This window comes from Manis pentadactyla, chromosome 8, assembly GCF_030020395.1.
Source record: "Manis pentadactyla isolate mManPen7 chromosome 8, mManPen7.hap1, whole genome shotgun sequence".
In the NCBI taxonomy this organism is placed as follows: domain Eukaryota; kingdom Metazoa; phylum Chordata; class Mammalia; order Pholidota; family Manidae; genus Manis; species Manis pentadactyla.
Window position 1 is genome coordinate 3,739,458 of NC_080026.1, and position 144,179 is coordinate 3,883,636.

At 41.0% G+C, this 144,179-nt stretch overlaps 3 protein-coding genes across 3 annotated transcripts; 1 reads left to right on the forward strand and 2 right to left on the reverse strand.

Annotated features, from left to right (window-relative positions):
* The first annotated feature begins 10,496 nt into the window (after positions 1-10,496).
* Positions 10,497-13,324, forward strand: SFT2D3 (SFT2 domain containing 3). Its single transcript, XM_036884351.2, has one exon. The coding sequence runs from the start codon at positions 10,522-10,524 to the stop codon at positions 11,173-11,175; it is 654 nt and encodes a 217-aa protein (XP_036740246.2). The 5' UTR covers positions 10,497-10,521; the 3' UTR covers positions 11,176-13,324.
* Positions 13,325-14,334: 1,010 nt separating this feature from the next.
* WDR33 (WD repeat domain 33) lies at positions 14,335-106,773 on the reverse strand. The gene is made up of 23 exons (XM_057505441.1): positions 106,375-106,773; positions 70,822-71,048; positions 69,074-69,142; positions 68,384-68,488; positions 66,595-66,690; positions 66,260-66,411; positions 64,479-64,576; positions 33,158-33,284; positions 31,932-32,086; positions 31,763-31,841; positions 31,214-31,324; positions 30,745-30,839; positions 30,444-30,530; positions 30,069-30,208; positions 29,297-29,449; positions 27,606-28,694; positions 24,723-24,831; positions 21,626-22,064; positions 17,294-17,457; positions 17,105-17,197; positions 16,288-16,503; positions 14,904-14,982; positions 14,335-14,639 (listed from the first exon to the last, which is right to left on the reverse strand). The coding sequence occupies exons 2-23, from the start codon at positions 71,023-71,025 to the stop codon at positions 14,411-14,413; spliced, it is 4,089 nt and encodes a 1,362-aa protein (XP_057361424.1). The 5' UTR covers positions 71,026-71,048; positions 106,375-106,773; the 3' UTR covers positions 14,335-14,410.
* Positions 106,774-124,503: 17,730 nt separating this feature from the next.
* POLR2D (RNA polymerase II subunit D) lies at positions 124,504-141,374 on the reverse strand. The gene is made up of 4 exons (XM_036884353.2): positions 141,258-141,374; positions 133,209-133,389; positions 129,767-129,862; positions 124,504-126,365 (listed from the first exon to the last, which is right to left on the reverse strand). Exons 1-4 carry the CDS (start codon positions 141,328-141,330, stop codon positions 126,287-126,289), a joined length of 429 nt encoding a protein of 142 aa, XP_036740248.1. The 5' UTR covers positions 141,331-141,374; the 3' UTR covers positions 124,504-126,286.
* Positions 141,375-144,179: the final 2,805 nt, after the last annotated feature.

The window sequence follows — 144,179 nt, forward strand, 5'->3', positions numbered from 1 at the left end:
TCTGTTAAAGAATCTGTGAGAAATTAGAGCAATTACGTATTTTATAGTTTGTTGTATTAACCTTATTTAGCAATTCTGATTCTATTCTTTCTTGTAGACTTAAATTACCAACTGATATCATTCATTACCTTACTCCAAAACAGCTTTTTTCACCCCTACCTCTTTTGTACTGTTATTGTTAAATAACATTTTGACAAAATGTTGACACATATGACATTTCTATAGTTGAAGAGCTTAACAATACAATTATATGCATGTCATGGGTAGTTATTTTTTAAATTGAGAAGAAAATGCGAATATACTGTCTTTCGTAATTACCTACCTGTATCAACACAGTTTTTCATGTGGGTTTGACTTACTATGTGGTGTCATTTGCTTTGGGTCTGAAGAAAAATACTTCTTTTAGTAAGTCAGATCTGCTAGCTTTAAATTCTCTCAGCTTCCCTTTATTTTGAAATGTCTTTATTTTTTGAAAGATAGTTTTGCTGGACATAGAATTCTTCACTGACAGTTTTTTAGTTTAAGCATTTTGAAATATACCACTATTTTCTGGTCTCCATAGTTTCTGATGCGATTTCAGCTATCAATCCTAATTACTCCCCTTATATGCAATGAGCTGTTTTCATCTCGCTGCTTTTAAGATTTTCTCTTTATCTTTGGCTTTCAACATTCGGACTAAGGTATGTCTGGATGTGGATCTCTGGGTGTTTGTCCTACTGTAAGTTCATTCTTCTTGAATGTATGTATCAATGTTTTTCATCAAATTCGGGGAATTTTTTGCCATGACTCTTCCTAATAATTTTTATGCCCCCCTTTCTCTCTCTTCCATTATTTATATGTTGGTACACTTAATGGTATGTCACATTTCTCTGAGGTGCTGATCATTTTTCTTTACTTTTTATTCTCCTCGTTAGAGACTGCATTATCTCTATTGGTCTATCTTCAGGTCCACTGATTCTTTCTTCTGCAAACTCAAATCTACTGTTGAAACTCCTGCTGAATTTTTCATTTTAACTATTGTACTTTCCATCACTAGAATTTTTGATTTTTTAAAAATAATTTCTATCTCTTTATTGGTATTCTCTATCTGATGAGATATTGTCATCAAGTCGTCCTATAATTCTTTTTATTTTGGTATCACTAATATACAATCAAATGAACACTTCGGTTACTAGATTCCCCCCATTATCCAGTTCCCACCACATACCCCATTACAGTCACTGTCCATCAGCATAGTAAGATGCTATAGAGTCACTGTCTTCTGTGTGCTGTATTGCCTTCCCTATGCTCCCCCCACACACATTATGCGTGCTAATTGTAATGCCCCTTATTTCCCTTCTCCCTCCTTTCACACCCACCCACCCGAGTCCCTTTCCCTTTGACAACTGTTAGTCCATTCTTGGGTTCTGTGTCTGCTGCTGTTTTGTTCCTTCAGTTTTTGCTTTGTTCTTATGCTCCACAGATGAGTGAAATCATTTGGTACTTGTCTTTCTCCGCCAGGCTTATTTCACTGAGCATGATACCCTCTAGCTCCATCCATGTTGTTGCAAATGGTAGGATTTGTTTTCTTCTTATGGCTGAATAATATTCCATTGTGTACATGTGTCACATCTTTATCCATTCATCTACTGATGGACACCTAGGTTGCTTCCGTTTCTTGGCTATTGTAAGTATTGGCTGCAGTAAAAAATAATCTCAAAGAAAGATCATACCACAAAATAAGGCTGGTCTCATTAGATTTGGCCTGCTTATTTTCACAGAAGCAGCAAGAATGGCCATTTACCATATGCCTCCCTAAATTCGCTTTGCTGGAAGTTTTCATAGGGAATCCAAACTGTGTTTTTAAAAGCTTCTCGAGACTAGAAAACCAAGCAAAGATCTTGCCACCAGATCTTACCTATAGACTTGGGTGAATTCCTCTCTTCTCAAGTTTCCCAAAATACCCTAAGGTGTCTGGGCCTCCCGGGATATGGCCTTCCTTACTCACCTATATCGCTGGGAGACCTGCAATCCAGGAACCAGGCTGGTGTTCCAAACAGGGTTTTGTAAGCATTGGCTTTATAAGTTGACCTTAGTTTTTAAAAGTGTCTGGTCATATTTGGTTAAAATGATCATCATTCTCAAATATGACATTCCAGGCAGGGCTTTGGTTCTATAACCAGTGTCTCTAGTTATTTCCCACTAACAAGGAAACAAGGAGGACAGAATGTTATTGAATTTATGGCAATAACTAATATTGCTATGAAAATAAGAGTATTCAGTAGTTTTTTCTGAATTCTGGAGGGGTCAGGTAGGAATAATGAAACATCATTTTATAAATGGTACATTTTAAAACTGTTCATAAAATCATAGTCTACTAAATTATGAGTTGTAGATAACTTAAAAGAGAAAGGAATTCTTTACATATCCAGATAATTTTCAAAAGTGAAAGACTGGATAAGAGCTCACTACAAGAAGAGTACAACTGACGAGGGCATTTGGTAGCTTCTACAGGAAGCAAAACAAGATATGAAAGCCAATCCAAGAAATTAGACAAAATAGTTATACATGTAATTAGCCCTATTTCTGAAGAAGAGTGGGCAGGAACAAATGCTTTCTGAGTTCTCAGGGACACTCTGGGAAATTCAAAGACAGTTTTAGATATGAAAGATACCCTGAAACAGCATCATTCTCAAATATGACATATCAGGTTAAGACATTGGAATTTTTATGTATTTCATCATTTTATTTTCTTTTTATTAACATTTAGGATTCAATATTAGGAAGGCAAAAATCCAAGTTATTAGATTTTAACACAGTAGGAATCAAAATGGGTGCCTAAAAAACAGTATTTGGCTATTCATTTCAAAGTGTAAATCAAACATTAAAACATTAAAAAAAACAAACACAGGAGGTAACATGACTGCAAAGAACTTTCCTCATTCCTAAGTGAGAAACTTTGTTTTCCTAAATGACCTAAGACATAATAAATCAGTAGAAACCAGAGAAGGCTATTCTGATAAAATAAAAAATGTCTGCTTCTCTAGGCAGATTATATAACTTTATGTTGTAGGTGAAGGTAAAGAACAGTATAAACAAATAAACCCATCAAATTGGGCAAACTCTGCCAAGATTTTAACTCTGAAACTCAGTTGTCACAAATCTAGGCAAATGAAATTTTGTCTTTCATTGTTGGACTCTTTCATATCCTGGAACAAAGGAGCTCTTAGACCAGTCCTCCAGGAGTCTTAGACCGGGTAAACACAAACAACTGAATAAACAGCATGAGGAGCAGAAGTGTGCTGCTCACCGTTCTGGAGGCTGAAGCCCAGGATCAGGGGGCCAGCACGGCCGGGAGAGGGCCTCTTCTGGGTCACAGCCTTTTCCTACCCTCACATGGCCAGTGGTCTCCCTGGAGCCTCTTTCAGAAAAGCACTAATTGTGTCAGGACCTAAGCACCTCCCACAGGCCCTACCTCCTAACACCATCATCTTTGGAGATTACGATTCCCGTGTATGAAGGTTAGCGGGACATAGTCAGACCACAGAACAGGAGGTCAACAAATTTCAAGTACTATTAAGATGTTATTAACATGCAACATATTCATTATTACATCATTAAATGAACAAATAAGTAAGCACTAAAAGTACTGCTTCAATCTAATACAGTAACGTCAATAGTTATAACTACACAGGAAGATTTTTGGGGTCCTCAACAAAGGAGTGCAGATGGGGGACAGAGACTAAAAGATCACTTCTTGAGGACAAAACTGTTTTCCTTGAAAAACAGAAATATGTACTCAGTTGCATTTCTCTAAAAAAACTACTGTACTAAGTATAGTCTAAAACACACACACACACACACACCTTTGCTGCGGAGCCCCCACAGCACAGCTCCAAACAGCTTCATACCTTGTTTACACACACACACACACACACACACACACACACACACACACACACTTTGCTGCAGAGCCCCCACAGCACAGCTCCAAACAGCTTCATACCTTGTTTACACACACACACACACACACACACACACACACTTTGCTGCAGAGCCCCCACAGCACAGCTCCAAACAGCTTCATACCTTGTTTATATGCTTCTCAAAGGGGCAGAAATGAGCGTGCTCATCACAGACCCAATAGCTCTCTGCAGCGAGTAAAGGTAAGAAGCAGAATATAAAATCTAAATTACGCTTAGGAACCAATCTTGCTTACCAAGCTACTAGTGAATAGCCATTAATTAACTTAGTGTGGTGTTAAATCCAAGGGTTTAAGTTACCTAAATGTCTCAGCAATTATCTTCAAGTAGACATACTAGAAACATAATGACTGTTGAAATAAAGTGTCAGAAAAATGACTTGATTTGGTTAAATATAAACATGTTTCATAATCTTAAACAGTTAACATAAATGTTAGCTTATTTGATCACTAAACCTGGATAAATTTAAGAATATACCCAAGTAGAATAAAAATGTAAGCATACTTAATGCTCAGAGAAGACATTGCTATTTTTATTGAACCAAAAATACTAAAGTAGTCTCATTTGCCTCAGTAACATGACCTTATTCTTGAAACATACCTTTACTCCTGGCTGGGCCATGCCTGGACCCTCAGGACGCTCCCCCATCGCTGTGCCCCGGGTTGTCTCGGCCAGTCCACGTGCAGGGCCATGGCCCCACATTGCCAGCTGCCACCTGCTGCTCACGGAATACCGTTTCCTCTGCCCAGGAGCCTGGGCAGGGGAGGGTATGGGCCCCCTCCAGTGACCAGGTCCTACTTGCCTCCCTGGAGCTCTAGACTTTGGGAGCGCTGGGGGAGAAAGAGGCTAACCAGCTTTCACTGGGCCGTGGATAGACCAACTGCTAGTGGCAATAAGCGGTCCCGAAGTGTCTTTTAAAAACAAGTCCAGCACACAGGGTCAGCTGTTCTCACAGTCTGGGCTTAGGAAGGTCCCCTCAATTCAGCTCACGTGTCTCCCCTTGGTCCTCCCTTGGGAGTGGGAAGAGCCCTCTGCGCTGCCCCCCGACAGCCACCCAGTGAGGACAGTGGTGTCCCGGGCCGGCCACCCACAGATACAGCACAGGGACATCTTAAGGGACACGAGCCAGACAGCACAAAGCCTGCCAAACAGAGAGCAGTCCTGAGGCAGGTCCTCCTGGGCGACGGCCTGTTTCCTTGGCTTCCCCAGGAAGCCGAAGGAGACACCCCAGGGCAGGGCCCCGGTTCAAGCCTCCCCTGCAAAGGGCAGGCAGCAGGGTGCCTCGGAGCAGATGGCCCTCTGCCTTTCCTCATCGCAGGCACCGCGGGCCAAGTGCGGAGGGCCGTGCTGATGAACAGAGTTGCCCCCACATCTCCTGTGCGCTCCAGGTCACCGTCTGATAGTGACCGCGGGCCACAGCTGATTTATGCCAGATAGTTACATGACTATAAAGGAATTATAACCAAGTAATGTTACATCTTATATATAATACTATTTATAAATAAGACAATACTATAAATGTGATTCATTATAAATAACGAATCCAGCCCCTCAGTCTCGCCAGTCACCTCAGGTGCTCCTTGTGGCTGGGGGCTGGGGAGCCCACCAGCGTGGGTCTGGAGCCTTCCCACCCTTCCGGTGGAGTGCTGTGGGGCACAGGCGTCTCTAGTCTCTGTTGCCCCCACTTGCTGGCCACCAGGATGGAGAGGAGGGCTCACCTGGTCAGCACCTGGATGGGGAAGGTCAGGAGGACCAGGCCTTCAGTCCTGGACAGTGATGGGTGGCTATACTGCTGCCCAGGGTTGGTACTAAGCCCTCCATGCAGATGGTCTTCCATGCCACAAAGCCGTGTGCTTAACCAACTCAAGGTTGACTAGAAACTCTAGCATTTAAGATGGAGTGTTTGGCAGTATAGAGGTTCCTCAAAAAACTCAAAATAGAAATACCATTTGAATTCCACTCCTAGGAATTTACCCTAAGAATGCAGCAGCCCAGTTTGAAAAAGACAGATGCACCCCTATGTTTATTGCAGCACTATTTACAATAGCCAAGAAATGGAAGCAACCTAAGTGTCCATCAGTAGATGAATGGATAAAGATGGGGTACATATACACAACGGAATATTATTCAGCCATAAGAAGAAAATAAATCCTACCATTTGCAACAACATGGATGGAGCTAGAGGGTATGATGCTCAGTGAAATAAGCCAGGTGGAAAAAGACAAGTATCAAATGATTAAGATGGAGTGTTTGTGGCCAGAAGTAAGATTTGAGATCATAAGCAGGTAAGTGGTTAGGTACTGTTCACTCCTCAGGCCTTGGAGAGGTCACCAATCAGTGCATAAGGGACCACTGGGCCATGGGGGCCACATAGGGCTCCGGGACAGGAGGGGCTGCCCTGGCAAGGAGGCCTCCGGAGGATGGAGAGGGCGGAGGGTTTGCTGGGGAAGGGCCCGGCCTCATCAAGGACACAGAAGCCTCCCAGTTACAGGGGCCCCTTGCCGGGCTGGCACCAGAGGGATCCCCACAGGGCAGCAGAGAGCCACCGAGGATGAGCGGGACTCGGCTAGGACACCAGACCTGCAGGAAGTGGGGAGCCACTGCAGGTTAGGCAAGAGAGGAAATGAGGTTTTGGTTTTATGAAGGTAAGGTGGGTGCCAGCACACTCACCCCACTGAGGGAGGTTCACGGCCCAGGCCAGGTCCCCCTGCCAAGCCAGAGAGTGAAGCCAGGGAAAGGCCACCTGAAGAACCCCTCCAAAGAAGCCTGGGTACACCCAGGACTGACTGGCACTGGGGAGAAAGTAAATCTCGGTGGGGAGGCTGGGCACTGCCTCCTTAGGTCACGCAGAAAGTCCTCCATGAAATGAAAGGCTCCACCTGCTTTCCCTTGGCAGGCACTGCGCTAGGACCCAACCACAGTGGGAAGGCGGTGCGGACATCCCCACTGCTGGGTCCCCCGGCAAACACTTTCTCACCCACGCTGGACAATGGGTCTCTTCCCAGGACTTGGGGACCTGACACCCGCAGGGGCGTAAGGCTAGCCCCTGCCTGGCAGCTGATGGTGACACCCGAAGCCCACCTGTAGAGCAAGGCACTCCATCCCCATGGGGAGGAGGCAGCACAGGGCTTCAGGAGGGAGTCGTTTAAAAACAAAGTAACAACGTCCGGAGACCTCTGGATTTGTCCCGGTCTCCTGCTGCTTTGTACCCCAATCCATAATGCCCTCCAGGGCAAATGAATTCTGAGTTGGGGCAGGATTTGTGCACTGGATCACCTTCAGATAAATGCTATCATACTACCAACAAAGTGAGGGACTGCACTTCATTGTAACTGTAAAGGAGACACTCACTTAGGGTGGCCCGAGGACTCTGAAGAGGGCCATCCAAACAGGGCCCTGAGCAAAGGGGAGCTCTACAGACACTTGGGGCGGGGTGCAGGGGGAAAACTTCTAGGCCGAGAACAAGGAAAAAGGCACTGAGGTGGTAATAATTCTGACATATCCAGAAACAACTCGGAGGCCTGCCGGCCCAGAGGGAGGGCGGGAGAGGAGGCAGGGGTGCCAGGGGCAGGCCGTGCAGGGACACTGGCTTCTTCCGTGAGAAGGGAACCACTAGAGGAAGTGCCATCACCCGACTTAGGTGTATGAGGTCCCCTGGCTATTGTGGGAGCAGCTGGAAGACATGAACCAAAACAGGCACCAAGACAGAGTCCGGTGGGCGCTCGTCTGACGGGTTAGCACTGGAGACAGAGACTGACTGGAACCAGGTGCGTTCCTGGGGTTGAGCTGGCAGGACTTGCTGAGGGTGTGGGAGTTATTGGGATGAGGAAGGAAGAGGGGAGTAGTTCCAGGTTTTGGAGAGTGAGAAGTCAGAAATCAAAGTTCATTTTAATGTCGTTTTCAGGGTGCCCATTAGATGCCCAGTGACATGAGGGATCAGCTGGAGGGTCTGCATACAGGTGGTCCCAGCAACACGGAGCCGGCTGAGGGTGAGGAAAGAGATGAAGGCCGATGTCTAGGCATCTGGGGGAGGCCAAGCAAACAAGGAGCCCTGCCCCGGTCCCCCGCAGCTGGCTGTGGCTGGGCAGCTCTGTGCTGCTCCAAGGAAGCAGAGGGCAGCTGTCAGTACTGCCAAGTTCAAGGATTGCTGGCACGGAAATCTTACTGGGCTTGGTGACAGACGCCTTTGGTGACTCTGTCAGGAACAATTTGAGGGGGCACCAAAGAATGCAGTGGGTTCAAGGGAGAATGAGAGGCAAGTGCACCCTTTGTTCCTCTTCTTTGCATGAATTTTGCTACAGTGGAGGTGGGGTGTAGGTGTCAAAGGAGGGTGAGTATCTCAAGACCCTGCTTCCCATTATTTTAGGTATATATCCAGAAGTGGAATTACTGGATCATATAGTAACCCTATTTTTAATGTTTTGGGGAACCACCAGTTTTCTTTTTGTACCATCTTATATTCCTACCCACAGTGCCTAAGGGTTCCAATTTCTCTACACCTGGACAATGCCTATCATTTTTTTTTCTGGGTAGTAGCCATGCTGCTGGTTTTGCCCAGGGTACGTGGTCAGGATGATCACTATTTTCATCAAATGTGAAAGCATTACCACCTAAAACAGAACCAGAGGATATTCAATGGACACTGTCACACATCACCCTCAGGGAAACAAAACTTAAAAACCGACACTAATTTCTTGTAAATGCCCTATTTATAGAAGACGAGACCTGTCTCCTGACTGACGACCACCTGTCAGGAATCTCTCCCCATCCTCCAGCCAATGAACTTCCCCCTTGGACTCTGGCTGTATGTTCCCCTCGCTCATAAACACAGCCCACCCTAAACCTGACAGAACCGTAGGTTGCTATAGTTTGCATTTCCCAAATTGCAATTCCTCTGCTATTCCTGAATAAAGTCCATTTCTGGTAATTCAAGCTTGCCTCAGTTTCTCTATTTTGGTTAACACAAGTGGGCTGACAAACTGGAGAATATTTTTAAAAAAAGAATAGTGTATGTCAGCCCCAGGAAAATGGAAAGAAAAAAAGGGAATTTAATGGGGGAAATTGGTTACACAGGTAACAGAAAGGCTGAGAAGCTAGAGAAGACAACAGCAGAAAGCCATTAATACCTGCCCCTTCTAGGGTAAAGGGCAAAGGGGTGTTACCAGTCCATTGGCTGGGTTCACTCAGGGGAAGCCAGTAACAAGGTGATAAGGGAAGTTGTAATGTGGCCAAAAGCAGCAGAAGGGAAAATAGCCTGCTTCTCCCCCCCCCGTTTCTCCAAAGCCAGGTGACAGGGGAGCACTGGAAAATTAGCCTGCAGGGTCAGCCCTGCTTCCATCCCCAGTACAAAGGAGGGCATGGAAGGAATGGTCCCCTGTGGCAAATAAGCCAAAGACCTGTCCTACTGTGGGCTGCTGCAAAGCTTAGCTGTATTGGACTTTACAAAAGGACTTCCATGTCACCATATTTAAGTTCACAACAGGCATTTATAAAGTCTAGCAAAATACAGGTTGCAATCAAGGGCTTCGGGAAGCATGAAAGTGACAGCGTTGGGCCTTGCAGCAGCCTCTCGGGTTCTAGCAGAATGGAGATGAAAGAGGGCCTGTCCTAGAGTTGCTGGCACAGACTTCAACAAATACTTTCACAACCAGAAAGGTGGGAACTCGGAGGAAGTGCACGTAGCTGGACTGCAGCAAGCAGCAGGATGAGCCTTAACCGATTAATGTCCGGGAGTCGGAACTAGCCAGGCAGAAGCCAGGCGGGCACAAGCCCTGGCGAGACCTGGCGGGGTGTGACCCAGGTGAGCAATCACAGGTTGAGGAACCTCGAAGCGGCTCTGGGAAAGAGCAGGGCGCGTGGGCGCCCCTCAGAACACGTCAGGAATGGACTGGAACGCAGGGTAGCTTATCAGTGACCGCCCGGCGAGTCGGGACACCTGGATCTGGAGAGGCGAACCAAAAATACATGACGAGGGCGCCACCACCAAGTCCTGGCCTTGGGGCTTGAAGGAGTCGAGAATACTGCCAGGCCTTCGCTGGCACAGGCAACAAAGGTGGGGGCTTGACCCTCCCTTTACCAAATATACAGCCTTCCCACGGAAACCACCCAGGTCCTGGCAGGCAGATCTGAACTTAAAAAAAAAATTTGAGACAACTGCAGGTTAGCACACAGGTTTGATAAATAATACGGAGATCCCGTGTACGCTTTACCCAGTTTCCCGCTCCGCCAATGGTAACAGTTCGCAAAACTAGAGCACAAAATGACCACGAGGTTGCGGGCCTCCAGGGGGAGACGCAGAGGGTCCCTGGAGAGCCGTTTTACACGCACCCCCCGCCGCCCCACTAACTGTTCATACGGACACGATTATCCGGGGCGGGGCAACGCCCACTCGGAAGAGGACCAGCTCGGCGCTAGGAAGGCAAACGCAGGGGCAGCCGCCGGACAGCACAGTCGGTGTGCGGCGCTGCCCCGCCCCTCCGCCTGGCCGGCCGTCAGTCCGGAAGAGCCGCTTCCGCCAAAGCTCCGGGGACCGGAAGTGACCGCGGCCCCTCGGCCCAAGATGGCGGACCTCCACCGCCAGCTGCAGGAGTACCTGGCGCAGGGGAAAGCGGGCGGGCCGGCGGCCGCGGAGCCGCTGCTCGCCGCAGAAAAGGCGCAGGATCCCGCGGCGGGGAGCGGGCCGGCGGCGGCGTGGCTTGGCCGCGCGGGCCTGCGCTGGACGTGGGCACGGAGCGCCGCGGAGGCAACGGCGCCGGGCCCGGCGTGCCTGCCGAGCGTGACGCGCACACAGCGGCTGGCGGCGAGCGGTGCGTGCCTGTTGCTGGCCGCGCTGTGCTTCGTCCTGGCGGCGCTCCATGCGCCCGTGCTGCTGCTGCGCGCCCGCAAGTTCGCGCTGCTCTGGTCCCTAGGATCCGTGCTGGCGCTGGCGGGCGGCACGCTGCTGCGGGGCGGGGCGGCGTGCGGGCGCCTGCTGCGCGGCGAGGAGACGCCCTCGCGCCCCGCTCTGCTCTACGTGGCTGCGCTGGGCGGCACGCTGTACGCGGCGCTAGGCCTGCGCAGTACGTTGCTCACGGCGCTGGGCGCCTTCCTGCAGGTAGTCGCGCTGCTGACCGCGCTGCTCTCCCTGCTGCCCCGGGGCGCGGGCACCGTGCTGCGCGTAGCGCTCGGGCGCCTGGGCCCGGGTGCCAGCCTCGCCAAGGCGCTGCCGGTGTGAGAAGCTCGAGACGCGCCGACGGGACTGGACGCGGAGCCGGCCACCGAGACGCGCCCGATGGGATGGAACTTGGAGCCGGCTTCGGGGACGTACCCGACGGCACGGGACAGGGAACCGGCGCTGGGGCGAAGCAGTGCACCTGCGGGTTCCCAGGTGTGCGAGACAAAGGCCGTCCCCTTACTCTGCCAGCGAACCTCTACGCTTTGAGCCGCGGTTACAAAACAAGACACGAGCGGTTTTGGGAAGCTGCTCAATTGCAGCGTTTTGTGTTGCTACTCGGTAGTATGTGCTGTGAAAACGAGATTTTTGTGGTTGAATGGGGGAATATGCCGAAACATTTTCGATAAATTACTCGTGCATTAACTGCAGTTTTAAAATTGAGGTTGCTAGAAAAAAAGATGGATCTTCAGTTTTTATTAGCTGCCCTTGTGACTTTTCTTTTGTCATTATAAAAAAATACCCATTGGTATATTGTACCTTAACAAGCTGCTTTTGTTTTCTTTGGGTCTCGGAAATTCTTCAAGGTGAGTGGATCACTAAGGCTATCAGATTAAACACAATTTAGCCACCGGATTTCTTAAAAAGTACTTTAGTCGACGGTTTACCTTTTTTTTTTTGCTTTCCGTGAAATTGTAAATAGTGTGCCTTATAAAATTAAAAGGAAAACTGATTGTGTATTAGATGATGACAGTGATTGACCAGGAAGGAAATGTCTGCCTCAAGCAGCATGGTCCGTAAAGTGCACGTATATGCTTCTGAGAGCAGACCCAAGTAGGGGGCTTCGGGGTGGCAGGAAGATAATTCTACATCCAGAGTACCGTATTTGATGGAAACCATGGATATCTTCAAGTTTTAGTTATTCCTAATTCTATTACCTGTTTTTTAAACTGATTTACACTTTGTGGGCTAATGCTAATGCAATGTATGATGTTTTTCATGTCCAACTGGCAAATAACCCTTCATTTTAGGTTCAGCATACTTTTATCTCTGACCTTATTGTATCCCTTAATTTATTGCCAGAAAATATGGACTCAGTATTCTGAAGTCCAGGAAACTACATGTTTTGTCGTTAGCTATGTATTAACTAGGAAGTAAAATGTATTTAGAACTTTACAGTTTTATGCCAGTGGTTCTTAATTTATATCAGTATTACTTGAAGAGCCAAACCTCAGATCATCAGTTCAGTCAGAAGCTGGAGAGGTGGGGTGGGGGTGTGAACCAGGCGTCAGTATTTTTTGAGAGCTTTCCGGATAACACCACGTTCAGCTGAAGTTGAGAACCACTTCTTTGTGCATAGGATTTGAAAATAATTGTTTTCAGGGGCTGGATTCCATTGTTGCCCAAACAGGTGTGTCAGGCAGCAATGGAGCATTGCCTTTTCATCTGAGGTCAAGGTTTGTATTCCTCTGTCCTGATCAGTGTCCTGAGCCCTGCCTCAAGAAGTGACTAATAAAGCGACCAACGTCCACACTGCAGGCTTACCGGCTTCTTTGCCCACCCTCGCAGCCCTTCAGTATTCTCAAAGAATATTGTTGTTCCCTTATAAGTAAATAGGGCTACCTACCTCAGGAGGAACAACCAAGAGGGTGTTTGTAAAAGCAAATGTAGTGTTTTAAGAGAATGATTTATTTTTTTTAACTGGGAAAAACTTGAGCCATTGGCTGCTCTTTCTATCCCCTAATTAAATGTCTGTTCTAGTTCTAAAGTCCTCCACAGTTTGCACAGCTGGAGATTTTACAAAACTGTTCTCCAAACATTTTCTCAAGAATTCAAACACTGAAAATGTAGCTTTTATAAAATTCAAAGAGTACCTTGTATTTTGACAGTGATGTTTTAAAATGCATATATGCATATATATATATATATATCCTAAGTATTTAATAAATATATAATGTAGAGATTTGTTTTCTCTAAAGGAATTCATTTCCCAAATGTGATCTGGTCATCTGCTTACTGAGGAGCTGTGTTCTTAAACATGACCCTAAAATGTTACGATAAAGTCCTTAACTTTTGAACCTCAGAAAAAGAAGTGTAATCTCAATATGGGTTTGGTCTTGGGATCCCTTTTTAGCTTCTCAGAATTTGATTATTACAACTTGCTTTTAAGCTATACAAATAATGGGCAAATAAAGGATCTTCACAAACTAAAGCAATCTTCAGCCTCCTAAGTGTTTCCAGTGAGGTGCTGATAAAAGCTGTTTTTATTTCAAAGTAGAGTAAAAATTATTTACTTGTAGTCTCTAGACTAACACCCTACAAAGCAGTATGTGTGGTTGACATTTTCTCACTGCAGAAATTCTTTTATACTGCACCATTTAAACTTTTTTTTAACACTGTACAACTATGTCAGTATCTCTTTTCTAAGCAAGTACTGAGACTCCCAGCATACTAAATTTGCCAACTAAACTCGTCTCCAATGTCAAATGGAAGCTAACAATCTAAGATGTTCAGGCAGCCAGGGGACTGTCCTCCTCTGAATAATCAAGGCTTTCTTAGGAAAAAAAGGATCAGCATAGAAGTATTACGGTGATGTCTACAGAGCTGACCTTTTGGCTTCCAATCCAAACTGGGCCAAATGTCACATTTATTTAAAACCAACGGAATTTGTGGGAGAGTTCCTGGGCTTAAATTAGAACTATTCTTTGCCTTAAACACTGGTATTTCCACATAATACGTAAGAGGAGTAAATTATTTAAATTTTGCAGAACTTAAGGTCTTTTCTTCCATACCTTTTCAACTTAATCTATAAAATGATTTATAGTAATCAAAATAGTGGTGTAATTTCTGGCTACATCAAGTTCCTCTCATCAGAAAGAAGGCGTCAGGTCTCGGGTGACTGCTAGGAGAGGCACCCAAGGGAGAGAGAGCCCCTACTTGGCAGCCAGGTTTTTTTCTTCAGTGTATATAATCTATATCTGCTGAGCATGTCTAACTAAAAATCGCTGTGTCTACTTCAGTTAATGAAGTACTTCTCATGCTAATATAAAAATAAGTGTGACAGAGGAGATTCTGTCTAAAAACAAAGTTCACAGATGAAATTAACTTAGATGTAGGCTTCCCATCAAGTATGCAGTATTTGCCTACTTCCCACAAATATAAGCAATAATTATATACCCGCGACAGGATGCAACAAACTAAGGGTTTCCTTAAGGCAAGCACTTCACAAAACGTTTTTTGTTAATTCTTGCGTAAATCACATTCTGTATTCATACAAAAACAACTTAATGTTTTTTTCTCAAACTGTACATATAGAAACAAATTCCCAGTTGGACATGAACTTAGTCTGTGGAGGTGCTCCATGTCTCGTGACACTTAAAAAAAAAAGATTCCAGCTTTTATCTTCACAAAACAACGTGGGAGTTAGGGCAGTGAGGGTTGACAGGACAGAACAAGGCCAGCTGCTCTGGGGAGCCAGCAGCAGTCTCTCCATCGCGAAGACCTCTTCAGGGGCTCCTGGGATGCAGCTGCCCCGGAAAGAGAGTTCGGGGCTACATGATGCGGGCTTCCTTTTGTTGCTCTTTTAAGTCCTCAAGTTCTTAAATACTGTCCAGAGAGGCCCAGGGGTACTCAGCCCCGACTTCTACCGCCCCCTCCCCCCACCCCGTGAGGCTCCTCGCCTCGGCGGGCCAGAGTTCATGTTGCTCCCTCTCCCCCAGGTGCTACCACTCCGGCCCCCTCTAGGAGTACCACTGCCTGGAGGGCCCCCAAAAGGTTCATCTCTGTGGTACCCGTCATGGTGATCTCCATCCAGGGAGCTGGAACGCCCGGACTTTGGCACTCTCTGGGAGGGTCCTGGGCCCCCTCGGCCTGAAATGAAACATTGATTTCACATGTGACTCTCTTGTATCAGAGACTCAACTCCTGGCACACACTTTTACTCTGTGACAGTGGAACACTTCTGGGTCTTTCTTTAAAACAGTTCTGAGTACATTAGCAATGACTTAGGAAGCAACTAAGAGGTGCAAACTATTGGTGATGCTGACTAATTACAAGTACCGGAACTAGCGGAAGGATTTACTGTGATTGTCCCACAGCTACACGGCACTTCTGATTTCCTTTTAAATCGTCAGTGGAATGAAACATTCCTTGAAAAATAAAGTATAAAAAGAAAAGCACTAGCTTTTAGAATTATTTCTCCCAGGGATAGTTTTATTTGTTCCAGATTTGGGCATACAAAATTTCAGGTATCATAAAAATTCTCAGTTTAATTTTTTTTTCCTAAGAGGTGACAGGATTCGGCCACATCTACAATGCAAACTCTCAGGAGACTACTGCCAACTTTATTTTGTCTAAAATCTTCCATGGAAGTTGAATCCAGTTAAGATGAAGAGGTTAGGAAAGCTAGCTAGCCCCCTTCTACCGACCCCTCCTCCCTTGTGGTTCGGCCTGCACCGGGGACCCACACCAGCGGGCCTTGGGTGGGGAGCCCTGCTGGCGATGCGACGTAACCTCTGAGGGTCCTGCTCTGAGAAGCAGCAGACAACTCCGAGGCGCAACAGACGGAGCCCTGCCGCAGGGAAGCACACACTCGGCGGCAGACCGGGCAGGGACGCGAGCAGGGGTGCAGGGACAGTGTCCGTAGCCTCCGAATCCGGCACAGGGGCAGCGGCCCGACGCGCGCGAGCAGGCCGGCCGGGCACGTGGCGGCTACTGCCCGTGGCTAAAAGGCAGTGCTGCTTCCAAAAAGGTCCAAAGCTTCAACGTGTAGGAACAATCTACTGCCCCCCTGGAAACAACCCCTCCCATACCACATTCCCGTCTCAGTGACCCTTGGCACAAGCAATGATCTTCCCGGCAGCGCCGCGGCACCTGGACAGAGCTGGCCTGGAACCTGAAGGAACCAAGATTCCTGGGAGCCAAGCAGACACACCTGCGCGAGGCCGAGCGCCTGGTCCGGGGGGGGGGGGGGAGGGGGGGAAGCTCGGCCTGCCCGTGGCAGGAGCCCAGACCGCATCTGTGCCACATCGGGGAACGGGGGCCGTGGCAAAGCCCGAGCCCTGGCCGGCAGAGGGAGCTCGTACCCTCAGCACCCTCGCAGGGACAGATGGGGCAGGGGCCTCCCCTGGCCCCTGCAGCCTCCCAGGCAGGGCACCGCCGGCACCCGCCGCTCACCTTTGCCTCCTCGATCTTCAGCAGGCCCCCCTGGGGCTTCCATCTCTCTGTGCTCTGAGGCCCCGGGCCCATCGTGCCAGGGGCGCTTTCGGGGCGGCAGGGATGCCATGTCCATGCCCTGCAGGGAGGAGGAGCGTTCCCTGCTGGCGGGGGAATGGCCGTCGGGAGGGGCGTGGTCGGGGCGGGCGGCATCCCGGAAGTGCTCGTGACCCGGCCCTGCAGGTGGAGACAGAGCCCGGGCGGCCGGCCGTCCTTACTCAGCTCAGGGCGGCCGAGGGTGACAGAAAGTACACTGCTAAGGACAAGTATTAACTTAGGCACCAATATACTCATTCATGCAAGAAACGGTCGCTGAATACCCACCGCAGGCCAAGCGTAAAGCACATGCTGAAGACCTACAAAGTCAAGATCAGAAATCAATGCAGCTCCTGCAGTAAGAGGCAGCTACGGTCAGGCACGCGGTTCTCAGAGCTTTTAGTCTCAGGGTGTCCTTACACTCTTAAAAATAATTTAGGACCCCCGGAGATTTCATTTATTAGAGTTGTATCTAATAATATTTGCTACAATAGCAATTAAGACTGAGAAAACCTTAACTGTATTTTCCAAAAATAAAACAACGTAGTGAAGAGTTGGTACAGTTTTCTTCTGGACAAATCCATTTATGTCTGGCCCAAGAGAAGGCCGGTTTCTCCCCGTCTGCTTCTGCACTCAAACTCCTGTGATACAGGGCTGCCCTGCAAGGCTGTGAAGACAACCCGCCCATGCAGACAGGAGGTGGAGGGCCTCAGACACACTGTCAACGGCTGGTCTTCCTCACCTGGCTCTCTAGTTCCATCCCAGGAGTCTGCTTTCCGTCCTCCTTCAAAACGAGGGAACTCGTCGGGAGTGGGAAGTAAACCCTTCCTTCCTCCTGCACAACGGAACCAGACGACACCACGCTCGCCGACTATTCCGGGGGCGTTCACAGCAACCCACCGGCCACCCATCCTCCTCGGCGCGCGCTCACCTCGGGGGGTGCCCCGACCTCGGCCTCTGAGTTCACGTCCTCGGGCTGCTTCATCAGAAGCATCAAAATTCTCCTCTGGACCGAAGTCTTCAGGGCCAGGAAAACCATCCCTTCCTCTGGGGGGCGCACGACCCTCATGTCTCGGCGGCGCTCCTCTTCTGAAGCTGTGGGGACAAAGGGGCAGAATATCCACCTAACGGAATACCTTGCAGCTCTGAGTTCATGTTTCAAAGAGGCATTCACGATGTAGAAGATATATGATGTTAAATGGGAGAAGAACAGTGCATTTTTAAACTATACGTTTTATAATCCTATTATTTCAGGTAGTAAAGAGGCAGGAAGAAAACACACCAGAATGTAGGGGTCCTTGAATTTTCTTTTAGACGTTTAGGAGTAATAGCAGTGAGCATTTTTAAGAACGTGTATCATGTCAAGCGCTTCACATGTAGTATTTCACTCCATTTCCTCCTCATACCCACAACACAAAGCTAAGGTAAGTGGCAGCTAAGGTCCAGAAAAGTGGTTCTCAGATTTTTACTCTCAGGATGTCTTTACACTCTTAAAATTATTTAGGACCCCAAAGAGATTTTGTTTATGAGAGTTATAGCTAATGATTTCTGCCATTTGGCCAATTAAGATTGAGAAACCTTTAATTCATTTAGCTGTTATTTTCCAAAAACAATGTAATGAAAAGAGTGTAACTGTTTTCCACTTAGACAAATCCCTTTAAAGTAATTCTACCCTACCATGAGCACACTGAGGCACAGAGAGGTTCACTAATTTATTTAAGGACACACAGTAAGCATTGGGTCAGAACTCAGGCAGTTCTCACTCCAGCCAGGCTCTACCACTGCCTCCCAAATACTTCCCATTATCATAATAAACATTAACTACTTACATAATCAGGAAAAGGGGGGACTCACACCTGGCAACTCTACTAGACTTGCTCTGGGGCACCTGCTCTTCCTCCCGTCCCTGCCCCAGCCTCTGCTCGGGTGACCATGGGCACGAGTGGGCCTGCTCCACAGCTGGCTGGTGTGGGCAGGCACCTGGCTCATGGGTCACCCAGTGGCCAGTTGATGCCCAGCTCCCTAGCCAGCAGACATGTCACGGTCTCTCCAGGATTCTGGAGCTGGGAACTAAGTCAGCTGGGAGTGTGGCTGAAGCAGAGCCCTTACGAGGGAGGGAGCGCCAGCACCTGGGAAGCAAGGGAAGGGGCTCGAGCACAGGCGGGAGGCCATGGCAGGGGAAGGGCCAGGCCTTCTGCTATTTCTTGAGCCCCATGCAGTTACGTTTTATTCTGACACTTTCTGTTGACACTTTTCAAAGTTACAGTCAAACTGAAAGAGCTGAACAAATGCCCACACACCCTTCACCTAGTCAGTTCTGAAGACTTGGCCACGCCTGCTGCTCTCTATTTACAAATTTTTTCTCAACCATCTCTCAATCAGCACTGACACGACGCTTCATCCCTAAGTGTGTCAGTATGCTGCTGCTTCTAAGAACAAGGACTTCTGAATAATAACACTAGGATCACTCTGAACAACATGGAGCAATATACAGTCCGATTCAAACTTCTCCAACTGTCCTCAAAGTGCCCTTTACAGTTGTTTTTAGACCTGCCAATCATGATCACACAATGCCCTCATATCTGTGGTCTACTTTAATTAGAACAGTCCCTTTCCTGTATTTTATCTGTTATGACCTTCATATTTTTGAAGGGCCCATCCAGGTGTTTCGTAGAATGTACTACAATCTGAATTTATCTGACTGCGTCTCATGATTAGACCCATTTCCAGCAGAACTTCTTACACCTTCGCCGGGATCCAGTCTGTCCACTGCCTGTGAGGTGAAGGGGTGTGGCAAACACATTTTGTTGTTGCAAAGGTCCGTCTCCTCCTTTGCAGTTAAGTGGCCTGAGATGTGATGTTTTGGCACCGTGAGAACACCGTTTCCCCACAGTCCCTCACCCAGGTGTTTTGGCGTTTACTGGCTGTGCCGGGATCAACCATGACACTGATGCTTGTAAGGGAAGTGTCTTCCTAATTCTATCACACCTCCCACTCCTATCACTTGGTGTTTTACTATAAAATGGGCTTTCCCTTCTCAGCTCCACCACTCCAGCTACCTCGTTAGTAACTTTCTCAGCCCTAAGGTAACTTGATGAATCATGCCACTGCCTGCAAGCAAAGGGATGTGTGCCCAGGATACAGGCTGAAATGGCCATCTAAGGTAAGGGTGGAACTGGCCAGAGGAGTGAGGGGAGCAGGAAGAGTATTGGCTGAGGGCAATACTTCCCCAGGACGGATCAGGAAAGGGCCTCCGCACACAGCAGGGTCGGGGTTCTCCTTTGGTCCAGGCAGCCACCTATGGACAGCTTCTGTCAGAGGCTGAATGCTTGATTCTGCCCTTCTCTCTGTCTCACACACACACACACACACACACACACACACACACACACACACACACACATTCAAATGCTGAGCCCTTACACACACACACACACACACACACACATTCAAATGCTGAGCCCTAACCCCCACAGCACCATTGAGAGAAGGGGCTGTGAGAGGTGACTGGGGTTGGATGAGGTGTGAGGGTGGGGCCCCTGAGATGGGATTAGTGTCCTTATAGGAAGAGACACCAGGGAGAGCTGGCTCATTCTCTCTCACCATGCCTGAGGACACAAGGAGAAGGTGGCTGTCCATAAGCCAGGCAGCAAAGTCTCACTAGAAACCCACCCTACTGGATGTGGACCTGGGATTTCGAGCCTGGGATTCTCCAGCACTGCGAGGAAACAGATTTCGCATGTTTAAGCCCCATAGGCCATGGTGTCTTGTTGTGACAGCCCAGCTGACTAGTACAGTTCCTAACGAGCTGCCCCTCTCAAGTACCTCTCCTTATTTAGCAGCTTCACTTACTCAGCAGTTACGAAGCAACTATGGTGTGTCACCACTGCTGCCCTAAATCCTGAGGACACAGTGGTGAATAAATAGAACCCCTGCCCTCAGGATGCTGCCCCACTTCTGGGAGATACAGGAAATAACGACATTACTTAACGTCAAGCAGTGCTAAGTGCTATAAAGAAATACACAGCAGGGCCAAGGAGCTGGGTGTAACAGGAGGGAGACCTGACTAGAGACTGCATGTCAGGCAGAGGGAGCAATTCCAGCAGGGAAGGAGTAGGTTTGGCATATCTGAAGAGCGGCGCAAAGCTGTGAAGAGCAGTGCAAAGCTTTGAACAGCACAAGTCTAGGCTATGGGTCTGTCACTGGCAAATGAAATGTCCACAAATCGGTGCAGAGTAAAACCTCTGCACAAGATGCAAAGATCAGGAAATTAATTAAAGTTATGCTGATGCCAAAGCCACTGGAAATGAGGCTCTTGCAGATAGAAAAAGCCATTTCAAAGAGTGAATACTTGGACATCATTAGGAGAGGTTCTTAAATCTTTTTTTTTAAAACTCCCCTCTAATAGCTGCTTTCCCTAACCCGTTTCTCTCACCCAGGCCATTCTGTCACCATTCTTTTCTAACACATCCTGTGAGGATGGGGACTGCCAACCCTGAACTCAATCACCCAGCAGCAGCGATGAGAGCTGTGCCGGCAAAGGACAGGGCAGCACCCCGGGCAGGAGAGGCAGGGCGCTAACAGCTCAGCTGGAAGCCGCTGTGGCATGAAGCAACTGCGGGGACTTCAGAGTCAAGAAAGCACCCCACTTCTTAGTGTGACCCCTAATCTGTAAAATGCAGACAACGCCTATCTCACAACTCACTGGTACAGAGTAAATGCTCAATTATCACCATCAGCAATGACTCTGAGTCTCACCTGAGATGTCACTCATTCTTTTTCTCCATACTTCTATTCTTTTTTACCCCAAGCAAGCTGAGTGTTCAAGCCTGCCCTTAACCTTTGGCAGCAAGATTGTTTTTCAGTTTGATTTGACTTTTAAGATGCTTAGGCAATTATAAAAAAACTGTCTGCTTAACAATTCCTTTATTCCCCACCTAGGTATTTATTTCATCATTCTAATCAAGCCACCTGGAGATATCTACTTGGACCCAAAAAACATAATAGGGTACTCCTGATCCTCCATCTCTTTAAGGAGGAACAAAAAATAAGCAGAAAGAAAAAGATTTCTAAGTTATAAAGAATCACATGAAGGTGAAAAGCATGTAGATATTTTCTAAGTTTAAATGCAAAACAGAGAGAGCGTAGGGCTAGCAATCAATACATTCCTCCCCCCCGAAGTGAAAGAGGAGAGACTCTTGTGGGAAGAACAGGTAAAAAGCTCCAAGGAAGAAGAAATGGACCCATAAAGTGGCCGGCCCACCTTTCTTCTCTGCGCCCTCGAAAACGTGGGTCCTCAGGATCCCGGGGGAACCGCTCCTCTCCAGGTCTACGGCCTTCCCAAGCCCCGGGCGGGCCCCGGGCTGCTCCCCGGCCATCCCCCTCGCTGAAGTCCCTGTGATCAGGAGGAAACGGAGGCCCGGGGCCCCCACGCCTCCACTTCTCTTCTTGTGGTAAAGGTCCTCCTCGCCCCTCAAATTCCCGTAGTCGGTGGCCAAAGCGTTTGTCAGGGTGGAAGTCATCTGGTCTGTTGAAGTCGTCAGGGAAGTCGGGGTGAGGCCCACGCCTATCAGGGGGACCCCTGCAGTCCTGGCCACCCCGGAAAGGCCCCCTCTCGGGACCGTGCTCAGGGCCGCTGCTCTGCTCATGCCGCCTCTCTGACATGGGGCCCATGTGATGGTTTGGAGGGCCGCGGGAGTCACCTAAAGGGAAGAAAACGGATTTCACACGTCTTCCAGGAGTCCTGCCAACACAGGACTAGTTTCAGCACCTTAACGTTTCAGAATGCATTTTTATTCCAAATGCTTTCCCTTCTCGGTGCTCAGCATAGGCTGTCTGGGCCCCTGGGGGTCTGCAGCACACACGGCCTCCCTCACTAGCTGAGCAGCTCCACCCACAGCAGATGCCGGACCTCAATGGGTCAGCAACCGCTCAGGTGCCGGGAGGAGAACCCTTCAGGCATGAGAATGCACAGGCACGAGCAGCCCGTCCCTAACCGCACTCTGAGGGGACCTCCTGAGGCCCCCCAGCTCCACGCCCAGGGAGGAGATGAGAAATCCGTGCTGCAGGCCAGGAAGCCAAGCGCGGCGACCGGGCTCTGGCCTTGTGAGGGCGTGCAGAGCCCTTTACGGGGTACTGGGCATGTGCTACTGCCACCGAGAAAGTCTCCTTTACCCCCAACTCACTGCACTGACTCTTAATGAGGCCCCCTGACAGGTGCCTGGGACCCCAGCCTCTCTAACAGCTGCTTTGCGACCACAGCCTCGCGGTACCTCAGGGTGTATGAAAATTTTTTCTGCCCTCTTCCATGCCCCTCATCTATATCACCACACATCATCACCACTCTGCAGTGTTTGGAAGCCCCCTGAAGACTTTTTAAAATAGTCAGTACTTATATCACTGAATCAAGTACTGAATAAAATGGAAGGAGGCCTATTAAACTTGGTGCTGTGAACTGAGTTCACCCCCTAACTGTGAAGGATTTGTTTCCTGGCTACTGAACTACTGAGCCATAGTAAATGCATACAGTTTAAATCAAACCTTGTTAAAAAGCAGGCAGCAAAGGGACGGTCTTGTTTCTCAAACAACTATGTTCTCCTTCCCGGCCCGCTCACACTTTCCCTGCTTGCCCGGGCAGCAAGGACCGACTCTTGGGCACGCACATGGGTGGCCACGGCTCTCGCCCACCAGTGCCCTTCCTTTCATGCCTGTTCATTTCTCCAGTCCCTTCCAACCCACCTCACAGTCCAGCAATATGATGGATTCTTTTTTCTGTTCAGCCCTGTCGCTTCTGCCCCCTCTACTGCCACTGAGCCGGGCCTCCCCGTGCTGACGGAGCTGCTTGGCCCGGCCAGCGTGCAGACGCCCTGGTGTGTCTCCTTCGGGTAAGCAGGCGCACACTTCTCTGCGTGTTCCTGCAGCTAATGGCTTCTCTGACTTCACGTTGCCTGAACTTGGTGTGACCGCAGACACAACAGACCCACTGGCCCGGGAAACTGAACACTCCCCATGTGGGCTTACCTATCAGTAACGACCTCCCAGCGCCTCTGTGTGCTTACAAGTCCCCTGGCTCCTCCAAGGGAGGAAACCCACCCGACAAACGACAAGGCACGCGGCCTCTGGTGACGGGGGGCGGCGCCGGCTAATCCAGCAGGGAGGGCAGAGCCGCTGTCTCCCTCTCCCTTCTTCCTTGGGTCCCTGGGAGGAGACAGAGAGAAGGGAGGGAGGCCGAGGGAGCGGGAGAGGGACCGGATCAGGGAGACCCACGGCGCTCTCGGCTGGCTGACGGCCGCACCTTGGGGGTGACGCACTCTTCTGAGGGCCCCCAAATTCCAAAGATTGGTTCCTGATGCTCTTTCTCCTGATGCCCACGACCACCAGCTCCACACAATGGGGCTAAAACAAACATTCTGACTCCTCTAGCTCTCCCTTTCCTACCTCTACTAACTCAGATAAATTCTAGACTAAGACTTAAATTCCCAAAGTCCCAGGGCTGTAAACGCTGACAGGAACTTTCCTAAATCTGGTAAAAGGAAGGCCAGAGCCCTAACATGTACCACAGGGCGCTCCGGGCTCAGCCAGTCACAAACTAACAGGCGGGAAGCTCTTGGAGGGGCGCCTCCGCACCCCCGGGGGCCTCGCAACCGCAGCGCCCTGGGTTTAGCAGCTCCTCCACCCGGGAGCCTCACAGAACCGCCCCCTCTAACCCTCCCTCCCCGGCCGGCCCTGCACCCCTGCTCCCACCCCTGCGGGCCTGTGAGTTCAACAAGGGAGCCGGCCAAGGGCCTCTGCCGTCTTTCCACTCGCGGGAGTGACGCCTAACTTCCAAACTGCTGAACAAACACTGCACTGCCGCCTCCGCGCTTTCCGTACGCCAACGACCTGGGCACGGCCGAGGCATCGGTACACTGCTTGGTTCTTCCAAATGCAGCACAACAATGTAACCAGCTGAAGAATTCAATATACGGCACACTTTGGGGCTGCGGGAGGGTGATATTAAAAACACTATTAAAGTTGCTGAATTCTTTATCCCACCAAAACATTTCAAACTCAAACAGTCCAGCTCTCTGGGATGCCGCAAACAGGCACCTGCGGCCCGGCGCAGGGGCCACGCCCTCCCCAGCAGGTGGGCAGGGGCCGTCCCGCGGTCCCACCGCAGCCTCGGTAGTGAGCCCCGGCAGCATTCTGGGCTCACTCAAGCAAGTCTATGAAAGCCAAAGACAGAGCCATGACCTGAAGTGGCTGTGCTCTTATTTTCCCGAGGTTCAAATGGCCATCCATCACTCACTTACTGGTAACACTGTAAGATTTACCCAAAGGTGGTAGAATACGATCTCTTACTCAAGCAAGCAGATATTTACCTTTGTTAGGGCCAGGTCCTTGTCCAGGGTTAAGAGGGGGGATGCGACCTTGTGCTCCCTGCTGCCCTAGGCCTGGTATCAGGGGTGGGGGGCCTGTGTTCTGTCCTTCCTGAAAAGATGGTTTTAAAGCAGAGGTGTGAAATCATAGCCTTATGATCCATGAGTAGCAATTTTATTATAACGTAACAAGATAAAAACACCAGGCTGCCCCAAAGCCTCCAGCAATAAATACACAGCTAGTGACATTATAGCAAATTTCTCCTTAAATTGGGGGAAGAGAGATGCTTCTCTTACCATAATAAAGGGAAACACATTTTACACCTGTCGGTAGGTTTCATTTAAAGCTAAGAGTTTTCCTTGTAATGCCAAGTGAGAACCTCCATGGAAAGCCAGCAATCACAACACAGTACCAAGGACACTCTCCCAGAGGAGGAACTTCTGGCAAAGGCGAAGACCTGGATTTCTGCCAGGAGAGGTAAACTCTGCTCTGGTAACCATGACTCCTGCCCAGCAACAGAAACTAATCAGTCTTCTCAAGAGGGTGGCCCTGGGTTTGAAAGGGGGGTAGTGGGAGCATAAGCAAGGGGCTCCTGCTGAGCAGGGCTTCATGGGGCTTTCTTGTCCAGGCCCCTGTCCCCTCTACTCCCATTTCCTGTCCTCAGCACCCACTGCTCAACCCAGAGAAGCCACCCGGGCTCCTGCTGGATTTCCAAGGTGCCAGCAGCCGCAGCCCACACAAACTGAGGCTCTGACCCTCTCCATCTCCTTGCTCTGGGACCCAGCTTGTCCCCAGTCCCAACAGTCTGTATCCAGCTAGCCAGGTCTACACTCTGATTGCCCACTCTGTCCAGTGACCTTGGATCAGGTCTCTGGACAAACGAGTGAATAAATAAATAAGCAAATATCTATCTAGTCATTCCTTCCTATAAAAAAAAAATGCACTTAATGAGTGGACCTACTATGAGAATAGCACAATTTCCAAACCATCAAGAGCAAATGGCTTTCACATTCCAACTAGCTACGTAAGAGAGCAGCCCTGACTGGGGGAGGCACAACAACACAGTTCCTGGGCCACAGACTCTGGTGATTTCCACACTGCTTTGTTTCCAGTGCTTTTGTCCCAGGAGCACTCTCAGCAGCATCACACGTGCCGTATAACCCCTGACAGCAATTCTACTGAAACAAATGATTAAGCACTGGCCTGATCAAAGTGCAGTCAGATTTCAGCATGTAAGAAATGAGAGTATTTTCTTCAAACAACTTTTGAGATTTGAAATGCCCCATAATGTATCAAACCTTATACCCGTTCCACTGGTATTTCTATGGGTCAATTAAATCATTAGAGCCATTATGCTTTTTGTTTATAAAATCTTATACTACCTAAGGAAAACTCTTGCTGAATTGTCCCAAAAACCCAGCCTGTCTTCTTTAATCTGACATGTTTATAATTTCAGTTGTAATGTGCTCCACGATGAAAACTGTTAGATACTACAATAAGGTTAGATAAATATTATAAACACACACAAATATACTCTGTGTTAATAAAACATGTAATACTCCAACTTTTAAGGTATTTCAGAAATGGTAAACCTAGGTTTACTGAATTCATCCTAAATTCTGAGAAGTGCCCAATAAATTCTGGAAATGAACTCAAATGCCATCACATTCTTCACTGCTATAACATGTTTACATCCTGGCAGATCTTCTGAGGAGTAACATATGATCTACTTATTTAGCTAGTAATTTTAATTCAGCAAATCCCAGTGGTCATCTTCCTACTCCAGATGCTCAGAATGTTTGAGAAAACACAAGTCTGGCTCCTCTGCATGCAGTACCTGCAGCCCGCCCCCTTTCAAGGGAGCCGAGTCTCAACGTCGTCCCAGGGAGCCATCAACATTAGCTCACTCGTGCCGACCCATGACCGACTTCAGGGACACAAACCCAGCTGTTCATACCCAAATAATACTTCCAGACTATGAAATTCAGAAAAACATAGAATCACAGAGCCAGTATAAAATTCATTCATACTTATGCCATCTTTCTTTGTAATTCATCCCAAGCAACCTGAACCCTCGTATCACCTCTCAAGCACAAGGTCAGCAAAAGGGTAATACAACTTGTCTAATAAAAATGGAATCCTCAGAAAAGGGCCAAGAAAATACCTACAGAAATACTCACTCCAATAAATATTTTTATATGCGAGCTGAAAACAACTGGAACAGAATTCCATCCAAAGGGTCACCATTTGACAAGCACAATTCCGGATTTTAAAAGCATTCATTAAAATGAAAAGTGTGATCCTAGCCTGCAGTACACTTCTCAGTTAAATACACTATACTGTTTTAAAAACAGCCCATGAGAAGATCGGACAGAGGCAGACCCAGGAAACACCAAGCTACAGAAGCAAAGTGCTCCAAAAGGGGAGCATGGCAGGCTCAGAGCCAGCCACGTCACACCCCTGGGGCTCAGGGCCGGCTACGTCCCCCCTCGGGGCTCAGAGCTGGCCACATCCCAGCCGGGGTTCAGAGATGGCCACTCCTCCCCCCACCCTGGGGCTCAGAGCCAGCCATGTCCCCCCAGGGCTCAGAGCCGGCTATGTCCAGAACAGAGGCTCTTTAAGAGCCTTGAGACAACCATGAACGGAGTTCAGCTGAGAGTTGACCTTTTCTGGAAAAACCTCTATTGAAAACCTAAGTTGAGAAGTAAAGATTCAAACTCTGATGTATTTAATGACCTATTTAATTCTTCCTATTTCCTTCTTCACCTGATGCTATTCTCAAGCCACTTTCACTGCTTGAGAGGTTTATGCCAGCTGAGAAGCACCACCGCAGTGCAGTGTACCTTCCCCACATGCAATGCCTGCAAGCTGGAAACACACAATACCTGCTGGAAGGGGGCCCGGGGCCCATCGCCTAGCAGAGCTGCTTTCTGCTGCTGGAATGGCATTGGCCCTTGAGATGGATGTGGCCCTCTTGCTGGGTTCTGCTGTCCCTGAGGTCCAGGGGGCCCTTGCATGCCGCCCTGGGGTGGAGGTCCCAAAGAGCCCTGGGGCGGCCCCTGCTGACCCTGTGAGCCTGGAGGCCCTCGCAGTTCCTGGGAGGCGCCCAGCATTGACCCTTGAGGTGGAGGCCCCTGCAGGCCTCTCATCTCCTGAGGACCTCGCATCTCCTGAGGGCCGTGTCCCAGCAGTCCACTTGGAGGGTGAGGTCCTCGCATCTCTTGAGGTGGGTGGCCCATCATCATCCCTTGAGGAGCAGGACCCTGATTCTCTCGGGGGCCCGGAGGACCCTGCATTCCTCTTGGATTCAGTCCCATCAGAGGTCCCTGAGACACAGGACCTTGGACCCCTTGAGACCCTGGCCCGCCTTGTATCCCATGAGGATGAGGAGGTCCTTGCATTCCTCTGGGACCAGGTGGTCCTTGCATCCCTTGAGTACCAGGAGGCCCCTGAGGGCCCAGGTGACCCTGGGGACCAGGTGGGCCTTGGGGGCCCATGTGACCTTGTGGGCCAGGTGGACCCTGAGGTCCCATGTGACCTTGAGGACCAGAATTACCCTGTGGTCCAGGTGGTCCTTGAGGTCCCAAAGGGCCATGAGGTCCAGGATGTCTTTGCATTCCTTGGGGCCCATGCATGTCCTGAGGCCTTGGCAACCCCTGGGGTGGGCCCTGAGGTCCTTGTGGTCCCATGAATCCTTGTGGCCCCCCACCTCCCTGGTGCAATGGAGGACCTTGTGGTCCCATTTGTCCCTGGGGTCCAGGAGGTCTAAACTGTCCCTGTGGACCTGGAGGCCCCATCTGAGCCATGTTCATCGGCATCTGCTGAGAGGGATGGGGCTGCTGAAAACCTTGAGGAATCTGAGACATTGGACCTTGTCCTGGAAAGGGCTGGGGTCCAAGGAGAGGGGTGCCAGATGAAGGAGGAGGCTGGATCTGCTCAGCCTGTTTGTGTGCAAGTCTTTCAATTTTAAGTTGCTGGAAAAAAAAAAAAAAAAGCATACTGAGAATTAAGCCAGAGCCTTTGAAGACAATATGCTTGGGGAGCCTCTACACAAACACATGCTGGTAACTACAGTCCAGATGACACTGGGACACCTGAGGGCACTCAGGCTTCCGAACTCGCTGCAGACTGCCTTCTTTACCTGCTGGGGACAGCAGGCAGGGTGATTCATACCCTGCTGGACCAGGGAAAGCCCAGTAACTTGCTAGTGTTTTATCACTCTTGGTAGCTGCCACAGCAGAAGAAATAAGAACAAACCACCTGCCCTAGAGCTGACAGAAAAAGGAAAATCCTTTCATCTGTGATAAGTGAGTGAATTCAAGTTAAAACTGTTTGCTTTACCTTTTCTGTTAAAATATATATTTAACTTCGGTCTGGTCTCTTGACTGATCTGGTTTTAAAAGTCTAAGACATGGGATTCTTTTAGAAACTAGCTCTCTCACACAGCATTAAGAAATGGTGGTGCTCGTCAGTCCCACCTGAGAGTCCTTTCCCTTCTCCTTAGGAGCACAGCGATGACAAACGACACTGTCACTACTGTCCCAGAACATCCCAGTCCCCCCCAGAGTCCCCACACCTCCAGAAGCTGTGGGTTAGTATACTGTAACGTGGCCATTTCTTGCTCAATTTCTGCTTGTGTTTTTTTCTTCTCTTCCAATTTAATGTCCTCTTTTCTATCATTCAGTACTTCATTTGGGGCAGGAATTGGAACTTTATTTTGCATCCAAGCCTTGGGAAAAAAGAGAATGTTAAATACACCCTAAGTGTGATTATAATGGCAGAATGAGTAAACCATTCCATAATGTCATTGGCTTATTCCAACCTGCTGAATACAAGTCAGCCCACCTGGGGTACTGTCTCTATTGCTAATGCTATTTCTTAGTAACACAGGAATGGAGTTAGACAAGCACATAACTAGGTAGAAATTATTCAGTTGATAAAAGCTGTAGAAGCCAATGGTACTAAGAAGGCAGCACTTGCCTGCCTCTTTAAAATGGCACATGCAGTTTGTGTTGAGGGGAAAGAAAAAGCAGAATACAGACAAACGTCGTAGAAGAGACTCAACATCTTCCCTCTGTTCCATGCCTTTTTCTTCTCTTTCCTCTAATTGCTTAGATAACAGTAAGTAGTTGAGAATAAAAGACAATCGAGAGAAGATTCGTGCCCAACTCAACACAAACTGCAAAGCAGCAGGTGGGAACTGTGTCTAAGAACGCCTGACATACGTGAGGACACAGTACAGAAACACCTTCAGCAGATGAGATAATCCAGGAGAAGCACATTTCTGGACTTCAAGTAGGCTCCCCAGGCAGTGCATGAGAGAGGCGGGACCCCTCTCGGTTACTCACCTGCTGGAACTGCGCGGGAATAGGTTTTGCATAAGGAACTTTCTTCTGAGGCACTTTTTTCTGATCCTTTTGCATCACCTCCTCCATTCCCCAATCCAAACCTGGAATTGTCATTTCGATTTCATTTGACTCATCTTTCCCTATAATCACAAAGAGAAGTGGTTAGCCAAGGAAATGAAAGCAATTGGCTACTTCATGAACAAACACATTTTTGGAGGAATATATTTTAAATATTATGCTACTTACATCACTTTTATTGACATTTCTTAACCTAAATCATTTTGGCATTTTCAAAATAGTTTAATGTCATGAAGATTAGAAACACATCTACAAAAATTACATAAAAATAAAATTTGTAGGTACAACTTATCTTACCCATCTGCTCTTGTTCCATAGCTAATTTTAGTTGTTCAGGTATCCCCATTCCTGGAATTACTGCCAGGCTATTAGGTTCAAGGTCATCTATAAATAGGAATACATCCATTGTCAATAGAGATTTTATAAAATAAGCACTTAAATAAACCAATAAAATCAACACTTTAAAAAATGAAACCTATGGCTGGTGATTTATAAATCAATGAACTATAAAATTAGTTTCATATATTCTTCTCAATCTCTAACACTTTCATAATAGAATATCAGACTTCAAAGAAGGTAAAATGTGCAAAAGCCTCACCATATTCTACTCCATCTTCAGACATTCCAGGTAATAGGTTTAGGTTATATCGATCTCGCATTTTATCACCTGGCCGGTTTCGCGTCCAGAATTTGCTGTCAAAATGAAATTGGAGGGAGGAGGAGAGGAGAAGGTTTCAGTGTATTTCTGTACACTTAACAGCACTAAGTGGTTCCCTGGTAAGCCCAACAAAGTTTTACAATGCTTTTCTTTTATAAATGTAACACGTTGGCAGAAAGTTAAATCAGAAGGCAAACACAATGCGAATAACAAAGTCAAAGCACTTTAAATGGGAAAATACCCAACTTCCTCCTTGTAATACATGTATTTATAAATGACTACAAAAATATTCCTTCAAAGAAGTTAGAATTCCAATTAACACATCAATCTATCATAAAATAAATACATAAGTTTACTTCCTCCTGCTCCATGAATACAGTAGTTCTGTTATTTTTGATATAAAGTTTACCTAGTATGGTCATTTGAGCCTGAGCAGAGAATGTGTCCAAGAGGATGCCAAGCCAGACTCCAGATCATGCCTTCATGGGCCATCTCCATCCCACCCACTTCCTTCTCTACCCTGTAACAGCACCACAGAAAGAAGTCTTTTGCACGTAAGTTACCAAAAACAAACAAAAAAAGACATTTTCTTAGAGAGTAATACAAAGCTACCAAAACCTATTACTTTGAATCTGATCAATTCCACGTTTCAAGGGTACTAATTTTCATCAGTAATATATTCTTTTATCCGAAGAGCACTTTAAAGGGAAAAATGCTTTAAGAATGATTTCACCAAGAAAAAAACAAGGAAATCTGTTTTATTCTCCCTTAATGACTTCCACATTAAAAAACAGACTGCTAAGTTTTCTCTTCCAAGCTGCGTTTACAGAACTGAAAACTTGTAGGAAGTCTCTGATGCAGGACATAAACACAGAAAAAATACAGAATGTTACTATGGTTCACACTCTCCGATGCTCCCTTCATAAAATATACAACTTCTTTCCACACTGTTACATACCCAACATGCCAGAATAACAAAGAACCATCAGACCCTCCACTGGCAAAAAGTCCTTCATGAACAGGATGCCAGGCCACAGCTGTGAAACAAAAACACAGGGAAAGACAAAATTACGAGAATCTCAGAATGCTGGGGTAACAGCATGAGATGCGTTAGCAAGGCCACTTACCTGTGGCTTCTTTCTTATGACCTCGGAAGACTTGAAGCTCTTCTTTCAGGTTGCGAATGTCAAAAAGTTTGCAGAGATGGTCACGTGATGCGGTGAGTAGCCAATTGCCATTGAGATTTAACTTCACTTCCATTACTGTGTTTTTATGAGCATGACTAGGAACAAAGTATCAAGAAAATAATCTATCAGATAGTTTTCAAAACAAGTATGGGTTGACATGATGGCCACTGCTCTTGAAAAGCACAGCAGTCAACATGTAAGAAGTTTGGTCTAGAAGTAATAAAGCAAGTAACACGATTAAAAGTACACTTGAAAGAAATAGGTCAAAAGAAATAATATCCATTATCTAAGTATAGCTTTCATTAACCAGTTAAAACAGCAGCAGAGAATTGGCTAGAAAAGTTTATCTGTGAAGCAGGAGAAGCTCTTGAACATATAAATTAATACTCAATAAAGTTCATAAAAAAATGTTTAAAATCTGGGGAAGCTCCTCTCATTAAAACAAAGCCTAAGAAGGGACACGGGGTAGTGTGAGGGTTACTCTGAACCGAAGGCCCTGCAACAAGCCGAGGCCTGCACAATGTCTCCCAGGGGCTCATTCCCAAGGCCCCACGGGGTGCCGGCCAGCCGCTGGATTGCGCAGCATGACAGCCTTGCTGCCCCAGCTCACGCCCCAGTTGGAAGGACCAGGATACAGCCATCCGGTCAAAAAAAGTCAGCAACATATTCACACAACTGTGAATGTTTACAGATAATTCGAAGAAAAAATTTGTATCATGTAGCTGTACCCTAAGTAAGCACCTCAGACAGAAGAAAGGGAACTGATTCAAGAAAGGAAAAAAAAACTTCTGTGAACAGATGCAGTGAGATGGAGAAATCTGGGCCGTGTCTAGTACGTGGCACACCCATCAACTCCATGCGGTGCCAAACGCATTATGAGGAGAGACAGTAAGCCGGGAGGGCAATGACCACCTCCCCACACACACACCGCCCTGGGACACCCACAGCAAATGTAGATACATAAGGCAGGACAAAAACCATGCCTTATTTCTTTAAGAATTTGGAGAGGAATCATATTTAACTTTAAAACGTCTATAGACGCAAGTCCATCTGTTGTCTATACCACTTGTCAGGAATATATAAGATGAGAGAGAGCTGAAGTTAAAGAATACAGGCAGCTGTGCTCCCCTTTGCTTAGGGACCAAGGTGGGGTACCCATCACTTACAGTGTTGCAAGACTCTGCCCAGTCTTGGGGTCCCAGAACTTGATTGGCTGCTGACTATCTTTACTTCCTGAGACAACTAACCCTTTTGTCGGATGCCAATCTACGCATTTCACATCAGCACCATGCCCTGTCGGAAGCAAGACAAAACCTGATGAGTTGTGTATGTTTAAAGCAGGACTCCACTCTGGTTTAGCCTAAGTGGAGAAATCATCACATGTCATTGATACTAGTGCTCAGTCATCTTTTACTTCTAAAAAAAGACTCCTTTGGGTCTTTGCACCTGGAAGACTTCTGGATATTTTCAACCTGTCTGAACTTTTGGATGTTACCAACCTGTCTGTGCCAAGATGCACAGAAACCACTCCTTTTCTCTTGGAACTAATCCCATCTTCTCACCTACTTGCTGGTAGGTCAGTCAAGGCTTTTTGCAAGCTGCACCTCTCAATCCCTGGTAGATAAAGCCTTTCAAACTTTTCATGCTGTTCCTTCATTATCCTAATTATATTGCACAATTCCTGGGATTCACTTCAGTTTTCCCACTGAGTAGTCCTTATAGATCCAAAGTCCTACATTCAGGTTAAGACAGCACAACCTTCTAGAGGTGACAACAGGAAAACCATTCCATCTTTCTAACCCCATTTACTGAAACGCAGAAAGAGAAAACCAATCCCTGCTTACACATATAAATGCATGTATGTCAGAGGAGATAAAAACTACCCTATTGAGTGTTAGTACCTGTTAGGCAGTATATCAAGCATTTATAAGCATCACCTCTTTAAAGCCTCATGAAGTCCTAAGGGAAGTGTTATCAGTGTCTCCATTTAACAAGTAAATGAAGGACTAGAGTGGATGAATGCAGGCCCCCATTTCTGAAGCCAGTCACAAGAACAGCAGTTGGAGCCTGAAGCTGGTCCCCAGGGCTCCACAGACAGTCTCTCATCACTGTGCCGGTGCATAAGGCCAGTTCACAAGTGTAGCATATGAACTGTTACTAAAATTCCAAAAGAAAAAATCAGAATTTAAAAACTGGAAAAGTATGATTTTTGAAAACTTGGATGCTGCACAAAGAGAGCCTCAGGACTATTTTCAGTAGCAAATGCACCAGGCAGCAGGTGAAGAGTGAGGTCAAGGACGTTAGACACGGCTCCTTCCCAGTACAGTACAGAGAAGACAAGTAATGACTCTGAACCATCTTACTACGCTGATAGACAGTGACTGCAGCAGGGGGTGAGGTCTTGATAATATGGCTGAATGTTGAAACCACAGTAGTGTTTCTGTGAAACCATCTTAAGATTGTATATCAATGATATTTTAATTAAAAAAATTAAAAAAAAAAGGAACATCTCCTTCCCCACCCCGGATCAAATCCAGCTTCTACAGAAGGACAGAAAAATAGGGACACAGGGAAGAAGGGAGCGATGGTTCCTGCAGCACCGTTCAGTGGATGTGCCCCCATGCAGAGGAGGAGTGATCCTCACCTCCAGCAGGCATGGGCTTCCCGAAGACAACACCCCACGCTAGGCAGCCTGCAGGGAGGTACCAACTCTCTGGAGAACAGTCTGGCAATGTGAATCAAGAGCATGATAAAAGGACACATCCTACAACCCATATCCCCCATGTTTTAGAATTTGTCATAAGGGAATAAGGGGTGTCCAAAAAGACTGTCCACAAGAATGTTTACTGTTAACACTTTATTTTTGAATGCCCTTGAATAGGAAATAAACACATTGCAAAATAAATTTCAGTATAACCTACATGCTCAATGGAATATGATGCTATTATTATAAATATAGATGCTATTATTATAAATATAAATACAGAAAATTTAATGGCACAATTAAAATGTTCATGATACTAAGTTTATTTAAAAACCAAACCAAACCAAAAACACCAGTGTGTACAACATCCCTGATGCCATTACTGTAAAAGGCAAATCAACCTGAGTGACTATGCAGGCACTAGAGTCACTTTTTCACTATATAGAAGAAAAGCGAAGAAGTCTAGACCCCGAGCTGGTGACGGAGGTGGTATCAGACATGAGCAGCGGTGTGATGGTGGTTCTTATTTCTGTGTGTGTTTTCTGTTTTTATATTTTCTACAATGAACACGGCATTTTGTAACTGGGATCTGAAGGTGGGAAAGGGAAAGAGAGGTTTTGTTGCTCTGGTTTTTTATGAAGAAAAGAAACTGAAGATGAAAAAACTGAATAAAATATATTTCAGACCTTGCTTAACAATTTTAATGTTTCTAATAATTTGATCCTAAAAAGATACAGCCAGGGAATTAAAAAACTTTATGGGCCACTATCACTAAAATGAATACTATGCATAGATGGATGTATTTTAGCCAAATTTGAGTGGAAAATGCATGAATAAGCACTTTAAAAATGTGGTACACTATGCAAATTAGTTCCTATTCTTAGCCATCTCTAGCCTCACCTTCTCTGGGATACTTATTACAAAAAGAAAGTATTTATCCATTTAGCTTAAAAAGTACAAGCAAAAACAAAAAAATCTACTGACCCATAAAAAATGACCAACAAAATATATTTTAGCTGCTTTAATTTTGTTTTCTGACATTTTCTAAAATGTCCTAAAGTAAAATTCAAGCAAGTGAGGGAGGAGTCCATCCTTTTCTGTTAAATGAATTTACCCATATGCACATACATCGCTAATATAAACCAAACTGACTGGTACTGATTCTTGGGTGTTATTTTATTGGTCGCTGTCCTTAATAATAAGACTACTATTAGCAAACACACAAACTCCTTATGTGTGGTCCTACTTGAAGCAAGGCAAGTACACTGACTGGTCATTTACATTAGAAGATCGCAAAGCACAGGCAGGTTGCAAAACTGCCCACACGCACAGCTGACTTGTGGCAGAGCAGACACCTGAATGCAGGGAGCTGGCCCCTGGGCCACTGCTTCTAATGCCTACTCTATACTCCCACATCAGATGTGCGAGGACTGGTCTATGAGCTCTGGGAGAAAAAGAAAACACAATGATGCACCTTCCTGCATGCTTGTGTGTGCAGGAACACTCACTGCAGGCTGGCACGCGGCAGATGGGGAACTCGGACAGCAAGGCCCTCTTCGGACCTTTACATTACTCTACTGTTGAACCATGTGCATGTATTACCTCTTTAAAAATCAAGTATAAATAAAGTTATCTAAGAAAATATGTGCAACATGCTAACATTTCTGGCTTAAAAAGAGACACACATACACAGAGCATACACATACATTTGCTCAGAAATGCATAAAGTGTGTCTGAAAGAATACACAAGAATCTGGTCAAATTAATTGCCTCCAAGGAGGGGAACTGGGTAGCAGGGGGACAGGGACAAGGGTCAGGAGACTTCACTGTATATTGTTTGGTAATTTTTAGATACTGAAAAACATAAGTGACCTATTGAAAAAACTCAATTAAAAAAATTTCATGAAATAAAAGTGGACTGATTACCTCTGGAAAGTGGGTATGAAATCTCCACATGCAACATATATTATTTTTATAATTTTTAAAGGAAAAAGAGGAAAAATAGATTAAACCAGCACAGAAGCAAATAGATATATAATGGCTTCCTTTTTCAGATATAAAAAAAAATTACTGAATTCCCAAAGAAGTGACAAAAATTACTTCAAATGACACTATGTCAGGATTGATATACAGATCCAAAAGAATCATGGAAATTTATCCTAGGAAAATAACTTAAAGGGACTTTTAAAAACTATTTAAAAGATGGTATTTGAAACCTTCTGCATAACAGTGAGAAAGTGTAAACAAATTTTAGAAATATAATGACTCTATCAACTGTGAAACAGCCAAAAAACAGAATATGCCACTATTAAAATAAAGGTTCTGGGAACAAAGAAAAATACTCATAAAATAAAGTGAACTTTTAAAAAGGAAACAAAATAATACTTGTACATGCTGTGAGGATGATTATAAAAATCTACATGTATAATCACAAAAATGTAGATATAGATAAGCAGGAAAATTAAAATTATACTGGGTTAGTGAAAACAAAGTCAAAGTTTTTCTATTCAGATTTTTTCTAATGTTATTGTGGTTCTGACCATAAATGATATGGGTTAGATTTTGCGTGTGCATGAACTTTTCTAGTTTTTAAAAATCAGAAAAAAACACTACTGAATGCAAGTTCCTTTGCTGGGTAATATTTTCTCTATCAAATTAGGAAAACTGAATCTGGTGACACCCAGTGTTGAATAAGAGAGTAGCAGGCCCTGTCATCCATAATTGACTGGAAAGCACAACTTCTTGGGCCACATCTATTGAAATATTAAATGATCATAGCCTTTAATTCTGTAATTTCTCAGCTAGAAATATGTCTGTAATTATAAAAACCCATCAAGATTTATGTACAAAGATATTTTCTGCACCTTGTTTGAATGGAAACAACCTAAATATGAATCAATGAAGAATTATTTAGGAAAATTTAGGTGACCCTATACTAGAGAATACAACTGTTAAAACTGAGGCAGAAAGAGGAAAAATGAAGCAGAGAGAGGAACTTTTTAGAGGGATTGAATCACCAAATCTTCATTATGGTGTATGTATTTGTCAAAATTCCTAGAACTGTACACCTAAAAAGGGTGAATGTTAGTGTATGTAACTTATGCCTAAGTAAGCCTGAGTTCTAAAATATATATAAGCAGAAAAAAAAGGTATAATTTAGTTCCATTTGTAAAAAAGGAAACTTAAGTTGCTAACAGATTTTTAGGGAGAAGAAACAGTATGGGAACAAGACGACATTTGCTTTTCTGTACTCCCTAAAGTTTTTAACATGTGCTTTTATAACTTTATTTAATGGCAATTGCCTCTGGTTCCCTTCTATTCCAAACTCAAGAGAATGACCGGTCTCAATTATGCAGAACCAACCAAGCCTGTGGCCCCAGGAAGAGGCGCTCCAGAGCCTCAGTGGCGACGCGTTTCTTCACTGACAGCTTTCAGACTCAGTAATGGCTGAACTTCATGGATATTGTGAGTGTGGTAAGCTGGTGTGCCATATGGAAAAACTTAATCTCACAAAAATTATATCACAGAAAAATGATTGAGTCCCAAACACATGGCTTATCATCCTCAAATATTAACCCTGAAGAATGCCTCTAAGCTAATCTTTATAATTGCAAAGGGCCAGAATTTCAGGAGAGAATCATTCAAAGCTCTTTGGGACACCCAAACATGGAAATTTCAGGAATGTAGTATTTGTAGTGCTAAAGCAATTAACACAGATTTAATAGAAAATTCAAGTGACAACCGCTTTTATGGCATGGTGACCAGATATTTCATTAGTAAAAATATTCTAATTTAATGGCTTAAGATTTTAGGACTAAAAACTCCTTGCCAATAAAAGACTTTTTAAAAGTGGCATTTAATTAAACTTTTCAGAACCAGGCTCATAAAAAATATGAAGATAAAACTTCCAATACCACCAAACCTGCTCCCAGTACAACACAGCTTACTTAACACAGGCACAAAATGTGCAGCCCTGCAGGAGGCTGACAGTCTACAGGCGGCCCGTAGGAACTAAGCACATGGGGTCCTCTGAAGGATAGCAAAGGGCCAAAGAAGCCAGCGACACAGGCATGTGGTTACCACGCAGGCTCCAGGGTCCCTGAGAAAGGTACCTGATCCATACCTGACTGCAATTAGACATGGAGGATATGCGTAAGGAAATATTTCAGTAATGAGAGTTGCAGGTTTAGAGTTTCAGAATTGCCAAGTCCTAAAATTGAGAGATTCCAGTTGCAAACCATTATATAAAGAACAAGACTGTCACAATACATCTATGTGTAGAATTACCTTTAACTACTTAGGAAGAATTTAACCTGCACTGTCCAATACAGTAGAAATGCGCCTCATGTGGCTTTTTAAATTTGTTTTAATTAAAGTTAAAAAGTTGGTTCCTCAGTCACACTACTGACATAGTGCTCAACAGCCACATCTGACTAGTGGCTAAAGTCCTGGATGGCAAGGGTGAAGAGTATTTCCATCATCACAGAAGGTCCTATTGGACAACACTGAGTGACTGTAATACCCACTTAAATAAACTTTCTCCTCAAATTCCCATAATCATATTTTTTAGTTCCTATCTTGGTTACATGATGAACAGCAACAAAAATAAAAAATCACCTCCAGCTGATCTACAGCTGGGGCGGACCCCCAGCTCTGCCCCCTGTAACGTTCACTTGAAGAGAAGACTCAGGCCCGGGTGGGCTGGGCCGGAAGCCAGAGGCGGCCAGGCTCCCCCGCCTCACCACCTCGTGCCCCTCACTACAGGTGACATCAGGTGAAGAGACACTGCTCCTTCAGTTTTGTTTCACTTGTCACCTTTCACTTTCTCAAATGCAACTGAAGAGGCTGTAGAAGACAAAGCTCTGTAAATAATCCCATCTCTCAGAAGTCCACAAGGGAAGAATTTAGGGGAAAAATAATCTAAAAACAATTGCATAAATAAGAATTACATCTTTTAACTATCTGAGAAGTAATTGGACTGATTCTGAAGACCACGACAGTCTTCTCATAGTGTGGCCACCCTGGCCTAGCTGAAAGGAATTAATTCCCAATTAGCTGACTTACTGGGTTACTTGTAGAGATTAAGCCTTGGGGGCAACTAATTTTGCATTTCTTGGCTAGCTAAACATTCCCTGAGGGTCCTAGCTAAACGAGCAGTGACAGCAGCAGCATTTCTTGGAGACAGCGGGCATTGCTTTGTGGATTATTAACCTGTGTCAGACACACCAGAATTGTTCTGACTAGTGGCTAAAGTCCTGGATGGCAAGGGTTATTTTCCCAAATAATTATCTGCAAAAAGCAACCTTTTTATGCTTTAGAATTATCACTGAATGGGTGGTAAACAATTTTACTTATTCCATTTGATCATTCCTTCACGTGTTCATTTATGTGTTTTCATGTGCTCATTAATTCAAAGTAAGCGCGCACAGTAGCAGGTTAATGGGCTCCTCTTAACAGGTGCTCATCCTTTAAAATATGTGACCACAAAACAAAAGGAGGGCTGAATACTGGGGAAGGTTCTGTAGAATTATAAAGTCCAGGTACAGTCACTTTGAAATTAATAGAATTAAAAAGTTTTCTAAATAAAACTAATGCAGGACTTTGAGACACTTCTCCACAAACTAAAAACTGATTTTAGACATTTCTCCACAAACTAAAAATTAATAGAAAAAAGTTTCCTAAGTAAACAGACTGCAGGATTTTTAGACATTTCTCCACAAAAACAGAAAAATCTTTTTTTAAAATGTTACATAACTATGCCTGAAATAGCAAGGTACAGAAAGCAAAAAAGATTTTTCTAATGAAAAAACACTTGTGTTGCTTTTTTTAAAAAGGTAGACCCTAGAAACACAATACAGATTCCTTAACAAACACTAAAATTATAAGAATAACAGGATTGGTGGTTTAGTCTTTAGAGATTTGGTGAACAGTCCTACACTTAGACTTCTGTACAAAGTGGAGCCTGCCTGTTTTATTTCCTGTCTCAGAACTGTAAAGTGTAGCGCAGTAAAGGGCAGATGCCAGCAAGTGAACAAGGTCTGTTTCTGGACTCGTCCCTTACAGGAGGAAGTTCCCTAGATTCCGTGAAATGGTATGTAAACCTTGTGCCCCTGTGCATTTTTCGAGAACCTCATCTTTCCTCCACAGCCTCACCAGATACAAGGGACCTGTCACCCCACACAGGTAAAGAACCCTGCCTTGAGGCAATGCGTAGGACTCCAAGATTCGGTGAACAGTCTGAAAACCAATATAGAGAGTTTTATTTGAAGGTCAGAAATAGTGTCCATTTTCCCATTTTATTTTTCCTGGATCAATCATCATATGAACAAGTCTTAAGAAAACGTCTTTTATACATAACTTACAAAAAGCACCAAGATTTTCTAGTACAGGAAATAAAGAGGCAAACAAAGAATTCAAGTACCATCTTGTACAACATTAACAGTTGAAGAACTGTTATTCAGGAGAAGGTGTCAAACATTAACAGCAAACTCAGGCTACTTCCAGCCACAAGGACATAAAATGTAACAGATCAGTTTAAGGCAAAGTGTATGTAGAGCCATGGTCCACAGCCAGACACTTCACTATATCAGGAAGCTCAAGAATTTCAAAAATTAAGGAGCATAACTTATGCACTGATCAGTGAGTATGTACATTTCACCTTCCTTTTTCGCAAAATGATTTTAAACTTGACCCGACAGGCAACATCAATTGGAAGTGATTTCTATTAGTCTCTGTCATCTAATCTACAAAGTTACATTAGTAAAAAAAATGATAAAATGGAAAGTCAGTTCTTGAAAAAGAGTACACCTCTAGGCAGTGTGTCCACCAAGCACATTCCAGGCAACAGTGCACAGCATCATGTGGTGTTCTGTGCTGAATTTCACTGTTTGAGAGCCCTCAGTGCCTTCACTATGTATTACAGATCTGCAGGTGAGAATGAGACCATGGAGTCTTTTCTTTCTCAGAGCTCTTCAAGTTCCTCAGAAGCCCGGTCTGGGAAATTCTGAAATGCTACTTTATTGTTTGGCAATGATAAACCTAATATTCAGGACAAGTGAAAAACCTCTGGGAAAGAAAAGGGCACTGAGAAGGGGTACATAAAGGGACCTTTATCTGTATCTTTAATATGTATTTTAAAAAATTTTAGAAACAAGTATGGGAAAATGTAAGGATTTGGCAAAGCTGAGTGGTAACTCAGAAGTGTTTATCAGGTTATAAAAATTGTGAAATGCATAATGTCAGAAAAGCATCCAGTATATAAACATAAAACTGCAAATGGTAGAAGGTGGATGCATCATAAGCTTGCCATCTCCTCTTAAGTCAACACATCTAATGTGCATATGCAAGTAAAATGGGTTCTATTTATTGGTACCATGTATTTATATGGAAGACAAAAGCTGACCTAAAGAAACTGTCAAGTAGGTTAAAAATTCAAACTAAGCATACAGCTCATAAGATAAATGCCATGTAACTACTTGTGGCATCAGAAGTAAAATTTTTATGAATATATGACTAAATTGTAGTTTCTCAGTCCACTAAGTACATATAGGACTAAGTTTTGCCTAAACTTACATGTCAGACAGCTGTTAAACTTATACAATGTGGGGGAAAGGGAGTAAACAGAGAAAAAGCACAATTTCCATTTGGGTCAAGTTTATATATTATATTTAGAACTATCTTGAAGATTATGAAAGGGAGAAAATCAATCAGGACATGATTGATGTAAAAGGAATATCTACATTTTTTCCCCCCGAAACATTGCCTGACAATATATAGGTATGTTAATTCCCTATATTCTTTTTACAATAACCAGACAAAAGCACATTTTGTGCCAGCAAATTCTTGTTTGTTTTTTAATTTTACGTAGTCCAAAATAACAAGGCCATTTTAGAGAATATTTATCAAAGCTTAAAGGGAAGGATGCAACCACCAAATTATTCCTGCTTCACTGCTGCTGCACTCTCCGCATTGCTGCATGTTAACAACCATTTATTGGCAAGCACCTCAGCCACGTGTCTGAGATGAGATACTTGGTGTCCCACACACAATGCAGAAACCGGCAGCAAGGTCCTTCCTAAGGAGCACACCGGTGTGTGTGTGTCACTAGCAGCCGAAGGTTCTCCAGTAAACATTTTTGCCCCCATTCATAAATCAATAGTAATATACAAATGGTATTACTCTTTTAAAGGGCCAAGAAGTGTATGTCATCGATTAAAAAACCAGAAAGAAATTGTAAAAATAAAGCAAAAAAACCTTTAAATTACAGGAATCTGGCAATACTAGGACTACCAGGAAGAGTCACACCTATGCTACTTTAATAATAAAGTTTTTAGTGCCAGCAGATATTCTGTTCAAGAATGAAGAGAAGCTATGGTTGAAACCCGTAATGAAGAAAAAAATAGAACCAAAAAGGAAAACAAGACATTTTAAATTATGTCAGGGGACTTCTAGGTCAAGGCTTCCTTCTGAAAACAAGGTAAAAAGTAAATTGGTTTATCCTCAATTAGCCAGATTAAGGGCACTGTGTTCTAAAGCTGAAAGTTTAGATACATAAAAAAATAATAATAATCCTGGCCAACGTAGAAGTACTGAACCCCATAGTCATCGCAGCCAGGCACCCCACCAACTGTATTCGGAATCTCGTATGTTCTGCCAGAACCCTGGGCATAGCTGCACGTCTCTGTAGATGTGGCTAGCTCCCTACAGAATCCTGTCCATCTCGACTACTCACCTCTTGCAAGAAGAAAGGTAACAATGGCAAAGGTGTGGAAATTTACCTGGATCAGAACAAGAAGGTGACATGAACCCCTGAATACTGCTGGGGCAGGGGTCTACCACAGTATCCCCAGCAGACTGTAATTTCTAGCTCTTACTAATAATTGTTTCTATTGCGTTATCTGAGATGGCATTACACTCCAGCTGGATCTTGATGATTATCTCCATTTGTTTCAAAGCAGGAATAAGATAACTGAGAAAACCTCAACCAGGAGCTGGTTGTATTACCTAGTTTCCACCACAGTAAATAACATATACCAATAAACAAATACTCTTTAGTCCAGTGATAGAAATAACTGAGTAAATAAGAGGGGGAGAAGAGTTAAATCTCTCCTGTGTGAAAGTATCCAGTAACTTGCATAGCTACCCCAGCTTTGAGGGTGCGGAGCCCAGCCCCCCGCCCCCGCCCCGTAAGTGCGGGCTCTCGCGCTTCATGCCCTCCTCCCAAGGGCGGCCTGGGGAGCCTCGCACGGAGGCGCTGACACCGCCTCGGCCGGTGGTCAAGGTCGGCACCACGCCGCGGACAGTGTGCACCCCTGCTCTCGGGAGGCGAGGATGGTATATAGAAGGTATATTACCGCTATACCTCCCCCAAATCCAAAACCAATCAGGAGGAAGATACAGATAAATCCCACTGAGGGATACTCCACCGGCCACCACAAAATTTTCGTAAAACACTGGCAATCGAGGGGGCGGTGGCAGGGCTGAAGAGGGGAAAACCCGCTGAATCTGGATTCACTGTCCAGCCAAAGCCTCATTATAAATGTTAAGTATGAAATGAAATGAAAACATTTGAGTTTTTAAATTTTGCCCATAAGTCTCGGAAAGAAAAAAATCTTTACATTCTAGAATTGTGGAGACCTGGTAATGCTTATTATTGAGATGTGAACATACAAACCAGTTCATATATTAAACTTAACATACTATAAAGAATACCCATATTTCCTTGTGGAGGTGTTTAAAATCTGCCACCTTCTTGTACTTTATTGAATGAATGAGCAAGAAAAAGCCCAGAGAGCAAGCAAAAAAAAAACCCATCTACATCCATTGTATTAAAAACCAAAAGTGTATTTTTAGAATAAAACAATGGTTTATTCTGCCCTCCTCCCTGAGCAGCACTAAGAGTGAATCATAAAAATTCTCATTTCCCAATACAATTCCTATACTTCACTCCCACAGGAGGAAATCACCAGAGATGAAATCAGCTTTCTCTAACAGGAGCACAGGTACAAGTGTCAAATAGCTTTATCTGGAATCAATAAAAGGATATGTTAAATATAATTTAACTCACATAGGTGCTATGTTTAGTGCTCACAAGCTACACAATGTAAAAAATTTGGAGTAGACGTGATCTATTCCAACTTCAAATGTCATTTGCCAGTTACAGCATTGTGTAATATACTTAGTCCTTGTAAAGCCTTAATATTTTTGTGTGTAAAATGGAGCGTGCTCCATTACTGGGTTGTTTCAGGAATTAAATGAAATAAATGAAGCTTTTAGCATCATGCCTAGACACAGTTTGAACAGTCGACAAATAAAAGCTCTTATTTGAATCCTCTCTCTGCCCTGACAAGGCTCCCCACGGAGACAGGGATTCCCACCACACAGTTTTCCAGCAAGAGCCGTTGCCATTACAAAGAGGGTAAGGGGAAGCACAAAACGGCTTGATTGGAAAGTACTTCCCCAAAGTGAGACTTGACTACATTTCAGTTTCAAATGACCCCTAAAAAAAGAATATCGAGTTCTAAATACAAATATCCAACTCAAGTACTAGACTTGAACTAAGTTGTTCATGTCTCAGAACTAGAAGACCTAAAATCGGGGCCATCATTGCCCTTCTTATTTTGCCTATGTTTTTAGTCACTAAGAAAGACTGGTAACACTTTTGATGTATATTGATTCTACTAGACTAAAATGCAGTTTCTAATAGTGAGATACTAATCACTCCTTTTGTATTTGTGGAGTACTTGTTTGATGATTCTCTGTCCAGGTTTTCTATTTTAAAGAGTATTACCTCCTTTCTAGGAAAAAAGAACCTACAGGAAAATACTAGGTTTAACTCAAGTACCTTTCAGTTATTTTAATTGATCACTCACCTCTAAATCCCCCAATGCCATGGATTACCTTAAGCTTCAGATACATATTAGAAACTTAAATACAAAACATCACTTAAGAAATGGAGAAATGACAGAAGTAGGAAGCATAACAGGAGGTTATTTCGAAGGGAAATTGTTTCAAGGTCACTAACGTGAAAAAGGAATTATGTCTTGGAATAAATCATGATTTTGGTACCAAGTGAAATGATATACAAGCCTCTTCTTAAATTACTTTCAAAGGTTTACAGTGGGTGCATTTATTTCACAAAATGGTATTGACCACAAATTTCATGAAAATTTCAAAAAACTTCAACCCAGATGTAGGATTCATCCAAAAATAGATGGGCTAATACTGATGAATAAACCAGAGCAGAGAAAAATAAAACCCACAGTACACAGAAATCTGTTAGGGCTGTAATGAGGGTAATTCCAGAACTCTCCACAGACATGGCCAGGCCCTGCCTTCTAATTTTTATATGTTTAGACAGCTGTCCTCAACTACAAACAACTGCTATACAAAGCAAAACTAAACCTGGGAAGAAATCCCCAGAGGTTTTAAGGCTGGAGAGGAAAGCAGCATGAATTCTGTGGCAATGCCACCCTGTGACCCTGAAGCAAAGGGGAGAGAGGGAAAGGGGAAGAAGTGCTGGGAAAGGGAAGACAAGGGGGGGTGGGGGGCAGCTTCACCCGGAAGGGAAAAGCTCCTCAGAGGACAATCCCCTTGCTGTGGCAATAAGGGCAGTCACTTGTTCACTCCAAGCTTGTCCTGGAAGGAAACAGACACACACACAGCTCACGGTGAGGTCTATTATCCAGAGGACGAGACTTCAGGTAAATGGATTTACTCAACTGCCAAAAAATGCAAGAAAGCAGCTTTCACTGACCAATACAAATCTTCATCCAAATATCTGGCCAACTAAGAATCATTAGACAGACATCTCTGAAAAATAAAACAGGAAGAAAAAGGCGAAAATGGCACAGATTAAGTGCTCCCAGGGAAAACAAATAGGAACAGGTGACTGTACCAAACACACACAAACCCTTCAGTTACTAAGCTAAAAGGTTTAAGGGGTATATTCACTTAAACAAACAAAAGAAACATGCCACTATGAAAAACGAAAAGACCACAGAGAACCACTAGGTCTTGGAAATTAAACATGCAATGGATAAAAGAGTCATCCAAAGGGCTGGATAACAGATTGGACATGACTGGAGAAAGTATTCTGAAAGATAAAATAGAAGAAGTCTCCCAACACTTCGAGGAAAGGACAGAAACATGAAACAGGAAAGAAAAGGCAACACGAGGTAGACAGCCCCAAAGGCCCAAGGCTCCCATACTGAAGAGTTCAAGCAGAGACAATGGGAAATGATAATCAAAAGAAGGAAAATGTTTTGGATGGAATAAAAATTTGAGATTGCAGATTAAAGGGAGCCAAGAAAGATGAAGTTTAAAATACTTAACACTTATTCCCATAATAAAAAAAAAGTTCAGAGAGAACAGGAGATCATTTAAAAAGCATTCAGAGGGGAAAACCAGGTTACATACAAAATAATGACTCAGAATAGCACCTGACTTCTCATTAGCAGAGCTGACAGAACATAGCAGAGACCTTCCACATCCCATGGGAAAAGGATTTCAGACCAAGAACTCAAAACCCAGACAGCTATGAGTCAGATATGATGGCAAATTTACAGACGTCTCTGAACATGAGTTTTTTAATTTATTCCCAAAGCACTTTATCTGAAATTTTTTTTGAAAATGTATTTTCAACTAAATTGAAAAAAAAAAAAAAAGAATGGACTTAACAGGGAAAGGCAGAGAAATCCCAGTGCGACTGCAATCGCAGGCCCAGGAACTAGAGCAGGAGCCAGAGAACCTGGTGAAGGACATCTTCACAAATAAAACCAAATCTATTTACTGTAATTGCAAAAGTAAAAATTTTTTAATGTGCTGTGATTAAGCTTTTAGTGGCATTAAGAAAAAAGAGAAATTAATTAGAAATTACAAGAAAAACTGAAACAAACTAAAGTGTGACATTACGTTCAACGGTTTATAGGATGATTTAAGAAAACAGCATCTCACTTTGATTTTGAAATTCTTCACGTAGAACAAAGTTATCTACCACAGGGTTTATCATCATCTACTTGATTATACTACTTGGTTCCGTGGCCAACAGTATCAGAATTTTAAATGGTTACAAAGTCCTTGACAGTGTTTAAAGGAGATAAAAGTGGGAGAAGTAGAAAGACATTGAGGGGTATAGACTTCCTTATGTAACATTGTAAGTCAGGGGATGTTGCCTAAGTAGCTGGCCCCCAAAATAAAGAACTAAGAACACTTGAAGCTATAAAGGAAACCATCAAAACTACAATTCACAGTAACAAAACCCAGGCGGTAGAAAGCACTGTTGGTGGTATGACTTCACAACATGCCTCATCTTTTATGACAGGGAAGTGGGGAAACACTGTATCAGACAGATTAACAGAGAACAAGAAATAGATTATTCTAAATTCTGATGGTGATCACAGGAATAAAAATTAATCAATTAGTTTAAAAAAATTATCTCTGAAGTAACAAAGGATTGGGAGGTTTTTACATTTCAAATTCCATCTCTCTATGGTGTTGGAGAAAAGGTATTACAATGTATGCATGTTATCTATAATTTTTAAAAATAAGGCTACATTTTTAAATGGTGGAGATTTCCTGAATTGTTAATGCTCTGTTATCAGCAGACTTTTTGGCTAGACCGCAACATTCTTACACGTTCTTATTAGTGACTCCAGGATGGGGAAGATGACTCGTAAGTACCTTCCCAAGTTTCCGCGTTCATACTCCCTGATCCATCAAGTTGTTCATTAGGGGTCTACCCTAAGGGAAAACCCCCATGAGCGGGAACAAACACAAAGGGCCCAGGAGGCCTAGTGCACAGCTCTGTCCCAGCCAACACCCCTTGTAAGTCCTAAGTACCTACCGATGAGGATGGTTAAGCAGGAATGGCAAATACACGGTAAGGAGGGTGACAGAGTCTTCACCTGAGACAGGCTGGGGCAATGCCAGGCAAGATGGCCAGGCTGTACTGTGTCGTGAAAAAGTAAGTAGCGAAGAATGTATGTAGTGTAACACCATCTCGTGTAGTTTTTTTTTAGTACTTTTTGTATATGCATAAGAATTGTGGAAACACACACAACAAACTATTATAAAATAGTGATGACCTCTAGATTTGAAACTGGAAGAGGGGAGGGGAAGACACTTTTTACTTCTAAATATTTGAACTTTGTGAATGTTTATGATCTTTGTAAAAGGCAGAAAATTCTCAAGAGAGCAATTTCAACATTAGTCCCACTCACTTCTTTCCTTACCTTTCCACCCCTGCGTTCCCCCCTCCACTGCCTGCCATATGGCAGAGTGGGAATGTGTGCAACCAGACCTTACAATTCTCTCCAAATCTTACTTCCATTGACACACTGAATATACTTGTTGCCATGTGTGACTGATGGAAAAAAAATGCACCTTAATATTGCACTTGTCTTCAGCTTGGCTGGTCAGGGAATAGCCCTGCTAACAAAGCCAGTGTTGCAAGTGATATCCCCATCCAGGTCATTGTTATGCAATCAGCCTGCTTTTGTACTCATCTGTCATCTTCCTGGTGACAGGACAAGACGTGGCAGTAAATCCATTTGAACTAGTGGGAACACTTTTTAAAAGACACACACCGACAGTTGGCTTCAGTCTCGTGGTGGTATTCTGAAGAACACACTTGTGCATATGCAGGACCACACTTCATACATGTCTTTTACCAGTCAAGCACACACAAATCCCTGCCTTGTGTCATCGTATTTTCCAGAGAGAACGTGCACTGGGCAGGCGTCTGCAGTGCACTGTGGTCTGTGCTCTGCGGGGCGGCGTCATGTGGGGGTGGGGGAGCCATAGAGTTCTTGGCATGGGGTGCGGGGGTATGTGGAGTTGTCAGCTTCTGTTCTTTCTCATCTTCAGCCCTCACACTCAACACAAACCAAGAAACTGGCAGAATGAAGGTTTCTCCACCTTAACTGTGCTTGAAGCATGACTTTTACCTCACTGCTCATTTTTAGCAAGGCAGCCATGAAAGGAGACAATCCAAGACTGAAAAATAACAGAACTGTGGACTTCCAATGTGACCACGGTGCTAGTTATTTAAGTATCTCTAACAACGGAGGATTTGATTTTGATCAAACTTAAAGTGCCTACTAAAAATGCTCAAATAAACAACTCATACCATAAAGATATATTATTTTTGGCCTTTATGTTTTTTCAAGATAATGTGAACCTAGTAAAAAAAAAGTGACAATGGAAGGAATAAATATTTTCCCATAAATCTATAGAAAAACTCAGTGTATCTTCTACTTATCAAGTATGAATCTACCTGTATAGAACTAAAAAAAAACCCAGCTAGTTGTTCTCAGGAAAGAGTCGAAATCTATTCAAAGAACAAGCAAGCAAGCAAGAACCAAAGGAAAAGGCAACTTTGGGGACACTATGGGGGGTTGGAGTGAAGAACTGCTTTAAGGTGATACTCTGGTTCTGAGATGACACTGGAAGGAAAGTACGAGGACTTTCATAAATACAGCTTTAAAAAATAAGTCATAGTTCCATTTCAATACAATGTTATTTATTTAAATGTGCTTTCAATACAATTAATTTTATCAATGACACTTCTAAAACTGAGTCACTAGAGAAAACAGGATAATCATATATTATGCCCCATCCCAACTCTAAATCTAGTCATCTCCTTTTCACTAAATCCTTTATAATACCTTTCCTAATCAATTCCAACCTCCCCTTAAATTAAATGTTACTGTTTTTACAGCCTAAATGCTTTTTAGCATCTTCCCTTGCACACGTATGACTTAAGCAACCAACATTCAATCCATGCAGCAGGAAAAGAGCCTTCTGCATAGTTCTGGGGCCCTCACAACAACCCTGTGAGGTAGGTGCCATCAGCCCCGCTCACTGCGCAGAGGAGGAAACGTGCTGAGAGAGGCGGACTTGCCCAGTGTCAGCTGATCCAAAGCGGACCTGCTGGCTCTCAGATGGGCTATGCTTAAAGCACCCCAGAGGAAAAACAAAGATTGCCCCAAGGAGAGACTATGGCTGCACCTAAAATTTCTGGGCAGCTGGAGAAGAGGTTTGTTAATATTTATAATTTCTTCTTCCTTGTCACTTAACCATTGTAAACAGCAAGTACACTATGTTCCCTTATTAAAATTTCAAGGTAACAATAGACAAAAAAGAACTTGCCCCTCCCATTTTATAGGAAAAAAATAACATATTACAAATAGACTTGCACTGATCGTTGACTATGAAATGACACAGTAAATGGATACTATTCTACATTAATCTTTCTGGTAAGTGGAGTTAGAGAGAAGACATAAATGCAAATCTACTTGTTACCATAAATAATAGGAAGAGTGCATTTTGTGGGGATCATGAAAAGTGGGTTGCTGCCCAGACAGACCTAGTCTCAAAATACAAATCCTTATCCCAGCAGTGTTAACCAAGAGAATGCACCACAAGCCTAAGTGCCTAAATTATAGAAAGGCGTAATTTAGCCACTGATAAAAATGACTATGTAGTAAGTTCCCTGGCCAATCATGAAATCTGTGGGAACTATGGAATGACTTCCCTCATGCAAAAATATGTCCCCAGTAAATAAGATCTAAATGACAATTCATTATAGAGTGTTTAAAATCTAAAATGAAAACATTCTCTGTGTGGAATAGTATTTCAGAGAAAAACCTATTCTGGAAAGTTATCCTCAGTTTGGTCCAAATCAACCACATTCTAGTGCTAATAGTACTCTACCAAAAAGCACCAAGATGTAGAAAGTTTTGCCACCTACATCCTTTCTCAAAGTTTTCTGAGGTTCTCATAAACATTCAAAGCTTCAGTGATGCTATAAATATTTCAGTGACAAAATGTAATTAATGTTCTTTTATTTCTATAGGAAAAATCTACAGACCAAAAGCAGGGCTCGTGTCACCATCTGAAGATGGGTTTGCCTGTGACGCGTCTTGCTTGTCTGATGGTGCTAGACACTGAATTCCCTCCTCATGTGACATAACCCAATGTGCCCTAGACCTTTACTACTCATAGTTAAGTATTAACTACCAACCTAACTTTCCTAGTGTTTCAACTATTTTTTTCCAAATGATAAAAAGATACCGTTTAAGAATACCCTCAATTTATTATTCAAAGATATGACAGAGGAAGCCTGTCTTCAAGTTTTCTAGGAGACAAATTTTGAAGACCTCCACATTTTAAAGATACCACCAGACCTGCAGAAAACTTTCTCCACAAATGTCTGATTTTAAAAAGTACCATTTTAAAGTCACAAAATCTATAAAAACTATGTCATTAATCATAGGAATATTCTTCTAGGTACTATAATACAACAATGTAATAATTACTTTAGAACAGATATGAAATTAAGATGCCATTAAAAGTGATGCTTTTAAACCCAAAATCTCCAGCTATCATTTGTATGCTCATGAGGGCAGGAATGACTGGCCCTGTCCTCCACACCCAGGGCCTAGCCCCGAGCCTGACACAGTACGTGGCAATTACCTGAATGAGTGACAAGCGTCCTCTCCGTCATCTCTGGCGCACAGGACTCAGCTGCGCTCAGCTGTGAACGCTGTCCTTGTTTGCCTTAAGTCAAGCTGACAGTTCATAAGGAATTTTACAATTCTTTTAATTTTTAATTGTAAGGTATGTAACAGAGTTCATAAGTCTTAAAATTCTTTAATATCCTTTTGATATTTACTGCTTTGTATTAACATACAATACAGAAAATGAACAGTTGACTCTTCCCAGATGTAAAGGAACAAAAACTAATCCTAGACACTAAATTTAGTGGGGTAAACCCCGGATCACCTAGAGATTAGTGCAGGAAAACTCACTCATCTCACTTCTTAAAAAGAACACGTTCCTATTTTACTCACTACCTACTTCTAGCCAGCTGAAAAACAGCATGAGCAACTTGCTTCCCAATCACCCTGGCCAGCGTCAGTGCAGCCTGTTCCAGCGGCATGCCCACTGCGTCACTGCTGCTAAATCCCCACCTCCCCCAGCGGGTTCCTACAGTGAGAGGTCAGGGGATTTAAATCCTTCTGATAAAGAACGGAAAAAGCAGCCCCTCGCTTCTAGAACTAACCTGATGCTCACAGCTAAGTCTCAATGTTATTACAAACTGATGTAACACTTATAGCTGAACCACTTTGTTCTCCTTTTGGACAATCTCACTAATACATCTCCATCAAATTAAGTCACTCTGAGAGCATGATGCAGTGGAACAAATACAAGGCCACAAAACACCAAACACCCTTCACCTCCTTGAACCCTCCACAAATTACCCAAAGCCCACATCCTATAATACAATCTTTATAACCCCCTCTTCCTGAGATACCCCATGGCTCCCTATGATCTGTGTCACTGCTACAAGTAGCGTGTTCAACTACAAGTGTGTTCCTGGTGGTCTTGTACTGAAGGGGTCTGATTGACACCTGTGAATACTAACGGTGGGATGAAAAGAGCCTGAACTTCCTAACTACCTAGGACAAATGACTCTAAAACACGGCTCCTCAGCACACATTTCACAGTTCACAGGGGGGGCAGCTCTGGATGACTCTGGCAGAAAGGTTCCTTCCATGTTGCTTTTAATGTCAAGACCATGCTACAAAGTGTTGAGAAGCTCAGATACAGTAAAAGGCATTGCTGACGTACCTAGCCAAGCTGATTTAAGAGAATAGGCAGGAATTCAACAAGACTCACTTCACTTGGAGGCACAAGGATTCACAAGTATTTTAAAACAGAGACCCAACAATAATAAAACTAAAAGGTATAAGAAAAAGGTGGAAGAGGTTAGCTTTCTTTTTTCCAACAACAGTGTTCACCATGACTAATGGAAAAAATCTAGATAACAGGCTAGCTTTGAGAAGAAAATAAAGCTTGAGTTTCATGTGTACTCTTTCACTGAAAGATTTTTTTAATGTGCAAAATCTCCCACTGTGGAGCTGAATGTTATTTTTTTAAGTGTTAATCACATCCGAACAAGGTAGAAAAACAAAGAATTCCAACTTAGAACAAACAACTTTCTACAACACAAATCCACTGTAGTCACTAAAATCAGCACTTTGGCAAATAAGTAAATAAATAAATCCTAATCTATTCATAACTATTATGTTTAATATGAAAGTTAATAACTAGAAGTCTTGAAAAACCTGAAGGGAATAGTTATCAAAAAGAAGTCCCTCTTGGCCCCAAAGGCAGAAAATAACTTTCTGTCAGCTATAAAACCAGCTTAAAAAAAAAAAACTTACGAAAAAAAAATCACCCATTTCCTATCTTCCAGATAAAACTTAAAAGATTTTTATGTCTAGGGGGTGGGGACATGGAGTGTTCTGCCAGCTCCCCAAGTGCCTACTGTGTCTTTCCTGGCCCTGAAGATGTACGTGTGGAGATTCCCAAACATGAGGGTCACTGTCTTCGAAGGCACGTGGTTTCTCAGGAACCCGCACTGTGTGAGAGCGCTGGCTGGGAGAGAACACATTCCCCACCACTGCCCTCTCTCTGCAGCACGCCCAGTGCTGCCTTTATTACAATACGACTTCCCATCACACAGGCACTACCCCTTACTATTATGGATCATGAAAATGTGGCTACACAGCAAGAAGGAACAAGGATTTAAACTCATCTCCTGATGCTACCAATGCAGTTCAAAATCATGACTTCAGTATAACGAGAACCAGTTTTCAAAAAAATACTTAAAAGCTTGTTCAAAGAAATGCGTCATCATACCAAGAACTGCCTATGTAACTTAGAGTGGGAAAAGGAAGTTTGTGGTCTGAGTCTCCGTGGTGAATGAGGTGAACAGACTTAGGGAACAACAGGTCAGATACTCGTCACTTACATTTCATGGGGGTTTACACCCTTCCATCTGAATTTGTATTAGGTAGAAAAAGAGCTGATCTTTCCACTACATCTGACCTTCTCTGTAAATCTTTTCTTTTTTTTTAAGAAATGCAGGCCAATTGCTGGGTGAATTTTAACACGTTTAATTCAAATGTGATTCGAAAGTAATGATGAAGAAAGCCTCACAACGCTGACTACTCTCCTTCGTCTAGACCTCCTTAACAAGCCTTATCCTTCCCGATGATTATTGTCCTTGGCACGCCTCCTCCAAGACTGAAACTCTCCTCTGCTGTACTAAGCCTTTCGTATCCCCATCACCTCACAGACTTCAATATCTAATACGCAAATCCTTAAGCAGAGCTGTGCAATCATCTTACTTGCTCACTGAGAGGACACATTAAAGTCCAAAGTATAAAGCGAAAACCTATACTTAGAACAGTTAATTCAAAAAGTTAAAGTGTTTTATGGTAGCTGATTTAATAATTTTTCTAGAATTTAATAAACCAGATAAAATGTCTACCAAATACTCTTGAAGAGATTTTTTTTAATAAACATTTTATTTTTACCCAGAGGACACTTGGTAATTTATACTTGTGTGGCACATTAACATATTAAATCTCTAAAACTAACAATGTTTGCAAAATATTTTGATAATACACTTTAAAAAGATGTAAACAGAAGATTGGAGACTGATGAAAATTAGGCTTGGGGTGGATTAATGATTGTGCATTGAGCATTGACTCCCCTATACAGAATTTTATTGTTGTTAACAACCATTTGATCAATAAATATGAGAGATGCCCTCACACACACACAAAAAAAGTACACACTTCCAATGGTAAAATAATAAGTAACCGGGATGTAATGAATATAGTCAAGATATTGTAACAGCTTGGTATGGTGATAGCTGGTACCTAGAATTGTCATGTATATAAATGTTGAATCACTATATTGTACACCTGAAACTAATGTAATGTAATACTGTGTGTCAACTTCCCTTCAATAAAAAATAATTATCTACAAAAAAAAAAAGAGCAAAAAAAAAGATGTAAACAGAACAATTTCCATAAATTTCTGAAAACTAATCTGATTTAATCATTACAAAAAAACATATAAAATACTAATAACACCAAACTGTTGACCTATTTAACATTCAGGGTGTACCAGAACACTGCAACTACACACTTTAACATATGACCTCAAGAAAGCAGCAGGATTAAAGTTCAGAAATCACTAAACCGACAGTGCTCTTAATTCCTATCATCTCCTTTAATACCATCCTGTCTGCTCTAGAACCACTGTAACAGTAAGGCTGTATCTGCCACATCCTCAGTAAGGATTTACCTTGCACCCTGCAACAAATTCCACCAGAGACTTGAACAGAACAGGTTATACCCCAAATAGTCTTCTGTCATCTGGCAAGTGTGATGGGCTAGGGGCACAGGGTGATCAGGAGGCCCAAAGAGGTAACATTAAAGTATTTCAGTCTTCAGTGCTGTGGCAAAAAATATGTAGGACACACTTTTCCCCAAGAGTGTATTTAAGTATTTCTTAAGTATAAAATACATATAGGATACACTTTCCCCAAGACGGCATTTCTGTATCTCGGTCGTTGCTACTGTGGTAAGATACCGTGTGGGATACACTTTCCCCAAGAACCCTAGCTTACTGCTGACCACCTTACTCATTGAAGATGACAAACATTTTACCAAAGTTAACACTGGACTCATCCAATTTTATTACTAAACAGTTAGAAATTAATTATTGTGATTAAATTTGATCAATAGAGAAAAAAAAAAAGTAAAAAACTTCTTCCCCAGAGCAAAGGAAACATTGTCCTAATGAAACATTCTGGACACCAGGCACCAGTCTGCTGCAGTGCGACAGCCATGAAAACTGCTGGTTTTCGGTGTGTTCAGCTTCCCATTTTTTGCGGCCATTTGGCCAATTCACAAAACACATCTTAAGAAACCAAAGAACTAGGGAAACACTGGAAATGCCACTTAAGGGATGAGGCTGTGTCTTGTGAGTTTAGATCAAAAATAGAACCAAGTACAGCACCTTGACCCCACTGGTAATCATTAAATATTTGATTCATCTAACAATTTAAATAATCTTTAAATGCTTCCATATGAGACCTTTAAAAATGCCAATTCTAAGAGATGACTTTTTTTACATCTGAAAACTTGGAAAATCGTGACAACTCTCTTTAAAACAGTGGTCCCACTTACGGACTACCTGTAAATAAAAACCTGTAGTACTGTAACTAATGATAACAGTTGAAAAACACCATTCTTAAACTGAATGGCTGAAAAAATTTTACTTGAGATAAATAAAATAACCTTCTGAAATAACCACTGTTGTCGGTCCGTCAGTAGGCAGAGATATACAGGCAGGCTCTGAAGTTGAGCTTTGGAAATGACGTATCAGCTGACACTGACTGGACGCTCTTAACTAGGACACCAGTGTTCAAGGACTTCTCAGGAATCAACCCTTAATTCTCACTACTCAGTAAGGACAGTGTTAATTATTAATCCCGATGATGCAGATGAGGACACAGATAGCAGTGTGACCTGCTCCCGTGTCAGAACTTTAACTAACACCCAGGTTACAGAACCTGCAGTTGTAAGAAACACAACACTGTCTGTATATATTAGTTTTTGCTGTGTTGCTTTTAGTAGCAGGAAACTCAAAAATGAAGCTAATCAGAAAAGGTAGTAAAACGTTACTTTCAAAAGCGTACACAGACAAATCAAGGAAAGGAAATTAAGACAGCTCTACACAAGGGAAAGTGGTAACAGAAACCACAAAACAAAATAAACTTGAAGAGCAAAAGGAAAAATTATTTAATGAAAATGTTTTTGAAAATCTAAACTACTTAGTAAAAGTATTTGGGACTTTATTTAGATGGGAACGAAGCATGAAGGCATCTTTAGAGCACTGAAAACATTATCTGGACTCACAGTTATTGCTACAAGTAACACTTTTCTAAAAAGGTACCAGTGCACACACATACAGGCTCTGAGAACAGGTCTTTCCAAAATGCTAGTGGACATTACTGCTCCCACAGAGAACCAGCTAAAACAGCCCTATTTTTACAGAATTACTGGAGAGAGTCAAGGAAATTGTAGCCAAACCGTAGGAAACCTTGCAACAAATCTGTGGATCAGGATAAAAGGTCACAGCTTTAAAATTACATGATTGGAAGTCTATTTCCCTTGGAGGCTTGTGAAACCACCTTCTTCATCTGTGAAGCCCTTGTGCAGAGCGCCCAAATATTCTTTACTTGGCCCGTCTTGTTTAACCTTTCTTACCTAAATAGCTTGCTTTGCAAATTTACAGGGGACTCCAAACTAGATGTTCTCCAGATGTCATAATTCAAGATATGATGACATTAAACTTAATATAAACTTAATATATAAAATCCTACATTCAGGTTTTCAACCTCAATTCTAGTGCTTGTTAGTTACTACTGGCTTATGAGAGTCCACACAACAACGATCCTGGGTCTTAGAGGACTAGTGTGAATTTTTGAGGTGCTGCACCTTCCATTTGGGAAATATGGGTGTTCAGAATGATGGAGCTTAAGTACTAAGGGAAATGATCAGAATGGGGAAGGGTCTGGAAATCATGAGAAAGAGCAAAGGCAAGTTTAGTATATTCAGCTTGGATAAGACACAATTAAGTTTTGTCATTTTCAAGTTCATTTAAAGGATTTTACATGGAAATATGATCGCATTTATTATATATAGGCCTAGAATATAGGGGATGGGAAGGATATAGAAGATCATATTTGTATATAATACGGAAAACTTTTCCTGCAGAAAGATAATAGACTGTGTGTGAGTTACATGCTTTCCTTTGCTGAAATTGCGCTCTGTTTAGCTTGCCAACAGGGAGATTATGGAAGGCATTCCCTTTTCAGATGGATGGTTCTGGGCTGTGGAGCTCTACCCACCTCTGCTCAAAGGCACCACAGGCCCACTGTGCTGGCCGGCCCTTCCTGGTGTTCTTAAGGGACCAGTGCAATATTTTAAGATAACAGCAAGTTAAAGCAGACACAAGTCACTGAGCTAATCCAAGTAACATGTGATGCTCTAAACCCAGGCTAACAAGGTGAAGTTCTCTCAAAAAGAACTACATAAAAATACATTCGAAGAGGGTCAGGGGGAGGGACAGAAAGAGGTCTGAGTCTGGCTCTAAAGCAGACTGGCTTTAGAGAATTAATAGTGTATTTTGGAGAAATTAAGTCTGTTTCATGAAACAATCTATACAAAAGGACAAATGACTTAGAAACTACCATTTCTTCCTGTAAACAAATTCTTGTTTTAGTTTCTTTGTAGCTTAAGAGATCACAGCAATGTAGATGCATCTCAGAAATTCCTGAGATATGATTTAAATCAAACTTTAAAATGGCTTTGTGGTATACTGTAAAAAAAGTGATTAAAGGGAAAAAAGTGACTGTGAGAAAACTATTTTGATACTTAGCCTCCCTCCCTCCATGGCAAGCATCTACCCACTAAAAATGAACAGCCAAAAGCCTATTATATATGTATCTAATTTTATCAGCTCTTTCCAAAGCTCTGTATTTTAACTTTAAAAACTATCAAAGACCTGATTAGCTGGGAAGCGCCACAATGTAACAGGGTAACTAATTCATCAGCAAATAGAAATTAAGTCTCAGTCAAAATAAACTGAAGCAATTATAGAATACTCAATAAATTCTGTAAAGATGCAAAGGCTCTTTCTGAAAATTGAATTGACTGCCTAAATTATTAATCATAGTGATATGTCACAGTCAAAAAATCAGACTCTTTCTATATAGAAGAGTGTCTGGGAATTGCTCCTCTCAATTAAAACACTGAACATGATAGCAGCTGTGTGTAGCTCTAACATTAGAAGAAAGCCACAGATCTATTTTCAACAAGTTTTTGCCATATTATATGCAATATTTAAAACAAATACAGAGATAGAAAGAACAAAGTCCAATCCCAGTATAAAAATCTGAAATGTTCTTATAAAAATGTGAATGCAACATATAAAATGATTTCAGGACCCTACTACATTAATTTCTTCAAATAATGTGCCTCAGAAGTAAAGATTCTTCTTCTCCTTCATAATTCACTCAGATAACGATTTACATAGGGGAACCTACCATGATTCGGTCTTTTCAGAATAGCAGAAGGAAAAGAACCTTAAAATAAGCTCTTCCTCAAAGTAAGGAATCACATACAGAGAAAATAGGTGTGCATATATAAACTGGGTTCACCTGGTTGTCTGAATGATTAAATGAGATGTGCCTAAAGTGCTTTTAATATTAAGACATGCTGTGTTAGTGAAAGGAGTTATGCCACTAAAGGCTATTTCAAAGGAAGCTAGGTGTTTCTGTTTTTATCTTGGGGAGAATAGACAAGATTTTGTGGAATGTTTTGAAAAAGACACTGTACAAATAAATTAGGTCTGTTAATCATAAACCATGTGGTTTGCCAATTTTACTTTAGTAAATAAAATTATTTCCAATAAAAAGCATCAGATATTTTGAAGACACTCAAAACTTTGCAAACACATCTTCACACAATCCAAAAACACACTGCTGAACCATAAGATCTTTACACAGGGGTTTATGTCATTTATTAAAAACTACAGCCAGATGCAGTCAGAAAGGGATACACAGACTTATCAAAAGTATGGTAACATCCTTTTTCTTTAGCTGTGTGCACTTAGGGGTTCATTTCCTCTCCATGACTGCTGTATTTGAAAACTGAAAACAGATCTTACCTCCTAAATAAGTCTCAGATAACAACTTTATGCCCATATTCTATTTATATAATCTAGTATATCTTAACTCTCTTGCAGTTTGAACTATTCATTGTGGTTTAATTTTTTTGTTGTGAAATATAGCATGCATTGAAAACGTATGACCCATACGGATAGTTTTAAAGACAAAAGGTAAAATGAACTTGGGTACCTAAATCAGTTCCCTCTACCCACACCTATCCTGTCCCCCCAAAATTCTACTCTCCAATTCAATCATCACAGCTCAGGAAGACATTATTACAGCTATGCTGATATTACTTTTAAAATATAAGAGGCAATAGTGGTTCAGAGTATGAACTCTGGAGCCAAACAATCTGGGTTCAAATACTAGCTCCACCTCTTTCAAGCTATATGACCTTGGGCAAGTTTACTTTTTTTTGTACATTGGTTACTCATTTGTAAAAAGTGGGCCAAACAGTATTCATCTCAGAGGGTTATTGGGAAGATGAAATGCTTAGAACATGCCTGATACATAATGAATAGAATACTTCAGGTACTGTTAAAAACCAAGAAAGCAAATCAAACTTAAAGCATGCTGAAACTTTTAACTGGATTCTTTTTTAAGAGTATTCTGCTTCTAAAATTTACTTTAGTTTTCTTACTGATTCGGTACTTTCAATCTTGCTCATATACATTTTAACCAGTCCTACGTAATCTGCTTCTAACCCTACACTGATAAAACCGCACTCCTGACAGTATTATGACTCTTCTCCCATATTATCCAACATCCTAAGTCTGTGAAAATATCCTCCATACTAGAATTTAAAAAGCGTAAGAATAGGGGTCATATCTTGTAAAAATAAAAATAAAAAAAACAAAAACCAATATACTATATAGTATATGCTCATTAATTAAATAAATGGAGTTTAGTTTAATGGCTCTATTTCACTTGAGGTCAAATGTATAAACATCAATAACCTAGACACTTATGTAGACTCGTGTACTCTCAGCACTTAAATGTTATTTTAATCCTAGTCCATAAACTGAGTGCTAGAATTCACACTAAAATAGAAGGGTAAATGTGTATAAATTTTGCTGGCTTTGTATATGCTTCAGTGATGGGTGGACATATTTCATGGTAAATGCTGAAGTATACTCAATTTCATAAGTGATTGTTTTTCCTACTATGGACCAATCATCACCTTTTGAGTAGCAAATCTCCTGACAATAGATCTATGCTCATTTTAACCTTAAAATATTGATTACTTTTCTCCAGTGTAACTTTTTCCTTTTCCAAGAAGCTTAAGAACAATCTCAGAAAGAACACTAAAAAGCACCTGTATATTCTGCACTCAATGGTTGCTATCATGGCTTCTGCCACACACAGGGATCTTTCACGCTTACAGCTGAAAGACTATACACTAAGAACACATGACAGCTGTCTTCAAATACTTCAAGGGCTGCCATGTAGAAGAGTACAGACTTAATTTTTCATATTGCAGAAGGAAGGACAAGTTTTAAGGAAGCAGATTTGTTATAACAGAAGAACTTTCTGAAATTTAGAGCTACCTAAAATTGAAAAGAGAATCATGTGAGGTAGTGAATATTCTACGGTACCAAAAATGTCTGTGAGTTGTACTGGTTTTTAGGAATGATATAGAAAAGGTAAATATTTGATAGAGCTGGACTACCTGATGACAAACATCCTCTTCACTTACAATGTTCTTGATTTTCTTAACTCCTCATCCCAAGTGCCGGTCTGCGCCGGTCTGCGGCACAGCACTTACGTGCTGTGGGAGGACGCGTGCTTAGCCACCCTGTGCCACAGCCCTGGTGGCCTACATGAACATCACCCTGCATACAGAGGACCGACATTTGGAGGCTGGCCGATCCTATCCCTGTTTGTTTGACTTTGTGATCCAATTTCCTCTCTACAAATAGAGTAAACTAAGTTCGCTTCGAAGTTTACTTGAAGAATTTCACATCATCCCGTGATCCTCAAACCCACCAAGTGAAGGATAGGAAAAATGAAACAACATTGGCTTCATTATGATACAATCATCTCTAAAATCAGAAAATTTAGAAAAATGAGGAATGACAGAAAGCGGGTAACTGGAATCTAATAACTCATTTACTACACCAGACATGGTATAAGAACTACTATTTGGGTGGTATGATTAACTTGCTATAATATATTCATATTTGTCCCATTTACTCATTGTGGTAGTAAGTAAAAATTGTAACCATAAAGCAAGTAGGATGTTTCTAAAAGTAAGAAAAAACACGAATAAAGCTAGAATATGAATCCTCCAAGTACAGGGAGGTCCCTTATACTTTTGTGCATGTTTGAAATTTCTATAGTGAAATCTTTTTAAAAGCCCCCACATAAAAAATAAAACTCAACTCTCAATCAACACGGACATGATATTGATGTATTTTTTGAGCTATAAGTAAAAGTAATGATTCCTCATCAGTTTATCTAAATCCACGTGGACTCACATCTGAAAATATTTAACAGCTAGTTAGTATCTCACATATATAATCTAAATTTCAAAGGAAACGTTCTTAAGCACTACTTACAAACAGTTTCACTACCAAAATTGAGCAACACTTCACTGGAACTTGGGACTGAAAAATGTTATACAGCAGATTTTCTTCTTTTTTTAACCCAAGATGTACCATAGTTTTTATCAGACTTCACAGCTATCACAGTCCGAGTCCATTATAAAAATAATTGTTCTGGATACTTTGGAATTGCTTTTAATAAAAAAAAAAATTTTATTTCCTCCATATTTCTTAGAATTTCCAAAGCCTAGAAAAAGTTCTTTATCTCTTAACAGCTGTTTAACAGCTAAGACTTCTGGCAGTGAGGAAAGGTGCATCAACAGTGTGGCATTAGGCTAGCAGTCAAGTGGTAAGATTCCATCCTGACTCTGAACGCTTTTTACCTTGACCATTTCAGTTAAGCCTGCTGGCGCTCATCCATACAGTAACTTAGTTATTTCAGAGACTCTGGTTCTGAAGTTGCATGGCATTATGACCTTCAACAGTGTCACATATTTTTATGCTAACTACATAGAGTTCTGTGGATGAACCCACACAAAACATGCAAAGCCAGGAATGTTTTAACAAGTACGATAAATTTTATATATAACTTGGTTTGAAATATGGGTTGAATATCAAGGGGACTTATTTTCTTGTCTAGAAAGCATCAACACTATATGCTATACATAAAGCTCTGGGATGGACAGGGAGTCTCTGCACAGTAATTTCCTGACAGGCAATGTCTGTGGAACCCCTCCTCCCACCCCCGATTTGTCACAGAGGAAGAGGTTACTTTCATGGCATCCTAGAATCAAGAGGATGGAGCAACTGTCCTGTTAAATCCGTACAGGTTCAAATTAAGCACTTGAGAAAAGGACCTTCCTAGTTAATTAGAAACTAATGAAATTTAGTTAGAAGTGTAAATGTTTTTGTTTCAATGTGTGTGTTGCATCTATAAACATAGTTAGTTCCCTACCCCTGACACTGCTGAATTCACAGTAGTGCTGAGATACACTGTTAGCAGGTCAACAGGTCCACCGTATGATTTCTAAAACCAAGCTAAGCCAAGTGAAAATATAGATTTCTTTTGTAGGATGGAGTAATTCATTCACATTAGTTTATAATTATGAAATCAATAAAAGTAAACAAGAAATCTCTCTAAAATTTACTAACAAGGGGGCCATGAACACAAATGTGGTATACTGAAAAACCACCTGCTTTCAGAAATAGCGACACTGAGAGTGCAGCTTTTAATGCCTAGGTTAATTCATATTGTAAAAGGACTGCTAGGAGAATGTGAGCGATCTAAATAAAACTATAGTGTTCATATGCTGGAGAAAGCTATTCTGGTTACAAGACAAGAAAAGGAATATAACCCTAAAAGGTGCATACAGGCAAGCAAACAATTGAGGGCAAGGGGAGGAAAAGGGGACGCTTGTATTTAATTCATAGCTCAAAGAATTCAAATATATTAGCAGTAAAAATCTACAAAATGATTATGAACCAGAGAGAAAGATAGGGTTCTTTAAAGAGCCTGACTGAGACGGTGCGTATGTCAAAAACTGAATGGAAATGTAAGCTGGTATTGTGGTATTGTGATGACTTAAGCACAAATGCCTTCCCTATTTAAATATTCCAATCAGTACTGTTAGAACACGTACCTCGGAGAATTCTTTCCTCATGGCAACGAAGAAAATCCCAGATTCTAACAGTGCCGTCATCAGAGCATGTAGCAAATTTATTATCCGTGGGTGAGAAACTGTTACATGAAGACACACAGCAGGGGAAAGAAGTCAGCATTTAACAGATTATCTGTGCTTCTCAGACAGGGAAAAATAAAAACACTGCGCTGCGTTATAACCGGGAGGGGACAGAATCCAAGAGTGAAGAAGCCCTCACAGAGAATGCTGCCAGGAACAGGCGCGTCTCGACAGGAGAACTCAACAGAGCGGTTGCTTCTTAGTTTCCAATCACCAATATTCAGAGAGCCTTACGAGCAAATTATTAGTACCAGTGCTCCCCACACTCCTCGCAGTAGGTGACTTCTTATCGCACCAACAGAAAACATGGATCTGATTTAAGTGTAGAAAATGAACTGCTTTTGCAATATCCCTGTAAACTGTCTTTTAAATCACACAGGAATCTGCCCCCAAAATGAGCATCAGCTTCTGCCTCAGACATTTCGTGAAATGACAGGCTGAAAAAATCTGGGCAGACTATGTAAGACTGGCTGCTAAACATCCCTACCTACGATGTTTCTCATTTGCTTGAAAGGTCTTTGGGAAACTTTCCACTTTCTTCCTGGCCAAGCTATCCCATAAATGTTGGACCTTTTGAGGAAAACTTTAACACAGGAACATTCAGACTGTGTTTAAAGCCAAAGAATCTTCTGCAAAGGAGGGAGCCATTTTTTTTCCTCCCTGTAATTAAGGACCATCAAGTTTCTCATCTAACTCTTGACAATTCCCTTGACTTTGACTCCTATGACTAGGAAAGAACCACCCTGAATATCAATGTACGCCAGGACACTAAAGCAAAGTCTTTGCAGAAGCATGTTTATCCAAAAGTTTTGTTAAGATTCTCAAGGTAGAAACAAGTGACTGCAGTGGACGATGTTCCTACAACGTCAATCTCCTCCCACACATGGGTGGTACAACCGCAAAGAATGCTGCTAAGCTTTATTCTGAGGCTGCAGCAGTTCTTCAGGCTTGTTTCTGAAAACTTTTTTTCCAGTTTTACTATACATATCTCATTGATATGTAGAAATAAACAACTCACTGAAAATATTTTAAACTCCAATTATACGTGTGCATAACTGATGTTATCAACAGTGGATCAGAAGAAAAGTCCTATGGTCTTCTTGACAATGGTCTGCTTACAGTTTCAAAGTATGAAGAACCCATTCATTAATCCATTAATGTTTGCCACATCCAGTTACTTGTGAGAGTTTTTGGTCCTACTATACTTTCCTCCTGAAGTTGTGGCATAACCAAGCCAACCAAGTCTTCACCTTAAGCCTTTTTTTCTTGCATTTTGTGTGAACTGCAGGTGTTTCTGTAGTCTGTATTATTTTATTCAGCTGTATAATTAAAGACTGAATTCTTTATTCAGAATGAAATATTCTTATCTTACACAGTAGGTAATAAAAAAGAATAACGTATACACATTAGTAACCATAAATGAAAAGAGAAAACCAGTGCAAAATGCAGCAGACAGTACATCTCTAACATATTGCAAAGGCTGATACCCGGATAACACTACTTCAGAAAGGTGCCAGCAAAATGGTGAATGTGTGAAAACAAAGAAAAATATTGTGTTTATAGGGTGCAGAAAGTTTCCCAGAATCTGACAGAGCCCATGCATCACTGCACCCAGAATACACTTAGAGGATAATTTAACCATGACAATAGGGACTACAGAAAATGGTATATTGTGTATAAACCTGGCCTCTCTAATCGCCTCCTTATGTGCCTGGAACATCTTGACGTTGTTCATGTTCGACTGCCAATATTTCACATATCCTCCGTGGTCTGCTGTCAACATCCACATGTCATTATGTGACCAAGTCATGGCCCGCACTGGGCTATCGTGAGCCTGTGAAAACACAGAACATTTGTAGACATTATACAAAAGAATATATGATGAAGGTTTTACAGGAGTGTACATTAATTTACAACTATTTGTCCAACTGCAGGTTTAAAATGCCAATAAAGTAACTCCATCTCTAGTTCTTCACAATGCCACAAGCTGGTGCTGCCCTCGGAGGATCACCGTTACCTGTAATATCGTTTCAAAATTGAAAGTGAGTCCATTCCACAGTGTGAATTCTCCACTAGAAGCCCCGGTGACCAGCCTTCGACCTTCTGGGGTCCACTGCAGAGGAAATAAGACAGGTGACACCAGGTCAGAAATCCTCAGTCCTAATCCGTTTTTAAAAAACAAATCAGAAAATGTTTATGAAAGTGTTGTAACATATCCAATTATCAATATTAAGTAGCTGATACTGACTTTCACTTACATGTAGCTCAGATTTATAAGCAAGTACTTTGTCAGAAAAGAACCTGCATTAACACAGTTCATGGAAAGTTCTAGCACTTTAGCACATTAGCTAAATTAAAAATAGTAAGTTCATTATGAGTAGCTTGTTAAGTTACATACTCCTTCGTACTCTAAAGAGCATTTCTAAACAAAATATGCAAAAGACCTCATTTTTCTAGGATTCATGGCAGACTAACATAAAACAGTCACCATAAAACTCCAAACTGGATGATTTGGTTTATTACAACTGCTAATGGATCCAAAGCAGGCAGAAAGTTACCAGTGTTTTATGAAAAAACAATATAACAATTAAGCACCAGTTTAAGGACATGAATGCTATCAAACATTTCCTGGCAACCAAATATATTAAAAAACAAAAACACTTTTCTAAGCTCTCCTCCATTCACAGTATCAAGCCATGTATTTACATCTCCTAAGGAAAATGTATGTGTAATCAAGTATAGAGATTTGGAAATAAAAAGGATACAGAATGTTTGAATTTTATTCATTTCAAAAAGGTTTTCTGTGCTATGGTAAATAGATACTAAATTAGCCTGCACATCATACCCTTTTTACCGAATTCCCTGGCAAACAAAATTATACTACAAACTGGTTGACTCTGCTAACACAAAGCCATTGAAGTAAGTAATCCCTTACTGATGTTTCTACTTCTCTAAGCCTCTGAAGCAATTAGGAGGCCTAAGAATAACCACACATTTTTATGGAGCCCCAGCCAGCACCTATCCAGCCCCTCTGGGTCCTCCCTTCTGCCCATCACATACTCTCCAGTATCAGGGGACCTGATTACTTTGCTCATTTGCCACAATGTTTGCTATTAACTGTCTTTTCTCTATCCTATTTTCTTTCCCCAATTCTTACTTGATCAACTTTGACTATTAACTATTTCTGAACTTCATATACTGCTAATATGTGCAAATCACAAAGACAATCGTTACACTATTATCTATGAGCATATTAACTGGATGCCTGAGATACAAAGATAGAAAGACTTTTTATTACACACTACTTCAAATTTAAGTATTTTGAAGTATGTCAGTGTAGTAGTTGCTTAAAAATTGTATTTTAAAAATTCTAGGGAAATACTGAGTACCTAACTATGTCCCTAGATGGAGTGACATCTATGGTCTACCATTGGTCTTCAGATCTTCTCAGGTGTTTTATTAGTTTAACCCTTAACTATTTCCATTCACCTTGAGATGCTGCTTTGTAAACGTCAGCAAAAGCATTCCTACTCAAGAGGAAGTCTGAGGTCTGTGGCAATAAATATCCACAGAGGCTAGAAAGAATTCCATGAAAATTGCAACATAAAGAAAAATAATCCAAAAGTAGTTATCTTACTAAATGGAGACATACTGTAGAAATGACTAGATATTCCAAAATTAAATTAGCAATAGTCACTTTTATCCCAGATATATATTTAAAAGTATGTTCAGTTTACTTTGTCCTGTTAACTGTATTTGCAAACTCATGAGTAATTTTTCCAAAAAATATCCAACAGAATACTTACCCTAACAACAAATACTGGACACTTGACTTTATTTGTTGATGTTCGAACAAATTTTGTTGTTACTGCATTCATAGGATTATTCAACATCCCTATGGGCGGGACCAACTACAAAAAAAAAATTAGGTTTTCAGAGCTCCTGATTGTGCACAGGGCATGAATCAAGGACATAGCAAAGTAATTATTTCTGTATTTAAAGACAAAAATTCCAGACTATGCAGGGCTTTCATAAAACTATTGTAATAAATCATAATTAGTCCATGTTAGTTAAACAAAACTGTGATAGGGAATATTAAATGGCTATTATTACTAAACAAACAATAAAATCAAGTACAATATTTCCCCAATTATTTCTCAAAGTCAACACAATTAAACATGCTCACAATAAGCCAAATTTAAAATTAACTTTCCTATTACACAGACTTTGAGGTAGTACAATCTTTTGTTGGACATTGCTTTAAGACCCAAATCAAAAGTTCATCCATTATTAGAGTAAAAGGAAAATTTTAACTGAGATAAAAAATAACCCCCAGTTCACAAAGATATGTCATATTATCTCTTTAGGAATATTTTATTTTAATTATAAGAATGTAAAAAAGAAAAGTCCATGTCTGAATTTGAAAGCACATATTTTTAGGTTCAAATGTCTAAGCAAAGAGGTTTTTATTAAGCTACTAACTTATCTATACTTACATCATTATAATAGCCTGCATCAGGCTGAATTGCTCGCATATCTCTCTGGTCTCTTTGCCATATTCTATTCTGTTAAAAAATAATTCATTCAGTCATTGATTATGGTCTAATCATACTCAAACTGAAACGAAAGTAAAGGTTAACAATACAAGCTGTTATTAAATGGGAGAAAACAGGGTTGATGGACACTCCCAATTCCTTTGAAATCCTCAGCACAAAACAATTCCTCCTATCTTGTTCTTGGTTTTCTTAATTCTTCTCGAACTCCCCTAGTCTAGTCTTTCCGTCCTTCTGTTCTTTTTGAAGAATAGTTGACAACTCCTAGTCTAATTTTCCAACTGAAATACCTGGAAAAGCCTAAATCTGTCTTTACTCTGAAAGAATCTTTTTCTCCCACATGTCTGTGACATATTAATTACGTCCAGTATGCAAACAGGTCTCTTAACAACAGGTCTCAGGTAATGAAAAGCAGACAAATTTTTTTCACTGGAGGCCAGAGCAGAAAAAACCCAATTAAAGTAATTAGGGGTTAGAAATGAGAAGCAAATGAGAGCAGCTAATTCCTATGTTAAGGCAACTACATAAAGAACTCAAAAGGGAGAAATGTTGAACTGACAGAGATGTATCTGCCTTTATTTGCCATCTCAGAGTGGCTTTTCACCCTATAGGACTGTGGTAGGTGCTCAACTATCAAGTTAAGTACAGCACTTTTCCTTGACTATAAAAGCTACCAACACCAGGGGCTCAGACAGTCCATGTTCCTAGTGCCAGGGTCTCAGACAAGGAGTTGCTGTTTGGAATTTGTGTTCACAGGAATATTCCTAGCTGGTAGTCTCTTAACATTTCATATACTGTGGGTTTAAAAGGTGTTTTAAGGTTGGCTGAGGGATTAAAGTACCATCTTCCAAGGTTTGTTATGAACCTTTAGAATAAAGCTTACATCTATTAGAGTCTAACTTTTTAAAACTGGGGTCAAATTTTTTAGATGATTCTTCACATGACGTGCAAAGAGTTCAAAAAAAAGGGGTGCTGCATTTAAAAGATCCTATGTAATCAATTCCTCTTCTTGCTGCACTTATGCAAAGAGTCAAGCCAAGTGTTAATTATTTTCTTAATCTGGTTACTTCTAATAAAAAGGAGGGTGATTTTAGAGAAAAGTATTGTTTCAGTAATGCAGCCTTATCTATACTGAGTCCTAATACTAGTCATTGAAACATAGACTAGATCCAGAATTCTAGTTTCCCCAAGATATCTGGCTATGAAAAACTGACGGAACAAAATGGCAGCAGACTCAGAGACTCCAAGAATGAACTAGTGGTTACCAAAGGGGAGGGGTGTGGGAGGGCAGGTGGGGAGGGAGGGAGAAGGGGACTGAGGGGTATTATGTTTAGTACACATGGTGTGGGGGATCACAGGGAGAACAGTGTATCACAGAGAAGGCACACAGTGGATCTCTAGCAACTTGCTGCACTGATGGACAGTGACTGCACTGGGGTTTGGGTGGGGACTTGATAATATGGGTAAATGTAGTAACCACATTGTTTTTTCATGTGAAACCTTCATAAGAGGGTATATCAATCATACCTTAAAAGGGGGGGGGCGGTGCTGGTGACTGGCTTCATCTGAAATTCCACTTCATCCCATTAACTCAAGAAACACAGGTATACTTATTACCCTGTATTTTAAAAAATTTTCTTCCTTCTAAAAAGCCAAAGTTTGGTCATCCAAAACACATTAATTGGACTTACCTCCAAATACTTAATCACAGATGGATTATAGTCTATAGTTTTCCGGTTCACTGCCTTTCTCATGCGCTTCCCATCGAAGGTAAGCTGCTGCATCGCTTGCTGCTGCGCAAAATCAGGTCGTTTATAAAACAGCTGTCGAGGGGCCTGGTGCTGGAACCTTGGCATATGGAAAAAACGAGGAGGAGAACCAATTTCTGTGGCCATGGTGATGTTTTCGTTCTAGGACACTAGAATAGGGAAGAAGTAATTTCACTACAAATATCAGCACTGCAACATTGCGTGAAAACATTTTTAAATAAACATTTTTACACTTCCTTTTTCTAATATGCATCACTTCTACCTGTTGGTCAATCTACTTACAAAATGAACTGTTAGATTTAATGGCAGAGACCAGCCACACATCCCAAAAAAGGCCAATTCACACTAAGTGCTGCTAAGCATTTGTTGTAAAAGTCAGCCTGGTGGAAGGAGAAACCCCACTTGTAACAGCTTGGGGTCAGTGTGTTGTGTGCCGGGGCAGGGCGGGGATGGGTGCGGCGGAGGAAGTACGCTGGGGAGAGGTACAATCACGGAAGAACTTTATATTTTTTAAACGAAGTTTTCATTAGATGCTTGATAGTAAAACAAGTTATTTATCTTAAGACCTGATTTCATACAAGAGTCACTGAAAAACTTTAAAGCCTGACTTTTGCCCTTTTAAATTTCCTAGAAGTAGCATAAAAAGAGCAATATGCTATCCTATTCATAATAACACTTAAAGTATATGCATCTAATTTCAGACTCAAAATAACTGCCATCAAAACTTATGTAAATTTATATATTTATACAGACATTAAGCTAACATCTGAACAGAAAAAATGTTGAGCTTAGTTTTTCAACTTGAATGCTCTCCAATTAAACTTATATTCCAATAATACAAATATGCATGATTTTAGAACACATTTTTAAACATATTTTAAATGAGACCATGAAAAACACATAAAGGGTGTGTGTGTGAAGCATTTCCACAATTCTTTTTGTTTTAATAGCAGGAAAGACAGTATTCTCCATTATTTTTCTATATTATTACATTTGCCTTTCCTCATTCAAAACACTAAATAAAGGACCTGAAAAAAAGTATCATTTCCTTTAGATAAAGAGTATTACTTCATTGATCCTTGTCACTTTAGTCTCGCCTGAAACCATTTAATAATGATGATAATGGGGGTGGGGGATAAGAGGACAGGGAGAGGAATAGTCCTGATGCCCACAATACCAAAAATAGTGTGATAAAAATATGCAGTCAATACATATTATTTCCAATACTCTGGAGCAATCCCAGCAGGTCCCTGACAAATGTTTTATAATGAGATGAGAAACATCCTGTCTCTCTCTTAAGGCTGTGTGCAAATTAAATTAGAATACACAAAATGCACCAAACATCTGACTCAGGAAGGTTGGTGAAGGAATGTTTATTCAACTATCCCATAAATCAAACAATGTTTCGGCATCCAGTTTTCAGCTGGCTTCAATTCAGAAGTCTAGGCCAGTAATTCTAAAAGGATACTGCTTTTTATGAGTATTTTTTAATTACTATTTTTTTACTTTACAACCATCAATTTCTAATTTTATTATAATGGAATTATCCTAATATTCCAGTTTCTAATATTACTGCTATCAAATGAGAATAAAGATTTTTACATATATCAAAAGAAGCTTAAAAGTTATTCAGCCATAAAAAAAAATGAAGTACTAATACATGCTACAACATGGATGAATCTCAAAAATATTATATAAGTGCAAGAAGCCAGATGTGAAAGGTCACATAGTGTGTGATTCCGTTCATATGAAAAATCCCAACAGGCTTATACACATACAGAAGGCATGTTGGTGGCTGCCAGGGGCAGGGAAGAAGGGCACGGAGAGTGACTGCTTATGGGAATGGGGTTTCCTTTGGGGATGACCAAAGTTTTGGAACTAGGTAAAAGTGGCTGGCTGCAGAACACTGTGAATGTACTAAGTGACACTGAATTGGACACAAATAATGGTTACAACAGTGAATTTTATGTCGTGCGACTTTTACCTCAGTTAAAGAATGGGGGATTTAATCCACCGGAAAAAAAATTTTTGCTGGAGGGCAGATGAAACATTAACACGAGTTCATGGTGTTGACGCTAAGTGATGGGTACATGGATAGAAAGCACTAGCCAAGAGCCAAATCAAGGTTCCACTGAACAAAAATGAGGAAAATGACTGAAGTCAAATGTGAAACAACCAACATGCTGTTACTAACAACCTTGAATAATTTATACGCTAAACCTAAAGAAAATTATTACTCCTTTCCTTAAGACCTTAACAAAGGATAGGAGAAAACTCCTTTCCATTTACAAATCTGTTGAGTAAAACTTGTTCTGGAAAAAGAAAATGCCTGTAACTTTTCCTTGAATGGCCAAGTACTACTTCTGTTCCAGAAATAAAGGTCCAGCATGAAGAAGAGGGAGGAAGGGTACAATTATATTCTAAATCAAGATCTAGCCCTAAAACAGAACAAAACAAACCTCCTCACAATACAGTGACCAGTCTTCACATACACCTCACACATTTCAGTGTCATTCCTGCAAACCAGTGTTCCTTGCCCAAAGTCAAAATAGAGCCTCTTAGTGGCTTAATGGGCTGAACTGTGTCTCATCTGTGCCCGTCTCCTCCTTAACTCAACCCATCCCCGACCCAAAATTCACATGGTAAGTCCCACCTTCCAATACATCAGAAGGTGACTGTGTTTAGACATAGGGCCCTAATCCATACAATGTGTCTTTGTAACAGAATAGGACACAGACATGCACAGAAGGCAGGCCAGGGAGAAGACGGCCAACTACAAATCAAGGTGAGAGGCCTTAGAAGAATCTAAGCCTGCCTATACCTTCTTACTTCTCAAACAGCCAAAAAAATAAATTTTTGTTTCGGCCACCAAGACTGCGGTACTTTATTATGGCAACCTAGCAGACTAATACAGTGGCATAATCAGAGCAAAATACCTGGACCTCCTGATTATCCTTCAATATGGGTTGCCAAAAAATTTCAATAGTAATAATATAACACCTTTTCTGAGACAGCAAAAAACTTAATACATGAAGTTGAAAAATCAGTGACCCAGACAGAAAAAACATCACAAGTCATTAAAACTACTCTTCAGGCTTCACGCAGGACTATTATTTCAAGGAACTCTCTATATATAGAAATGCAGAACAAGAAATTAGACTTAGCCTTCATAAAAATAATTACTGTGATTTCTACTCATTGTGTATTCACTTGAGCTACATTAACAGACCACCACAATTACACTAGAAGTCAGGCTGTCCCCAAAAGCATATTTATATCATATCTAAAGTGGAGGGTAAGGGGGGCATGGAGGGGTTGGGGAGTGAGAAGGGAGGACAAGAGAGAGAAACACAGGTAGAAGGAGGACACGTGATTTGCCTATGGTTATTAAATATATACTAATAACAGAACCAAATTGCTAAGGAAAAAACCCACCTGAAACATTGACTTCATCCTGTCTGTCTTACACAAACCTTCAAAGCTTCAGGAAATCAGCACTGTCCTCTCAGGTGCTACATCATATTAGACCCTCCATCAGGTACAGCACAGCGTTCTGATTAAATGAGTATCACTTTTCAGTTCCTATAACGGATCTCAGACTTTGTGGTATCTGGTCCCCAGCTCTATGTTTTGCAAATAAAAACACTCCTGGGTTCACAAGTTTGCAGCATATCCTTGGGTTTCAAGCTTTCAAGTGAGAGGCAAGCCACTCACTTCTCTGCATGTTTTCTCAACCTGAACAACGAGGTTAATGTAAATAATTTCAAGGATCCCTTTTGCTCAAAGATATTACTTTGCATAAAATGTATTATTCCTTGAGCCAAGGTAGTAACAAGTCTGTTGAGCAAACTGGAATGCCCAGGCTTAATTCTCCAATGTTTGTATACACGAGTCCATACCAGCTTTAAAACTGTTTGTCCCAAATATTACAAAGTAACTTCTTTTATAATCTTAGTCATTGTATTACCAAAATTATAACTGAAGACAGAAAAGTGGAGAGAAAAAAACATAGATGCTTAAGAAGTCATTATAATTTCACATTGTAGAATTGCGCTAAACAATAACTCATTTTATTAAAGCTAAACCTCTAACTAAAGTGATAAAAACTGTATACAAGTGCTAACAAAACCTCAAAAATTGGAGCAACAATGAGGAGTGAAGGAACTGAAAAGGCCTCATCAGAGAGCTGAAACTGAACCGAAGTACCCGGAAGGTTCGCTGATACAGGGCAACGAGCAGGCACCACCAGGATCACTGCGACAGCGGCTCGTACTGGCCATGACTACACTCTCGGGAACTGCTGAAGAAGTTGAAAACTCCCCGTGGCATGAAGCAGTGAGAAACGTGATTCACTTCAAGATGTGATCAGTGAACACTAACTGGCACCAAGGACAGACGGACATACAGCCTGCTCTCCAGAGCCTGACAGGAGAGCTCAAAAAGGCGGCGATGTGAGGATGTACTGCTACACAGAAGAGCGCCTAGCGTGTTTGCCAGGAACTATTCAGGGTAACAGGATTATAATGCAGGACACTTATAGCACAATCCAGCCTTAATGAATTTGAATTTGAAGTGGGATGGGATGGGGGAGGAAAAGACCCTGTGAGGAAAGCACGCACGTGACACTTTCTCCTGCGCTCAGCACACCATCGCCAGCACAATCTTTTCTCCAACCAAACATCTGAGTCCATTAGAAAAAATTTACCACCGCACCCAATCTCCAACTAAAATACAGGGGAAAGGTTTATTTTTTAATAGGAAAATGACCTTGCTAAAACTTGATTGATTCCACAAATTCAACCCAAATGCTTTTATTAAATGGTTCACACAACTGAATCAAAAGATTTTTTAATTTTTTCAATTTTTTAATTTTGGTATCATTAATGTACAATTACATGAGCAACATTATGGTTACTAGACCCCCCCCCCCCATTATCAAGTCCCCAAAAAGATTTCTTAACTATGATTCATGATGGTAGAACTGAGGCTCTGCATCAAAATTCTTTGACCTAAAGGGTCATGAATTGGTCTAAAGTAGCTTTTTTTTTCTTTAAACCAGAAGTTCTATCCTATTGGTGGTTCCTGAAATGTGGCTGACAACCAGCATTACTTTAATAATAATTAAAAAAATAGAATATGTAAGATTGAACTGCACATTTTAAAGGAAAAAAATGCTTGTATGAGCCTTGTGTTTCAGTTGTGCAAGTGTGTACACCAGGTCACAATGTAAAAAAATGTGTTTTCTTCCTGTTAATGTCAAAAGTGAAAGCAAAGGGTTTAATGTTAACAAACCAGTAAGTGAAAACTAGGGTTTCCTATCTATGCATCTTCTCCTTATGATCACCTAATTTTTGCTGCTGTTGTGTATCCACAGCCAAACAAGTTACATACAGCATCTGTTCAGTGTGGGTAGTGTGCCTGGTTCCAGTAGCTATGGCACCAGAATCTGGTCCCATTATCAAATCCAATAGCTCTTACCATGTCAAACACCAATCAGAGCTCCTGATCTGCACAAGTTTGTTTTCTGAAACTGAGTTGAAAGAATTCTCACCAAAAGCAAATTATTGACGCATTAAATAACTAGGATAGCAGTACGATTTTCAGTGGCTTTAAAAAAATAATAAAAAGTTTTAAGATTCCCCATTCCAGTTAACATAAATCTGGACCCCAGGTCAGAACCTCAGTCTGGAAACCTCTATTTTGGATATCTATCTCCAGACCAGTACTTCCTGGGATGGATAATCTACCCTAAAAGAGATTTGATACCTAATCTGAGGAGATCTACATGACAGGTAAATAAAGCCAGTAACAAAGTGATCAACATGTCTCTTTTTCTTCACTTCCCAATCTTTAATAAGTATGAATCCTGAATAAATCAGGAGAAATTAAACTGAGCCCAGTCTTTTAAGGAATAAACAAGGTGGCTGTTAAAAAAAGGCATTTTTAAAAGTTCACGATTCTGTATCTTGACTGTGATAGCACATATATGAACCTGCCCAAAAGGCTACCTAACATATACTACATACATTTATGACATTCTTGAAATAACAAAATGATAGAAATGGAGAACAGATTAGTGACTGTCAAGAGTTAGGAATGGTGTGGTTATAAAAGTGGTATCCGTATAGGGATGAATTAAGTGCCTTGATTCTGGTGCTGGATACACAAACATATATGTAATGAAGCTGCAGGGCACCACACACACGAATGAGCACACGTAAATTCTGAGAGGAAGAACATCCGTAGGCTACATCAGTGCCAATACTCAAGTCTGTGATACTGTGCTATATGGTTTTGCAAGTTGTTACCACTGGGAGAAACTAGTTAAGGTCCATGGGATCTCTCTGTATTATTTCTTAAAATTTACTAAATTTAAATTATCTTAAAATATCAATTAAAAAAAAAGTTAACATAAGCAATTCACTAGTTGGTAAAAACAACCCATGCTGAGAACACACATATGAATTGTGAACTTAAAGGCAAGCATTTTATGTTTGCTACCAGAAATTTATTAATGATTTGATATTATAGATCAATTTTAATTAACCCTCAGGGTAGTTTTCCAATTTTCATAGCTTTCAGCCACAGACTGAGCTGTGTAATTTTCTGTAACTTGGGGTAAGCAGCCTCTGTCATATATTTAGCTATGAAGTTACTGAAACATTTTAGTGGACACTGTACTGTACTAGTTTGATGTATGTTACTTGATAATATACTTGGGCTTTTACACTTAGTTTTCTGTGCCATTTCACAGTGCTTATAGACAATGCACATATAATCATAAATTTGGCTGTCTACTTAATTAGAAAGTAATGACTCAGTATTTCAAAGTGTGATTCTGAGATAAACCTGTACCGTCATCTGTTTTCAGTGGAGATAAAGTCAGTGGTTAGTGGTGTGATTTTCCCTCTTGCCCTTAACATACAAAGCAAGAGGGTTTTCCCATTTTTATAAAGGTTTTTTAACTGGATTACACGTTATCAACTATTTAAGCCAATAAAAATTGTGCAAACTAATCCTCACCGGATTTATGAACTGCTTCATATTTTCAGGGTAAGGTAAGTAATCTCATAGTGACCTGCTAAATTAGGAATAAGGAAGTCAAAGATTCCAGTATGAGCTGAAGCCAGCGGCTCCCAAAGCCAGGCTTTAAGGCTCCCGCCTTCATTCGGACTGAACAGTATGGGATATGAACTGAGCAGCAGAGATTTTTTAAAGCTCCCAGTGATACTTAAGTCAGCAAACTTGGGGAACTACTGGGCTAAGTAACTTGAAGGACTTACTTCTGCAAGTTTCCCTATAACAGCAATTTCTCAAAACTTTATTTCAGAACCTCTTTACTCTAAAAAATTGAGGATTTCCCCCTACTTTTATGTATGTTAGAAATTAAAAAAGGAAAATTCAAAATACTATTTTACAATAATGATAAACCCATTATAACACCTTCCCCACAATCAACTCGTGAAAAGACGGACATTGCTTTTCACAAATCCCTTTAATGGGAGGCTTAAGAGAAAACAGCTGGATTATTACGTCTGCTTCTACAGTCTGCGGCAGTACGTCATTCGGGTTATAAATCGTGCGCAAAGTGTCTGGGCCCCGGGGCCTCGGGCGCCAGCCGGCGGGGAGCGGGGAGCGGGGAGCGGGGAGCGGGGAGCGGGGAGCGGGGAGCGGCGGGCGGGGAGGGGAGGGGAGGGGAGGGGGCGGAGTCGCCATCTCGGACTAGGCCCGACCCCGTCTGGTGGCCCGCGACGCTGAGCCAGGCTCCGCGCACGGGGTCGGCATGTACAAAGGAGATAAGTTTCTTACCCAAGTTCACATCAAGATTTGAATCCAGGTAGTCTTAATTCACAGCCTTTGTGCTTTTTTCCATGTCTGATACCAGCCTCAAGCTGCTTTGTTTGGTACATGGAATCAACAAAATAAAAGGCAATTTACGGAATGGGAGAAAATACTTGTAAACCAGCTATCTGATAAGGAATTAATATCCAAAAAAAAGAGGGAACTCTTACAATGCAATAGCAAAAGAACATGACAAAAGCAAAAATCCCCAAGTACCCTGACTGAAAAATGGGCTAAGGACCTGTACATTTTCCCAAAAACATACACATGACCAACAGGTGCATGAAAAGATGCCCATCGCTAATCATCAGGGAAATGCAAATCAAAACCACAGTAAGACATCACCTCACACCCATTAGGCTATTTTAATCAAAACTAACACATTTTAGCGAGGATATGGAGAAAAGGTGACCCTTGTGAGCTGTTGGTGGGAACGTAAATCAGTACAGCCACAACGTAAACAGTATGGAGAGCCCTCAAAAAATTAAAAATTGGACTACTACATGATCCAGTAATCCCACTTCTGGGTATGTAACCAAAGGAGATGAACTAAGTATTTCAGAGAGGTATCTGCAGCATTAGTCAAAGCAGCCAAGATATGGAAACAAGCTAAATGTTTGGTAACTGAGCAATGGATAAAGAAAATGTGATATATATATATAATGGAGTATTATGCAGCCTTAAGAAAGAATGAAATGCTGTCATTTGTGACATGTTTGAAACTGGAGGGTGTTATGCTAAGTGAAATGAGCCAGACACAGAAAATACAAATATTGTAAAATCTCATTTATGTGTATAATCTAAGCAAACACAAAAAGCTGATCTCATAGCAAAAGAACGGAATGGTGGCATCAGGGAGAGCTGAAAAAAAAAAAAGTAAAATGGTTGTTGCAGGTACTGGGAAGAGGGAGTCATGGGGAATTATTGCTTAATGACCACAGAGTTTCAGTTTTGCAAGTTCTGGAGATGAATGGTGGTGATGGTGCACAATAATATGAAAGTGCTTAATACCACTGAACTATATAGTCTTAATGGTTAAGACAATACATTTATTTTGTATGTATTTTACCACAAAAACTTTGAGAAAAAATTGGAAAATTAGATCAAAACAATTTTAAAAAGACAATAAAATAAGGGGACATATATTCAGATATTGCAGATAACAGTAAGAAATTATGGTGGGAAACAGTCTGGTGGTTCCTCACAAAGTCAAACATAGAATTACTACATGATCCAGCAATTCCACTCCAAGGTATACACTGTAAATAACTAAAAACAGAGACTCAAATAGATATGTTCATAGCAGCATTATTCACAGTAACCAAAAGTTGGAAACAATCCAGGTATTCATCAACAGATGAATAAACAAAATGTGCTATGTACATATAACTGAATATTACTCAGCCATGAAAGGGAATGAAATTCTGATACAGGCTACAATAGGGATGAACCTTGAAAATATGATGCCAAGGGACTTAAGCCAGACACAAAAGGACAAATGTTATATGATTCCACATTTATAAGGAAGACAAAATAGGCAAATTCATAGAGGCAAAAAGTCAAATGGAGGCTATCAGGGGCTGTGGAGAAAAAGGGCAATTATTCTGTTTGGGATGAAATGTTCTGGAAATTGTGACGGTTATATAACATTGTGAATTTACTTATTTCTACTGAACTGTACACTTAAAAGTGGTTAAAATGGAAAAGGCAATGTATATTATGCCACAATAAAAATTTTTTATAGGAAAAAAACACCTAGATCCACAGAGATACATTTGGAAACAGGAAGAGTATTTTAATAACCTTCTCAGATAACTGGGTATTCCTCAAAATCCCAGAAAAACTGGACAATAGTTTATTAAATATTAACTATAGTGTGGCATCTGATATCACAGCAATAAGCTTTTTGTAATATGTTACATTAAAACACACTGGTTTATTTTGCACTTTGGAGCTTTTCCCCATGCCTCATTTTACAATTGTCATGCATTGATCAACTGGACAACACTGGTTTACAGAATTATGTATATCATGTCACATTTGTTATAAAACATCATCATTTTTATTAAAATTGCCACTGGTCTCATGATAAAAACTACTAACCTGACTACTGGGCAACTCAACCTCACAGGGCAGATACAGGTTTTCCAAAACTCTAATTTTTGCTTGAGTTTGTATCACTGGTAACAAATATGGACAGTTGTTTGCCTTGAAGCAACAGTCTACTCAACATTCATCTTCAAGAATAGTATTTGTGGAAGAGGGGAAATAACAAAGTATTTGCCATATACTCAAGTCTGAATGTCATTAACTTGTCATTCTTTTAAATTCATTTAATATTTTTTATACAGACTAATTTTTTAAAGCTGTTTTAGGTGCACAGTAAAGTGAGAATGGACAGTTCCCTCTCACGCACATATAATGCATGCGTGCATACAAACATGGGCCCCTCCCATTTGACATCCAGCACCAGAGCGGTACACTGGTTAAAATCATCACTCACAGCTCATAGTTTACATTAGGGTTCACTCTTGGTGTTGTATAACCTATGGGTCTGACAAATGTATTCAAACTGCCTTCTTTCACTCAGCAATATGCACTTAAGGTCTCTGCATATCTTCTATGTTTTGATAGCTCATTTCTTTTCAGTGCTGAATAACTGTTTATCCATGCCCACCTAATGAAGAACTTGGCTGCTTCTAAAGTTGGGTGATTATGGTTAAAGCTACTAAAGACATTAATGTGCAGGTTTTTGTATGGACATATTTTCCAACTCTTGTAGGTAAGTACCAAACAGTGTCATTGTTGAATCCTCTGGTAAGAGTACACTTAGTTTTTTTTTTTTTGTATCATTAATCTACAATTACATGAGGAACATTATGTCTACTAGGTTCCCCCCTTCACCAAGCCCCCCCCACAGCCCCCTTTACAGTCACTGTCCATCAGCGTAGTAATATGCTGTAGAATCACTATTTGTCCTATGTTGCACAGCCCTCCCCATGCCTCCCCCCACACTATACATGCTAATCGTAAGGCCCCCTTTCTTCCCCTCCCAACCCTTATCCCTCCCTTCCCACCCATCCTCCCCAGTCCCTTTCCCTTTGGTAACTGTTAGTCCATTCTTGGGTTCTGTGATTCTGCTGCTGTTTTGTTCCTTCAGTTTTTTATTTGTTCTTATACTACACATATGAGTGAAATCATTTGGTATTTGTCTTTCTCTGCCTTGCTTATTTCACTGAGCATAATACCCTCTAGTTCCATTCATGTTGTTGCAAATGGTAGGATTTGTTTTCTTATGGCTGAATAATATTCCATTGTGTATATGTACCACATCTTCCTTATCCATTCATCTACTGATGGACACTTAGGTTGCTTCCATTTCTTGGCTATTGTAAATAGTGCTGCAATAAACATAGGGGTGCATCTGTCTTTTTCCAAACTGGGCTGCTGCATTCTTAGGGTAAATTCCTAGAGGTGGAATTCCTGGGTCAAATGGTATTTCTATTTTGAGCTTTTTGAAGAACCTCCATACTGCTTTCCAAGAGTACACTTAGTTTTATCAGAAAGTGACAAACAGGTCAAAGTGGCTTTACCATTTTGTGTTCTTACCAACAATGAATGAGAGTTCTTGTTGCTCCATATCCTCACCAGTATCTGGTGCTGTTTTGGGCTTTAAACACTGTGATGTGTACAGTGGTATCTCACTTCAATTCAAAGTCCCAAATGATGACATGGGGCTTCTTTCTTTCCATGTGTGCGTCTGGCATCTGTGCATCTTTGGCAAGGTGTTTGTTCAGACCTTTTGCCCATTTTTTAACAGACTTGCTCACTTTCCTTTTAAGAGTTCTTTATATATTGAATAACAGTTTTTATTAGATATATTCTCTGCAAATATTTTCCCTTGGTCTCTGGCTTTTCTTATCATATTCTTGATTTTTAATGTTACATGCAAAAAATTCATTTTTTGATGTACACCTCTAAGGTTTGACAAATCACAGAACCACAATCAAGATGCAGAACAGTTCCATCACCCTCTATGCTACTTCACACTAGGCCTCTGTTAAGCCTCTCCTATCCCTATCCCCAGCCCCCAACAACGATGGGCCTGTTTCCCATCACTGTAGTTTTTGGGTTTTTTCTAGAATGTCTATAAACAGAATCACACATTGTGTAGCCTTTTGAGTCTGACGTTTTTCATTTAGCATGATACTTTTAAATTCACCAATGGCACTACAAGTATCAATAATTGCTTTTTATTAATTGTTGAATTCTATGAATATACCACAGACTGTGGGCCATTTGGATTATTTACAGTGTTTGGCAATTTAAACAAAATTGACATCTTTGTGTGTAGTTTTTGTGTGAATACAAGTGTTCATTTTTCTTGTGTAAATATCTAGGATTGAAATTGCTTCGTCATGTAAGTTTATGTTCAACTTTATGGGAAACTGCCAAACTGTCTCCCAAAGTGGCTGCACCATTTTGCATTCCCACCAGCAATGCATGAACGCTCCTGCTGCTCCACACCCTCACTAATATTTGGTATTGTCAGCTAGGGTAGGGAAGGGTTGTTTGTTTTGTTTCTTGGTTTCCTAACAGGTAAGTAGCACTATCTCATTGTGGTTTTATTCTATAGTTCACTAATGACTAATGACATAGAGCATCCTTTCAGGTGCTCATATCCCACCCATGTATCTTCTCCAGCAAAGCTTCTGTTCAAGTCTTTTGCCCATTTTTTCCTTATTGTTCAGTTTGAGTTTTCTGTAATCTACATATATCTTTGTCAGGTATGTGATTTGCAAAGATTTTTCTCTCAGTGTGCCCCCTCTTTTCATTCTTACAGGATTTTTCAAAAAGCAGTTTTTAGTTTTAATGGAATGTAGTTTTTCAATTTAAATTTGTGCTTTTGGTCATATCTAAAAAATCTTTAAGGTTACAAAGATTTTTCTCCTGTGTTCTCTTACGCCAACTTTGTTTATATTTTATATTTAGATTTCTGATCTATCTTGAGTTCATTTCTGCATCAGGTACAAGAGATGGGTTGACATTTTTTCCTTCTCAAATGTTACCTAATTGTTGACTCTGAGTGTTTGAAAAAAGACTCTCTTTTCTACTGAATTGCCTTTATACCTCTGTCGAAATCACCTGTGTTTTGTGGGTCTACTTCAGTATCTACTGTCCGAAATCAGCTAGATTTCAGATCAGATTCTCCAACTATGCTGTTCTTTATCAAAGTGTTTTAGCAGTTTGTGTTCCTCTGCCATTACCTAATTTTTAAAAGCAGTGTACCATTCATTATCTACAAAACTGTTGCTGGGATCTAACCTAGGTGGATCAATTTCAGGAGAAATTACACCTTAACAATACTGAGTCTACAAAACCACAAACAGGTAATTCTCTACAATTATGTAGGCCTTCTTTATTTCATTAGCACTTTGTAGTTTCAGCACATGGATCCTGTACATGCTTTGACAGAAAGAAAACCCTTTCCATTCCTGGTTTTAAAGAGTTTTTGTCATGAAGTATGAAGAATTTGTCAAAGGCTTATTCTCTATCTACACAGATGATCAAAAGGTCTTTCTGAGTCTATTAATACAATAAATTACTCCAAGTGAACTTCAAATATTTAACAGCCTTGCAGTTTCAGAAAAATTCCTCTATAGTCATAATATATTATCCTTTTATATACTGCTAGATTTGAATTACTAGTACTTTGTTATGTCTTTTGCATCTATGTTCATGAGGGATTATTGGTGGTGTTTTCCTTTCTTGTAATACCTTTATCTGGTTTATGTCAAGCCTCATATAATGAGTTGGGAAGTGTTTCTCCTAAAATTTCCTGGAGATTACAGAGAATTGGTATTATTTTCTCCTTAAATGTTTGGTACAATTCACCTGTAAAACCACCTGGTCCTCAAGTTTCCCTTGAAAGGTTTTTAAACAAAGAATTCAGTTTCTTTAAAGATAAAAGATTATTCATGTTATCTGTTTCATCCTGAGTAAGTTTTGGTAGTTTGTGTCTTTGATGGAATTGATCAAATTCACTCAAGTTGTCAAATGTCACTCAAGTTGTCAAATGTGGGGGCATAGAGTTGTGCATGGTATTCCCTTATTATCATTTTAATTTCTCTAAGATCTGTAGTGCTAGGCCCTCTTTCATTCCTGATCCTTTATCTTGGGCTCCTCCCTCTGCCTCCCTCTTTGAACAGTCTGTTATTCTTGCAAGTTAGAAATGTGTTCCATGAAAAAAGTAAATATTGTCATCATATCATTTTCCCTCAAGAGAACTGCCATATTCCTGTCAGTAACGGAAGTGCTTCGTCCCCATCCCCATTCCACCACAGACTTTGCATCAGCCTGCTCAGGCTACGAGACTCGTAAACTGAAAGGCTTAAATAACAAATCTATTTTCTCACAGTTCTGGTGGCTGAAAATCTGATATTGGCGTGCTGGCACAGTCAGGTTCTAGTGAGAGCTCTCTTCCTGGGTCCCCACACGGCAGAGAGAGGCAGCAAGTTCTCTGGTGTCTCTTCTTATAAGGCTACTGATCCCATCATGAGGTCCTATCTTCATAACCTAATCTAAATGTCATTATCTCCCAAAGGCCCCATCTTCAAATCCCATCACATTAAGGAGGTTAGGTTTCAACATATGTATTTTACAGGGACAAGGTTCCGTCCACAGCACGATATATTTTAAAGAAACACAAACCTGAGTGTTGGCATTTAATTAATCACTTTTACTGCTTCACAATGACATTTTAAGTGAAATTGGTTTTTTCTTTACACCTACCTCTGTGAGTGATAGTAAACATCTAAGTACTACTGGTACAGTTTGGTGCTGCCGCCTTGAATCACGCCGAGGAGCCAGAAGTGTTACCCATCACTGCTTTATTACCATAGTACAAATGTCCACAAAGTGCAAACACCTAACAACATCTTAGTATGATTACGAAAAGAGTTCTGACCTCACTTTGAGAGCTCACCAATTCCTTATAGAGTCCAAAGAAGTTCAAATAAATAGCACAGAAAAAAACTTTACAAACGGGCAAAATGTATCAGCAATTTAAGGTATTTAAGGTATTATTACATATTATTCCCAAAAGTTGTAACAACACTAAAAACTTGATCCATTCCTAAACTTTACCAATTCACTGATGAAAATGATCAATATAAACATAAATAGGAAATATAAAGTTCTATAGGATCTAAAAAAGGAAAAAATAAATAAAACCACCTTGGTTGGTGTTGGATAAATGGAAGTTTGCACCCAGAATTTCCCGCTCATTTGCATATCAACAGGCCACAGCAGTGCCGTCGCTGGGGCAAGGGGTGGAGAGAAAACAGCCACTCTCTTCTCCCCTCCATTCCTGGCACCTGACTGGTCCGGGGCTCGCCAGTCACCAAGGACCCAAGCTGTGGAGTTCCTCCCTGAAGGGGCGGGCTGTGAGGGAGCGCAAGCAGGGGCAGCAGGGGACAGAGGGAGCAAGGGCTGGCTAGCGAGCCCAAGCGAGCCATGACAAATCAACCCCTTTAACCCACCCTGCCCTTCCCCTTGTCTTACTCCAGTTTTATCGGATTCACAGGCATGTCGTCCTGGGCGGGGAACTTGCTCACTCCCAGAGCTACAGTTGGCTACCCTGGTTGTGATGAAACAAATAAATAAAGCAGGCTAGCAGTGTGCCAATGACGACACTCGTTTGCATATGCTTACATCACTTATACGAAGATAAACCAGAAACTGTCAGGGTTGGCTTCTGGGGAAGGGAGTTGGATGACTTAGGGTAAGGATGAGAAGAAATTTTGCAACACCTATCCAATTTTAAAACGCCTGTATGTATAACCGCAAAAAGTAAGTGAAATTTGTTTCACAGATTACATTTAATGATTTGGCACATTAAAAACTCAACTTAAAACACCAAATTTCATCCTCTCACTCAACTTGGGACAGCCAGAATTCACTTTTGTTTTTAAAAATATATTTTTCCATTCCAGTATATGGTACACATATAATCTTTCTAAAGCAACAGGGTTCCTATTTATTCTCCTTAATGACTAGGTAATATTACTTTATAAACAACAAAAAAAGAAATTCAGTTGTTTATTCTATGTGGGATTAAGTTTTTTAACCCAAAACCTGGGAGGGTTTTTAGACGGAAGCTCTGTAAAACTAAAAGACACCATGCATGCCATGTATGTGATGGTCCCTCCAAATAGGGAGTTCAGTCCAACATATTTCTGGAGAAATAAGTGACAGTTTCCTCATGAAGGAAGGGAGGGAAGGAGGAAGGAAAAGAAGGGAAGAAGGAAGGGATGGGGGAGGAGGATGGAAGGGAAGGAAGGAGAGAGGAGGAAGACACAAGCCTAACAGAATCTATTTTAAATGCTTTCAATCAAAATTAATTTAATATGGAAAATATAACTTCAAAGGAAAAAAAAACCAGTTGTCTTTCACATGTGCTTAAACAATACTTTAAATTACAAAGCTGCAAACTACTAATGATTTGTAAGTCTCTGGAGACTGATGGGACCAATACAAGGCAAGTGAGCTCTGTAACAAGAACTTTTAATGCCAAAGGTTCTGATAGGCTCAATCTCTAGAATAAGGTTATACCTGTCAGACAGACAGAATTACATTTTCATCCATGAAAATTTAACAACTTAGTTAAGTCTCTAGAGCTATCCTCCAATTTAAAGGAAATATAAAGAAAAATTAATAAAATTATGGCATACATAAACCTACACTTTTAAGATATTCTAAAAGACAACTGGCTTAAAAACTTCAAAAAGTTAATGAAATGAGAAGGAAAGGAGAGAACTACTCTCACAGGTAACTGAAGATACGTAACTTTGATGGAATCTTGGTATTTTTGTTAAAGTCAAACAAGTGTTGGCAGCCACTATGGAAAATAGTATGGAGATCAAAAAAATAAAAAATAGAAATACCACATGATCCAGCTTACACTTTCTGAGTGCTTAGTGCACCCAAAGAAAACAGAAACACTAAGTCAGCAAGACACAGGCACCCTCATGCTCACTGCAGCACTATTTACAATAGCCAAGATATGGAAATATCATGTATCTGTTGATGGATGAATACATAAAGAAAATGTGATAGATACATACAATGGAATATTATTTGGTCATAAAAAAGAATGAAATCTTGCCATTTGTGACAACATTAATGAACCTTGAAGGTGATATGTTAAGTGAAATCAGTCAGAGAAAGACAAACACCATATAACCTCATTTACATGTGGAGGCTAACAACAGACAAACAATTAAAAAAACCAAGCTCACAGATACAAAGAACAGATTGGTGGCTGCCAGAGGCAGGGGAGACTAGGGGAAATGACATGGGTGGAGGAAGTCAAAAGGTACAAACTTCCAGTTATAAAATAATCATAGGGATGTAATGCACAGCATGGTGACTATAGTTAATGATAATGTACTGCAAATACCATATGATTTCACTTATTTGTGGAATATAAACACAAAGCAAAACAGAATGAACAAAACAGCAGCAGATGCAAAGACACCAAGAAGGGACTGGTGATTACCATGGAGGAGGGGTTGGGGTGGGAAGATTACGGGGGTTAAAGTGGCACAAAAATTCTCAATCGTAATGTAGGTTGATCATGGGGATACTAGTACAGCATGGAAAACATAGCCAGTGATTCTGTAACATCTTCCTATGTTGACAGATAGGAGCTGTACTAGTGGGGTGAGGATTTAATAATATGGATAACTGCTGAACCACTGTGCTGTATACTTGAAACTCATATAAGACTGTATATCAATAAAAAATGTTTCTTGTGAAAAATAAAGATAAAAAATAATACTGTATTGCATATTTGAAAGTTGCTAAGAGTAGACCTTAAAAATACTCATTACAAGAAAAAGAAATTTTATAACTATGTACAGTGACAGATGTTAATGACTTATTGTGATCATTTCCCAATGTATACAAATACCTATCATCATGCTGTACACCTGAAATGAATATTATATATTAATTATACCTCAATTAAAAAATTTATACAAAAAAGTTTCACAAAATAATTTACTGAATTTAAACAGTTCAATTAGGTAAAAAGAATTTACCTACATACATAAACAGAATAAGTATTAATATTAGGTAATTATTGCTAATTTTTCTTGCCTGTTAACACTACTGTGGTTATTTAAGAAATCTATCCCTACAGATGATGAACAATGAATTTTTTAGAACTCTGCATCTTTCAGAATTCAAGGAAAAAGACTGAGTGAATAAGTGAAACATAACTTAGTCTCTCTCTCTCTAATGACTATTAAAAGACACTTAAAGATCCTGTTCTATCTTAGTGTCACATTATTACAGACACTCACGATCACATATTACTTATACTGTGAACCAAATTTGTACTGCCTAATAATTTAGATATTTTTAAGCCTAGGTCCACTGTAAAAACAATACATGGTGATGACAGAATACCCAGGACAATAGGAGAAAGTAAAAAGAGGGGGGAAGTAAACACACCACCCAGAAGTGAACTGTATGTGCAACTGTGGATTGTATGTAGATTTTTACTTTTTTTCCCTTAATAATTATAGCTTAAGAGTTTTCCAAAAGACTACAAAACTCTTTGCAAATATTTTCAAAAACTTCCTAAATGTTCCTCAAAGTATAACATGATTTACTTAAATGTCCCATTGTTAAGACATTTGAATTGTTGTAAAACATATCTTACTAAAATTCAAATTATACTGGTCATCTTTGGGCATAAAGCTTTTTCTGTAGAACCATTTATATCCATCATAAGCAAGAGGGATTACTGAAATCAAAAAATCTTTCATATTTTAGGTAAAAAAAATAATCACTTTTTCTCAGCTGTTTCTATTTTAGTTTTCCTGATTATTAATAAGGTAGAACATTTTCCCCCCATTTTACTAACCAGTTTTACTCCCACACCTATGTGTACTGTCTCTTCATGTGTTTTGTATACTGCTTTTACTGCTAATAAATCTATTTTATATACTTATTTTTCATTTGTCTCCCGTATGACTAGGTTCAGGGAAAAACTTTCATTACACATCTTATATGTTTGGATTTTTTAATTAAAAGGCATGCTTACTCTCACAACCTTTGCTGATATATTCCTATACCAACATTCTCAATTATTTTTGTAAATTTTTGCTTATTTATTATGCTGTTTATTCAGCCTGCAAAAGTATACACCGCATAATCCTAGAAAAGCATGTATCACACTGGTAAAAACGACATGTCTGTTTAAACTAGAAATTCCTTGTAAGCAAGGATTGAATGATTTTAATCTATATATTCCCAATATCTTTCATACAACCTGGCACATATGAAAACTGTAATCAATATAGGTTAAAATATACTCTGACAATGGAGAAAACAAGTAATGACTACAACATCTTACTCCGCTGACAGTGACTGTAATGGGGGGGTGAGGACTAAATACACACACACACACACACACACACACACACACACCAATATACATATACACACATGCACACAAACACAAATATACATACACACACACACATATATATACACACACAAATATACATACACACACGCACGCATATATATATATATATATACACACACACACACACACACACGCATACACACACGCTGACAGAAAATCACCACTGGCATACTTGCTGCAGAAAGGCTCCACCAATGGATGCTAAAAGTAGTGAGCAAAGTTTGAGAAGAACCAGTATGTTTACATGGTTTCAAAGTTATCTTCTCCAAGATACTTGTTAATTACAAAGGAAAAAAATAGTAACTATACAATGAAGAGGTCCAGCAAACACAATATTTGCTCATAGAACAACAATTTTTGTTTCTGTAATACAAGAAATGAGCTAAGAGAATTTTCACCAAATTGAAAGGGTGTGTTTGGGACAGTGTAACTTAAACACAGAATGTGTGTCACATACACAAACATTCTGAGGTGGGAGGGCAATCCTGGAGACGGAGATAGATAAAGTCTATTCTCCCAAACAATTAAAACAGAGACAGTTAATAAAACAACCCTCTGAACTGTGCATCAAGAGATACGCTTTCCATAGTAAGACTCCTGGACAGAGAAAGCAGATGGAAGTTTCAACCAGTCCTAAATCAGATGGGTACAATAGAGGCTTGATATGCAACTGAGGTACTTCTGTGAGCAAATCTTAAGAACTCTCAAGAGAGTACACGTATGAAAAATAAAAAAGCGGAAGACTGCTCTACTTAAACAAGGAGAAAACCAAATGAAACATGTGAACTTGAGTAGATCTTGTTTTGAAAAAACCAGCTATCAAAGACCATGTGAACATGGACCAGACTGTTACATTATTTTCTTAGACATGATATACTGCATGTTAATATGACATGCTAAAGTATTATGTGTCATGATGTCTGCAATTACTATTACTTTCAAACGGTTAAAATATATTTACATATATAAGCATGTAGGTATGTGTCTATGTATGTAGAGACAGATTGTTAAGGTTGAATTACATCCCCTCAAAATTCTTATGTTGCAGTCCTAACCCCCAGTACCTTATTGGGAAACAGTCACTGTAGATGTCATTAGTTAAGATGAAGTCATACTGACTGGTGCAGGGTGGGTCCATAATTCCATAAGATTGGTATACTTACAGAAAGGAGAAGTGTGGACAAATGTGAAGACTGGAGTATACCGGCAGAAGCCAAGCAATTACCCGGAGGAGGAGAAAGGCCTGGAACAGTTCTTCCTACCACCTTCCCTAACCAGAGGAAACATGGCTCTGCTGACACCCTGATCTCAGACATTGAACCTCCAGAACTATAAGACAGTAATTTTTCCATTCAACTTCATTTACTAAATTACACTTCACATATCCATTAAATCAGGGTTGTTCTTTTTTTTTTTTTTTAATTTTATCAAATGTGCATCACAGTGGTTCAACAGTGCCCTCTCCCCTCCCCCACCCACTCCCCTCCCCCTGGTAACCACCAGTCACTTCTCAGGATCTATAAGTCTAATGCTGTTTGTGCCTTCTGTTTTGCTTTGTTTTTGTATTCCAGAAGTGAAATCATTTGGTACTTGTCTTTCTCCGCCGGGCTTATTTCACTGAGCATAATACCCTCTAGCTCCATCCATGTTGTTGCAAATGTTAGGATTTCTTTTTTTTTTTTTTTTATGGCTGATAAATGTTTTATTTTTTTAAACCACTCATTGTGATATTTTGTTATGGCAGCCCTAACAAACTAATACAGAGAAAAAGAAAGTACAACAAAATTACAACAAATGTTTAATCTAAGAGGTGGTATTAACTTCTTTCAACTTTTCTGTATAGCTAAAATGTTTAATACCTTAAGGTAATTCCTTATAATTTTGTGTATCGTTCTCCAGTAACCATTCAGTAGGCACTGATGATGCCTACTTAAAACTGATGAATAAAAGGAGCTTTATTTATCAAAATTCACAAAGTAACTTTCTGGGATTTTGACTGGGGTCACAATGAATCTATATGATCAAGTTGGGAAGAACTGACATCTTGACAATACTGGATCTTCCTATCCATGTATATGGACCATTCTCCCATTTATTTAGATCTTTTTTTATTTCTTCCATCAGTTTTATAGTTTTCCTCATGCAGCCCTTATGCAAAATTTTTTAGATTTATGCCTAAGGGTTTTTTTTTGGGGGGGTGGTTACTAAGGTAGATGGCACTGTTTTTAATTCCAAATTCCAACTGCTCTTTGCAGGTATATAAAAAAGCAATTGTCTTTTGTATATTTATGAAGTATCCTGAAACCTTGCTATCATCAGTTTTGTTAAGGAAGGCTTTTGTGTTGATTCTTCATTATTTTCTACACAGACAATCACATCATCTGGGAACAAAGACTATTTTAGTTCTTCCTTCCCAATCTGTATACTTTTTATTTCCTTTTGTGTTACTACATTATCTAGGATTTCCAGAACAATGCTGAAAAAGAATGGTGAGTGGACACCCTTGCCTTTTTTTAGAATTTAGCATGTAGTTTCTCACTGGTAAGTATGATGTGAAGCTGTAGAGGTTTTATAAATACATTCTCTATCAAGTTGGGGAAGCTCCTCTCAATGTCTCATTTGCTGAGCATTTTTATCATGAATGGGTGTTGAATTTTGTCAAATATTTTTTTGCATCTGTTGATGTGATCACATGACACTCATATAATCATACTATGCGATGTATTACGTTGCCTCATTTTTGAATGCTACACCAGCCTTGCATACCTGGAATAAATTCCACTTGGTGATGATGTGCATTAATTTTTATTCATTGTTTGATCTGATTTGCCTATATTTTCTTGAGGATTTCTGCATTTATGTTCATGACAGATACTGATCTGTAGTCTTCCTCCTGTAATGTTTTTGTTGGGTTTTAGTATCAGAGTAATGCTGGCCTCACAGAATTAATTAGGAAACATCCTTCTGCTTCTATTTTCTGGAACAGACTGTAGAGAATTAGCATTTCTTTCTGAAATGTTTGGCAGAGTTCACCAATGAACCCACCTAGGCCTGGTGTTTCTGTTTTGGAAGGTTACTAATCACTGATTCAATTACATTATCTCTCAAGCTTCCCCACCACTTGCTTTTGCTTAAAATAATCAGACATACAAATATTTATAATACAGCAGGGCAAAGGGCTTTAAGAGTATACAAAATGCTACAGGATTCTGGGCATATAGCCAAAAAGTTGAAAGCAGGGACACGAACATTTGTGTACCCATGTACACAGCAACATTCCTCACAAAACTAAACGGTGGGAAACAACCCAAATGTCCCTCTTTGGTGACGGAAGAAAATGTGGTGTGCGCATTCAGAACCTTAAAAAGGAAGGACATTGTAACACATTACACAGATTAACCTTAGAAGACATGCTAAGTGACATGAGCCAGCCATAAAAGGATAAATATAGTATAATTCCTCTTATATAAGGTTCTCAGAGTGGTCACATTCATAGAGACAGAAAGTAGAATGGTGGCTGTCACGGGCTGGGGGAGGGACGAACGGGGAGTTAGTGTTTAATGGGTGCAGAGTTTCAGCTGCGGAAGTTGAAAAGGTTCTGGAGATGGACGGTGGTGACGGCTGTACAACAATGTGAACGCACTTAATGTCACAGAAGTGTATATTTAAAAATGGTTAAAATGATAAATTTTATGGTAAGCATATTTTACCACAGTTAAAAACAAAACAAAACAAAAAAAAACAGATGTGGATCCCAGCAGGCACTCAGTAAGTGTGATGAACTCATGGCCGTAATAAATGCATATTAAAGGCTTTTTTTTTAATGTTGTGACAGGAACCACTATGGCAAAAAACAAGTAATGGGTGGGGAAGCAGATGTAAAACAGAAAGGTTTCAGATGAACGAACTAACACAATGATAAAAAAAAGGATACGCCAGGTGAAGAAGGCAGAGGAACAGTTCTAGGCTGAGGAAACAGCAAGCAGGAGTGAGAGGGAAATAATGAGCTTTTTTGTTTTTGTTTTAATTGCCATATAACTGACATACAACATTGTATTAGTTTCAGGTATAACAGAGTTTTTAAAAGTCGTTCATGGAAAGGGGTTAACGTCCCAAGTATAAAGAACTCACATGCCTCAACACCAAAAAAAAAATAACCGAATTAAAAAATGGGCCGAGGACCTGAACAGACATTCTTCCAAAGAACTACAGGTGGCCAACAGGCACATGAAAAGATGCTCCACATCACCAACCATCAGGGAAATACAAATCAAAACCACAATGAGCTATCACCTCACACCAGTCAGAATGGCCACCATCCAAAAGACAAGGAATGGTAAGTGTTGGTGAGGAAGTGGAGAAAAGGGAGCCTCCAACACTGTTGGTGGGGATGTAAATTCGTGCAGCCACTATGGAAAACAATATGGAGGTTCCTCAAAAAACTAAAAATAGAAATATCATACAACCCAGTAATATACAGCCACATTATGGAAGCAACCTCAGTGTCCATCAGTAGATGAAAGGACAAAAAATATGTGGTACATATATATGATGAGAGTATTATTCAGCCATATAAATAAAAGAAATCTGCAACAATATGGATGAACCTAGAGGGTATTATCCTAAGTGAAATAAGCCAGGAAGAGAAAGACAAATACCACATGATTTCACTTATTTGTAGAATATAAAAACAAAACAAAATAGCAGTAGACTCATAGACACTGGGAAATAATGGGGTTACCATGGGGAAGGGGTTTGGGGGAGAGGGGAATAGAGGGGCACAAAAATTCTCAATCATAATGTAAGCTGGTCACAGGGACGGCAGTACAACATGGAGAATATAATCAGTGATTCTGTAACAGCTTCCTATGTTGACAGATAGGAACTGCACTAGTGGGGGTGAGGATTTAATAATACAGGTAACTTTGAACCACTGTGTTGTATACTTGGAACCAATATGGTTGTCTATCAGCTACACTTCAATGAAAAAATAAAATAAAATAAAATAAAAGGGGTTCATGGACAGGGTAGGGTGAAGATAAAGGAGCAAAATTGGAAACTTAAATTCGTATTACTGGAGCTAGATTCTGAAATGCCTATATGCTAACCCACACATGCTAAAGAGTTTAAATCAAATAAAGCAGGAAGCCCTGACTGGGGCCTGTGGATGTACATGAGCAAGCAAAAGGAGTCCGATGACCCCTCTCACGTGACAAATGCATGCAAGATTCTAACATGGTACTACATACTACATGTTTTCTGGGAAGAAAGTCTACAACTTTCACTCCATCCCCATGGGGTCCAAAAGTATAAAAACCACTGTTGTAGTTGATGATGAATCAACCCAGGAATGTAGGAGATAAAATTGAATTTTAGGAAGATAATTTATCCTATGCAATGTACAGCAAGGATTGAAGGCAAGAAAACAGTTTGGCCAACTATGATAATCCAGGTAGAAGGTGAGCCTATTTTTCCCTGAAATCTTTTATTAGATATTTTACTAAAATCTGAAATTCCAACAGATGCCAGACAGGACTCTAATGGGCCACCTTTCAGGATCTACCTTACATAATGCATGCAACAAACTGCATTAACACTTTACCATATAAAAATATATCACATGAAAATTACTTTAAAAAGGGACAAATCTGCGACTTTAAATTCCCCTTGTTACTCATGATGAAGAATGATTCATCACGTACTAAGAAGTAACATCATGCAAAAAAACAAAAACTATGATAAACAAGTGAGAAATGATGTGAGAAAAACAACCATATTCATACACTGTGTAATACTTGGATCGAGCAATTCTATCTCCATGAGTGTATCTCTACATAAATGCTCCCACATGTGCACAAACACATATGCCTAAGGTCACTCCATAGAGTAATGTCTGTAATAACAAGACTGGAAATCACCCATATTTATTAAGTAGGGGACTAGTTAAAGTAAATCATAAAATATCTATACAATGTATATTATGCAACTATTTGTTATAAAGAAGGCAGTTCTATTAGGATCTCTAAAGTATGTTAATAAAAAAAAGCAAAGTACAAAAAAAGGGGGCACACACACAACTACAGTATACACATTTGTTATGTATAGCCCAAAATATCTGTAGAAGAAGTCACGACAAACTAATAACAACTGTAGCTATGGAACAGATCAAAGGGGATTGGAGTATCACTGCAGGAAGGAGAGAGATAACTGTATATCCTCGTGCAGCTTTTTCTTTCCTTTTTAACATATGCATATAGTATAAATAAATGAATAAATGTATAAAAATGAAATAGCAAAAAAAAAAAAAAAAAGAAATAGCATAAAAGTAATGCTATTTACTATATATGGACATGGTCAGACACAGTACTGGAAATGTCTACTCTGGGCACATAACTGATATAAGATATACAGTTGGAAACCAGTATTGTGGGTAGAAAATGTGGGTGAAAAACTCCCTGATAATATCAAGTGCAATTTAAATACTTGAAACATGACGAAGGCACTGGGGGAAATCATTAGGTTAATAAAATAAAAATACACCAAATTCCTAATTGGTGATAAATTTTTAAGAAAGCTAGATAAGACAATTTTAAGACCACAAAGTAATATGACCACTTAATTTCTGATGGCAGATTTTCCTACTTTAGATTTTTCTAGCTACATAACTTATAATTTTAGCCCTCTTCCAAAGACAATAAACCAAAATGCCTTTCCATTCTGCTCTATGAAATGTTCTGGGTGGTTTTGTTTTGTTTTTGTAAAGGTGAAGAAGATAACACTAAACTGGTATTCAGGTGACCTGGATTCTGCTACTAACAATGTGACTATGAACAAACTCAATCGCCTCAATCCTGTTTCCTTACCTTTAAATTAAAGGGTCTAGATTTGATGATCTTTACTTCTATAGAAGTAAAGTATTCTATAATTTCAAGATTACACAGGGAGCAGGTAAGAATATTCCAAAGTTTCTTTCAGCTCATTTTTAAACTAACAACTAAACTGAACGCAAAAGCATTTAATAGAATACACAAGGACAATCACTCTCAAAGGGAGTCCTAAAGCAAGGTCCTGAATATTTCAAATTTGTCAGTAGCAAGATGAAATGACAAGCTTACAGCCTGACTCTCGACTTTGGACAGCAGTTCTCAATCTCTTGTTCTATTATCCACATTAGCCTAAAAGCCTAACTACTTCTTCAGAATTTTATATTTATGGTATCTTCGATCACCCTATGACACACACTGTCTCAGTTTGGTATTTCCCACCAAACAAATTAAATCTGGGCTTCAAAAGTAGAGTGGTTAAGGACACAATAAACTTGAGATTTTATCAAATATCTAAAAACAAAGTTAAAAGAATTTCACCAATGAAACATATGTCCTTCTATTTTTGCTATGAACCTCCCATCTACAAAGATTCAGTACAGTTACTCAAAATTGCCTTTATTAGAACCAAAACTAAAGTTTACAGCTTTCTAACCAAAAGTCAACTTATTTTCTTATTTACACCCATGGAGAACAATCCATATTCCTGGCAGGGAAGAGTCAATTGCTTGACCAATTCCTAATTGCATTAAATACAGCAAATAATGTTATGAACATATACACACACATATATATTCATGACCTTGGGTTAGGCAAAGCTTTCTTAAGATATGACACCAAAAGCAAAATCAACATAAGAAAAAATAAATGGACATTGTCAAAATCAGATATTTTGTGCTACAATACTACCATCAAGAAAGTGAAAAGACAATCCACAGAATTAAAAAATGTCTGCAAATCATACTTTGATAAGGGACGTGCAGTTAAAATATATAAAGACCTCTTAGAACTCAATAATAAAAGACAATCCAATTTTTTAAATGGGCAAAGTATATAAATAGATATTTCTCTAAAGAAGATACACAAATGGCAATAAGCACATAAAAAGGTATCAGTATCATTAGTCAGTAGGAAAATGCAAATCGAAACCATGAGGTAACATTTCACATCCACTAGACTGGCTATAATCAGAAAATGGGGCAATAAAACAAAATGTTGGTGAAAATGTGGAATAACTGGAACCCTCACACACTGCTGGTGGGAAGGTAAAATAGTGCAGCCTCTTGGGAAAACACTTTGGAATTTTCTTAAATCCTAAACACAAAGTTACCAGAATACCCAGCAATTCCTCTCCTAGGTATATCCCCAAGGAACTGAAAGCATTACGCCCACAGAAAAACTTGTGCATGACCACTCATAGCAGTACATTTGTAAAAGCCCAAAAGTGAAAACCTAAATATTTTACTTAATAAATTACTGATTTATTATTAAAGTATACAGTTCAGGAACAGCCAGATGAAAGAGAGACACAGGGCAGGTCCCTCTGAAGGGCCTCAAGAGCTTTCAGGTCCTCCGAGCCTGCCTCTCTCCCCCAATCCCCATGTGGTCACGACCTGGAAGCTCCCCAAACCGTGTACGTTTGTGTTTTAGGGAGGCTACAGTACCTTGACTGATTAAATCACTGGCCCTTGGCAACGGATTTGATCCCCATCTCTTCTCTCCCTGAAGTGGGGGTGGGGGGTGGGGACGGACCTGAACGTTCCAACCCTCTAATCACATGGTTGGTTTCCCTAGAGACCAGCCCCCATCCTTAGATGCTCTCCAAAAGTCACCTCAATGAACACACACTCAGGTGTGGACAAAAGGGGTTTGTTATGAATAGCAAGACACTTTTATCACTCTAATCATTTAGGAAATTCCAAGGGTATTAGGAGCTCAGTGCCAGAAACTGGATGAAGACCAAATATTTATTTATTATAAATTACATCATCATAAGGGGGAAAGCTCTGAATTGATATGGAATAATTTATTGGATAGGCTAGAAAGAAAGTCACATACATAAATGGGACTACATCAAACTTAAAATCTTTTGTGCAGCAAAGTGCACACTCAACAGAATGACAAGGTAACCTACAGAATGGGAGAAAATATTTGCAAATAATACATCTGATAAGTGGTTAATATCCAGAATATATAAAGAACTATATCTCAACAAAAAAAAAAATCAAATATCCAATTAAAATTTCGGCAAAGTATTTGAATGGGCATTTCTCCAATGATACACAAATAGCCAGCAAGAATATGAAAACATCATTAATCACCAGAGAAATGCAAATTGAAACCGCTATGAAGCATCACCTCATACCCATCAGTTTGGCTAGAAACAGGAAGTAACAAGAGTTGGTGAGGAATGGAGAAACTGGAACCCTTTTGCACTTTTAGCGGATTGTAAAATGGTGCAAGCACTATGGAAAACAGGATAGAGGATCCTCAAAAAATTAAAAATAGAACTACCATGTGATCCAGCAATCCCTCTTCTGAGTATATATCCAAAAGAACTGAAAGAAGCGTCTCAAAGAGATATTTGCACACCCACATTCATAGAAGCACTTTTCACAATAGCCAAGAGATGGAGGCAACGCAAATACCATCCACAAATGAATGGACGAATTAATGTGGTATATAAAATGGAATATAATTCAACTGTAGAAAGAAAGGAAATTCTGACACATGATACAACATGGATGAACCTTGAGGACACTATGTTAAACGAGACAAGCCAGTCAGAAAAAGACAAATACTGTGTGATTCCAGTCATATGAGGTATATAAAGTAACCAAACTCACAGCATAAAAGTAGAATGGTGACTGCTAGGGACTAGGAGAGGGAAAGGAGGGGTTGTTCAATAGGTAGAAAGTTTCATTTTGACAAGATGAAAGAAGTTCTCAGATCTGTGGCATAACAATGTGAATATACTTAACACTATTAAGCTGTACACTAAAAAATGCCTAAGATGGCAAATCCTTTCTTGTCACACACACACCAAAAAAAATCCCAAGGTTTTACAACATGTTGATTTTGTAAGGAAGGGAAAATAAGAATATACATACACATACACTGGGTGAGCGAGGAAGAGGGTGGAGAGCTTAGAGACTGAAGCAATACTTAAGTACTCTTTAAATACAGTATTAAATTTTAAACCATGTAAATATTTAATACATTAAGAACTAAATCAAGAAGAAAAAAAGCACACCCTGATAAGAAACACAAAGGCAAACTTGGAAATAACAATTAATCAAACTGACCAAATAACTGGAAAAAAAGAATGCTATTTCAAGTAGCTTTTGAACACAGGTCTCTAAGTGTCCTTCTTTAGCAGGCTACATTCTACGGAGCATAAGGCCTGAAAAGAAATCAGCTGCTCCCAGTAAGGCTGTTAGTAGTAATAGCACTGTAAATCTGAACTTATTTTCTGTGTAGGAAACCCCAATTATAACGTGAACTCTGATTTGGAATTTTAAATGCCAATATAAACTGATTATTTTTTTTTTGCTATCATTAATCTACAATTACATGAAGAACACTATGTTTACCAGGCTCCCCCCTTCACCAAGTCCCCCCAACACACCCCACTACAGTCACTGTCCATCAGCATAGCAAGATGCTATATAATCACCACCTGTCTTCTCTGTGTTGCACAGCCCTCCCTGTGCCCTCCCCAACACTATACATGCTAATCGTAAGGCCCCCTTTCTTCTCCCCCCCCCTTATCCCTCCCTTCCCACCCGTCCTCCCCAGTCCCTTTCCCTTTGGTAACTGTTAGTCCATTCTTGGGTTCTGTGATTCTGCTGCTGTTTTGTTCCTTCTAAACTGATGATTTTTGAAAAACTGTTCCCTGGCTATGTCCACTGAAAAGAGACTAGAAGCAAAGACACCCTAATAATAATGCATACACGACCTAGAACCCAACTGTTGTCAAGTATTATTTTCTATCAAAAAAAGGGTTCTTTGGAGAAATGGGAGCCATAAACAAGCAAGAAAGGAAAATGCAAAAAGGAAGTGGGTCATTTTGTTTTGCCAAAAAACAAGAAAACCCTTGAAGAGTAACTGGGACTCAGTCATAAAGGACATGAGAGATGGACCTAGAGAGTATTATGCTCACTGAAATAAGGCAGGAAGAGAAAGACAAATACCATATGATTTCACTTATTTGTAAAACATAAAAACAAAACAAACAAAATGAACAAAACAGCAGTAGACTCAAGACACTGGGAAATGACTGGTGGTCACCATGGGGACGAGGTTTGGAGGGGAGGGGGATAAAGAGACACAAAAACTCTCAATCGTAAATTGGTCACAGGGATGGAAGTACAGCGTGGAGAACAGAGCCAACGATTCTGTAACATCTTCCTGTGTTGACAGAGAGTAGCCGTATTGGAGGGGATGAGGATTTAATAACAGGGGTAACTCCTGACCCACTGTGTTGTATACTTGAAACCAATATAAGATGGTATATCAACTATACTTCAATTTTTAAAAAAAGGAGAGGGGGAAGGACATGAGAGCCAGCTCAAAGAAGGGCTCACACTGGCCAAATCTGGGGCAATTTAAGCATCAAAAACAATAATGATCATAATTAACATACCAAAAAAAATCCACTGAGTATGTAATAATATTCTGAAAACTAAGAGAAAACAAAACTAGTGACCTATACTGTAAAAAAAAAAAAAATCAGAAAAAAAGGCCCAATAAGTAGTCCTGACTAAAGACTAAAGACATAACATTCTATAAGGGATGTTACTGGCCGAACGGGAGAAATCTGAAAATGAAATCTGAGTATTAGATAGTATGTCAATATTAAATGTACAGAATCTGTTAAATTATGGGATTTATAAGAATGTGGTTTTAGGGGAAAAGTTACATGATGTCTGTGAACAACTCTAGAAAAATTATGAAATGGCAAAAAGGAAAGGACAGAAGGAAGGAGGGATAAAGCAAATGTGACAAAATGTTAACTAGTGAAGAGGGATGAAGTTATGGTAGTTCTTGGTACTACTATTCCAACTCTTCTGCAAGTTTGTATTTATTTCAAAACTTAAAAGTTTAGAACACAAATGCAGAGGAAGCATTCCCCTCCCCCCATAAAAACCAGCTAATAAATGTAAACAAATAACAGAGTTAGAAAATCCCCAATGAAAAAAAGTGATTAAACCAACAATTACCAACCTGGTGAGAAGGGAAAATGTGCCTTTTCCATGAAGAAATGTGGACACCACACTAACCACATAAACCTAGGCATCGTGAACAGTGGGGCAAGTTCACATCTGGCAGTCCCACTGTGTTATTAAGGGGCCACTACTAGAAGCGGGACCATCAGACATTCTGTCCTTCCTGATGTGGTGCAATGTAAACTACAATCACCTATAAGCATCTTTGCCAAAAATATCTGACCCAAATTTAATCAAACCCCTCTAGATCTAACTTCTAATTTACAGGAAATAAAAGGAATAGAGAAACAAGTTAAGTGACATTTAAACATTCATTCAGCAAATTCCAAGTATGTAACATTCTTTAAAAAGTCGATACCAGAGACTTTTGCTAAGTAAGTGCCTTAGGTGTAAGAATGGTATTGTATTTTTATATGGTCTGGAATCTAGTTTGAAATTAAAATGTAAAAAGTGCCAGAAAATGGCAGTACTTTATAAAGATGGATCCTGAGGTATTTAGGGGACAAACAGCATGATATGTGCAATTTGATTTCAACTGGTTGTTGATGGAGGAAGGTATGTAGAAGGCTAAAGCAAAATGGCTAAATGTTAGTAACAGATAAATCTAAATGGGTGTTCACTGTATAATTATTTCAGCTTTTCTAGATGTTTGCAATTTCTCATAACATATAAAGACAGAAAAATTTACAAGAATATCCTACATACAAAAAAAGGGAAACTGCTCCTTAAAAAATATCTAAGTGGGACAGTAAATATAGCACATGCCTATTAAAAACTTAGCCTAAAGTAGTTTTGTATTTATCATCCTACCCAAGGACCTGCTCAAAACAAGTAAGACATATGCCAGGTACTACAGGACACAAGGTAACAGAAGGCAGTCACACCAACCCTAGGATAGCTGGAGAGAATTATAAATAAAGGGAAAGTCACTAAAAACCTCATTAATAGGATAAAATTTAGCTGGATTTTGAGGAATGGACAGGATATGAATAGTCTGAAAGGCAGAAGACCAAGAAGCAGAAATTAACCAGGTCTGTGTGAAACACAGATCCCAATGGAGTCATGGGGGGAATTTCTGTAGAAATTCATTCATTGATTCCTTAATTTTTATAATGCCTATTTTGTGAACACAAAAATATAAGACACTACAGCATCTGCCTTCAAAGATCTCACAAAGTTAGTGAAGATACACAATCACAATACATAAGATATACACAAAATGCTTTAATAGCAAAGAGAAAGAATAATATTACCAGAAGAATGAAATAGTCATGAAGTTTCTAACAAAGATATCTGAGTTAATCTTGAAAACTTAAAACTGTGGGGGAGGTATGAGAAATGGATGAAGGGGATTCAAAAGGTACAAACTTTCAGTTATAAAATACACAACTCATGGGGTTGTAATATACAGCATGGTGACTGTAGTTAACAATACTATATTGCATATTTCTAAGTTGCTAAGAGAGTAGATACAAAAGTTTTCAGCACAAAAAGAAAAACTTGTAACAATGTATGGTGATGGATGTTACTAAACTTACTGTGATCATTTTGTAACACATACAGATAGCAAATCATTATTTTGTATACCTTAAACTATTTATATGTCAATTTTACCTAAAAAAAAAAAAAACACCTGACAAGATGACTTCACCAATTAAATTTCAATTAAAGAAAGAAAAATGCCAAAATTTACTGAATGCTTGGTATTTACTAGACACTTTCTTTCATCTTTGAGGTATTATAATTAACATTTTTATATACAAGGAAAAAGTGAAGTTCAGAGAGTTTAACTGACCTAATATAAAAAAGCTAATTAGTGGTGAGCCTGGGATGCAAACCCAGGTCTGTCTGCTGCTGAAACCCATGCCCTTCCCAACACTATACAGCTCTGGGAATTTATAAGCACTCAAATTATGAATATAAGGTACAGTATAACCATTATGAAGTGAGTCAATATACTAGAAAATACAAAAATGTTCAAACGCCAAAAAAAAGCTGAGAGTAATGTGGTTAAGATTTTCCAACATACTTAAGGGCTTCCCTGTCTAGGAGGAGTATAAATCCTTTGCAATGAAACAGAAATGTTACCAATGAGAAACTGTTTCAAGTGGAAAAGTTTTGAACCTACATCACTGCCAAAAAGAAAACACAAAATACTTCTAAGTTTTAAAGCAATGGTCAAGTGACTTGTCACACTACATTACAGCAACTGAGAAAATTTCAACACAGAATCCTGGAATAATGTTTTGTAGAAAACTAGGACCATCTGGAGTCTTAAACAAATCCAGAACGCATAAATAAGAACTGGCAAAATTATGACGTTTAATTGAAATACTATGATAATTAAGATTTCTAATCTGCAGGCTCTAACTAATCAAAACTACTTTATCTTAAAATACCTGTAAAATTCCTATTTTTTTGCTAAGCAACCTCAAGAGAATTATGTTAATAAATTCATAAGTGAAAAACTTTCTCTAATACCTTTGTCAATGGATTTGTAGTTATAAAGCTTTACTGAAATTTTACTTTCTTATTCTGAAATATAGAACAGTTCAAACTTGGGCAATAAATCAAATAACATGTTTTCCCCACAGTAATGTGAAAAGTATATGGATTTACTACTTACAAAGGAGAGCTCAAAATAACCACCTTAAGTCGTTTGTACAATTAAAGCTTGGGTCAAGAGAAAACTTTTTTTTTAGGATGGCAAATCTGTCGTTTTAATGTTTTTCACCAACCGAAAAACTCAAGTTAAGCCATAGACTTCACAGATAAGGATTTACTTTTTCCTAAAGCACTGCGATGTAAGGCCAACTTTCCAACAAAACCTTTCCCACGAGTACAGAAAGATAAAAAGTTTTACGTATATTTCAAGAAAACAAGCTAAATAAGGAACTTCAAGCCTCAGCACAAACTCTGATCAAGAGAGTATTTTATCACCTTCTGGGCAAGGAGACCAGTTAAAAAGTGCAAACAAGTATCTGATGGTAATAAAAGATGGGTGTCAAATGCAATTAAGATTTTCCTACAAGTGTCCCTGGAAAAGAAAAATGCCGCCGGGGAAACAATGAACATGTTTCGTTTTAACTAAGTCTCTAAAGGATCTGTTTGAATTAAACAGATCTACCACTGCACCACGAGTCCACAGGCAAAAAAAAAATTCGTGCATTAGATCTCCACGGTGTACTTTGTCAAATCCGCGCTCCCGAGAGGTAAACAAGTCAGCTCAGGTTTTTTGCTCATACTCTAATATCTTCCAAAGTTCCTAAACAGTTAACGTCATCTGTGTAGAAATTACTTCAAAACATTCTTGACAGACTTTCTACAAGTAACTCGTACTTTTCACAGACCCAATTACGGAATTCCCTATACCCCGGCCTCCTCCTCCGAGGGAAGAGCCACTTAACCACAAGGGTTACGACCACGTATTATTATTTTCTTACAGAATGCTTTCTAAGATCCTTATCTAGCTGCCAGGAGGCAACTTAAAAGTCAGAGATGTGGAAGGAGTTATTAAAGGGACACTTGTAGGAAAATCTAAAGCAACAAAATAGCAATGTACCTATTCCAAAGGGGCAGAGTTGTCGCCTGTCAAACTGTGGACTTAACCCCTGTTACAAATACCGCTTTCAAGCCACGGTGGTACCGAGTCTAAAGCTTCCGCTGCTTTACAGGTTTTAACCTCCGGGGCCTCCTTCAACCAACCACTCAGAGCCACACGCCATTCGGCTCGGCCCAGCCCCTTCCACTGCCGCCCAGACCTCGGCGGGCGCGCTTCCCTGCGCCTGCTCCGCGTCTCGGCCGGGGCCTACCCGACCTGCGTCTTCTGGCTGCTCGGGTCTGGCTCAGGCCCTGCGTCCTGGCGTGCCGGCCCTCCCCGGCCAGCCCCAAGCCTCCAGATCGGACCGCCGCCCCACGCGCGAACCGGCCTCCAGGAGGCCCTGACGCCGATCCTTCCTGCTCCGCCAGCCCGTCCCCAGGCGCCCTCCAGGCCCCCAAAGCACGCAACGACCGAGCGTGAAAATGGCGGAGTGCGGCCGCCTGCTGCAGGCCAGCTGTCCCGCGCCGCCGCTGCACTCACCCTCCGGCGCTGAGCAGAGCTCCTAATGAATACGAGAAAAGGGCTCGTCTTTACTGGCGGGAGTGTCTCCCGTCCGGCCTCCTCCCTTCGCCCCGCTCAGTCCCTCTCCTCTAAAGGAGCAGCGGCCATCTTCCCTGTGAGCCACCGAGCGCACGCGCTTTCATCATCACGCACCGTCGGGCGGCATACGTCATCGCGCCCGGGCCGCCGGGCTCCAGGGGCTCCATCCGTGCGTGTGCTTAAGTAGGGGGCAGGGCCTGGCTGGGTCCGCACGCTGGTAGGCTGCGCGCTGCCTTTGTTCCCGCGGAGAGCGGTGCGCAGTTTGACTTCCCTTTTCCCATTGTGAGCTAACTTGATGCTCTCAAAAACACCCCGTTTTCCAAAATTCACATAAGAGATTTATTCGGGGGCGGGGCGGCAGTTACGGCAGGTTATGTGCCTAACCCACCGCGAGTCAAACCGGGACGGGCGCTGGACCTTGCTCAGCCTATCCGTTCATCCGTGGAAGTGGGAGTCCTGCCTGACAGTGTTTTGAGAATTTACACGACTGCCTCCAGCTGAGTCAAGCTCGCCTTTGGCTTTACGCACCACCCGGTGCAGATCATGCCTCCAGGTTGTCTGCTTTCCTCAAGAGCCGAGTTGTGAAAACAGCACTGTGGTCCAAGCACTTAGGAAGACTTCAGTGTCTGCTGAAGCTAAGGATAACCGCTCCATGTGGCCCAGCAGCTGCCTCCGAGAGCAAGCGTGTACATTCGCCCGAGGCTTGGGCAAGAGTGTGCGCAGCAGCCTTGTTGCGGGGGAGCCCGGGTTCAGGGTGGCAGGGAAGTCAGAGCGGTGAGACCAAAGTAAAGGCAAAGTGCATCTCATCCCAGTCTGTACTGCAGAGCGGGCCTGCCTACCGTTAAGTAGACAAGCTGTTTACTGTGAGGGTTTTTGGCAGGGCGGGGGAAGTAATTGATTGACAATCTTTGGCCTTGGAGGCCTGGTCTAAGTGGTAAAAAGAAGACACGGCCTGGGCTCTTATGTTTGTTGAGCCTGCCCTCTGATGTTTTCTTTATCTGGGGAGTGTCTGTGCTTGGAAGCTTCTCAGCTGGGAAGTTGTTTTTCATCTGGGGAGTGTCTGGACATTCCAGGTCATTCCTGGCCCCTGAAACTTCAACTCATTAACTCTGTGAGTCCTTTCTGACTCTCTGGTTTTATCTGGTTAACTCTTTTGAGTTCCTTTTATTGGGCTTTACTGGCTTTATTCTCTCTCCACCCTGCTCTTTCTGCCTAAAAATTTTATTCATCATAACCAAGCACTAGTAACCCAAATGCCCGTTTAGCGCTCGCGCAGGTCAGTCAGTCTTGGTGTGGTTATACAGTGAACTACACGGCAACAGGAAACACTTGATTACTTAATTACTGATAACGCAACAACCTGGATAAAAACAACACACTGTTAAATCAGACTGGATAAAAAGGACACACTGTTAAATCAGACCGAGAGAGAACACTGTGTGATCCCATTTATATGAAGTTCAGAATGTAATTTAAAATCAAGTTGTCTTCTAACTCTTGGAAGCTAATTTGGCAATATGAATCAAGAATCTTAAAAATATTTATTACTTTTGACTCTACCCCCTATTCTAAAAATCTACGGATAGTTTCAGAAATATGGAGAGGATTTATGTACAAACCCTTCATTGAGGTATTATTGATGGTAGCTAATCATGGGAGAGTTTTAAGTGTCCAACAGAAGAGAATGGTTAAAGAATGGTACATCCATACAACAGAATATTTTGAAGACATTACAGAGTATCTACATAAAATTTTTATGATGATATCAGAGATACTTAGTATCTAATCATAGTGGAACATGAATGTGAACAACTGTTAAGTATGTATATGTAACAAGAAATAACTGAGGGAATGGTGGGATGGAGGATCACTATTTTCTTCAAATACATGTGTTTTGCTTTTGCTTTTGTAATCACCAAAGAGGAAAGTTTTTTTTTTAAGCAGCAACAGGTTACTAACATTATAAAATTTACTACTAAATGAATCTCTATTTGTTACCAATTATGACTGGTACAATTTCCCATTGATTGCTTACCATTCCACAACACTTGGGGATTCTTTCTCTTTCCATTTTGCCATTTGTTTGGACTAGACTTGGAATCTATCAAGCATTACTTAATACTTAGTCAATAATTACTCTGATACTTATCAGAACACCTGCCCAGGTGTCAAGAGTTTAGTCTTCATCCTCTAGGTCCCCTAGAAAGCAAGAATTATTATAAAATAGGAAGCAACACCTAAAGATTTGGGAAAGCAAGAGTTTTATTTCAGGTTAAGTGTTAAAAAGGCAAAATTTAACTGAGTAATTTTAAAAAACAGTATTTAACCCAATAAATTTGAAGATCTAATTGGCTTTATAAGGCAATTCCTAAATGGGTGGCATCTCCTCTAACAAGTAGAGAGATGCTCTGAGGAACTGTACAAAAAGGAAGATCTTTATAGGCAGGAGGGTGGAGCAAGAAGTTATTAACAAAAGAACAGAAGGGACTGTTTCAGGCAGGGTCACCTTCCCTTAAGGGAAAAGCAGGGTATCATGCAGGTATCATGCAGATACCTCATCTTCTTTCCCATAATGGAGAGGGCTTATACAACCCACACTACCTCATTGGCGCTGACCAGAAAATTCCTGACAGACTACATTTCTGGGAGAGGTTGAAACTGCATTTAGGCTAGGTGTTAAGCCCTGGTTTGGCGACTTGGTCTAGCAGAAGTGACTTCACTTGGGGCCTATGTTTTTTTCTTAACAGTAAATTTTAAAGATATTATTGGTTTCATTCAATGATTCATGAATCCAGCAGCATCCAATTTAGCAGACAGAAAAGAGCTCCAAGGAGCTGTATGAAATAAGATTTTTATAGGCAGAAGGGAGTGAGAACTAGAAAGTTATACTAGACAAAAATGTGGACTGGTTACGGAAAGCATTTTCCTTTAGGGGAGGGCAGGGATGTGTCAGCAGATAACCTAACGAGTGCTGATGAGGCCATTCCTGATGGATCGGTGAGAGATTCTGTTTCTAGGAGAGCCGAAACTAATTGAATTAAGTCTTGGTTTGGTACTTGGGGCTTAGCCTAAGTGACTCCATTTTGAGCCTATTGTTTTTAACACTAGGATATGTGTGTTTGTAAATCCCTGAGAAGAATATGGTGGAGGTGGCAGTGGGAGGACAGGGAGTGGGTGTTATGGAAGAACCCCTACTCAATCAACAAACCACTTATTCATGCCACAAATAAATACTGTCCTGCATTTCTTCTAACTTCTGGGCACAGAATAAACCAGCTGTCAAGGAATTCCATGACAGACAATTCCAGTTCTATGTGGTAATTATAGAATAGGAAGGCAGGAACACTGAGGGAAAGCCAGGATGGAAGGCAGGATTCTCTGGGCTGAAGAGGGGGAATGGGGTCAGAAGGTGACCCTAAGGAGTTTAACCTCAAGTTGGATTTTAAAGGTAAGGTAGACGACAAGTGATAAACAAGTGATTCCTTCCTATATGTTATAGCTACAAGTGTAAGGAAGGTATTCAATTATATTAAAGTGTCCTGATCCTAGAAAATCCTTAAAATATGCCAACTTAAAGAGTCAATCTAACCATAAGCAAAAGCTATTCACAACTCCAATCTTGTGGGTCCTGTCCAGAAAATTGTTTCTTTAATTGTCTAGGAGACACATTACAAGTATGCCGACAATCATATGCTATTTTCTATAAAATTCTATATACCAGTGTTCCACTGTCTTCAAAAAAAGTTATTTAAAAACAAAGGCATGCCATTTGCAACAACATGGATGGATCTAGAGGGTATTATGCTCAGTGAGATAAGCCAGGCAGAGAAAGACAAATACCATATGATTTCACTTACTTGTGGAATACAAAAACAAAGCAAAACAGAAGAAACAAAACAGCATTAGACTCATAGACCTTGAGAAGTGACGAGTGTTTACCAAGGGGGAATGTGGGGATAAAGGTAGGGGCACAATAATTCACAATCACAATATAAGTTGATCACAGGGACTGTTGAACCACTATGATGTACATTTGAAACCAATATAGGATTGTATATTAACAACACTTTAATAAAAAGAAAAATAGAGGCATGCAACTGTTGCAGATTAACTGTTAATATTAGAGATGAAGAGAAGTATCAGCCAAATGCAACGTGTAGCACTTGCTTGGATCCTGACTTGAAAAAACTGACTAAAAAAAAAGGAAAGAAAGAAGAGGTATTTTTGAGAAAAATGGGGACATTTGAACACTGGATGGATATTAGATGGCATTAAAGAGTTGTTCGATTTCTTACATGTAACAGTGATATTTTGATTACATTTTAGAAATCTTTTTCTGTTAGTTACATTCTGAAGTATTTGTTGGTTAAATGATATTACGTCCAGTATTTGCTTTAAAAGGTTCCAGCCAAGGACATCGGCAGGAATGGTTAGTAGGGACATCCAAAAAGACTCTCCTAAGAAGCAACAAAAACACTGGCAAAATGTGTCAAAATCAACCTTTTCTGTGGTTCAGAACTTGGGAAATCAACTAAGGGTTTCCAGCAATCTGAAGAATGAGTATTCAAGAAAAAGTGGCTGGATCTCTTTAAAGGTGAAAGGGAGGGAAGAGAGAGAGACAAGACAAATTGGCTAAGAGATAGGTAAGTGAATCCATGTAGTATTTGTGTGTATACTTGAAATTTTCTTCAATAAAATGCTGAACAATTTCCTTAATTTGGGGGAAATAGGCAATACATAAAAATGACACAACATTCAAGTTACAAAAGGGAAAATATTAACAAGATAATCTCTCACCCTGTCACCTCTCTGGAGGCAGCCGTGCTTACTAGTTTCTTGTGTGGCCTACCAAAGACAGATCATGTAAATATTGTATCCATGTGCTTCTTTCTTCCACAAGTAGGATACTGTACAGACTTTCCTCACCTTGCTTCACTTGTAGATATAGAGCTTGGCAGGTGTCCTCAGTTCACATACATACATACTCTTAGTCTCTTTAACAGCTTCTCAGTTTTCTGTTGTTTGAACAACCATTTATTTATTTAATGATCCCCTTACTGATGACACTTAGGTCACTTTTAATCCTTTGCTAACATAAATAATGCTGCAGTCACCATCCTTGTGTGTTCTTTATACATCTAAACGCAGCTCTATATATTACCTCCCACTAGATTAAAGTAGACTATTTCTAGAGATCCTGTTCTTCTTGGCTTTAGATAATGCAGAGTTCTCCCTATTGAGAGGCAGAGAAAGCCAAACTGCTCAACCCAGCAATAACAACAAATCAGAAACAGAACAAACTAATGCAACTAAAGTGTCTGAATTAAAGACCAAAGAAGATAATGCATGTAGTTTCTTAAATGTATGGTACTGATGCTTTGAGAAAACAAAAACTCAGAATACTACATACACAACTATAGGTTTGACCTACAAGGCATGCCAGGAGAGAAAAAGAACACTGCACCTGGGTCAGAGTCCTGATTCTGCCACTGGTGAAGCAAAGTGATGTTAGCCTGCATTGCCTCGTTGCAGTGTATAAAGGAAAATGAGACAGGCCCCAAATGGAGTCCCTTGTGTTAAGCCCCATAGCAGCAAACCAAGACTTAATATCTAACCTAATTGCAGCTTTAGCCTGTCCCAGAGATCTGACCTTTATCCAGTCAATCTAGAATTATCAGGTCAGTGCTAGAGACAATCTGCAAGATAGACTTCCCCATCCCCAAAGGAAGATGACCTTGCTGAGGCAATCCACTCTTTGTTAGAAACTTCCCCTTTCTGCCTGCTTCCTGCTTTCATAGGCATTTTGTACAGCTCCTTTCTACGTGCTTTCAGGGTTTACCCTTGGCTTTGGGCATATGCAAATGCACTATTAAAACTCCCTTTGCTATGAAGGAGCTCAGTGGGAGCCTCCCCAAAATGTGCCACTTCGGCTCATGGATTACTTTGAGCTCAGGTTAAATAAAGACCAAAAGACTCAGGAAGAACTTTAAGCTCCCCTTCAACATACTTGAAAGATCTACACAGAGGGCCTGGTCCAGGAAGAGAACTATCACCAGGGGTAACTACAAAGAATATGGACAAGGTGTGGGAACACTGGAAGGAACCTGGAAGGGCCTGGAGATCAAAATCCTCTCTGTGTCCCATGGTCTCTACATGGCATGGCAAACACTGTTTACCAATCATTTGCTCTGCCCACCTTCCTGTAAATTGCCTTTCTCCCCTTTCAAGTCTCAGGCCCCGACCCCTTCCCCTTAGCTCAGGATGGCCTGTAAGCCTCAACTACCTGCCTGCTTGTTTCGTAGTCTCGGGGGGCTCCTGTACATACTAATTAAATTTGTTTTTCTCCTGTTGATGTCTTCTGCCAATTTAATTGATAGACCAGCCAGAAGAACCTAAAAGGGTAGAGGAAAACTCTTCCTCCCCTACAGATCTCACTCTAGTACAGATATAGGCAGACTGTGCCTGCAGTCTAGTTAAGAATAACTTTCTATTTTTAAGGAGTTTCTTTTTTTCTTTTAAAGACTAAGAATATGTGATGAAGAGCATATATAATCCACAGAGGCTAAAAAATGTTCCTACTCTTGTAAAATGAGGAAAGGACACCTCGTTTACAATGGAGTTGGCAAGCCCTGCAAGGGGCTGCCTCAGGCGCCTGCCACCCCTTGCAGCCTGCAGAACCAGCAGGAAGGAGGATGTCGTTCCGACAAGGCAGGACACTACATACGGGAATTTTATCTCCTGCTTTTAGGAAGAGGAAAATCAGATCTCTCCCTGCCTGGGCCTCAACACACTCACCACTGCTTGCAGCCCAGGAGAAATTGTCACAACCTCGAACTCTTGTTCTCCAGTGAACTTTTGTTCAAAGCAACCCTCCCCAGTTTCCTCTTTAAACCAGTAAAAGCTGACCTTTCCATTCTCTTTGAACTTGCCTGTGGTTTGCCATAGTTTGCCGGTCCCGAACTGTAATTCCTCTACTATTCCTGAATAGATCCATTTTGCTAGTAAAATGTTATATTTATAAATTTTATTTTTAAGATTGACACCCTTTTCAGAAAGTCTGCAGAGCAGTGCTCTAGCCCGAACCACGTTCGCCTGAGTCGCTGCAGTCTCCTAACGGTTCTCCCTGCTTCCCTTACTCATCTCGGTCTCCCCTCCCACCCAAATCCAATCCATTTCCTACACTGCTGACTGAATAACCTGTTTAAAACAAACATCAGATATTATTTCTCCCTTACTTAAAACCTCCAAATAGCTTCCCAATGTGCAGAGTATAAAATCCAAATCCCTTGTTCCATAATCCAGGCCTGTTTACATCTGCAATCTCAGCTCCTGCTGTTTTCTTCCCTGATTAACGAAGCTGCAGCCATTTTGGCTTGTTTCCTGTGCCCAAAACTCCAACCCCTCCCATAACTTTGTGGTTAGCGGCCTTCCTTCTCTCCAGATCGGTAATGCCCCAAGCCACCACCCGCAACCTGGATTCTCCTCTCCTGGATAGTTGAAATAGCGGCTCCTCAGAGAGGCCGTCCGCAAGCATCTATCTGCTAGAGCACGCGTGCCCAGCCTAATCTGCTTGGGTGTTTTTGCCTGCCTGGCCCCCGGGGCGCAGGCTTCGGGAGAGCTGGGGCCCTCTCATCTTGCTCACCTTTTAAAATCTCAGTCTATATGGTGGGTACTTAATAGAATGGGGTTCCTAAAATGTGTTGAATAAATTATCAGTAATGAGCAGATTGTAAGAGCATTAGGGAGCATAAAAGGGTGAGAGCAGGTCTTAGAGGGTTTAAAAAATTCCCCAAGGGTTATGCCCAAGTTTCAATGAGATATAAACAGCACTTAACAGAGCTAAAAGCAAACACCGGTCTCGCTAGCAGCTTGCCTTCCTCCTAATGTTTCAAACGCAAATAAACCTGGGAGTTACAAGGTCTGTGCGCGATGTGTGTGTGAGAGGCAGAGAGGGGCCGATGCAGCAGGGAGGGCCCCAGGGCCATACCAGTTATAAAAGTACTGACATACTCCCTTAAGGACCTTCCCGTCCCTCCTCTCTCCCCAGGACCTCACCGTGACCTGGCAATCAGAGGTTATGCCTGACGGCACTAAGGCCTGTGGCCTCTAGGTTGTTAAATTATTTTGAGAACCACCCCTGCTTATTGAAAATTAGAAACTGTTAGAAGCAAGTTTCTGAAAAGGTGAGCTCTGACTAGATCCTGAAAAGGCGGCCAGTTTTGCCAAGAGTTGTCTCTGTGCAATCTTATATAGGGAGGCATGCTATTATTATTAACGATAATATTAGTGTTATGGTTAATCATTTAAAATACATATATTATCATTATTTATTATTATATATTTTTAAACCATCCCATTTGTACCCACCAAGAGCAGGACATAGGATGATGGTTTGGGTTTCTCAAAGGCACATGCAACTCTCGGCCTCTGAATCGGGTCCCGAAATGCACATAGCGACGTTGAACGCTTTGGGGTTCCAGGTGGGGAGCAGCGCTGTCCTCCGCGGTGAAGTCGTGTAACCTGTGCGCGTGTGACTAGGAGGGAGAGCAGCCGATTGGCCCCGTAAGAGGCGCCGTTGAAACCACGCTGAAGTTCTGGGAGCCCCGGACGCCGCGGAGGCCCGGAGCGCCTGCCTGTCCGCTGAGCCCCGCCCAGCACGGGGCGCAGGCGGGGGCACCCGGAGGTCCGGCGGTCGCAGGCCACCGCCTTCCCCCTCCAGGCCCGAGAAAGGAGAGGTGGGCAATGGGCCCTTTCCTCCCCAAGCTTAAGTAAATTGGGTGAGGAGTTCAGTTCAATTCTCAAATGTCCCTTTAGGAAGTACAAATATTTACCTCTTTTGTGTATGTTTGTTTACTCAAGTACCTAATTGTCACTTCAAATTCAATAAAAATAATACTTGTATATATTGTGGAGTGATATCTACAATAAATCTAGTTGACTTTAAAGTCCCTTTTCTGCACTTCTGTTGGGTCTCTACCTCACACAGTTACAATTACTCTCAGCAGCTTTCAAATATATAATACAGGATCGGTAATTACAGTCACTTTGGTGTACATTACATCTCCAGGTCCTGTTTATCCTGTAATTTGAAGGAAATCCCTTGGATTTCTAAATCTGGGTCCAATCTGTGCCTTTTTGACCACCTTAACTCATTTCCCTCACCTCTCACTCCCTGCCTCTGGCAACTGCCAGTCTGTTTTCTGTATCCATGAGCTCAGTTTTTTTTTTTGGTTCCACATATAGGTGATACAATAATACAATATTTACATAATACAATACTTGCCTTTCTCTGACTTATTTCACTTAGCATAATGTCCATCCAAGCCTAAATATTTTGGTTGTAAACTATGTAGCTCCTGAGAAAGGCTAACCTGTTTAGCAGGTAATACTAACATGAGCAAGGGATCCTAACTGCCATTTCTCTGGAGTGACAATCAGCTCTGGACATTGAGCTTTTCCTGTATACAAGACAACTCTCAGAAATCACTAGGTCAGAGTATGATCATTTTCATAGACTGATCCATTTGGGGGGATGCTTTTCCTTATATAACCTGCCATGAACCTATTCCCTCATCCGGAAACACCACCTCCACCTCCTTGTGGTTCCTTGGGCTGCAAAGTTTCCAGAGATCCCATCTCTATGACCACCTCCAGGGATGGGCACCAGGCACAAACCAGATTATTCAAAGCCCTTCCCTTGGATTTTTAAATCTGGGCCCAAACAGAGCCAGAACCGAATCTGTCAAGTGGCAGGATGTCAAGATGATGACACTCTGGAGCAGTTAGAAGTCGGCCCTTAGCTCTATGGAAGAAAGTAGGAAGTGACGGGGGAGTGAAGCCCATGTAGAGCCCGGAGGAAACCAGAAGTCCGTGGTGTCACGTGCCTGGTTTTCATTCTTCCGGCATCCCCGCTCTTCCTAAAGTTTGGAAGCAGTTTTCTTTCCCTGACTCCAACCCCCTTCAAACAGGTCCCTCCTCCTTTCTGTACTTTTGTTGGTTTCTAGCACTTTTGATAGATGCACACAGAAAGCCCCAGTGCCTGCAGGCAATCTGCACCTCCCCTGCTGGTTCAAACGCCCGCCCTCCAGGCGACTCATCCTCCCTTCCCTCAGCCCTCCCGGGTGGTCGGTTTACTACAGTAGCACTTCTGTGGTTATGAAATGTTCCATACTGGGCTTGGACAGATATTTGATGATGGACACAGATTCTGCAGGTAAGGTATAGTTAGACCCATGAGACACAGGGATATCACATTAATGGGCTGGTGACATTGCCTTCACAGGACCAGATCCAACCTGCATGCACGCTCTCTACACACGTTATCTGCCTTCTTTCCTATTAAAACAGGAAACTGTTTCTGCTCCTACCATCTCTCTCCACTCGGCCACTGGACCCCATTTCTCTTCTTCTCTCTGGGGGTTTTGCTCCTGGTCATCCTCCATCCACAGTAAATTTCTCAGCTCCCAGGTCATTCCCATCAGCTGGCAAACATGCACAAGTGTCTCCCCCCCAGTGCCTTTCCCAATACCCCATCCCCAGCCAGCTGCTTCTCCAAAGTTCCCCTCCACAGCCTCTCACGACCCTTCCCTACATAGCTACACACTGACCTCCAGGCTGCTATCCTTTTGTCTTTCCCAAGCTCACTCCCACCTTCTGCGGATTCAGTCCCCACAATTCACAGGTCTGGCCACCTTGGAGAAGCCTCTGACCAACAATGTAAACTTGTCCTCTTCACCGCCCAAGCTCATGCATTTGTCACTACTGGAAGTTACCCTGTTTGTTCATGTTACTATGTCCCCTTATTGGACTGTAAGCTTCCTGAAAGGAAGTGGCTTGTTGGCCTTGCTCATCCCAGTATCCTGGAGCCTGGGACTGCCTGAGAGAGCTAACAGGTATTCAATTTGTATTTACTCACTAATGAAAGCCATGTGGAATGTACTTGAGATACACATGGAGAACATAAGCAACTCAGTCTGCAGGGAGTTTAAAGGAGTCTGACAGAGGAGACAAAGGCCACCCAGAGTCCTGAAGGTCAAGAAGCCATCTGCCAAGTGGAAAAGAGGAGCAGGACCTTCCAGGAGGGAGCAGGCTCTGCTCACAACAGGCAACGCTGGCAGTTTCAGGCCCCTCGAGAAGTTCACTATGGCTGGGCTGCAGAAGGACAGGTGGGTGTGAAGTTATCTCACATATATTCATGTACATGCCGCCTGGAGCATGATAGCAGACTAACCTCATGACACAAAAGCCTAGAAATGCTATATTGATTGACAGCAGGATATGCCTGCTGCTACCACTACCAGCAAAAGGGAAAAAAAAACCCAAAAAAGCTAACGTTCAATTGAGCTTCCAGAAAACCAAGGGAAACCTCCAGGGGCAAGAAGCAAATTGAGAACTGAGTGTCAGAGTGGTCAAGTTCACAGATGTGCTCTCAACCTGGGGTGGAGTCGGAGAGGCGGTGTCAGGCCTGACTGGCTGGAGGCTTCAGTTTATCCCCAGGTGGGTCTAAGGGCTGGGCATGCAAGAAAGCGCTGAGCCCCCCACATAAAGCCAGGATCTTGAAGGGCTGTCCCCTCAGTGAAAGGCAGGCTCTGCCCACAGGCCCAGAAGAACAGGATGCTTGTTAGTATCCATGGCTCGGGGTTAAAAAAAAAGCCTCCTCTGAGAAATCAAAACCTGAAACTTGTGCCACGTGTGGGTTTCAATTCAAATTTACACTGCCATATGGTGTAGGAATCCCTAAGCTGAGAAATTATTGTAAGAAACGTTCCCAGGCCTTTGATACTACAGGCCTGAGAAAAGTGCAGACCCCTCTGCAGGAACACTCCCACAACACGGCAACATTGCCACAGTCAAAGTAATCCCCATCAAAGATCAAAGTAACAAGTCAAATGAAGGGCATACATCAAGAGCTTGAGAAACCCAGTCTGAAAGAGAACACAAAATAAATATGTTTAAAGACTCAGTGGCTAGAGTTGGGGAGTATGGAAATGGGGGAGGGGCCAGGAAGTGACTGATATTGGGTAGAGTGTTCTTTTTAGAGTGATGGGATGTCCTAAACTCCTAGACAGTTGCATGACTCTATAAATACTCTAAAAATTATTAATTTGTACAACTTAAGTGAGTGAACTTTATGGTATGTAAATTATATTTCAGTAAAGCTGTTAGGAAAAAACCTGAGTGGATATGTTAAAGAGATTAGACATAGCTAACGGGAGAATTAGTGATTGAAAAGACAGACCTGAGGAAATGACCAAAATATAGTGTTCAGAGATAAAGAGATGACAGAGATGAGAGAAGGAGAGCTATGGAGAATAAGAGAGTTGAGTACAGATCGAATACAAGTGAGGCAGGGGTAAGAGGAGAGAATGGCAAAGCAGCTGCATAAAGCGACAATGACTAGGCACAGTCCCAGATCACAGGAGACATGAATCCAGACACCTAAAGAGGGTGAGCAAAGATGAGTCCACACCTACACCATGTAGTGACACTGTAAAACAGAAAGCAAGGAGAAAATCATAAAAGCAATCAGCAACATGTACCTCCAAAGGAACATTAAGACTTAGGTTTCTTTCTTACTAGCAACAGAGGCCGTATGACAGTGGAATAACATTAGCTCCAAAACACTCTGGAAAGATAATGTCTGTGTAGAATACAGAATTCTGTAACTACTATTCAAAAAGAGGGTGAAAGACACATTTAGTGAAAGGCAAGTTGAGAATGATTACCCTCAGGCTCTAACTCAAAGGAGGGTCTTAGTGAAAAAGAAAACCCAGAAGGAAAGGGGGTGCAAAGATACACAAATATGTTGGTAGAAATGTGGGTAAATCTACACATTAACTGTAAAACAGCAACCACTGTGTGTGTGCATGCATGCGTGTGTGCACGTGTGTGCGCAGCCAGAATTGGGGAGAGAGGGCACTCAGGTGATGATATGTGACTAGAATTAAAGCACACCAGTGGACCAATATCCCTGATGAACGTAGATGCAAAAATACTCAACAAAATATTAGCAAACCAAATTCAAAAATACATCAAAAGAATCATACACCATGACCAAGTGGGATTCATCCCAGGGATGCAAGGATGGTACAACATTCGAAAATCCATCAACATCATCCACCACATCAACAAAAAGGACAAAAACCACACGATCATCTCCACAGATGCTGAAAAAGCATTCGACAAAATTCAACATCCATTCATAATAAAAACTCTCAACAAAATGGGTATAGAGTGCAAGTACCTCAACATAATAAAGGCCATATATGATAAACCCACAGCCAACATCGTACTGAACAGTGTGAAGCTGAAAGCTTTTTCTCTGAGATCGGGAACAAGACAGGGATGCCCACTCTCCCCACTGTTATTCAACATAGTACTGGAGGTCCTAGCCATAGCAATTAGACAAAACAAAGAAATACAAGGAATCCAGATAGGTAAAGAAGTTGTTAAACTGTCACTATTTGCAGATGACATGATATTGTATATAAAAAAACCCTAAAGACTCCACTCCAAAGCTACTAGAACTGATATTGGAATACAGCAAAGTGCCAGGATACAAAATTAACACACAGAAATCTGTGGCTTTCCTATACACTAACAATGAATTAATAAAAAGAGAAATCAGGAAAACAATTCTATTCACAATTGCATCAAAAAGAATAAAATACCTAGGAATAAACCTAACCAAGGAAGTGAAAGACTTATACCCTGAGAACTATAAGACACTCTTAAGAGAAATTAAAGAGGTCACTAACAAATGGAAACACATCCCATGCTCTTGGCTAGGAAGAATTAATATTGTCAAAATGGCCATCCTGCCCAAAGCAATATACAGATTCGATGTAATCCCTATCAAATTACCAACAGCATTCTTCAACAAACTGGAACAAATAGTTCAAAAATTCATATGGAAACACCAATGACCCCGAAGAGCCAAAGCAATCCTGAGAAGGAATAAAGTGGGGGGAATCTCGCTCCCCAACTTCAAGCTCTACTACAAAGCCACAGTAATCAAGACAGTTTGGTACTGGCACAAGAACAGAGCCACAGAACAGTGGAACAGAATAGAGACTCCAGACATTAACCCAAACATATATGGTCAATTAATATTTGATAAAGGAGCCATGGACATACAATGGGGAAATGACAGTCTCTTCAACAGATGGTGCTGGCAAAACTGGACAGCTACATGTAAGAGAATGAAACTGGATCACTGTCTAACCCCATACACAAAAGTAAATTCGAAATGGATCAAAGACCTGAATGTAAGTCATGAAACCATAAAACTCTTAGGAAAAAACATAGGCAACAATCTCTTGGACATAAACATGAGCAACTTCTTCATGAACATATCTCCCCGGGTAAGGGAAACAAAAGCAAAAATGAACAAGTGGGACTATATCAAGCTGAAAAGCTTCTGTACAGCAATGGATACCAATCATAGAACAAAAAGGTACCCTACAATATGGAAGAATATATTCATAAATAACAGATCCAATAAAGGCTTGACATCCAAAATATATAAAGAGCTCATGCACCTCAACAAACAAAAAGCAAATAATCCAATTAAAATATGGACAGAGGAGCTGAACAGACAGTTCTCCAAAGAAGAAATTCAGATGGCCAACAGACACATGAAAAGATGCTCCACATTGCTAATCATCAGAGAAATGCAAATTAAAACCACAATGAGATATCACCTCACACCAGTAAGGATGACCAGCACCGAAAAGACTAAGAACAACAAATGTTGGCGAGGTTGTGGAGAAAGGGGAACCCTCCTACACTGCTGGTGGGAATGTAAGTTAGTTCAACCATTGTGGAAAGCAGTATGGAGGTTCTTCAAAAAGCTCAAAATAGAAATACCATGTGACCCAGGAATTCCACTTCTAGGAATTTACCCTAAGAATGCAGCTCTCCAGTTTGAAAAAGATAGATGCACGGCTATGTTTATCGCAGCACTATTTACAATAGCCAAGGAATGGAAGCAACCTAAGTGTCCATCAGTAGATGAATGGATAAAGAAGAGGTGGTACATATACACAATGGAATATTATTCAGCCATAAGAAGAAAACAGATCCTACCATTTGCAACAACATGGATGGAGCTAGAGGGTATTATGCTCAGTGAAATAAGCCAGGCAGAGAAAGACAAGTACCAAATGATTTCACTCATATGTGGAGTATAAGAACAAAGGAAAACTGAAGGAACAAAACAGCAGCAGAATCACAGAACCCAAGAATGGACTAACAGTTACCAAAGGGAAAGGGACTGGGGAGGATGGGTGGGAAGGGAGGGACAAGGGTGGGGAAAAAGAAAGGGGGCCTTACAATTAGCATGTATAATGTGGAGGGGGCATAGGGAGGGATGTGCAACACAGAGAAGACAAGTAGTGATTCTACAGCATCTTACTATGCTGATGGACAGTGACTGTAATGGGGTTTGTGGGGGGACTTGGTGAAGGGGTGAGTCTAGTAAACATAATGTTCTTCATGTAATTGTAGATTAATGATAACAAAATGAATTTTTTAAAAAAGTGCACCAGTGTCTTTGTACTACTGAGGAGGGTAAAGACTTAAAGACAATTGTGTTACATTTTAAGAGCAGCAGCTAAAAAAATATGGAGAATGTAACTTCCAAGGAAGACACCACAGGGGAGTAAACTTATTCCACACAGCAATGCATGGCAAACGGGGCATGTTTTCTCTTTACTTTGTCCCTAAGGCTTCAGACTGAGAGTTGACATCCTGTCCAGTTTCATTACCCGTAGGAACAGAATAGCACCTGACACAACGTAATTGCTCCTGAAATGCCAAGAGTGTTCTCCTTTTGTCCATTTTTTTACAATAAACAAAAACATCACATTTTAAGTTCCTTTGAAACTAATTAGGTTGAAAATTTCCCTGTTGGTAACTGGATGTAATTTATCTCTATACCCTTTGCTCCTTTTTAAAATAGGGGCCTTAATATTCCAAAATTTATTTTTTGACAGCTGTTTGTAAAATAAACATCTTCACCTTTCCCCATCTTCTCTGCTATAAATTTTACCAGTCTGTTGGTTGCCTTTTTAAGCTAGTGATTTTATGGTTAACTTTTACATAATCGTGTCTATTTTTAATTTCTTCTACCACTAAGCTTAGACAGTACTGTTTTACAAATATGTCATAACTTCCAGTTGCTTGTGAATATGGAGAACTGTTAGGTTTTCTATTTACAGGATGTATTTGGGACATGGGCTGTGTGGTCGCAGGCTGGTGTTGATAATGGCTCAGAAGACAGAAGTTGAATTTAAAAGGACAACAGCCTTGAATATGGAGGTATCGTGTGCTTAGAACACACTAGTAGAATTACAAACTATGAACACTGGAAATATTAAAAGGTGATAGATACATTTTTAAAAATTCAACATAAAAGTTATCAGCCTACTGAAAAGGCAAAAGTAGTTAGGAAAAGAGGCTCTCACCAAAATGTGAGGTATTTATCTTTTCACTATTCCCAAATGTTAACTTAATTTTGTCTTCGATAATTATGATGAGCTTTCATAATTTTGTCTATGAGCATCAATAATAGGCAGATTTTTAAAACAGAACTCGTATTATACAGAAAAACTGAACTCAGCAATGTAGTGATAGACATATTCAGACCTCAGAAATTTGAAGACCAAGTTTTGACGAGTGGTACTTTTGTTACTGCTGCTCTTGTGAGCATTGTTGATTTTACTGAAATCCTGATTTCAATGGCCTGCGGGTTAGTCAGGAACTGAGAGCTGTGCTCTCCCATACAGTAGCCACCAGCCACATGTGACTATTTAAATTATTAAATAAAAATTAAATCAAATTTAAAATTCAGTTCCTCAGTCCCAAGAGTGAGTGCCCCGCATAGCAGCTACCACCATGGACTGTGTGGACGCAGAGTATTTGTACGCTGCAGCAAGTTCTGTTGAACACCTTTGCCTTGTCATTCAAACATCTCCAGTGTCTAATGGGCTGTTTCTCCACCACCTTCCTATGTCACGGAGCCTCTCCTCCAATTTCATGACTTCTTCCCACAGTTCCACATTTACTTCTCAGATTGGGGGCTCACTCAACATACTAAGTACCTTCAGGGAAATAATCACACACAACTCAAGTCTGAACAGTATTCCAGGTTTGGGGGTATATACGGCAAAACTACAGTCACCCTGCTGTCACCACCCACCCATTCTGCCAATTGAGTCCCAAACTGCCCTTCTGCTTCTGCTGAGATGGACAACCGCATGCAGACACATTAGTGATCAAATGCTATGTAGCCGGCAGTCTGTCTAGGTCCACTCTTCATCTAGGAGTTTCATGTAGTATTTTCATCCAGACAGAGCTCTTTACAGTAACACAAGGAGAATAGCCACATGTATTTCTTTAGTATTTTTCACAAGGGTCAGTTTAGATCCTTAATGATACTTTGTGTAATACTAAAAATTATACCAACACAAGGACTGATCTCTGGCCCAGTCTCCCCGGGGGAAATGTGAGTACAAACTAAATACTAAATACCAAGAGATTCTTGTCAATGTTTCTAAGTGCAATAGTGCTTACTAAGGAAAGTACATTTTAAAAAATGCATGCTTGTTTTTCAGTGAAGCATTCTTTAAAACGCTTCCTAGCAAAACTGTAATAGAGGAAAGGAAATTTTACAAATGTAAATGTTAAATTTAGATGATAAACATATTGGTGATCAAGGTACTAATCTTTCAGCTTTTTTGTATGTTTAAAATAAAAAGCTGAAAATACCTGGCACACCACTGGCATATGCCATGGGCTTCCTGAGTTTGCTTTCTTTAGAGCTCTGCTCCTTTTCATTGTCAGATATCATCCCACTGTACAGACAGAACCACATTCTGTTTATCCATTCACCAGCTGGTGGGCATTCAGATTGTTTCCAGTTTGGGGCTATTATTAATTATGCTGCAATGATTATTCACATATAAGTCTTTAATGTAGGCTTTAATGCTTTTATAAGTAAGCTTACAACACTAATTTTAAAGAATGGCTTGTGCTCAGGCCCCATGCAGTAATGCTGATTTCCAAGCCTCAAGTTTAATATTTTATTAAAACCAGACTGACTAGTTTTCAGAAAAGTTTCAACTGCTTACTTGAGTCTTTTGCTAAGTGACGGTTTGACAACATGACATCTTTTTGTTTCAATGCGTCCCCAAATTCTGCTTTTGCACATTCTGGGAGCCTAACAATTTTTCACAGATGATCAAGGACTTTGCAGGGTCTCCTGATGACCACTCTCAACAGTATGATGCTGTCCAGAACCATAAAGAACAATGTCCAGAAACTGACTGTCCAGGCTTTGAATCTGTAATACAGCACAAGATTGCTTCCACAGTAATTCCCTGGTATGAGTTGTTCTGAAATCTGCTTCTAATCATCTTCCTGTCATGTATTAGTGCTTAACTACATGTCAGGCACTTCACGTACTCAAATGCTCTCAGGTAGCTCAGACTCCTGGTCCACAGGAGGAATCACCAGGGAGGACGGTGGCCCTATGGTATTCTTGGGCTACATCGCACAGGCACCTAAACTGTAACTCAGGCCTGTCATCCATGTTTGTTCTTGCTGTTCCACCGCCTGGTGCCAACCTGCACATGTAACTGCCTCTCTTCAGAAGTAATTGTGCAGACTTAAAGAGTAAGCAATTGGGTTCTCACAGCCTGCTACAATTACTGATTGGTATGCCACCAAACTCTTGAATGATTTTCTATGAAACAAACTGATTTGTCATGTCATCTGACTGAGCTACTAATAATAGCTAACACTTATGGGGCATAATGTCAGACACCAATAGGCTCTTTTAAATAATTTTCTCAATCTTAAAGTATCTATGGAATATACATGCCATTATTATCCACGTTTCACAACTGAGAACACAGATAAATCTCAAAGATGTGAAGGTGTCCAAGGATGAAAAGACTAATGTTCCAAAGGAAAAAACCTCAAATTGTAAAGAAAACAGAAATGTTTCCCTTCAGAAAAATCAAAGATAGAAAGTTAAACCATTAACGTTTCCCACAACAAGCCTTAGATCAAGTGAGTTCACAGTAGTGGCTCAAGGGAAGGGGCAGGCTCCCTTCCTCCCTGTGGTACCCGACCACAGGGGACCTGTAGCTCAGCAGCAAGCCAGAGAGCTGCTACTTAGCAAGGGACGACCCATAAGAATCTTCAAAGCGCTCAGAGCTTCAGGTCTGGCCTATGAAGGAAATACCTTAATTTGAGAGTGAGAGGACAGTTCTTGAGGACCACTCACTCCCAATCTACATTCGGCAACGTGCAAGAAAAAGCCCACCATGCCCGTCCTTTCCAAGGCTATGGCCTCACAATACTTGGCCTACTTACCCTCTCTGGAACGGGGCTGCCCTCCACAGCGTGCTTCTGCCCTGTTTCTGGGTTAAGCACAACGACGCCAAGGCTCTCAAACAGTCATTCTTTCTTTAAGAATTTCAAACAATGATACTGGTCGATTTAATTCTTTCTGCACTAGGTAAGACTTTTGTTTCTTATACCAGCTTTGTATGTTCTAGTATAGTTTCAAAAACCATAAACATACTGAAATGGAAACATGAAGTATTAGGAATCAAAAACAACAAAGGGATGAGGTAGTCAACAGCGTAGCTTCTATGCACCCCACCTCCCCCATTCCCACAGGCAGCCACCACAGGGCCTCTCAAAGATGGTCACAGTCCAACAGTCAAGTCTGAAACAGCAACCCAAGGCAGGACCGAGCTGGGCTGTTCCACCCAAAGGAAGCCCAGGTGGCTCCTGCAGGGGAACGGGGCGCGGCGCCCTCGGCAGCAGGGGTGCCTGCAGGTTAGTACTGAAAGCTGCGCTTGGTCTGGATATCATCAAGGATCTGCTGGAGCTCCTCATCTTCAAACCGCCCCTCCAGGCTAGAGGCGAAAACCAAAGGAAATGAGTATGTCAGCGACGGACAATGCTCCCCAGACTCTTTATAATGCACGTTCATCTCGAGCACCACTTGCCCACTTCCCCATTTAACCCTCAACATTGACACCTGTATTTTTCAACTGTTTCCTTCCTGTCCTTCCTTTTAAAAACTCTTGAAGTAGTTCAAACATATAAAAGGTATAGAAATAAGGTAACCTTAACAGTCATTCCTACTTGAAATTTAACAAACGTAACAGGAAAAACGGATAGCTTTCTGTAATGCTTTCCTATCCCAATACCCTCCCCTCCATCCCCAGAGGTTCCCATTACCCTAAACTTGGTATTTATAATTCCTATACATACTGTTACACTACTAGTAAATGTAAATGTATTTGAAAGCAAGGTAAAGTTGTAAACTTTTTAAGAAATGGTGTCGTATGGATCCTACGACTTTTCCACTCAAAATCTGCTTTAGCATTTGCTGATATTATGTCTTGTTATTCCAACTCATTAATTTTCTCACTGCTCTGTAATAAACACTGCATGATCATACAATGATTTCTTTATCCATCCTCTAGCTGACCGACAGACTGCTGTCAAGTGTCTGCTGTCACTGAACAAGCAGCACTGAAAATTGGGACGTGTGTCTCCTCATAGACCTCCATGAGCTGCTTTCAGGGCACAGACCCAGGAGTGGATTTTTGGGTCATAGGATATACTTTTTTTTTTAAGTTATCATTGATATATAATCTTTTTAAAATTTTTGTATCATTAATGTACAATTACATGAGCAACATGGTTACTAGACTCCCCCCATTATCAAGTCCCCACGACACATCCCATTAGTCACTGTCTATCAGCATAGTAAGAGTCAATAGAATCACTACTTGTCCTCTCTGTGATACACTGCCTTCCCCATGCCCCAGCTCCCCCACATTACGTGTGCTAATCGTAATGCTCCTTTTCCCCCCCATCCCTCCCTACCCACCCATCCTCCCCAATCCCTTTCCCTTTGGTAACTGTTAGTCCATTCTTGGGTTCTGTGAGCCTGCTGCTGTTTTGTTCCTTCAGTTTTTGCTTTGCTGTTGTACTCCACAGATGAGTGAGATCACTTGGTACTTGTATTTCTCTGCCTGGCTTATTTCACTGAGCATAATATCCTCCAGATCCATCCATGTTGCTGCAAATGGTAGGATTAATTTTCTTCTTATGGCTGAATAGCATTCCAGCGTGTATATGTACCACATCTTTTTTATCCATTCATCTACTGATGAACACTTAGGTTGCTTCCATATCTTGGCTATTGTAAATAGTGCTGCAATAAACATAGTGGTACATCTGTCTTTTTCAAACTGGGTTCTTGCATTCTTAGGGTAAATTCCTAGGAGTGGAATTCCTGGGTCAAATGGTATTTTTATTTTTAGTTTTTTGAGGAACCTCCATATTGCTTTTCCACAGTGGCTGAACTAGTTTACATTCCCACCAGCAGTGTAGGAGGGTTCCCCTTTCTCCACATCCTCGCCAGCATTTGTTGTTCCTAGTCTCTTCAATGTTGGCCATCCTAACCGTTGTGAGGTGCTATCTCATTCTGGTTTTAATTTGCATTTCCCTGATAAGTAGTGACTTGGAGCATCTTTTCATGTGCCTGTTGGCCATTTGAATTTCTTCTTAGAAGGGTCTCTTCAGATCCTCCACTCATTTTTTAATTGGGTTATTTGCTTTTTGGGTGTTGAGGCAAGACTTCTTTACATATCTTAGATGTTAACCCCTTATTGGATATGTCATTTACAGATATAGTCTCCCATACTGTAGGATGCCTTTTTGTTCCACTGATGGTGTCCTTTGCTGAAGCTTTTTAGTTTGATGTAGTCCTACTTGTTCATTTTTGCTTTTATTTCCCTTGCCCGAGGAGATATGTTCAGGAAAATGTTGCTTATGTTTATATTCAAGAGATTTTTGCCTATGTTTTCTTCTAAGAGTTTTATGGTTTCATGACTTATATTCAGGTCTTTGCTCCATTTTGAATTTACTTTTGTGTATGGAGTTAAAATAATAATCCAGTTTCATTTTCTTACACTTAGCTGTCCAGTTTTGCCAACACCGGTTGCTGAAGAGGCTGTCATTCCCCCATTGTATATCCATGGCTCATTTATCGCTCATTAATTGACCATATATGCTTGGATTTATATCTGGGCTCTCTTTTCTTTTCCACTGATCTGTGGGTTTGTTCTTGTGCCAGTACCAAATTGTCTTGATTACTGTGGCTTTGTAGTAGAGCTTGAAGTTGGGGAGTATACCCCCCCCCTCTTTATTCTTCTTTCTAAGGATTGTTCTGGCTATTTGGGGTCTTTTGTGGTTCCATATGAATTTTAGAACAATTTGTTTTTAGTTCGTTGAAGAATGCTGTCAGTATTTTGATAGGGGCTGCATTGAATCTGTAGATTCCTTTAGGTGGGATGGCCATTTTGACAATATTAATTCTTCCTACCCAAGAGCATGGGATGTATTTCCATTTATTGGTGTGTTCTTTAATTTCTCTTAAGAGTGTCTTTAGTTTTCAGGGTAGATCTTTCACCGCTTTGGTTATGTTTATTCCTAGGTATTTTATTCTTTTTGAGGCAATTGTAAATGGAATTGTTTTCATGATTTCTCTTTCTGCTAGATCATCATTAATATATAGGAATGCAACAGATTCTGTTATATCCTGCAACCTTGCTGAATTATTAGTTCTAGTAGTTTGGGATGGATTATTTAGGGTTTTTTATGTATAATATCATGTCACCTGCAAACAAGTGACAGTTTAACTTCTTCCTTGCCAATCCAGATGCCTTTTACTTCTTTCTCCAGTGCTATGTTGAATAAAAGTGAGAGAGTGGGCATCCTTGCCTTGTTCCCGATTTTAGAGGAAAAGCTTTCAGCTTTTTGCTGTTAAGTATGATCTTTGTCATATATGGCCTTTATTATATTGAGGTACTTGCCCTCTATACACATTTTGTTGAGAGTTTTTATCATGACTAGATATTGAATTTTTTCAAATGCTTTTTCAGTATCTGTTGAGATGATCATGTGATTTTTGCCCCTTTTTGTTGATGTTGTGTATGATGTTGATGAATTTTGAAAGGATATACTAATCTTTAACTTTACTAGAAGTAGCCAAACTGCTCTCCGAAGTGACTACTCTTTTGCATTCCTGCCATCAGTGCATGAGACATTCAGCTGTTCCGTGTTTTTGCTAACAGGTGACATGCTATAAAACCCTCATTCTCATACTCTGTGAAAACAGGCACTTCATTCAGTGTTGGTGCTGCCTGTCCAGATTCTACAGGCACACTCCCTTCAGACACTACCTTTGCTTGGAGGAATTTATCCAATACACACAGAACTCATCACAACTGGTACTCACCTTGGGATCAGAGCCTTGGACTCCTCTGCAGTCTCTGGGCAAAGGTTGGCCAAACAGGCCAACTCAAATTTATGAAGCTTCTTCTGGAGCAACAAGCTGATCACAGGGAAGAAAATAAAAAAGAAAACAAAAACAAAAATCAAAGAATGATGAGTAGGAAAAGAGGATCAAATGTAGCTATCAAGGAAGAAAAAACGTGACGCACTTGCAGTCTTTTCATTGTGGCTAGGTTGGCTGCAAATCCCAGATTCAAATCGCTGCCCATTCCTAGGCCCAGAGAACAGGAAGCCACGGTGAAATGAGGCAGAGGCGATGACAGCAAGGCGAGCACAAAAGGCAGAGCAGCTTGGCTTCATACCTTCTGAAAAATCACTACATTCCTCAAGGACTTACCACCTTCCCCCAGGAATTAATTTTGTTTCTCTCTGCTAAGATTGTAAGATGTGCCAAACTATTAAGAATTTTGACTTGGAGGAAATTCTCTTTTAAATTTATCTTAACTAAACATAAAAAATAAAAAACACTTCATACAAATATATTTGTAAACTGCATCTCATTTTGAATATAATGCTGGTTCAGACTGTATGACAGAACACAGTCAACACAAGTCATACCTTGGCTTTTCCCACATCTACCTTTTAAAATAGAGCTTGTCCAGTGGTAAATTTGGTTTCAGGAAGACTTTAATTATCTGTACAGAAACAAAACATTTACTGTATTCACCACTGTACTACAAGTATATTAGTTATATAAAATTTAGAAAATACAAAAAGACAAAGATAAAAGCTACCCTTATCACTATCTAAAAAAAACTAATAGTTACCCTCTTAGTATGCCAATCCAAGTATTTTTCTGTTTTAGAATATGGACTTACACATTGTTTTGTAACTTTTTGTCACTTAATAAAGCTATTTCCACTTGGTAAAGAAACAACTTAGTTACAAGGGGAAAAAGTCACAATGTAACACATGTATCTGGACAGATTCTCTGTAAAAGGAACAGAGGCTCATTTACAAACAGTGCAAAAAACAAAAAATACCAGAAAGGTGAAAGTAACTTGAAATTTTAACCCAAAATAACCAATGTTAACATTTTCATGGATATCCCCTTCCCTTCCTCTTTGTATAGTTTTTTAAAACAGAAAGAATATAACTGTTGTCCCGCGATGTGCTTTTCCTCACTCCACGAGGCAGTAACTGTTCCCAGTAGCTCGACCAGGAACACAGATCCCACCAAGGGCTGTGCCTGCATTTACGCACTGGTCCCCGGCTAGTGGACACTGCAGCAGCTTCACGTGCATTTGTTTGTGTACTTGCTGGATTCCTATGTTTAAAAAATAAATTCCTGGAAGCAGATTGACTCAGTCAAAAGATATGTCTGTCTTGAAAGCTTTTGAGAGAGACAGTGCCCTAAAATTAGGGCTTTTCCAATATACACTGCCACCAGCAATAAATTTAATTTCTTGTCTCCCAACTTGTTACACCAGGTTTTCATTATTTTTAATCTTACTTAGCTATTTTACCATTTCTTTGGTTTCCTTGAAGATTAGCATTATTTCATGTGAATTAGCCAGCCATTTGAAGTTTTGATCTAAATTGAGCTGTTAGGGACTATGTCCCTTTTCGTAAAGTGGGTGTCATCTTTCTTCATTATTTTTAGAGCTTTTAATATTAAGGATATCAATCCTTTCCCACTTTATTCATACTTCATTTTACATATGACATTTTGTTTGACAGAGGAAAGCTTAAAGGTATTTATGCCAATTCATTTACTTATTCAACTAATATTTATTCAGAGCCTACAAGGACACTGACACAGTGATTAGCACGACCCTTGCCAAGTGAAGAGTCAACTGGAGTCCACCAAATTTCATCACATTTAAAGACCTGATACAGTCAGGATAATATATACATTTACTCCTGTTACCACATTTCACTTTCATGCATCATAGTTTACATTTAAATCTTTTAATTTCTTATGAATAAATTTTGGTATGAGGTATAGCGTTCAAACTTTGTTTTAAAATATTTCCCCACTTACAGTGCCACCTTTACCATATACGGGACTCATATAAAATATAATAGACATGTACTTGAATCAGTTCTTGAATTTCCTATTCTGTTTCAATGATCTGTTCTCATTCCAAAGTGTCCCCATTTAAATTAGCATCTCTTTTAAGTGTATTTTACCATCTTGTAGGGCGAAGTCTCCTTCATTGCTCTTCTTAAAAACATTTCCTGACAATTCTTATAAATTTAAGATTATTTTATTAAGTGTACCCCCAACTCCCTGTCCTCTTGAGGATTTATAATGGCACTAAACATAGACCTTAACTTGGGGGAGAACTGACATGTTTATAATATTAAGACCTTTTCTTTATAAATGTGAAAGCCCGATTTCATTTTTTCAAGTCACCTTTTAGGCCCAAAAAGGGAGCTCTCTGCATATTTCCTTCCAATCTTTTCACTTCAGAACAGATTATGCCTTATACACAGTTTTATCATCTTCATTTTCTGCACATTTAACATGAGTGAACATCTTTCAATTTCATTTTCTACCACAATTTTTAATGACAACACAGTAGCCATCAAATGGATTTACTACAATTTAATCACCACTAAATTTTTTTTTTTTAACCTTCAGCTATTATAAATCTCTGTCCATCTGCTTTTCCTAAGGATGGTACTTCTCAAACATCTTCACCAGAGTAAAGTACCCATAACAGAGCAGGTACCCAGAGGTGACCTGGGGCATAGTCTCCAATAACTCCTGCACTGCAAGCTTTAAAGTCTCATGATTTCATTGGAGAATCGACATACATCTTGTTTTACTCTACAATATGCTGGCTATTTGTCTGCATTAATGTGTAAATATTCTGGATCACCTACCATCAAGTACCACTGATACCTGAGGAGGATGTGCTGTTTTCCCTGTGGCCTCGTATACCAGCACATCACTATTTCCAGGGTACCTCCAACCCAATCTGAGAAGCAATGTCTTAGGAAAAAATGCCAAAAGCCAGTCCCCTTCTGAAAGGTAAAGCAAAAATCCTGAAAGAATGCTCCTTATTTATATTTACTAACATATTAAGATCTCTAAGACATTTCAGGTGAATAAATATTCCCACCTTAAAAAAACCATACAAAACAATGCTATGTGTTTTCTGTGGGTGGACATATACATGTAGAATGTATGGAAAAGATCTGGAAGGCTAACAAACCACCAGGAGTTAACTTTGTTTGGAGGTAATTGGGATTGGGGTCCAGAAAAAGGTGGCCAAAGAAGATTCTGGCCTCATAAGCAATTTTTACCATTTCAATAGACATTATTTTACTGACATTAATCCTACAGATGATGCTCATAGGGTGGGGAAGAGGCACCAGGATCCTACATGTAGATGTCCAACAGTCTGCATTAATAAAAGTGTTCTTTCAGCACATACCTACGGACACTGGCAATGGTCTCTCTGTTTTTGAAGCGACTGAAACGGGCCGTGTAGTTTAAAGTTTTCATGAAGACCTCGGAAAGTTCCTGTTCATCCTCTGCGCTCTCATTCTGTTGCTTCCGGTGCTCGAGAAGCATGTGAACCTCTGAGTTGAGAAGTGTCTCAGCCGTTTCAAACTCTGTTTTGAGAATAAATGTCAGCCAAAAATATTCCTTCAAGTTAGCTTCTAAATGTTCATTTTGCCACTGAGACTAGCAGCAGGTCTCTGTCCCTGCAGATACCCACAGGCTTCATATCCTCCAACTTTACCTCCATCCAGACTTGCATACCACCAGGCACAGTGGAGTTCATGAGATACTAAAATAGAACTCATTTGGGCTAGACAGTTTCTGACATCAAAGAACTTGACCTAGACATGCTATTAAATGCCAATACATCATTATCCTAATTAGGCCTGTTACTGATTTCAAAATGCAGCAAAACAACAATTATTTCTTAGTTTGCATGAACTCATAATCTATTTCTATAATGCTAATATTATACTCTCAAACTTAAGAATCATTTTATGTAGGGAAAGCCAAGTATCTGGAAACACATTAACAATGTTTTCTAAACTTTATTTTTTGTACCTGTACAAATCTCTTATTTGCTCATTCACCCAGGTCGCTGCCTATTATGTACTAGGCATTGGGCTTGCAGCCAGAAGCTGTCGTCTCTGCATTTTATGGTCTAATGTAGCCCACTAACCTAATTCAAGTATTTACCATCATATAAAAATCTCCTGCATTGATACTCACTTAAAATAATCCTCTTGAACTAATATCGGAGTATCAGAATTCAGCAAAGTTGCAGGATACAAAATTAACACACAGAAATCTGTGGCTTTCCTATATACTAACAATGAACTAATAGAAAGAGAAATCAGGAAAACAATTCCATTCACAATAGCATCAAAAAGAATAAAATACCTAGGAATAAACATAACCAAGGAAGTGAAAGACTTATGCCCTGAGAACTATAAGACACTCTTAAGAGAAATTAAAGAGGGCACTAACAAATGGAAACTCATCCCATGCTCTTGGGTAGGAAGAATTAATATTGTCGAAATGGCCATCCTGCCCAAAGCAATATACAGATTCGATGCAATCCCTATCAAATTACCAACAGCATTCTTCAACAAACTGGAACAAATAGTTTAAAAATTCATATGGAAACACCAATGACCCCGAAGAGCCAAAGCAATCCTGAGAAAGAAGAATAAAGTGGGGGGACCTCGCTCCCCAACTTCAAGCTCTACTACAAAGCCACAGTAATCAAGACAATTTGGTACTGGCACAAGAACAGAGCCACAGAACAGTGGAACAGAATAGAGACTCCAGACATTAACCCAAACATATATGGTCAATTAATATTTGATAAAGGAGCCATGGACATACGGGAAATGACAGTCTCTTCAACAGATGGTGCTGGCAAAACTGGACAGCTACATGTAAGAGAATGAAACTGGATCACTGTCTAACCCCATACACAAAAGTAAATTCGAAATGGATCAAAGACCTGAATGTAAGTCATGAAATCATAAAACTCTTAGGAAAAAACATAGGCAAAAATCTCTTAGACATAAACATGAGCGACTTCTTCATGAACATACCTCCCTGGGCAAGGGAAACAAAAGCAAAAATGAACAGGTGGGACTATATCAAGCTGAAAAGCTTCTGTACAGCAAAGGACACCATCAATACAACAAAAAGGTACCCTACAGTATGGGAGAATATATTCATAAATGACAGATCCGATAAAGGCTTGTCATCCAAAATATATAAAGAGCTCATGCACCTCAACAAACAAAAAGCAAATAATCCAATTAAAAAATGGGCAGAGAAGCTGAATAGACAGTTCTCTAAAGAAGAAATTCAGATGGCCTACAGAAACATGAAAAGATGCTTCACATTGCCAATCATCAAAGAAATGCAAATTAAAACCACAATGAGATATCACCTCACACCAGTAAGGATCGCCAACATCCAAAAGACAAACAACAAATGTTGGCAAGGTTGTGGAGAAAGGGGAGCCCTCCTACACTGCTGGTGGGAATGTAAATTAGTTCAACCATTGTGGAAAGCAGTATGGAGGTTCCTCAAAATGCTCAAAAGAGATACCATTTGACCCAGGAATTCCACTTCTAGGAATTTACCCTAAGAATGCAGCAGCCCAATTTGAAAAAGACAGATGCACCCCTATGTTTATTGCAGCACTATTTACAATAGCCAAGGAATGGAAGCAACCTAAATGTCCATCAGTAGATGAATGGATAAAGAAGATGGGGTACATATACACAATGGAATATTATTCAGCCATAAGAAGAGAACAAATCCTACCATTTGCAACAACATGGATGGAGCTAGAGGTATTATGCTCAGTGAAATGAGCCAGGCAGAGAGAGACAAGTACCAAATGATTTCACTCATATGTGGAGTATAAGAACAAAGAAAAACTGAAGGAACAAAACAGCAGCAGAATCACAGAACTCAAGAATGGACTAACAGTTACCAAAGGGAAAGGGACTGGGGAGGATGGGTGGGAAGGTAGGGATAAGGGCGGGGGAAAAAGAAAGGGGCCATTACGATTAGCATGTGTAATGTGTGTAATGTGTGTGTGTGGGGGCACGGCGAGGGCTGTACAACACAGAGAAAATGAGTTGGGATTCTGCAGTATCTTTCTACGCTGATGGACAGTGACTGTAATGGGGTTTGTGTGGGGGACTTGGTGAAGGAGGGATTCTAGTAAACATAATGTTCTTCATGTAATTGTAGATTAATGATACCAAAATAATAATAATAATAATCCTCTTGTCCAGTATGAATATCTATATGCAATCCTTATAAACTAGGTTTAAAAATGAAAAAGAAATCCATCAATTGCTCTTTTATATAATATATGGCAACCTCTTTATTTTCAGAGTAACATATTTAAATATGTTATTATCTCCTCAAGAGAACATTTTCTCCCTTACAGTCATTTAAGAGCATATGTTCCTGATACTATTACAAAGTACTAGAGTTGGTTTCTACCATCGTTTTGCCTTCTAGAGAGTTCTTCCAGAGTAGTAACCATCCATAAACAAGAATTGATGTTTGTATTACCACACTGATGAGGAGCAAGCAATAGTGAGGAAAACCCACAATTATACTTGCAATTTGGGCACTCCCACATGATACTGGTGTGTTCACTGTTGGGGGAACTGCTAACACCTCCATCAGAGGAATGCCTCCCTTTCTCCATCAGACCACAACAGCTTCACTCTCTTTCCACAACAGTATGTGTCAGGGCCATGGGCAAGAGAGTCTCAGAGAAAACCGTATTTTTGAGAGGTTCTCGTTGTCCCTGAATATAATAGGCAAACAAAAGCTATTTTCTACCCAGAGGCAGCAGAATTTGGACAAGAGGATCCTCAGAGCTAATTCCAGTCTAACCCTCTGAGGTGGTGGACAGGTGAAGAAAATACTGTGATGAGTGTGAGAGGCATTAACTCTCAGTATTGTATGACCCCAAATCTCTGAACTGAGAGTAGCAGGTGACATAAGGGGAAAAAAAGAAAAGACAAAGCAGCAGCTAAAATAAATTGAGGGTCAGCCTCAGCTTCTGGGGCTGCAGCATTAATAAAGCCTTAGAAAATGGAAATTATGAGTCTACACAAGAGTTACTAGTAAGAATCACCTCCAAGTTTGATGTAGCTTTTGATGCTTTTAAGGCTTCTAGAAATTTGGCCAAAGTTAGAGATGTCACTTTTTCTGCACTAAACCAAATTTATCTGTTAAATGTAATGGGATGGGGCTTTCAGGACACCAGGAGACTAGTTACCCATCCCGATCCTCACTGAGAGCAATGCTCAAGTACTACTTATACGCCGTACTCTGTCTGGCCTTTGTACCAGTGAAAGGTCAAGGCAGCCCAGCTGACCTGGAGGACAACTATGGAGAGCAGGGACTCAGGACCGCTCTCTCATCATGATAACCCCAATAAAACGTTTCTGGTAGAATCACACACATTACATACATATAATTTACTCAGAAAACAAAGGAAACAGGTCAGGGTATTTTCATTTTATTCTCTCTCTGCAGATATTTTAGCTGATGTCTGAAGAACAACAGCCACAGTTTATTAATTCCTGTTCTGGTAAGAAGGAAAACAATTCCTTGGCCAGTACCTCATTTTGGAATTTTCTTGAGGATCATTCATTTCAACCACTAGTAAGTGCTTTGTGGTAATGGTGGCAATTTCAGATGATCTTTTAATGCATTTTTCTCTGTACAATGTGGTTTTAGGGGATTTCTTTTGTGGAGGAAGGGAAGGACTGGGTATATTATCCTTTTTGGAAAATATGGCTTACTTCTTAATTTCTTCAAGAGAGTTGCTGTTAATTATATTACACAGGTGAAGGACAAATTTTATTTGCAGGACAATATGCTTGTGAAAACTGCCACTAAAAAATACAAAACAACCCACCAAAAGCTTTCAATCATCTCAACTACTCTTTGTCCTTGTGGGGGAAAAAGGAAGTTCCTGTGGCCAGGATCCTCACCTGACCCTAAACCATCTGGTGATGTAAATGGCCTACTGCTCTCACATAGGTAGGCAATAACGCACCATTGACTGATTCACTATATAAAGAGCTCCCCCTCAGTGCTCCGGGCAGAGGCAGAGACTGAGGTGGACTATGGACTTGCAGACTGCTGGATACAGACATGATCCTAGTGCTCGACCTACTGCTTTGAGAATAAAGCTGGGAATAAACCCTTTAACTCCAAGAACAGTTCCGTTGTCATTTCTCCGTCTCACAGCATCCACAGTGAACCTGCCCAGGGCTGAAACCTTCAAGAAGACAGTCCTTCAATGAATAATCACACGTTTGTTTACCTTCAATCCTAGAGTAAAGGCTTGCCTTAACTCTTAAGTACTTACTGTTGTTTCTATGTATGTCCATATATTCCAAAATATATAACATTTTATATGTCTACATCAGCTGAGCAGTTAAAAGTAACAGATATTCAGGACTGACAGTTAGTTGATAGGATCTACGATCTAACGGTAGAGGATTCAATACAATTTTCATGTGTACCAGATTCTACCTGATTTTACCAAAACAAGTATTTTCAATGATTATATTCAAATATACATTCACTTTATTATCATTACTCTACAATTACATGAAGAACATTATGGTTACTAGACTCCCCTCTTCACCAAGCCCCCCCAACAAACCCCATTACAGTCACTGTCCATTAGCATAGTAAGATGCTGTAAAATCACGTCTTCTCTGTGTTGCACAGCCCTCCCCATGCCCCCCCACATTATACATGCTAATCGTAAGGCCCCCTTTCTTTTTCCCTGCCCTTATCCCTCCCTTCCCACCCCTCCTGCCCAGTCCCTTTCCCTTTGATAACTGTTAGTCCATTCTTGGGTTCTGTGATTCTGCTGCTGTTTTGTTCCTTCAGTTTTTCTTTGTTCTTATACTCCAGATATGAGTGAAATCATTTGGTACTTGTCTTTCTCCGCCTGGCTTATTTCACTGAGCATAATACCCTCTAGCTCCATCCATGTTGTTGCAAATGGTAGGATGTTTTTTCCTTATAGCTGAGGACTATTCCATTGTGTATATGTACCACATCTTCTTTATCCATTCATCTACTGATGGACATTTAGGTTGCTTCCATTTCTTGGCTATTGTAAATAGTGCTGTGATAAACAGGGGTGCACCTGTCTTTTTCAAACTGGAGAGCTGCATTCTTAGGGTAAATTCCTAGAAGTGGAATTCCTGGGTCAAATGGTATTTCTATTTTGAGCTTTTTGAGGAACCTCCATACTGCTTTCCACAATGGTTGAACTAATTTGCATTCCCACCAGCAGTGTAGGAGGGTTCCCCTTTCTCCACAACCTTGCCAACATTTGTTGTTGTTTGTCTTTTGGATTGTGGCGATCCTTACTGGTGTGAGGTGATATCTCATTGTGGTTTTAATTTGCATTTCTCTGATGACAAGCGATGTGGAGCATCTTTTCATGTGTCTGTACGCCATCTGAATTTCTTCTTTAGAGAACTGTCTATTCAGCTTCTCTGCCCATTTTTTAATTGGATTATTTGCTTTTTGTTTGTTGAGGTGCATGAGCTCTTTATTTTGGATGTCAAGCCTTTATCGGATCTGTCATTTATGAATATATTCTCCCATACTGCAGGGTACCTTTTTGTTGTATTGATGGTGTCCTTTGCTGTACAGAAGCTTTTCAGCTTGATATAGTCCCACTTGTTCATTTTTGCTTTTGTTTCCCTTGCCCGGGGAGATATGTTCATGAAGAAGTCGCTCATGTTTATGTCCAAGAGATTTTTGCCTATGTTTTTATCTAAGAGTTTTATGGTTTCATGACTTACATTCAGGTCTTTGATCCATTTCGAATTTACTTTTGTGTATGGGGTTAGACAGTGATCCAGTTTCATTCTCTTACATGTAGCTGTCCAGTTTTGCCAGCACCATCTGTAAAATACTGGCTTAATTTATCTTGAAAATAAGAAAACTATCTCCCTATTAGTTTAAAAAAGAAACAAACATATTTCCATTATGCCAAAAACTTCCACGAAGCTATCTTATGTAACCTTGAGTCTATGAAATAAAAAATTGGAAGCAACCTGTATGTCTCTCAACTGAAAAGCAGTATTATAGTACAGCCATTAAATATTATCTAGTCCTTTAAAGAACAGGAGAGTTCTATACAATATATCATCAAATCTTTTAAAAAGCTGTATTATTTCCATAGCATAAATCCTTTTCTGCAAAGAAAAAAGTATGTGGATATCTACATATTTACAAATAAGCACAAAATTAAGCTTGGAAGGATAAACACTAAACTGTTGACACTAGCTTTCTCTGAGTGAAGTGGTATGGAGCTTCACTTTTTACTGTGGATATCTTTTTTTTTTTTAATTTAAGTATTGTTGATATACAACCTTATACTGGTTTCAAATGTATACAGTTACCCTTATTAAATCCTAATCCCCTCTAGTGTGGTTACTATCTATCAACGTACAAAGATGTTAGATTCATTGACTATATTCTCCATGCTGCACTGTCACCCCCATGACTAACTTATATTGTGATTGTGAATTATTGTGCCCCTTTATGTGGATATCATTTTTAAAACGGGAGGTTAAGGTTTCCCCTGTTTCCTCTGTGTTTTTCAGTGTCTGTAAGATATGGCATTTTTAAATGTTAAGCTTTCTGCTTATTTGGGGTTTCTAAATTACAAATGAAGTACATGACACTGCACACAGGAAGGTCCCTGATAGCAAAATGAACTTTACTTGCTGCCGTCTGACAGAGTCTCTCGGTAACTAAACACTGGCCAGGCTTCTGTGGGCCCTGGTCTCGAGCGGGCCTCAACCTTGATCTATGAAGACTTGAACAATACACTGACGTGACTTCTAACATCACAGGCTGCAACCCTGGGACGATCCCCCTCCAAGCGCCTGCCTGTGAAAGCCGAAGGCTCCCAAAGACTTCACCTGCAGCCCGGGTCCGCCTCTCAGCCCAGGAGGGCCGTGGGAGGGCAGGGGCCTGTTAAACGCAAACGGCCTCTAAAGGAGCAGTCCCCGCGTGCTGTCCTTTTCACTTCCCTGACCCCCTATTCCCTCATTCTCCCTTTCAGACGCCCGTCCCCTCTCTGCAAATCGAGGCTGGGCTCGGGCCACGCTGGATTCTTTCCCTAAGGCAACAGACGTTCCTAGCACCTGTCCTTACCACTTCAGTGCCGGCTCTGTATCGGACTCCTCCCTCCAGCACCCCGCGGTTTACGGGGTAGAACAGACGACTCAAACCGTGAGCAGAAGCCACCCAGGGCCGCGCGGAGCCGGCGCCCGCCGTCTCAGGGCAGCCCTGCCGCGCCGCCCGGGCCCCTCCTCCCCCCGCCGCGGCCAGGCCTCGGGCGAGGCGCTGGGCAACGCCAGGTCGGCGGCGACCGCGCAGGTCCGCGGGGTAGGCCGGGCAGCCCCAGGCCCACCTTTAGGGAAGATGAGCTGTGACGCGTCCTCCTCTACGTCGCCAGCCCGCACGTCGCTCCCACCAGCCGCCATCTTCGAGCGACAAGACCCCACCTACCCCGCCGGAAGCGGAAGCGCGCAGCCGCGACGGCGGCCGCGGAAGGGGCGTGGCCACGGAGGCCCGGCGAGTAAGCGCGCGCTTCGGGGGTTGTGGGCGTGGCTGCGCGGCGGCGTGGGCGGGGACGAGCCACAGCGGCCGGGGGAAACCGCACTCCCTCTCCTCCAATATTCCCTTCGCCGTGCGTCCTGGGGCTGTTCCGTGGCCTTTCTGAAGCTCAGCTACCTCAGCTGTGCAGTGCGGTAAGGACGCCTGCTTCCCGGGGCGGAGGGAAGCGCTGGATAAGCTGCAGGCGTGAGCTAAGTCAAAGACCCGAGGGTTCCGGCTGATGGAAACTGGGGAGGAGACTCCGAAAACGTGGAGTGGAATTCCTTTCAATGCCTTAAGCATTTAAAATATTTGGTGAATTGTAATGAATTATCTGATACTTCTGACACGTGGACGGTGACATCTGTTGGAACATTTGGACGATACATAAAAAAGTAAGCAAATGAGAAATGATGCTGTTTTCAACTCCCGTGAAAACAGAAGAATGTACAATAAAGTGTAAGAATAGCTCAGTAGTAGACAACGGATAGGTATCATGTAACCTCTGTTAGCAATAAGTGAGTTAAGATATTACCAGACAAGAATGTGTACCTGTATTTCTTTGATTCACAAAATTTTTTACGAAATTAATTTGCTCCATGTCTATTTCCAGAAGAAATGTGGGTTATATATACTAAAGCGGAGCTTATTACTGCTTCAAAGTGTTTTCCTGCGCAGTTTTTTAAAGCCACAGGACAAATGTCCTGAGGAGTCAGGAACGTGCAGCAGCGGCGTGTGGGAAATGGGCCTGGACCTCAGCGTAGCCTCTCTTCTTCTGTCTACCCACCCAAGGGGCCTTTACAGAGCACGGACTACTTACTGGACCACACCATGTGCTGGCCCAAGGGTAGCTGGGTGCCCGCCACTTGGCGTCCTCTGCACACACACACACACACACACACACACACACACACACACACACACAGCAGGAGAGAAGTCAGCAAGCGAAGAGAGAAGAAAGGAGAATAACAAATAAAACATACAGGTTGGTTTGTCCACAACATTTTCCCTCAGGAAGCCATTACAAACACTTAGGTATGAGGTTAACACATCTATTGGAACATTTGGACGATACATAGAAAAGTAAGCAACCTTGGGATTAAAAAGATGAGTCAGCCATAGATCTGCCCACCCAACCACTACCCCAGAACCTCTCAAAAGCAGCTGATGCAAGGTCTGGACTTAACTTTCTATAGTAAGGGACAGAAAATGGCAAATGGCAGGAGAGAAAGTCAAAGAGATTGTGACAGAAGGATAGACAGGGAAAGAAGTCATTCTGCTTGGGGGACTTGGGGAGCAGGGGCTGGCACTAACTGCTCTGAGTTTAATCAAGCAGAGATGGGAAAGGAGTAACATGAACAAAGTTGTCAGGTACTTGAGAAGGATATTTAGTCTTTAAGGTAAATTAGTATTTCAACCCCTTAAGTGTCATTTTCATTTTATCATTCTTGGGAAATGAAGGAAAACACTAATTATATATATAGACCTTATACAAATGTTAGCCATTAATACATTTTAATGCTGGTGTATCATCATTTTTTTCAATCAATAATTTCTACCTTAAATAATCTTTTAGAGTGCTTCTCAAAGAATCTCTTGTGGACGGAATCTCTCATGTTTTTTCCTGGACTCGGGTGTTTTGCCCCTAATATAGTATGATGATGTATTTCCTAATTCTCAATGTACTCAAGGTTAATGTACAGAATCTCCCAATTTAAGCTATTCTCCCATAAACTAAAAAACAAACAAACCCAAATCTTGGCCCCTGCTGCTGGCAGTCCGCTGGTAAGTTCTACAAAGGAAGTCCAAGGAATGAATGTGTGGCCATCTCCCTTCTGCTGTTAATACAATCACTATTGACACAAAGGGATGGAGTAAATGGAGGCGGCAGGGGACTGTGATTCTGCAAACAGCCCTTGACTTCCTGTACAGAAACTTTCAGGGGACTGTGCTGGGAGTCACTGACCTGGCCTGTCTGGATTGTGGCAGTGTGACAGACAGGGCCGGGAGCCCTGGCTCGTCCACCCACTGTGCTGTTGAATCTATCTGAGAAGCCCTCTCTTCTTGAGGTCGAGCTGGGCTTGTTTCAGCTCCGTCCTTCAGCAAGCCTGTCCTGACTTGAAAGGCTGAGCTTAATTTTGCTACTCCATTTCACTCGTCCAGAGTAGCTTAGGGTTCCCAAGGGTTTGAATCTGCTCAGTTGTTCCCATGTCCACCTGGCACCAGATGACAGTCTGGAAAGTCACAGCCGTCCAGTCACTGCATCAGGTGCTGGGGGCTGAGCAAAGCCTTTCCAACAGGCTGCCTTGGGGAACTCAGTCCTTTTGCAAAGGGGGAAATTTGGCTCAGAGTAGTAACTCATCTGGTTCCTGGATGCAGGACGGAGATAAGCATCTACACTTCTGACTGCCAGCCTAAAGGTTCGTGTCAGCACCCTCGGTTGCTCTGGGTGGGAACCAGGGTGGAATCAAAGAATGGTCCATCCTGGGGGTAGAGGGGGTCTGAATGGTAGCAGGAACTTGAGTGACTGATTAACCTGGGGCCTCTCTCCTGTTTGGCTCCCCCACCATCGGTAGTCTTAAAATTGAAGGGGTAGCTTGTTTTCCAGTTTGTTGTAATACACAGAACCTCAGAGAAACACAGCAAGTAAGCAGCAGAAAGACCCTAGAATCCTTGTCAGAGCTACCCTTTAGAATGAGGAAAACAGACTGAGAGGGGACAGGACATCATGTTCCTC

Coding starts and splice junctions, on each gene's coding strand:
- SFT2D3 (XM_036884351.2), top strand. CDS start 10,522: ATGGCGGACCTCCACCGCCAGCTGCAGGAGTACCTGGCGCAGGGGAAA.
- WDR33 (XM_057505441.1), bottom strand. CDS start 71,025: ATGGCCACAGAAATTGGTTCTCCTCCTCGTTTTTTCCATATGCCAAGG. Junction 33,285..64,478: donor TGAGGAAAGAATTCTCCGAG/GTACGTGTTCTA, acceptor TGCTTCCGACAG/GGCATGGTGCTGATGTGAAA. Junction 17,198..17,293: donor AGGTCGGGGCACCCCCCGAG/GTGAGCGCGCGC, acceptor TCCGTTGTGCAG/GAGGAAGGAAGGGTTTACTT.
- POLR2D (XM_036884353.2), bottom strand. CDS start 141,330: ATGGCGGCTGGTGGGAGCGACGTGCGGGCTGGCGACGTAGAGGAGGAC. Junction 133,390..141,257: donor ACAGCTCATCTTCCCTAAAG/GTGGGCCTGGGG, acceptor TTCTCAAAACAG/AGTTTGAAACGGCTGAGACA. Junction 129,863..133,208: donor ACCATTGCCAGTGTCCGTAG/GTATGTGCTGAA, acceptor CCCTGTGATCAG/CTTGTTGCTCCAGAAGAAGC.